Genomic DNA, 144,179 nt, shown 5'->3' with positions numbered 1-144,179 from the left:
AAGAGGCTGATTCATCAAGTACTTGGTGACTCTAAGCATCAACAAATCTGGTTTCAGGCCAAAGTTTCAGAAATTCATGCCCAGAGCTAAAACAAGGGCGTCCTCTAGAGGTAATTTTCAATATCAAGAACTCTCACTTTCAAGTCCTAGAAGAAGGAGGGCTAGAGCTTCATTATCACCAATTAGAGGTGGAGTAACAATCAACATACCTATGAGATCTATCTCTACTCCTCCTACTATCCGAACTCAGCCTAGATTACCATCAGCACTCATCAATAGAACACTTGTTTATATGGCACAACCAAGAGTTCATCCTTTTGCCACCTTTAATGGTGGAATTCCTCTGTTGTTAGCCCAAAGACATGATATACCAGTAGCTGCACTAAAAAGCATACCTGATTTTACTGGTGAAACTTCTATTTCCCCCCTAGAGCATATCCAAGAGGTAGCGAATGTCTGCAATATTCATGGTATTACGGAAGATGATGTTGCTGTCAGACTTCTAGCCTCATCTTTAAAAGGAAAAGCATTACAGTGGTATAGAGGCTTAGCTCATGGTTCCATAACTGATTGGGATGGACTAGGAGCAGGATTATGCAAACATTTTGAGGATAAGAGTGACCATTTGTCACTATTAGAGTAGCTGACTACAATAAAAAGAGCCCCCCATGAATGTATGACTGATTTTAATTACAGATTCCAAAAGACATGGGATAGAATACCTACTATAGTGAAACCTACCCCTGGTAATGCCTTCTTACATTACCTTAGAGCTTTTAACAGTGATATTGCCACTACAATCCAAACTATGGGAGGAGATACATTACCTAATGCTTATGAGACAGCCATAAAAGCTGAGAACATTCTAATACAAGGAGGAAAGTTGGCCCCAAGGCCTCCTATGCCTTTCTTTCCTGATGTTCCCAACCACCAACCAGCAATAGCCCCTCACCCTACAATCTCTACATCGCAAGCCCTTACTCCAGTTCCCCAAGCTTCCACATCCTCAAACGGAATAGATGAACTCAAGGAAATGCTCCAAGGTCTAGTATTGAATGCAGATAAAAGAGAAAAGACCCTGGATAAAAAAATTACAAGAGCAGGGGAGGGAGTTGAAGGACCAAGGGAAGAGACTAGAGGATAGTTTTTCTCTAATACAAAAGATGAGTAACAAGGTGGTGGCCTTAGAAAGATAGCAGGCTCAAGGTGGCAAGCCTCTCCAATTGCAATATCAGGCTCCAAGTTGTGGTAGGCCTCCTAATCAGTGGAATAGCTCTTTTGATCAGAATAGGCAGAATAGTCATGCTTCTGTTTCAAGCTCAAATCAGAATAGAGCTATAGTCCCTCAAAATAACTTGGCCCAAGACCAAGATTTTTGTCCCTCATGTAACTATTCTTATACGTACTGCTTGTGTCAGAAAGCAGAATCTTATTTGGCCCTAACTGTCCAGGAGTCCACAGTAAAGAAATCACACAAAGAAGATCATCCCAAGGAGGCCCCATGTGTTCAAAGGCAGGGTGATTGCTCTTTTATGAATCACCAAATGGAGGAACATTGTAATGTAAACCAGGACTCCGTTGCTCATAACAAAAGAAGCAAGAAGAGAGCTATGGAACATGTTGCTCCTCCTTCTCCTAGGCAGGCCTCAACTTCAAGTGTTATACCTAACACACAAACAGCAAATGAGTAGACGAACACTTCACAATAGCAAAAGCAAGGTCCGAGAAATGAGGATGCAAGTGATCATTTTGTTGCCCCATCTCAACCTCTTATAAGTGCAGCCCCCAAAGTTTTTACCAAAATTCCTAGTGCACCATTGAGTGTGGTAGAGAAAATGAAGAAGACCAATGTAAACATTTCCATGTGGGATGCTGTTGCTACCATACCAATGCAGAGGAAGATGCTGCAGCAAGAATTGGAAAGGATTGAGCCCAAGGATCAGTCATCTACCATGGAGAGTGCCACTAGTTTAGTACAACCAGCAGGAGATGTGGAGGCAAATAAAAAGGTTAGACCTCCTCCATTTTATGTTTCTCTAATTATAGGGGGCAAATTAGTCCATAATTGCATGATAGATTCAGGGGCTAGCAGCTTAGTAATGCCTAGGTGTGTTGCTGATGCTTTAGGGATGAAATATGAGCCCATTGTTAGGGATGTGTTACAACTAGATGGGAGTACTGTCAAAACCGTAGGCATCCTTAGAAGTGTGGAAATGGCCCTACATGCATGCCCTGGTTGTACTGTGATTCAAGACATATCTGTGGCTGAGGTTAAGCCCTATTTTTCCATCTGTCTTTCAAGAGACTTCACTGCTCAAATTGGTGGATTCATATCTGCTGATTGGTCTTACATGTCATTTAAGACCAGATATGGGGCCAATGCTTCAATAAGAGCAGAACCTCAAGCCCTTCACCACACTGAACCCTACACTCCCAATTTCATCAATATGAATTGCCCTATCCTAGAGGTGAACAAAAATGACATAGTAAATGAGCCTGTCACTTCCATAGCAAAGATTCCTAATTTCTTCTTGGATGAGTGGGCAAATACATGTCAGTTTGAACCTATGTCAGAAACCCTTGAGATAGGCCTTAGTACATATTGCATAATAGAGAAGGAGGTTCAAGTTCCTGACCTTGTTAGGACTAATGACGACATAAATGGAGTATGGAGAATGTACTTTGATGGCTCAAGGAATAAAAATGGATCAGGGGCTGGTGTTATGTTGATCTCTCCTACACAAATAAGATACTACTTCTCCTTTAGGTTCCAATTCAGTTGTACCAATAATGTGGCCAAGTATGAATCCTTGATCCAAGGTCTCCTACTTGCCCAAAAGAGGGGAATTTGAGCCTTGAAAGTATATGGAGACAGTGAGTTGGTAGTGAACCAAGTGAGAAATCAGAATATCACCAAAAATGGCCTGCTCAAGTCTTATAAACATAGAGTCTGGGATTTTCTCGAGGGTTTCAATGCATTTAACATTCAGAGCATTCCTAGGAAAGAAAATAAACATGCTGATAGACTTGCAGTAGTAGGTACATCTTATGATGTGCCAGGGAATCTTGGGGAAGAAAAGAAACAACAAATAAGGGTAGTGGTGAGGCCTATTGTTCCTGATAATAATACTCACTGGCAAGTGTTCGAGTCTGATGAGAAAATTGTGAGCTTCTTGCAGAATGAAGCAAAATTTTCAAAGAGAAGTCAGATGAGACTACAAGATCAATATGGTGATCAGATCATTCATCTCAGTTCCAACAAGCTACCCAAGGGTCTCATTACCTTGGAGGGCGTCTTTAATCCTGATGATCAAATAAGAGGTAAAGGGATGAATCTAGTTGCAGAAAAGGATGACCATGCCCCAGTTACTATTGCTGATGGAAAATATCTTAACATGGGGAAGGTATGTTCTAAAGCTGAGCAAAAAGATTTCATTCATCTATGTCAGGAATTTAGTGATGTATTTGCTTGGACATATGATGATTTAAAAGGGTTTGACCCTAGTTTGTTTCAGCATACCATAGATTTAGCTGATAGGGTCAAACCAGTAAGGCAAAAATAGAGGCCAGTGAATCCGAAGATTGAACCTTTAATGAGGAAAGAACTATCCAAACTGATTGAGGCTAACATAATTTTTCCTATCAAACACTCATCATGGGTAGCTAACCTTGTCCCTATGAGGAAGAAGAATGGAGAAATCAGATTGTGTGTGGACTTTAGGGATCTCAATCAGGCTTCCCTTAAAGATCACCATCCTCTCCCTTCTATGGAGCAAATTCTGTCCAAGGTCAGTGGGTCAAGGAGATTCTCTTTTCTTGATGGGTTTTCAGGTTATAATCAAGTACTAGTTAAAGAGTCTGATAGACACAAGATGGCATTTACTACTAAATGGGGCACCTATGCTTATTGCAAAATGCCATTTGGATTAACAAATGCAAGTGCCACATTCCAAAAGGCAATGGAGGTAGCTTTTAGAAGATTAATTGGCAAGTTTGTCTTGGTATACCTTGATGATATAACTGTGTATTCCAAGAATGTGGAGGGTCATCGTGATCATTTGAGATAGGTATTTCTAAGATGTAGAGAGTTTGGTGTATCTCTCAACCCAGTCAAATGTGTCTTTGCTACAAGCCAGGGAAAACTATTGGGACACATTGTATCTAAGGATGGATTGACCGTTGATCCAAAAAGGACAAAAGCAATACCTTCCCTTCCTCTCCCTAAACACAAGAAAGGGCTACAAAGTTTCCTTGGTAGGATAAATTTTGTAAGAAGGTTTATTCCTAATCTTTCCACCATGGTGAAACCCCTTACAGCCATGCTCAAGAAAGATATGGTCTTCTCATGGACCAAGGAGGGGAAGGAGAGTTTTGAAAAGATCAAGGCAGCCATAGCATCGACCCCTACCCTCATGAACCCAAAATTTGAGAAAGATTTCACCCTCTACACTTTAGGTGGTGAGTCGAGTATCTCTGTTGTCTTGACCCAAACAAATGATAGGAATCAGGAGCAGCCCATAGCCTTCTTTAGTGAAAGGCTTAAGGAATATGAAAATAAGTATAGCTTCATTGAGAAGCAAGCCCTTGCAGTCATTAGAGCCTTGAAGAAGTTCAGGCACCTCTTATCCCATAATAGGATCCATTTGTTGGTACCCCATGCAAGTGTAAAAGACTTCCTGTTAAACAAAGATGTCAGTGAGAAGAGAGCTGGATGGATCACTAGGGTAATGGAATATGATGTTGACATTCAGATTACCAAATTAGTAAGAGGAAGAGGATTATGTAAAGAAATGTTATTAGATCAGAACTCAGATGAAGAAGTTGCCATGGTGATAGCAGAGCAGCAGGAGGAAAGGTATGCTGATGGTCCAAGGAGCTGGATAAATGACATGAAGAATTTCTTATTAGGGAATGGATACCCTTAGGGATTGGACAGAGCTAAAAGAAGACAATATAGACCACAATCCATTCCCTATGTTGTGATTGACGATATCCTATTCAGGAGGGATTTTAATGGGACCCTGTTGAGATGTGTTGAAGAGGATCAGGCTGAAAGGGTGATTAGAGAACTCCATGATGGCCCTGATGGCGGCCACTTCTCTACAAGAACAACCACTATGAAGATCATGAGGGTTGGATATTATTGGCCATCTCTATTCCATGATTGTTACAGGTATGTGAGGAAATGTGAGAAATGTGCTTTTTTCTCAGGCAAACAGAGACTTGCAGCTCTTCCTCTTCATCCTATTCAGGTGGATCAGCCCTTCACTCAGTGGGGGTTGGATTTTATAGGCCCCATTAATCCTCCATCTAGTGCAGGTCATAAATGGATCTTGGCTGCTACTGATTATTTCACTAGGTGGACAGAGGCAGTTGCCTTGAAGGATGCCACAGAGCCATCAGTTGTTGAATTCCTTGATGGAATTGTATCTAGGTTTGGTGCTCCTTCTACTATCATCTCAGATAATGCCAAGTCTTTTGTTGGAACCCAAATTTGTGCATGGGCCATGAATCACAATATCTACCTGAGCACATCATCAAACTACTATCCTCAGGGTAATGGTTTGGCTGAATCTTCCAACAAGAATCTGATCAGAATTATGAAGAGGACAATAGAAGACAATCAGAGGACTTGGCACAAGAAATTAAGGACTGCTCTATGGGCTGATAGGATAACACCCAAGAGATCTATTGGGAATTCACCTTTTGTGCTAGTATATGGTAGGGAAGCTAGACTCCCAATCTCATTGGAGTTCCCATCCTTGGAGTTGGCTCATCAGCTGGAACTGGTTGAAGATGATGCCATGACAGTAAGAATGGCAGAACTAATTGAGTTGGAAGAAAAGAGAAACAAAGCCATGAAAACTCTAGAGATTCACCAGCAACAGATGAAGAGGAATTTTGACAAGAAGGCAAGGGCCAAAATCTTCAAAGAGGGGGATTTAGTTCTCAAGTGGGACTCAGAAAGAGCAAAACCAGGAAGGCACTCCAAATTTGACCCATTATGGAGTGGCCCTTATCTGATTTCTAGTTGCAAACAGGCCAACGCATTCCAACTAAGCAAGCCAAGTGGTGGAGTTCTACCCATTCCATTCAATCGGATCTATCTAAAGCCCTGTTTCTGAAGGGTTGTGAATCTATGTACATAGTTAATCTAGTTGCTTCTTGCTTGTTTCTGTTTTGCAATAAGTGAACGAGCACATGGCTCTCTTCGTGATTCATTTTTGACATGTCTCATGCTGCTGAGGAGGTCCTATTTTTTTGTTTCCAATCATAGAAGCAGAGTTAGAACCTTAAGGGTTTTTAATTTTTTGATTTCCTCTTTAAGGGTTAGGGTTCTTGCAGCTCTCAGCTTGTGCCTCCTGGTCCTCTTTCTGACTCCATAGCCCAACGGATCATTCTTAGGCACTGGTCATGCATTGAGCAGGCTCATGCCCCCTGCGAGTTGCCAGAAGTGTTACCTCTGGTTTTACCGCCAAAAGATTTAAATTCAAATCCGCGGCCTGTTCAACGGTTAACCAAAAAATTGTTATTTTAATGCCCCGACTCACCAAGGTTCTGTGACTGTCAGATTTTAGATCGATTGACGGTAGGTGCAATCTCGTCATCAAAAGTTACACAGGAGGTAGTGTTGGTGACATCATGCCCAAACAACACGTGTTTGGTGGGCCCTACGGGTGGGTCACAATGGAGGGCGGTCGGAAAGTTTTCTGGCACCGTAGGCACTATGGCGCTATCGCACCCCAACCGAAAAATCTCCATGGCGACATAGCACCCGGCAGAGATGCTCACATTGGTGGGCGGGTCATGTTGCCAAAAAAATGTTGCGACGATCGGGTAAATTTTGGTGGGCCAGAGAAAGTAAACGGTGAGAACTCCAGACAAATATTGGGCCCCATTGCGTACCTCATCTGCCCAGTTGGCGGAGCCCGTGTCACGGCAGTGAATCAAAAGAAACATACACAGATAGGGACACGTCATCAGTTGGGTGCTATGGTGCTATGGAAATTTAACCTCAATTTTCCCATAGCGACATGGCACCTGGTCGACACGTGGTCACCCTGTGAGGCCAAGTCGCAAGATTTCCCAGTGGTGTTCTGATGGGCCTGTGAGGAGCCATCGCGTGTAACTAGGCTGGAGTCTCTATCATGGTGACATAGCGCCCATCTGCCACGTGGCCATTCTATGGATCAAGTCTTGAGTTCACCAACCAGATGATGCCATGTGTATATGTCAGGACACTACAACCACGGGCCTAGTAGTTTTCAGGAGGGACGACAAGTGAAGTACAAGGTTGCTCTGATCGTCAGATCCGTAATATCTACGGCTAGCGCTATCTCGCCATCAGGAGCTGCCCGGACTTTAGCATCAGCGACATAGTGCCCTTGCACCACGTGTCCTAGCGGGGCTGCATTTCATGCCATCAGAAGCAGATAGGGTGGGGTGACTAACGAACCAACAAGGGGATGCCACGTGTTGGCGAGCTCGATGAATCAATACAAACAGAGGGTTACAAAAGGTCATGTTCTCCGCCGTCAGATTTGAAGAGATCAACGGTAGGCACCATGTTTCCTTAGTGAAGCTGCAAGATTTTTACCATGGAGACATCGTGCCTGACTGACACGTGTCGGTGGGGGCAGGTCTCGCCGGATGCATCATTGAGGTGGCGCCGATTCGGATGGGGCCGAGTCATAGGAAGAGAGTCCACAGTGAATCAAAAACAACCAAGTGTGCTGAGTCAGAACAAAGATGCGTCGAGGGGCCAATTTTCTTGATGCAATCAGCACATTGAGGGGTGGATTCTCCACCATCAGATCTGCAAGAATCTAGGGTCAGCGCTATCTCACCATGGAGGAATTGTGCAAATTTTACAATAGCGAGTTAGCGCTCAGAAGACATGTGTCCTTGCATTTCAGTTTTTGACGTGGCAATTAGCTGACGGCCAGTGGTTAGGTGATAAGGTGGCGCAGTTAGTTTGGTGAAGGCGGTCAACCGCGGAAGTACTCTCCAAGTGCCAAGACAAAGGATTACGATTGGTCCGCATGGCCTAGTCAGCATATAAGAAATCAGGTCAGCTAGTAGGCTAGTTTGATTCATGAACCAAGATGCAGAGGCAATCGACGTATCTTGCGATCTGATCTTCGCGATCATTTTTGACCTACCAAGAATGAATGCAGGACATAAGGACACTCCACCCATCCGGTTGATCCATCTACCATGTCAGGGAATGTTGTGGCACCATTTCTATCTTCTCCAGGCTCTTCTCAGAAGAAATGAGATTTCTTGGTACGTAGGCCAAGATTTCAATCTAGATCCCTGATTGGATTCTCAAGACAGAAAGTTAATGCCAGTAGGTAAGAAGTGAATGTAACGCAGAAATCTTCGGTTGTGCCTGATCTATAAAGGTAGTTTTGTGATCTGTTTTGACGGTCAATTCTTCCTAATTTTTCTCTGCTACTGCTTGCAGACTTGTAGTGTAAAACACCTTTATCTCTGAGCCATGTAATAGCCTGTATCATCTCTTTCAGCCATCAGTGTGAATGTGCATCACTTTGCCTCCCATTGGTGTATTGTTGAGATCAACAATCTGCATACTATATCTATCTTTGGCCTATCAAATAATACATAAGTGAAATCTCCTTTTCCTAGTGTCATTCGGTTGGTTCCTTCTGATCTGTATGTGATTATTGATCGATATAAGTTTGGATGTGTATGACTTTTGTATGTTATTCTAGTTTTGTAGCATATATATGGGCAGGAATGAGTCTGAACACTCTGTTTTGGTGCATCACTACCTTAGATTAGACTAGGTAGATTTGCTTTGATGCTCTCTTTCTCCCTTTCCCTTCTGAGAATAGATAGGTGTGCCCTGATAGTAGGAGGAAGCTGGCCCTTCTCTGGAGACTCAACCTCGTAGTTCAAGTCCCACAGCTTGGAGGTTGTTTCCATGTTTCACTAGGTTGTCCTCGCACATAGGCCTTGGACAAGGGTGCAAACCTAAGTGACAACAAGAAACAAAAACTACCCCTACCCTAGCACCCTCTTTAGAACTAGCCCCATCAAAAAAAATTGTCCATAATATTGGTGAGTTTGTACAACACTCAACTTCATGTTCAATTATAGTGGGCAAATTCTCAACTTCTTGAATAATCAATTCAACTCCGAATGCATTCACACTAGTATTTAAGAAACAAGTGGCATCTTTGTCAATTTCTTCTGCTAAAATGTGACTGACCCTTGGCTCTCTATTTACCTTGACAACTTTATCTCTAGTTTGAAAACTAGCATAGGTTAAATCACATTGCAGATTGCCTCCCATAGTAGCACTCCATTTTCTAGAAAGCAACATTCCATGGTGTGGAGGTATATCCACTACAAGGACTAACATGGTTAACTCTACTTCAGGATATGCATCTAATTTGAATGGTAAAGCATTTATGGTACCTATGACTAGGACTTCCCTAGCATCCATACCTCTTCATCTACCCTACTCAGTGTCCACTTTCAAACCTAAGGCTTCCATTACTTTGAAAGGCATGATTGTATTAGAGGCTCCTAAATCTATCATGCAAATTTTTAGGGTCTTTCTATTTATGATCAGACTGAGGAAAAATGGGTCAATATCTTCTATATATGCCACTAAGGAATCATCTAAAAACATTTGGGAAATCTGAGATATGATACCACTATCCTCTACTACTAATGGGGTTTGTTGGATAACACTTTTTTCTACAACAATATTGTTGTTTCTTATCCCTCCCAACCATGATAAAGCCTTTCTTTTATGCTATTCAATTCTAAGAAGTTCAGAAAAAGTTACTTTTACAGTTACTTGGGACAACATGGATATCATATCAACATGTTCAACAATAGTGGGTTTTACAAGAATACCTAGAGTTGAAGTCTTTTGAATAGCAGGCACCACTATTTGCTTGATAGTATTAGGTCCTAATTTCTTTGCTTGCACAACTACTTTTGTTGTTTCATTTGTTTGAAATTGAACTTTCTTTTTTGGTTCCCACTTCTTAACCTTGTCTTTGATCTTAGGCACATCTATATTGACCTTCTTATTTTTTTATCATTCATCTTATGGGTAATATCTTTAATGAATACACTGAATGGCTTTCTTGCATCATTATTTACTATTCTATTTCTGAAATTGTAGTTACTATGAACTTGGGAAATTATTTCCACTGTGATTCTATTAGTCTCCTATTTGGAGGGCATTCTTAAGCTTATGTGACCTACATCAAAAGATGTAACACATACCTTATCTTCATCATAACGTTCATCATCTAAAAGCACTTGCTGATGATATAAATGATAAGAAATTCTCTGACTAGTAATATCATTTTTAGGTTCTTTAGAATCAGAATCTATAAAATCATCACACATGGTTACCATATTGCAACTTATATCATCATGGCTTTTCTCTTCATTTTCTTCTTCAAGTTGCACACCTTGATCTAGGGAAAATGATTGAGAAACAACACACTAATCAAAAGAATGAGATGACTAACATACAATGCACCTTGGTACATCATCATTCATATTTATAGTATTCCTTTGCAAGGGGTTTGGGGTACCCTTATCCTTTACATTTTGTGTCTGGTTAGGAACTGGCTTACCATCTTTCAACTGGGTAGTGTAAGGCTAATTTTGCATTCTAGGCTATCTATTGAAACTACTATTATTCACAAGGGCTTTCTTAGTAACATTTGGCTTATTGAAATTAGTGGGATTAATCTTCTTTAGCAATTCCAACACTTGTCCTATAGTAGGTTCTTTTGGCTTCTTTCCTATAGGAGTTTTATCACCCTCCCTTTTGTTATTATTCCAACGATTGAAAATATTTGGGTCATCTCTCCTACCCATTTTTTCCAGATGCTTTCTTATTGTTTTTTATATTTACTACAACTTTATAGTCATCCCTTAAAGTTTTTGGATCCTTATCCCTCAATTGATAAGCCATTTTTCTATCAAAAGCATTAAAATATGTTGCGAGACAAGCATCGTCATTCAACCTCATAACTTGAAATAGTTTGTACATATCTTTCTGGAACCTAACATTGAAATTGAATGTGGACTCATTAGGATTCTTCTTGATGTTATTGAATTCATTTAACATGAATCTTGCATTAGTGTTGTCTCCATATTTCTCTTTAAATAATTTCTCCAAGTCACTCCATGAGGTGATACTATCATCAGGAAACCATCTGAACCAATCTCTTCATCCTCAATTAGTGAATGAATAAATAAATTCATGACCACATCTTCATGTTCAACTTCATAATCATTTAACATGTCTATGAAAACTCTCAAATTTTCTTCACCAGTAACAACACTATTTCTAGAGAACTTAACTATTTTATCTCTTAAATCAAAAGATATGGGATGTGGAGCACTAGGAATACTAGCAAATGATATTTTTCTATACTTTTCCATGTATACAAGTTTCTTCTGGAAGCCAAGAAAATTTGAGGTACTTGCTATATTAGCTTGGTTTAGAGGAATATTTTGGGATTTTTGAGGTTGGACAACAGGGGCTTGAGTATAAGTGGTGGATGATGAGGCAAGGGCAGATTGAGATATTCCCTGAGTTGAGATTATTGGACCACTAGCCAGTGTAGGAGTTGTAGATGGGATAGACAAATTTGGCCATAAAGCCAATGTAGAATTAGATTTTATGAATTGGATTTTTCTCCTAGTTTCTGTGGCTTGAGCTTTATTCTCCACCTTCTCAAGTTATTTTGCAAGATCTTCCTTCTCCTTTCTAGCTCTTTCCAGATCTAGATCTAATTTTGACATGGAAAGGTTTACAAATTTTCTTGGTAGAGCTTAAGGTTCATTTATTTAGATTTCTATGGCTTTTCCTTTCCCTTTATCGATAGCTTTTATAGTGGGTTCTACAGGATTTACTTGAACAGGTTTATATTCTTGGACTTGAGCAATAATTGGTTCTTTCTTTTGATTCAAGCATTGTTCTTGTTCTTGAACTTTATCTCTCAGACTATCTACATCTCCAAAAACATCAGTATGGAGAGCATAGTTTTTTCTTCTAAAGTATGGAGAGCATAGCTTTTTCTTCTAACTTTTTATTCTATTCTTTCAAGGTAATCATCCTTCTTAGTAAAGCATCTCTTTCTATTATGGCATCCAAGGTGGCTTGCTCCTCTTTTTCAAGATGAAAGCACTTAGCTTCTTCCTTAGCAACCCATTTCTTCAAAATCCTATCTCAAATTGCACTTCTTTAGGGTCTGTAGAAGTAGCCTCTGAATCAGCAGGATCATCTAGACCTATAAGATTGGGCTCCATGTATGGGGCTACTCTGGGATTTAAAGGACCACTAGGTGAACTCCTAAATCCTAGCCTATGGTTTATATCTGCTATGAGATCTGGAATTGGTGAAGCATTTCCTACATAACACATATCTTTGTCCTAAAAAACTCTCTCATCTAGTAATGGGGTACTAAAAACTCCTCCTAAGAGTCTTGTAGTTTTTGATTCAGAGCTAAGTGAAGAAGATTCTCTCCCTACCACTGGTTGGTATTGAGAATTGACTAATGCATTACTCCTTAGTTTCTAGGTAGGATTTGGGTCTATCCTTTTCTTATTTAGGTTCTTCCTACCACCTCAACATAAATTAGTATACATTGGTACATCAAGATTAGCTCTCATGTAAGCTCTTGTTTTCTTTCTCTTGTCAGCCATATTCACCTTTTGTTAAAAAGAACACTAGCTTCAAAACCTTGACTAAGTCACCACCCTATTCTTGGGAAAATACACAATGACAATTATTCCTAACTCCAAGGAAAAAACACACAAATAGAAAAAGAAATATCTAACATAGATAGACCAATCACTAAGATCATAAGACTGCAACTCTTGCTTATTAGATAAGACACCTAGAGAAACTAGATATGTTAGTGTGTCACTATGGTATTTGCACTACTCTCTTTAAATTCTCAAGGTTTGTCACTAAAATATCCCCTTATAAACATGGGAAAAAATTAGATAATCTGAGACATATGTACACAATAGGACCGAAGAAACTGTAGTACTTTTCACAGATGTGTTGGACAACTCCCCAATAAAGTCACCATTTTGTTGGTGTTTTAAAACTACTAAGCAAAAAAATGCTCAATACCAAAATGATATCACTCACACAGTCTAAGGATTAGCCAATTCCTATTAACAATTATATATGCAAACCATTTGGACCCAACTTCAACAAAACCAAGGGTGGTTTTCTACTCTTTAGGCTCTACAAAACTAGGGTGGGTATACCTAGGGATGATTCAAGACTGGGAAACACTATATGAGAATTATTTTAGTTTCATTCTAATTCTCATCTCAAATCCTCAAATACATGCATAATTCTTGAGAATTTAATAAAACATCCCATATAACAAATCTGGCCAAAATTCTTCTATAGATCTACACATACTCTTAGCAATAGTGGCTAATTGAAGCTAAAACATTCCATGCAAACAAGTACTGGCCAACTTTGAAGATCTTCAGGAAATAAAAGTAAAATTGATTATAATTTTGCATTTGAAAAAAAATTATGACATATTTCTCATCTAGCTAAATCAATTTGACCAGTGCCTAATCCATTGGGCTTTAGAGTCTACTACAAATCCTTAGATCTAATTTGTTGCCTTACAACAAATATTATCAGCAATTCTTATCAGAATTCATCATTCAAAAAATCCTTCCTACTACTATAGCAACCTTATCAAATTCATCAAATCTTTTACTTAATCCTTTGAAATAATAGTAGTGATGAACAGATATACAACTTACCTAGATTGCATTCAATTGCACAAGCCTTTACTTATACAATATCAAGATGATCAAGTAACTAAAAGGAGACAAAATTTAGAAAGAACTGATATGGGGGAAGCTCATAATTTGAATTCATTTTCTTTGAAAATTGTATACATCTGCAGTAAACTAAGAATGACCTTCAGAAAAACACAAAGATCATTCTATATTAATTTACTCTCAGGAACTAACAAAGATAACACATCATAAAAATTTCTCAAACATTGGACCAAAAAGAAACTAAGTATATCACCTAGAAACAATATAAATTGGACCATCACATTGCCTTGAAAACTCATTTATATAGGCATGAGTTGCAACAAGCAAAGGGCAAGTGTGATTGACAAGTGTCTTTCAAAATATTTTTACATACACCTATCACAATAAGACAAAAATATGAATAATAGAAAGACTAGTACATTGAAAATCCTTTTACAGGTCCACTTCTATCATTCCCCTTAGAATTGACAAAGTACAATGATCTGATTCTTCTATCAATCTGATTCCTTGAAATAAGTGACCATGAGGCTTGAAAGTGATGTCTGCTCTTTAGTTACTTGCAAGTTTACTTTAACTTGGGGATTTTCTCTGTCTTCATCATCAAAATTTTTGCTTACTGTCCTTTTATCATTGATTTTCTTAACTTGCAGTTGCAACCTTTGGTTGTGGAGATATGCTTCCATTCTAGTTTTTGCTAATCCTAAAAGTTCATCCAACCTTTCTTGCATGTTATTAGTAATATCTTCATCATATAATTGAATGTAATTATTGAGTTATACCAAGTTGTTCTGATGCATCTTGGCCTAAATTCCATATACCAAATGAAATGGTGCCACACCAATAGCATTTTTAATAGTCACCCTATCAACCCATATGGCTAATTGCAATTTAGAATCCCAGGCTTTCTTATTATCATCCAATATCCTTTTTATTATTTTCAACAAACTCTTATTTTTGGACTCAGCTTATCCATTTCCTTGTGGATGATATGGGGAAGATGTTGATTTAGTGAGTCCATATTTGTCACAAAATTTTTTGAGTTCTTTAGACCTAAAGCACATTGTATTATCTGGTACAATCTTCTAAGGACAACCAAATCTGAAAATAATGTTATTTAGCAATAAACTGTTAACAACTTTAATTGTTTCATTCCTTGTGGGGATAGCCTCTACCCACTTTGTAAAATAGTGAGTAGCAACTAAGATCCAGGAATAGCTAGTGTTAGATTTGGGAGAAATTTCACCTATGAAATCCATACCCCATTGTTGAAAAGGTGCTTGGACCTCAATAGGCTTTAGTGGAGTATTACCTGAGAAATTTAGTTTTCTAGCAAATCTTTGGCAAGCATCACATAGTCTAATCATGATTTGAGCATCCTTGAAAAGAGAGGGCCACCAAAATCTAGCTCTCATCACCTTATCTGCAGTAGTCTTGGCCATATAGTGTCCTCCACAAACTCTAGCATGTATTTCATTTAAAACTTGTTTTTCCTTTTCTTGATCAATACGTTTCAGTAACTCTCCCTTAAAATTTCTCCACCATAGATCACCTTTGAAAATTATGTATCCGATGGCTTGCAATTTAGTATTTCTTTTTTCATTTTCTATCAAACTTCCATGTGTTGAAGATAATAGATAACATTTACATACCAATTACAATGATCCATGTCACATAGTTTAGATCTGTTAGGTGTTTTCATGTTTTCATTCCATGTATATGAATGTATTGTTTCAAAGAAATTAATAAAAGGAACAATAGATGGTTGAGTTTTGTCTTGAATCTTGTCTCCTTTATTAGTGAGCTTCAGTGTTTTATGGTCTTTGAACAAAGAGCCTAGGTCATAGTTTTTACTTATGTGTTTCAATGAACAAAGAGCTTCAATGTTTCACTGTTGCTTATAACTCATGGGGTTATGTAAATGCTTCAAAGAATTCAATAGGGTTGCAAGTTTACTAATGGGGATATCATGTAAGAATGAGGTTTAGATTGAGCACAGATATTTATTTACAAGGTAAATAGATATATCATATATCTGAATACTTAAACAAGTATCAGATATCCATATGTATGCATTTGATTCATGGATTTTCCCAACAGATTAGGCACTAGTCAGCTATAGGATCATTAAAGTCTTACTGATGCATATTTGAGGGTTTGTAGAATTCAAACATTTTTAATCAAATCAATTCAGTTTTTCATGCTTTGTAGTGGGTTGAAAAGGATTAACCCTCACTCAACTTATGAGATTCATAGATTTGCATTTAGCTACTGTAGATTTGTGTCATTTCATGAGTTATTAGGAGATATAAGGGGTTTTCATATTTAATAATTAGGTTCAAATTTATGTTTTAAATGTATTGGTACCCTATCTCAGAACCTCAAGGTTAACCCACCTAGGTCTTGCAAAGCCTGAAGTGAAGAAGGGTCAAGCCTTATAGTTGGCCCAAAACTATAGTTAGGTGCATTCATCATAGGAATTTTCTAGCCCTAGATGGATTTGTCTAGTTTCTTGGTTGTTTGTAAAACTATTAAATCAGAAGCCAACACTCTCTACCTTCTCTCCACAACTACTAATCATATCCTTTATATTTTGGCTTTCGAAATGCAAAGTAACTCAACACAAGAAAAAGATTTGCTAACTAAACTTGGATATGTGCCAATTGATCAAATTGAAGGTAAAACACCACAAAATCTCAAAATGATTAGACATAAGGGTCACTAGATGTATTAAAGGTATTTTTGAATTGAATTTTGCAATTGATGACTTGAAACACATGATAAAACACACAAATCAATCAGCGAAACAAACCCTCCTGTAGCATGAATCAGTGGTGTTCTGTACAAAAACTAACTCCATATTCTGAAAAATCTTCTCCTCTCAATTTTTATGATATAAATAATTGAATATTTTTCTTACTAAGAACCTCCTAAATCTCAGTTTGAAAATCAGCCCCCTCTACTAAAAACTTAGGTTTGCAACCTTATTTTTTCAAAAATTTAAATTAATCTAAAGTCTAAACTTTAGAAAAAGGCCCTTTTGAATTTAAAACTTGCATGTATACCCATTTTTGAAAAACTATTTTAAAAGACATTTTAAAATTATTTTACTTTTTCCCTTATGCCTCCATCTGGGTCAACTAGGCTTTGACCATATGCCACATGTCACTTCTTGATTGGTCGAATCCTACCATCGAGCAACACATGTTATGATCTGATTAGCTCACCTATTGTATCTACCACATCACCATCTGAGCAGGCTTGCTAACACGTGTTAGTCACTCACTTACCCAAATTATTTATCTAGTGAGCATCTTCATAATGTGGGATTGTGCACATCGTTCGATCTACCACATGGCATGATCTGAGTGCTTCTAGTCTAAACCTACTCTAGAGAACCACCTTACCACATGTGGGACCTGCTACCATGTGGTGGCAGCCCACATTCCCACATTTTTATCCTTCATGCAACTTATTATTGTGGGGAAGCACCCACCACATGAATGAGATATGTGGCACGATCCAAGCGCTTCCCATCACATCATCACACTTTGATCTTCATTTAAAATTTGTGACATCCTCGCCTCATAGCTAGCACTCATGTTTGATGCACGGGGCCCCACACAACCTTGTGGCTTACAAAAGCCTTTGCCTCAATGACATGTAACATGCTAAGCATTTTTGTATTTAAACACTTTAGAAAAGTTCACCTGCTCAATGTGGGATTATACCTCTAAATGTTTTCTTGCTCTGCCTACTACTAGTCCTTCTTTTTAGAAGAAAACAATGAGCTCATGAGCCTCCACTTGCATGAGGCTCTCAGTTGTTGACTCCCCAAGTGGCTTCTCCTTCTACATAGGTGTTGAGCCTTTTATAAGATGTTCTGCTTAGCATCAAGGTTGTTTGGATTATTTGCGTTGGCATGTTCTCCTTCATCATTGGGGTCTTGTTTATTCTTTACCAAACTCAGTGGACAATGTGGGGGCTCCTTATTTGGCAATGCAACTCCTCTTTGCTTGGTACTTCCCATTTCTCTAGTATCACTAATTTTTCACTTTTATGCATTGGCTTTCTCCAAAAAATGTGGATCTGCTCTTCTTTTATGGTGACATGTTCTTTTTAAGCTGTGTCTTCTCTTATTGCATAAATATTGTGTGAGCTTCCTCTTGTCTGCACTTGTTTAAGCACTAAGACTACCTTATATTTTTTTGGAGTTCCTCTTTTTCACTGCATACATGGGTTCCTTTCTCTTTGCACAGGGTCTTCTCCAATTTGACTTGGACTCCCCTATTCATGTTTGAGCTTCTTCATGTTTGGCGTTGGGTCTTCATTTTTCTATGGTGGTTTGTTTAAAATGAATTATGTTCCCTATTTTTCATGGATTACTCTTTTTATGGCATAAAGTTGGGACTTCTCATTTGCTATGAACTCCTTTTGAGTAGCGTTGCCCTTTGACATAGGTTTCCTTCTCCTTTCAATGGTGTAGAGGCCCCCCATTTTTACTTACAACTCTGTTGTCTTAGCTTGCTGCTATCATTGCATGTTACTCTGCCTCTTCCATGTGTGGTTACATAATGTGCAACTCTACTATAGGTTAGGTTGAATATAAAAGAAGAACGTAAATTTTCTAAGGGAGGAACATTTTTCATAGCAATCTTGTGCTCCCCTATCTGCTGCCACTTGGTGGCTTTCTTTGACTAGCTGCCAATGCCTACCATCATGTCATCCCCTACTCTTTTGCAAGTGTGGGTTTTCTTTTATAAAAAATAAATAAAGGCTTTCTCAACAACTTGGATTGATTCCAAAGTAGCGGTGAAGAGATTGACTACAAAGGTGTTCAGAGTGAACTGCAACTCCATAGTGTTGACCAAGAAAGGTTGCAATATTAGTTAGATGTACATTTTCCATAGTAAAAGAACAAGTGCAGCTCGTTTACTAACTATGTTTGGTGCAGGCCCATAAATCTACACATTTTTATACTTGATAAACTTTGATAAAGATAATTTTCCAGCTCAAGCTCATACTCATGAATCCTCTGCATTCCAATTCCTGGCAAATATTTTATTGCCATCCCAAATATTATACCCTCACCAATTGCAGGAGTACCCACCTCAAGCCTAGAAGGAGGTTTTGGATATGTAGAATGATCCATGTACACATATCTTATGTGAAGATGCAACAAGAAAGTCTACTTCTAGATTTTCTACATCAACTTCCATGTGTGGCACACTCTGGCAAGCATCAACAAGCACCTTCACCTCATAGTTATGTATCCTTTCAATGATTTCTTGAATAGAATTAATACATCCAAGAGTATTATAGACATGATGTATGACCACAATCTTTGTCTTCTTGCATATAAGTTTCATTAATTGTTCTAGATAGAGGACTTCCTCTTGATTTAAATTCACAAATTTTAGAATAGCTCCTCCATATTTGTAAGACCTCATGAATATGCAACAAATATTGATTGCCTCTATTGCATTACAAGTAAATAAAATTTCCTTAGAGCTGGATTCCTTGATGGAATTCACCACCTTTCTTCGAGCTAGCTCATATTCATTGAATTCAATTGCAATAGAAATACTTCAATGTCGTCCTCACTGAAATGAACCATATATCATCGAGCATATATTTCCATCCCTCATTCAAATTTCTATAACAATCTATTAAGATAAGTTTGAAACATTGTCACATCTTTTAAACACCCCAAATCCTACCATCTTATCAATATGGTAGGATTAGTTAGGCCATAAAGTGGGTCCGGATAATAAAAATTTTGTTTCTAAACAACTGATCTACAAAATTGACTCATAAGTCATCTGGTGTTGGTTTGAAACAAATTTTACCAATGATCTATCATTAAAAACTCATTTTATCATTTTCTTGTAGACTGTCTATTTAATGCCAAAGGGTCCTTTGACTGACCTTAAAAATTGATCCAAACACATGACCGAGCTCTGAAAACTAGGGCACTAATTCTTTTTTCCACACATTTTTACCATGTCGAATCTTGTCTCATGAGGAATTCAGGGTCAAAAGATATTGACCGTCAAAGCTGCTTAAAATCACCTACACATAAATATGTAAAAAGACACTAAATCACATTCAGAATTGGCTTCAAAAACTAGAACAAAAACTAGGATGTTGCTTCACTATCACAAGGAGAGTATAAATCTATGATTTTGGCTTATGACAAATAACTGGACGCAAATGGAAAATGAACAAAGTGGGCTACTTAGAATTTGCAGACTGGAAACAATGGTAGAAGAGCATTTTTTGCAAATGAAATTAACCTAGGAAAGTGTGCAAACAAATTCATCAAATCTTGAAAATTAGTACACTTGAAGTATTTTTGTAGTACAACACAATGGTAAAATCCATTCAATCCCATCTATCATAGATCTTGAGATATAACATCATGAATAGGGGTACTAACAAATTTGCAAATGATGACACCAGTAAAAAGCTAGAAGTTGCATTCGAAAACATATCAAACATATTCTTCATAAGCTCAAACTTGAAAAATAGCATGTTTTTGACCTCAAAAATGTAACACAAAAGGAATTTTAGCATTTTAGTCAACTAGGTCAGAGTAATAACTCATCAAACAGGGCTTCCTAGAATTATGAACATTTCATATCAGCATGACATTGATAACTAACCAACTTTGAGGGATTCAAAACCTAGGAAAATGAACTTGAAACAACTTGAAATTTGAAACATAGACCCTTAGATGTGGGAACTAGAAATTTCCAAAGTGCTAAGTCATGAAAAAATATTGGGTGTGAGATATTCACTTGCGAACATGGCCTCTTGTCACTATTTGACATAGGTGAATGTAGATTTGACGATTCCTCAAAATGGGACTTCACAAAATGACTCAGAATGACAATTTGACTTCATCGAATAGGTGGATAGGCTGAGGAGAAGGTGTTAGAAACATTAAACACCTCACAAGGCTCAAAAGTACAGTCGAGTACAAATGCATTAAAAAGCGTTTAAAGGGCTTGATTTCTCCAATGGTGCTCAAAATTAACCATGTAATTTTTAGTCCCAATAGTGGCTCTGTCTAGGGATGCATGTCCCTTGTGGACATGGCAAGGATTTAGATATCTGGTAGAAGTAGACCACTCACAAGACAACAAAAACTTCCTCTTGCACAACTTTATTGAAAGCAAAAACAACTACCTCTATTATATACAAACAATGGCCCCGGGCCACAGAACTTTCTCACAACAATTACCTCTGTCAAAAACCTAATTCTCATTCCTTTCACTATGAGGTAAGCTAGAAATGTTATCTTTATCAGTCTCACCAATTAGATCAACATCTCGAAACTCAACACTAAGAAAAACTAAATATACGACTTCACTTTTAAACACTTGCTCATTATGAAAGTTCCTATTAGCATGCTCAACAATATCAGACTAAAACTAGAAATTTCCTTTATTTAATGGCTCATGCATGCTATCAACTTTGAATATGAAAGCTTCATACTCAATTTGTATATCCTACATACATACCTTCAAATTGTATATCCTTCTGCATAACCGTATAGTACTCAGAGGTGCAGTTAGATTTATACTTCCACATGTCATCAATGTCCAAATATGATCCAAAGTCCATTGGTTCTTCACAATCAAAAAATGAATCATTAATATTAAAATATTCATCATAAAAATCCTTGCAATGTGCAGGAAAATTCTCAATAACCGTCTCATCAAAAACCTTGTTATTCATATCATGAAATGCAATCTCATCAACATTTTCACCATCACATCTAAAAGGAGATACATCTAATCTCTTGTAGTAGTAACATAGGGTATCATCATTAAATCCATCCTCAATTAAATATAAAAGTTCCATGTCTTCTTCAAACAAGTTAATAACTCCATGTAACGATCCTTGTTGAACATCTTCACAAAACATAAGCTGATCATCATCAGGATCTTCATCATATAAAATGTTATCATACACCTTAAAGCCATTACCTAATGTATTGTCACAAACACTTGCAACATATGATGAAAAATCATAACTATTTTAAGACTTGATTTCTTCTTCATCTACCACATATATAGTATCAATAATTACATCACCTTTATTATTGTCCTTAGGATGACCTTTATGGATAGAGCATGATTCATCACCAAGATAGTTACCATATGCTACAACTTCATTGGTTAACATAAAGACTTGTAATAATCTTTCACTCAATACTTCATGTTCAAACCTGTTAGCCTTAATTTGATCAACCATTTCTTTATCTTCAAGCTTAGAGGAAAAATCCCTCTCAAGCTCTTCATATCCAAACTAAGTTGTATGACATAAAAATTGAGATGCATTATCATTTTCAGATTTAGAACAAGAAATCATACCATTACTTGCATGAGAACAGTCACTTTCATCATTGCTCTCTTCTTCCCAATCAGCATCTGATTCACATGAAGGTGAACATGTAGTGTCATTTTCCTCACTTTGATTTAAGTAATCATTCTTATCGTCTCCTTCATATGATGCCTCTTGATAATACATCTGATCAACAATTGTATTGTCATCACTTGAAACATGACTTTTAGCATCTTCATACTCACATTGAGATGACTGTCTTTCAAATTTGGATTTAATAACAATTTCAACATGATGTAATCTATGAAGCGAGATATTGCTGATTTTGTGGCTAGTGCCTTGAGTGTCAGAGAGTTAAGGCAGAACATCAGCACCCAGCTAGACTTTTGCAACCAAATCTAATTCCTTCTTGGAATTGGGATATCATCTCCATGGACTTCATTATAGGATTACCTATGACTGTTTGACGTCATGATGCTATCATGGTCACCGTTGATCGATTGACTAAGGTGGTGCATTTTCCATCGATTAGGTCTTCCTACACAGTAGCTTCTATAGCTAATGTCTTTATGCATGACATTGTGAGATTACATGGTATTCCTAGAAAGATCATTTCTGACAAGGATCCTATATTCACATCTGCATTCTAGACATCACTGCAGCATGGGCTTGGAGTGCAGTTAAACTTTAGTTTGGCATATCATCCAAAGATTGATGGTCAGACAAAAAGGGTGAATCAGGTTTTGGAGGATATGTTACAGATGTATGTGATAGATAGGCAAACACATTGGGAGGATTACTCTACCTGGTGGAGTTTTCTTACAACAATGGGTATCATAGTACTTTTGGCATGGTATTGTTTCAGGCATTATATGGACGTCCTTGTCATACACCATTGAGTTGGGACAGTCTTGAGGATCACATCCAGTTGGGTCTTGAGATGCTTCATTATATGGAGCAATAAGTAGTGCGTATCAGTGAGCAATTGACTACGGAACATGATAGGCAGAAGTAGTATGTCGATGCTCATAGGACTGATAAGTAGTTTACTGTGGGAGATAAGGTTTTCTTGAGAGTGCGACCATGAAAGAGTCCAATCCGGTATGGAAAGGGATCCAAGCTACAACCTCACTTTGTGGGACCATTTGAGATTTTAGAGAGGATTGGCTTGGTTTCTTACCGCCTTGCTCTACCACCCAGCCTAGCTCGCATTCATGATATTTTCCATGTCTCAGTGCTTCGGCAGTATATACCTAATATTGTGCATGTTTTTTATTGGAATGTGTTGTAGGTAGAGGACCGGTAGCTAGCTTTGGAGCCGGTTCGTATTCTGGAGCAGCGGAAGTTGACCCTCAGGGGTTGAACCATCGAGCAGGTAAGGGTCCAATGGGACTCTACTAATGATTATTCAGCTACTTAGGAGGATGCAGCTAGATTGAGGGAGTTATATCCCTACTTATTTGTATGCTTCTAGGAGTAAGCCTAACACAATGGGGGGTGGATGTAGTGCCTACCCTCGTTCACATTTTTCTAGACACATTTTTGCTATTATTATCAGACTATGATGGGCTAGTTTTATGTTCATGGATTAGTGGTATTGTTTTGACACTATCAGACATTATGTTATGGATTCAGAGGTTATGTGATGAGATCATTTAGACTTCATGTTTCATGCATACATGATGATCATTATATTGTTTTCAGATATTATTGATGACTAGCTGATGGTTATTATCTTATGTGTTTTATTATGGATACTTACCCCATACTTGCATGTGTATGGTGTGAGTGTTTTCTTATTATATGGCATTTCTAATGTGGTTAAGGAAGGGAGTCATAGTCACCTGCTTAATCGATATCTACACGATGCACCACTTCCTGCCATTGTCTGTTTAGCTTAGCATTATATATATTGTATGTACATGCATGGTTTTTTTGCAGGTTACAGGTACCGAGTATCGACTTCCCTGAATTGCCAAGATGAGCATACCCTATTATACTATCTCAATGATAAGAGAAGGGAGATAAATTCTCAAGTCCAAATCCCAAACCTTTAAGCCAATTGTCCTAGTGAGGTAGGACAACTATCTGGATATTTTACCCACCGAATGTGTTGGATGACATGATTCATGATTTTTAACCTTAGACTGATTTTGTATGAATTGTTCTACAATGGGTTTTCATATTTTATCTTGGAGTTCTATGGTGAATTTTCTATTAATTAAGTCTTAATAAATAGATTTAATTAATAAATTAATTATTTGAGAAAAATTAGTATAAAATATCATAATCCTTGATATTTTGATTATAATTAATTAAATGAGAATTAATTGAGGAAAAAGAATTTAATAAAAGAGAATTATAAATTAAAATTAATAATAATAATAAAATAATAATAATAAGTAATAAATAAATAATAATAAAAGTTATAAAAATTAAAATGAAAGTTATAAATATTTAAATAGAAATTATATAAAAAGAGAATTGGAGTTATAAGCTTGCATGAGAGTTAACAAACTTTTCTACTTCTAAAGTGTCAACAACATGGGGGTTAGTTAATCAATTAAGCACATGGTGTCTACAACCCTATGGCTCATCTTGAAGGTTGGAAAAGACCCATGCTTAGTTGGTGACACCTTCTGGCTATTTCTAGAAGCATTTTAGATGTTTCCTAAAAGCTCTTTATATTCAGGCATTCCTAGAAGCTTAGACATAGTGGTTGGAGTGCAAATTGGAGCATTGGAGGACTCGAGAACTCTGAAGAAGGGAGGAGCTTGTCTACGGGTTTCTGAGGAAGAGCAATTTAGCATCAGAATTTGAATAGATTCTTGTGATTTTACTTATGCTATTTCTGCATCATGCATTCCCTATCTTCTTCGTGTCTTCCATATGTCTTCTGAAGAATTTCATAATTTATCGTGCATTCTCAATATGGGTAGATTAATTTATTTGAAAATTTTATATGCATGGATCTAAAAAGAAGATGGGGCTAGGGTTGAGATTCATAGTCAAACCCATTAGATTAATTATTGGAAATTTTGGGAGATCAAAGGTTTATGGAGGAATTTTGAAAATTGAAGTTTGTATTGATATATTGTCAATTTTCTTATATTTACATATATATACAATTATATATATATGCTCACATATTGTGATATTTTTAATTCTTCATATATTTGTATATATATACATTCATATATATATATATACCTTTATATATATACATATATATGTATATATAATATATATTTGTTAAAAAATTGGATAAGATACCCGTGGGCGAAAATGTTCTAAGAAATGTTTTAAACCAAATCGCAAGTGGAAATCGTGTTAGTGATTTAAAAAAATATAAACATTTTATACATTGAGTTGGGGGGGACGAGACCCACGCCCCCGCTGCGGTCACAATGTACTGCCATCGTAGGTACTGCGACGGTAGTGGTACGCAGTACCACTGACGTCGCAGGCCCTGCGACTGCAGGGTCCTGCATACCGACAAATGTGTTATATGAATATTTGTTTTATTAAGAATGTTTTCCATATTCGATTTTTTAATTGTTATTAAAATTTTGGCATTAATCAAATTTGTTAATTCAATTTTGTTTAATGGTAAAATAATTTATATATTTATATATGTATTTATATGTATATATTTTTATATATATATATATATATATATATAAGTATGTATATAATATGTAAATATGATTATTTATTTTATAATTGTAAAATTGATAATTGATTTATATCAAAGGCTCATGATTTAAATTAATTATTTTATTAAATATATTAAATATTGATTGTTCAATTGGTGGAGGACGTTTGGATTAAAATTATAATTAAAGAATGGATTTGTATTCATTCAAAACATATAAATGTTCCTTCAAATTCTTTCTCTAAACTTGGAAACGTAAACCGAGACTTTTGCATTTAAATTCAAATTGTAAATTTAGCAAAACCAAAACACGTGTTTGCATTGTGTATTATTTATGCTATTGTTTTGAGTTTTGGGTTGACTAGTGTTGACCAGTTATAGGACATCTACCAGAGGCCTAGGGGTTATGTGATTGTGATGTCATGATGATGTTTAATCTTGATCTTTATAAACCCAACCATGGTTATGTGATGGAATGCTCTATGTATTGAATGTGATTAATGATTGTTATAGTTGAGATTCTTATGTATGAGACACTTGACTTAACCATTATTTTTTGTCATCAATCAGTTATCCTTAGTTATTTTCTAGTCACCATGATGGGACTGTGATGTGGATTTATTCTTGATGATATCATGATGGGACATGTTTGACTCAACCATTTTTTGGAGTCTTCGATCAGTTTGATTGAGATAAATTTTGGTTATTGAGAACCATTGGATACTCTGATTATCAATGATACCTCAGTTGCCAATAGAGAGTTTTTGTGATCATGATTTTCTATGGATTTTTGCTCATGGAGATTTGATTCTTTTATGCATATTTGATGATTTTATTATGGATTATCTTTTGTGATTTTGAGATTTATGATTTCATGAGCATTAGGGTAGGATATCTGCATGTAGTGATGGGAAGTGGCTTGCAATGGGGGCCGAGGCCCTAAGAGGCTGCCAGGGTAACTCATTGTAAGTTGGATTAATAAGTGATAACATACACACTTAATACTAACTGAATGAACCTAAAAAGATAATGCTTGTATAGGCTAGGATGGGAGTAGTGAGAATGCATGGTTGTAACCATGCATTTCGTAGTATGCCTCGTCAGTATGAGAGGATACTAGTGGCCACATGAAATCAGTATGGACCCGTGGAGTTTAGCTAACTAGCAAGGTAACTTGTATGTGATAATTGTGATGACACTTTCCTGCTTGCATAGTAGGTTCCTACATTTCATTGTGTGTCTCTAGGATTAGATGTCGATTTTGTGTTTGGAACCTTTGAGTTAGTATACTTTTAGGATTCCTAGACTTATAGAGATTTGTGTTATGTGTTTTGTTAGCCCATTTTGGACTTGAGATTATCTCCTTAGCACGGTGGGAGTGGACCACTTAGGTACCACACGGTCGGGTGGTAGTGTATTTTTCCACTCTTATCATTTTGAGATTCATTAAGACATTGTGGCTGATGTGTCCTTCATGATGGTGGATATGTATCCTTTTCATTGATGATTAGCATATGTTAGATGATGATATCTTATGCTTTTATTTGCATGTTAGATTAGTTTCTACATATGATGTTGTATATATTAGGAGTGACATTCCTATTATGTTAGTACCGATGATCTCTTTGATAATGTTGGAATGTTATGCACAGAGGGATGGCTAGGATCCACGATGGTCTAATGATGCTATTAATGGTTGGGAGGAACCATGCACTTAGTTTATTATGTTTGATCTTATGATGGATGTATATGTCTTCTACGATGATGTATCATATATATCATGTGATTATCTTTACTTTGATATATCATGGATCAGAATAGGATGATGTACCTTATTTTATGTATGTATATTCTTTTGAGCTTGTCATACCCTGTGACATGTACAGTGGATGATTGAGTATTTGAAATATAATGTATAAACATTGTACTGATCATTATTATTTCATGTGGATGTTGTACTAGATGGATTCATGTATGTTAGATGTTTCTAGATGTAATCCAACATTAAGGGATCTTAAAGAATGTAATCTGATTATATATGTTAGGTTTACTTTCAGATGGACATTACTATTGTTTTCGTTATTGTGCATAAGTTATACGTGGTGTTTACTTTCATAAAAAAAAAATCTACTAAACTTAGTGAAAATTCTAGGTTAATTCTTTGGATTCCTTGGCAGGGCATCACATTTGGTATCAGAGCCCAAGTTTCTACATTGGGAGCTCTAGGTATTTTGGAACAACTAGAACTTTGAACTATTAAGTGTATCTTTTCAAACTTGAACTAGGTGAACTGAAACAAAATAGAATTTGAAACTGTTACTTGTATATTTTTCATACTTCAACACTTAGTTTCAAAACTAGAAATTTTAACTTAAACCTAAACACAGAACTAAACTTAGTACCTTGTACTGTTGTAGGATGGTATCTAGGACTAGGTCTTCTGTTAGAGGCTATGGTAGAGGTTGTGGTTGTGGCAGAGCTATCAGTGTCCATGAGTCTGCCCATGAGGGATCAGCTCACATAGAGAGCACAGAAGAGCACTCTAGTAGGCAGTAGGAAGAGAGTTGTAGAGAGGACCAAGCTAAGTCTGAAGAGGTTGGTTTGAAACAGATGATGCAGACTATTCTAGAACGTCTACCTCCTATTCAAGAATAGCCCAAAGTGCACTAGACAGAACAAGAGCATAGACCCAGGTCTAGAAGTCCTTAGAAGGATCGTCAGAGGTCCATTATGTCCACTTAGATGAAGGATCTTTCAAGATCCAAGGTTAAACCTTTCAATGGGCAAGGTTCTAGTTATGTGGCTGAGCAGTGGCTTATTTCTCTCGATAGGATTTTTTCCATTCAGGAGTTCAACAACAATGTTAAGGCAAGATTTGTAATCACTAATTTAGAGAATTTTGGGGCACTTGGTGGATGATAGAGGAGAAGAAGTTGGGAATGGATATGAGCAGTGTCACATGGGAGTTATTCCTAGAGAGTTTCCATGAACAATTCCTACCAAAGGAATGGAAATAGCAAAGGGCTAATGAATTTCATAATCTTAGATAGTACACTTTGTCAGTGATCGAGTATGAGCATAAGTTTTATGAGCTCATGTCTTTTTTAGGGTTTAGTGAAAATTTAGCTCAGTAGACACAACATTTTATTAGGGGTTTGAATAATTGTATAATTGGGGGTGTCAAGGTATTTGAGCCAAAAACCCTCAAGGATGCAGTACATCAAGCTATCCTTGTTGAGAAAAGTGTCAACCTTGGTCAAGGTGGTTTTGTAGGAGCGCTAGCAGCATCTGGATCTAAAAGCAACTACAATTCAGGTGGTAACAAGAAGTTTTCTTACTCTAAGGGGAAACAGTATAAGCAGCAGTCTTAGCAGACCTAGCAATAGAAGGGCTCAAATTCTCAAGCTCAAGGCTATGGAAAGGGTTCTAACACCAAGAACAACCACAATGCTCAATGTAATAAATAGAATCAGTCCAATCAGCTAGCTCAGAGTAGCCAATCTTTTGTGAGTAGGAACAGTCATCAGAAATCAAATGTACCACCTATGGGAAGAGGTTCTGGTAGAAATACAAAATGTTTTTCATGTGGTCAGATTGGACATTATGTAGCTTAGTGACCTAGACCTACAATTTTAAAGCCTATAGTGGGTGATGTAGGTAGAGCTCATAGAGATTTTGTAGCAGTTGATCAGCATCAGGCAGATCATCAGGGAATAGTGGTTGAGACCACAGGTGCTATTAGAGGTATATCTCTTGCAGTATTGTTTGATTCAAGAGCTACAGATTCATTTATTTCACCATCTATAGTTTCTAAGTGTAAGCTAGATGTGGTGAAGCAAGATCTTGGTTGGAAAGTGGAACTAGCCTTAGGCATTAAGGTCTCTACAAATTCTATAGTTCATAAGTGTGGGCCTAGCTTAGGAAGCTTTGATACTGCAGTGGATCTTTGAGTCATACCCCTTGGTTCCTATGATGTGGTGTTAGGCATGGACTCGCTTGGATCTCATAGAGCCAGTATAGATTGTAGGAAGAAGATTATTATGTGCCAAGATGACTAAGGGAATGATGTGCAGATAGTTGGGATACCGAGGCCTATATCTCTACAGATGATTTTTGCTATGCAATTGAAGTGAATTTTTCATAAGGGATGTCAGATATTTGCTATTATGATAAATTATCTTGATGAGGAAGATCCCATGAGGAAGACTTTAGATCACCCAATTTTGCAAGAGTATGCAGATGTTTTTCCAAGTGAGGTTCCAGGTATGCCTCCAAAGAGGGACATTGACTTTAGTATTGATCTAATTCCTGGAGCAAAGCCTATCTCTAAAGCTCCTTATTGCATGACTACATAGGAATTGGGTGAGCTACATTTTCAGCTAGAGGAACTTCTGGCCAAAGGGAGCATTTGACCTAGTGTATCACCATGGGGAGCTCCAGTGCTCTTTGTGAAGAAGAAAGATAGTTCTTTGCACCTTTGTATTGACTATAGATAGTTAAATAAGGTGACTATTAAGAATAGGTATCCTCTGCCTAGGATTGATGACTTATTTGATCAGATCAAGGGAGCCACAATATTCTCCAAGATTGATCTTAAGTTAGGATACCACCAGCTTTGCATTAAGGAAGCAGATATTCACAAGACCACTTTTTGAATGCGCTATGGGCATTATGAGTTCATAGTGGTACCTTTTGGGTTGACTAATGCTCCATCAATTTTCATGAGTTTGATGAATGGTGTGTTTCGATCTTATTTGGATAGGTTTGTACTAATGTTTCTTGATGACATATTGATATATTCTAGGACTTAGAAGGAGCATGAGGAACACCTGCGATTGGTATTGTAGTGTTTGAGAGACAATCAACTTTATGCCAATGCAGCTAAGTGCGAATTCTTCAAGTTGAAGATTCAATATTTAGGGCATGTTATTTTAGGTGATGGTATTTTAGTGGATCCTACAAAGATTTAGGTGATAATAGATTGGCCAACATTGACTAATGTGTCAAAGATTCTTAGTTTCATGGGTTTAGCTAGTTGTTATCATAGAATTGTCCAAAACTTCTCTAGGATAGCATATCCTATCACTTCTCTTCAGAGGAAAGGAAAGAAGTTCATGTGGATAAAGAAATGTGAGGAAGCTTTCCAGAAGCTTGAGAAGCTTTTAACCAGTGCACCAATTCTAGCTATACCTAATCCAGAAGTTGATTTCATGGTGTGTACAAATGCTTCTCTTGAAGGGATTAGGGTAGTGTTGATGCAAAATGGACAGTTGATTGCATATGAATCACGTAGGCTCAAGGATCATGAGTTAAATTATCCTACGCATGATCTTGAGTTAGCAGTAGTAGTTCATGCTTTGACTAGATGGAGACATTTCTTGATGGGGTATAGATTTGAGCTACACAGCGATCATCGTAGTCTACAGTACATTTTTACTCAGCCTAATTTGAATGCTCGCTAGAGGCAGTGGATGGAGTTTCTATGTGAGTATGATTTTGATGTTAAGTACATTTAGGGTAAGGAGAATGTGGTGGCGGATGCTTTGAGTCGCAAGAGACATATGGTATCATCGATGACTCTTAGTGTGGATTTGAGGAGTCAGATTCTTCAGGCACTTCCCATGGATTCTTGGTATCAGGAAGTGTGCAGAGAGATAGATTCAGGAAGATCTTTGGAAGGAAAGTTTGCTGGTTATGTTCAAGAATTAGATGGTCTTTTGAGACATCTAGGAAGGATATATGTGCCATTTTTAGATGAGCTTCACATGAAATTTTCCTTTACTGATTTTATATGATATTTCCAACCTCTAATAACATCTTTAAGATCAAATAACCAATATTTCAAAGATCCACCAAATTTCTCAAGAAACCCCAAATCGGGTATGCCAGAAATAGTGCCAAAAGCTTCACAGCTTCACCTATTATTAATAAATCTAAAATTTTTACAGAAATTTGAGCAGCATAAAAACCTATAAAATGACATTTCTAGATTTGTATAACATGCACACAATATCTCCCAAATAGAGGACAACAACAATGCTCATCAGGCTCCTGAAAATAGCACAAAATAGCCCAGAATCACCACAAAAACTTAATAATCTATCATAGAAGTATAATCATATCCAAATACATATATTCAGATCTATTTTAATATTTAAAAGTCTGATATACAGGAGCAACCCAAACTGATATGAAATACTCAACTGGAAACACCAAACTCTTACAAAATATACACCCGAAAACCCACCAATCTATACTGTTCAGCACAAAGGCAAGCTCTGTATGAGAATGCACATAGAATGGCTTCAAACTCCCATCCTTAGCATTCATTAAAACCTACAAACTCTTGTTCTTGGGTCTCCCTGGAAACCTGCAAACTCCCGTTCTTGGGTCTCCTTCTCCACAGGTCTAGGAGCCTCTGAAGAATAACAAGAAATGAGCAAAAATCAAGTTCTGGAATCAGCCCAAAATGCCTCAAAACCCTTTAAAAGAGGGCATAACCCTAACTCACATCCAAGAGGGGTTAATAAAACATATTTTAATAATAATCTTCATTTATTAGTCCACTAGCTTCCAAAGATTATCCCCTTTTTCCAAAACTTCACCTTTTTGGGCTTGCCTACCTTAGCAAAGATTATTATTTTTTAATTATTTGAAAAGGGGACATGACAAGTCCTCCCCTTCCAAAAATTGCTTGTCCTCAAGCAATGGTTGAACAATAAACCAATCAATTCACCTAGATCCCAAATGTAGTCATGAACTATACTACTACCAATTAACACAGGCTCCTACAATATCCTCTGCAATATGACCAAGAGGAATCCATAATCAAAATGACAATTATAGCTCAACCAAACTTCAAAATCACCACTACCATAGTCAAAAACCCATGAGACACAAACTCTTAGAAAATCAAAACCCAAGTAAAGTGGATAAATCAAACTACCAACACAGTAAATACCATCAATGCATCCCACTGGCCTATACAGAATGTACAATCCAACTCTGCAACAATGGTGAATTCTCTCAAATGAAACTGTACCAAGTATGGAGAATCCACACACTATACAACTCTTGAAGTCAACACAACTCTACAAATCACTGGCCACTATCTCATAACCATAACTCCCATGCACTGCTGATGGTGAAAAGACATTACAAGATAAAGAGTAAGAAATGGAATCCAAACCAAATTTTCCTGCCATCAACTCCTCAAAATAAGGATTAAATGCTAACTGATGTACATACCCTACAATATAATGTTGATTCAAAAAACCAACCTTAGTCAACAGCTCACCATGAACAAGTGATACAACCCACTGTGACTGATCACTAGCTAAGTCAGGAGATGTCATAGGCAAAGGAGTAGAATCAGTAACAACACCCACTAAAGCATCACTCTCAAAATCTTGCTCTAAGTCACATATTATCAAGCTATCAACTGTAGAACCTATCACCATGTCATGCCCATCACATCTCTCATCTCGAGGCATCAAACTATCCCATAACTGATGATAAGCACTAGGAACCAAAGTACATCTTTGTATCATCATCTCATCAACATGGTCATCAAAGGTAAATTGATGAGTGTACCTCATAGTGTAATGCCGATAGAATGCACCAATCTCAGTCTGTGGCTCACTGTAATCCAGATGAAGCTAACTACAATTGATCATTAACCATGTTGGAACTAACTACTACGTTCAAATATATCACAAGGGAGTAGTATTACTAGCAAGAACCATGCCAACTGCCGACTCACCAACATCACACATGATCTTTGATCATCTCTAGTCTTCGTGCCATCAGTACTAGAGGCCACCACCATGTTAGGCATACAACAATCTTCTACAACACCCAACTCAACTGAACTTGACTCTAGTGGGAATGAACCTGATATGCCAATGTTAGTATCAAGGATGGATGCATTCCCATCTCCACTGTCTCTGACAATCTCAGCCATGGACATCCTCGGATCACCAAACACCATAGCTTGTGACTATATAGAATTAGGTAAAGACTGTAGTCACTCTAACTCCATGGTCACCTTAGCCAAATGAAACTATGACTCCTTGAAATCCAATTGTGTACTCTCAAGAATCTTAGAAGTCACCTCAAGCTACTGAGTAAGCTGACTCACCTCATCTTCCTTGGTCAATAATGCATCATATGATGTACTACCCCACTCCATAAGATAATCTATATCAGCTACCAACTGCATATAATCTTGTCTCAAAATTTTGATAGCCTCCCATAAAGAGTGGAACTCTGTCAAGGAAAGATAACTGCCTTCCTGCTCATCACTAGTAGGAGAAACCCATCCATAAACTACTAACAACTAAAGAGTAGCATCAAAATGCTGGCAAGTGATAGCAATGTCTTGGTCACTAACTCTTAACTGATTAGACACATGATGGCACTGGATTGACTATCTCCTACCAACCTCCTCTGATGCACTATCTAAAGGAGTATCCTCAAAGTTACTAGTCTCTAGAGTATTACCATCCATGTCCTATGAATCAACTCTAAAGCTCATATCAACATACAGAGTATAAAAAACTGTAGCACTACTATCCAACTCCTCTGTACCCAAAGAAACTAAGTCTTCAAAATTGCCCACTGCATCCTCCTGGATGTCATCAATTCCAATATGATCCTGGGACTCATCTATACACACTGCCAAATATGAAAGATCATCAACACATTCCAGCAAGTATGGTCAACTGGATATATGAACAAAGCCCAACACCAGTGTATAAAAACTAATACCAACGTCGGACAAGCTGCTAGCACAAGAAAATACAACACCATGCAATCTGCTAATCAAATCCATGATAGCACCCAAACAAACACTGCTACCAAAAAGTGTTAAAGATCTCCTATCAACTAAATCCCAAATGCCAATATAACAATCTTGAGTCCATATCTGTAAACTAGAATCAGCTAGTAACTCAAGAAAAATCCTTACTTGAGTAATATGACCAATACCAACTAACTCCACATACCTGTCATGATGAGATAATGAAGTCAAAATACTGTCTTCACTCACCTTCTGCTAGCGGGATAAATCATGTGAAGTAATACTAGCCTCAACCTCATGTGATGAAGCATCTAACTATGCCTAGTAGTCTCTCTCAAAAAATTCATCAATGCTCAATGTCTGCTCATCTCTACCAGGTATCTCACCATCATGCACAACAACATCCTCATAATCATCATCCTTGAGGTCAAATCTATCTATCACTCTTTGACTAAAATCATCAAATGTAGTTACCTGATCATGACCTTGAGTAGTCATTCCATGATAACACCAATCATAGGCTGCATCTTCCACGTGTAGACTTGCAATTTGAACAACATCACTCTCCTTCATGGGGTTAAGTGTGAAGAAGGTCTGTAATTTTTGTAGCCATGCTCTAGCTGAAATTTTATTTGTTCCATCAAAAGTAGGTGCTATAAACTTGCTTATTTTATTTTTGAGCTCTCTTCCACTTATGTCATGCTCCCTTCTATACTCTTTCTTGTGCATCAAAGTGTTCATCATATCCACATATTCTCTAAAAGGAACTAAACTACAAAAGTCATCACCTAAACCATTGTAAGTAGCTCTCAATGCAATCAAGTTACCTATAACCTCTTCCATGGGACTAAGGGTTGGATTTGGCACTGGTGGCTCATCTGCATGCAGAAAAATAGTTTTTGTTGATTGAAAGGGTGTGAGTTTTCTTGACTCCTCTGAAGTGCTCCCTTTCTTATTAATAGATACAACTCCTTGCAATTTTTCTCTCAATATTCGCAAAGCCTCTCTAGTTTCTGCCAAACTATCCACTGTTTGCTTCTGACTATTTTCGATGTCTTGGAAGAATTTCTTTGCCATCTCATCTATATTAACCATACTTTTTCATTCCTTGGAATTTATACTTTTACTTTTAATTCGAGGTTTGATCAAAATTTCTTTATTCTTTTCTCACTGTAAATTTCTCTTTTCTCTTTCACTTAGTTGCATGCAACCATAAATTTTGACATGCAGCTGATTAGAAGCAACATGCAACCACCAAATTCACCAAGAACTAACATGCAAATGATTAGAAGTAGAATGTAACCATAAATTTTGACATCCAGGTGATTGGAAGCAACATGCAACCATAAATTATGACATGCAAGATTTGGGTAGTTATCAAAACTGACATGCAAGATCTAGGTAGTTGTCAAAACTGACATGCAAGATCTAGGTAGTTGTCAAAACTGACATGCAAGATCTGGGTAGTGTCAAAACTAACATGCAAGATCTGATTAATTGTCAAAACTGACATGCAAGATCTGGGCAATTGTCAAAACTGACATGCAAGATCTGGGTAGTTGTCAAAACTGACATGCAAGATCTAGGTAGTTGTCAAAACTGACATGCAAACTTCTACAAACCCTTAGGCTAGCAAGATCATGGCTCTGATACCACTAAAATGTCCCTTTACTAATTTTATATGATATTTCCAACCTCTAATAAGATCTTTAAGATCAAACAACCAATATTTCAAAGATCCACCAAATTTCTCAAGAAACCCCAAATCGGGTATGCCAGAAATAGTGCCAAAAGCTTCACAGCTTCACCTATTATTAATAAATCTGAAAGTGAACATTTTTATAGAAATTTGAGCAGAATAACAGCCTATAAAATGAAATTTCCAAATCTGTATAACAGGCACACAATAGCTCCCAAACGGAAGACAAAAACAATGCTCATCGGGCTCCCGAAAATAGCACAAAATAGCCCAGAATCACCACAAAAACTTAATAATCTATCACAAAAGTATAATCATATCTAAATACATATATTCAGCTCTATTTTAATATTTAAAATTTTTATATACAGCAGCAACCCAAACTGATATGAAATACTCAACTGAAAACACTAAACTCTTACAAAATATACACCTGAAAACCCACCAATCTGCACTATTCAGCACAAAGGCAAACTCTATATGAGAATGCACATGGAATGGCTTCAAACTCCCATCCTTAGCCTTCTTAGAAACTTACAAACTCCCATTCTTGGGTCTCCTTCTCCACAGGTTTGGCAGCCTCTGAAGAATAACAAAAAATGAGCAAAAATCAAGTTCTGGAATCAGCCCAAAATACCTCCAAACCATTTAAAAGAGGGTATAACCCTAACTCACATCCAAGAGGGGTTAATAAAACATATTTTAATAATAATCTTCATTTATTAGTCCATTAGCTTCCAAAGATTATCCCCTTTTTCCAAAACTTCACCTTTTTGGGCCTGCCTGCCTTAGCAAAGATTATTATTTTTAAATTATTTGAAAAGGGGACATGACATCGCACCTTGATACTGGCAAAAGCCCATTGTACACCTTACTCAGCACATCCAGGTGTCAAGAAGATGCATGCTGATTTGAGATGTTTATTCTTTTGGTCTGGGATAAAGCGAGATATTGCTGATTTTGTGGCTAGGTGCCTTGAGTGTCAAAGAGTTAAGGCAGAACATCAGCACCCAGCTGGACTTTTGCAGCCCAATCTCATTCCTTCTTGGAACTGGGATATCATCTCCATGGACTTCATTTTAGGACTACCTATGACTGTTTGACGTCATGATGCTATCATGGTCACCGTTGATCGATTGACTAAGGTGGCACGTTTTTCACCGATTAGGTCTTCCTACACAACAGCTTCTGTAGCTAATGTCTTTATGTGTGACATTGTGAGATTACATGGTATTCCTAGAAAGATCATTTTTGAAAAGGATCCTATATTCACATCTGTATTCTGGACATCGCTGTAGCATGGGCTTGGAGTGCAGTTAAACTTCAGTTCAGCATATCATCCAGAGACTGATGGTTAGACAGAAAGGGTGAATCAGGTTTTGGAGGATATGTTACGAATGTATGTGATGGATAGGCAGACACATTGGGAGGATTATCTCTACCTAGTGGAGTTTGCTTACAACAATGGGTATCATAGTAGTATTGGCATGACACCATTTCAAGCATTATATGGACGTCCTTGTCATACAACATTGAGTTGGGACAGTCTTGAGGATCGCATCCTGTTGGGTCTTGAGATACTTCGTGATATGGAGCAATAGGTAGTGCATATCCGTGAGCACTTGACTATGGCACAAGATAGGCAGAAGAAGTATGTTGATGCTCATAGGACTGATAAGCAATTTTTTGTGGAATCGTGAAAGAGTCCAATCCAGTACGGAAAGGGATCTAAGCTAGCACCTTGCTTTGTGGGACCATTCAATATTTTAGAGAGGATTGGACTAGTTTCTTACTTCCTTGCTCTATTGCCCAGCCTAGATCGCATTCATGATGTTTTCCATGTCTCAGTGCTTTGGCAGTATATACCTGATATTGTACATGTTCTTGATTGGAATGCATTGCAGGTAGAGGACAGGCAGCTAGTTTTGGAGCCAGTTTGTATTCTAGAGCAGCGGGAGTTGACCCTCAGGGGTCAAACCATCGAGCAGGTAAGGGTCCAATGGGACCCTACTGATGATTCTTCAGGTACTTGGGAGGATGCAGCTAGATTGAGGGAGTTATATCCCTACTTATTTGTAGGCTTCTAAGAGTAAGCCTAACCCAAAGGGGGGTGGATGTAGTGCCTACCCTCGTTCACATCTTTTCTAGACATATTGTTACTATTATTATCAGACTATGATGGGCTAGTTTTATGTTGATGAATTAGTGGTATTATTTTGACACTATTAGACATTATGTTATGGATTCAGAGGTTATGTGATGAGATCATTTAGACTTTACATTTCATGCATACATGATGATCATTATATTGTTTTTAGCTATTATTGATGATTAGTTGATGGTTATTACCTTATGTATTTTATTATAGATACTTACCCCATACTTGCATGTGTATGGTGTGTGTGTGTTTTCTTATTGTATGGTGCTTCTAATGTGGTTAAGGAAGGGAGTCGTAGTCACCTACTTAGTCAAGATCTACATGATGCACCACTTCTTGGCATTGTCTGTTTAGCTTAGCATTATATATATTGTATGTACATCCATAGTTTTTCTACAGGTTGCAAGTACCGGGGATCAACTTCCCTGAATTGCCAGGATGAGCGTACCCTATTATACTATCTCAACGATAAGAGAAGGGAGATAAATTTTCAAATCCAAATCCCAAACCTTTAAGCCAATTTTCCTAGTGAGGTAGGATAAGTATCTAGATATTTTACCCACCAAATGTGTCGAATGACATGATTCGTAATTTTTAACCCTTAGACTGATTTTGTGTGAATTGTTCTACGATGGGTTTTCATATTTTATCTTGGAGGTCTATGGTGAATTTTCTATTAATTAAGTCTTAATAAATAGATTTAATTAATAAATTAATTATTTGAGAAAAATTAATATTAAATATCATAATCCTTGATATTTTGATTATAATTAATTAAAACAGAATTAATTGAGGATACATAATTTAATAAAAGAGAATTATAAATTAAAATTAATAATAATAAGTAATAAATAATAATAATAATAATAGTTATAAAAATTAAAATGGAAGTTATAAATATTTAAATAGAAATTATATAAAAAGTGAATTGGAGTTATAAGCTTACATGAGAGTTAACGCACTTTTCTATTTCTCAAGTATCAACAACACGAGGGTTAGTGCATCAATTAAGCACATGGTGTCTACAACTCTATGGGTCATCTTGAAGGTTGGAAAAGACCCATGCTTAGTTGGTGATGTAGACACCTAAAAATCCTTTAGAAAATAATATTTTTATTTTCTGAAAAAAAAGTCCCTGATGACATCATCATTTATTAATTAATTAATTATTTTATTAATTTATTTATTTTTATGCCATTAAATCCCTTTATCTTAATTAAAAATATTTAATTAAGGAAAATTTTTCAAAATTGTTTAAATCTTATTTAAACATTATTTCTTTATTTATTAACTATTTAATTAATAAATTGACCAAAAATTCCAAAATAAATAAAAAATTATTTTTTGCCCAAAACTTGGCCAATTTTCTTAAGATCACTAACCTCTTCCAAAATATTCTAATCCTTCTTTAATTTTGATTAAAGGCTAATCCCATCATTTCCTACCCCTAATCCCAACTCAAAATATTTAATTAAGATTAAATATTAATCCTCATGTTTATTAAAAAAAATTTAATAAATATCTCCTCAACCCAAAACCTTGAAATAAATAAAACTTTATTTATTTCTTAAAAATCTAATTTATCCTCATCCTAAGAAGTTCTAGACTCTTCTAGAATGTCTTCATCCTCATCTTAGGAAATTCTAGACTATTCTAGAAAGTCTTTATCCTCATCCAAAGTCTAGACTCTTCTAGAAGATGTCTTTAAACCTAATCCTAATCCCCTCCTAACCTTGTCACATTCCTTAAACATGGGTTAAGACTTACTAACCCAAGCCAAAGTTAACAAATATCTCCTCCTTCACCCACCCTCATTAAATGCCATCCACTTACCTATCCCTAAGCTAATCCTAAACCTTCCTAATCCATCTTCTAACCATTTGCACAATCCTAAGCAAGCTTAAAACCCTCCTAATCAAGCCCAAGTCAAAATTTCTCTCATCTCCCTCAAAATATCTCAGCCATAAAACTTTATGAAGCCCACTAGGCCATAAATGACTTTTCCAAGCCCTTTTATTGCTCTTACAAGCCATTATGAAGATCTTTATGAAGATTTTATCCCTTGAGCCTCCTTTGTTGACTCATCCTTCCCCTTTCGTCCATCCTCTCACCCTGTGACATGTGTCACTCCCTGATTGGCTATAAGGAAGCACAATCCATGTGCTCTCCTCTCATGCAATCTGAGCCCTCCATGAGCTTTTTCCCATCCTTGCATCTTAGCCCTCAATCCCTCAATCCTCTTGCCTATAAATTGGATCCTTCCCTTTTGCAAAACAACACAATCCATGAAGTAAAGTCATAATGCCATTTTGAGAAGCCATTTTACATGAAAGACATACACTCACACCCAAATTCCAACTCCATTTGAAGCCCTTTTTGAAGCATAAAAGCTTGAGCATACATCCTATCTATTTAGACAAAGCTACTCAACAAGAGAGCTTCTCATTGAGAGAGCCCATTAATGGCTCATATTCTCAATTGAGAGTTCATCTTAGTCTATCTTGAAGTTTATGAATTTTGTTTAGTTTGTAGAAGCTTTATTTAAATTTGGTTTCTATTAGCATACTAACATTGCTCATATACATTTTGGCACACCCGGTGGGACCTTGCATGGGTCATCTTCATTAGCTTTTTTAGTCAAGTTTTGTATGTCATTTGCTAATTTTGGCTAATTTTACATGTTTTTGTGATTGGTAGGATTGTATAAATTTGTTTTGTAGGTCCACATGAGCATGAAAAAGACAAAGGAACTCATAATCTATCTCATAGTGTTTGCAGATTTTTCAAGCTTATAGGTGGACAAAGAACTTGGAATTCTTCTTCCTCTTCTTGTCTATATTCTTCTTATTCTATCTACTTCTTCTTCTTGTGGGAGATCTTGGCCATTTTTTTTCTAAGGAAGAAAAATCATACACACTTCTTTTTAGTGCTTAAAATGAACCCCCAAATCATACTTAAATCCATTAAAAAACTAAAAATTTGCAAAAAAGAAAAAACCTTTTAACAAGTGAAACTAAACCAATCCAATCATTTGTATCCTTGCAACATCAAGGTTTTAGATGCATTCATGCAAAGTTAGGAACACTTAATTTTTGGGAATTTAAAAAGAACTTCAAGTTTCCATTTCAAAAGGTTCAAAATCAGCACTAACTGCACACTAAAATCTAAATCAAACTCAAAGCATCAATCAAAGATAAAATGAACCTCATTTGCAAATATTTTAAAGTTCTTTTAAAAATCTCATGAAAAATAAGAGTCCTAAATTCTTGCCAAAAATTTTCCTAAAAGCTTTGTTATTTGCTCCAAACAAATGTCTTGTTGCAAAATCTTGAATGTTTCTTAGGTTTTTCATGCATCAAAACAATCTAGGAATATCATTTTTGGGCTTAAAATATGCAAACTAGAACACAAATTCTTGAATGAAAACCAAAGTTCAAAGAGTCATTTTCACTTTTGAGTCCAAAACAATCTTGAATGATCCAAGGTTAAAAAAAAGAACTTCAAAGTTCTTAAAACAACACACAAAATCTCAATCTTGAATGCTCAAAGGAAAAAACTTAAATGTTTAATCACTTGTCTTTTAATGCATGTTACTAAAATCACTCTTGAGTGCCATGGATTAAAATCAAGTTTGCTTTTTTTATGAATGCATGATTAAAACAACAAATCCAATCTTGAATGTCATAGATCAAATAATCATCTTTTGGGTCATAAAAAGAATCTACATTCTTGGAACTTCCTAAATTATAAAAACCAAATAAAGATGCTTTAAGTGAGTTTGTAGTTGGACTCACCCTCTTTAATCACCCATCAATTTAACCATTGGTTGCAATCTTAGTGCCATTTATGGGGATGGGTCCACCTAAGAGGGTGTTAAGTTCTCCACAAAGATCAAATGTCACTTACTTGTATTTTTATTAGTTTTTCTAACTAGAAAATTCTGTAAATGCACATTAGGTTCGCTAACACTTCATTTGGACATTAAAATTGAACAACTCTTGACATGGAGGGCCTCTGAGTGTGCGCTTGAAATCGAATCTCACACACCTTAGTTTTGGGCTTAAAACAAAATCACACCAACTCTTGAATGCCTTAAAGGAAATTAATTGATACTTGACATGCAGGGCCTCCGAGTGTGCAGGTTTACTTTTTTGTTGATCCTAACTCTTCTTCTTGTACTCATTCTTTTCTTGATTTTACTTTTGTTAAATGCTTCTTGTTAGAATTGAACATTGTCTCTTAAACATGAGTGCTTGCAAAGTCTAGATCAACACACATAAGAGTCAGTTGGTAAAAGAACAAGTGTGTTTTTTAGCCCAAGGTCATCCAAGTCTTATCTCCTCTTGTCATCTTTCGAGGCCATCTTGGGTGCATAAGATTAGGATCCAAAACCTTGTTTCTCTTTTTAGGAGGCCTTCTTGGAGATTTCATCACCCCTTGGGATGATCTCAACTCCAGTGTTCTTGCAGAGTATAAAAATTGGGAGGTGAATCCAAAGACACCTCTCTTGGAATCAAGATTTTTTCACTCGGGCTAAGCCTCAAGGAACTTTATACCCTTGAGAAGTGAAAGAGGATAAGTGGGTTACCGCTCCTCTTGGCTGTGTGACATCTTTTTGGTTTCATCTACGGATTTGGGCCTCACGTACCTTGCGTATATTGAGGACTCCCTAGCTATAACAAATTTCATCCTTGTAGAAAGCTTCCTAGGATGTTGGTGTGTTTGACGTGCTTGCTCCAAAATTTTGTCTACTTTTTTGTTCATAGCTTTTGAATGAATGTTTGCCAACTTTGATCAAAATCCCAAAATAGCAAAAATCTCCCAGCTCAAGGCATACTTAGCGTAGTCACTGCCTCATTAGAAAATCATCCAAGCTCCCCTGCTGCAACTGAATCTGTCTAGTTCCTTGCTTTAGAACAATCCCAAATCCAAAGTCTCTCCAAATCATCCCCCCCATTTAGCTAGTAACCCAATCCAAAATCACACCCAAGCCTTTAAAGAGTTGTTGTCATTCTACTAGAATTTTCTATCCAATGAATTTGACCAATCCACCAACCTCACCAAGGTTATCCCTTTGACAGAGCTTTGTCTAGGGTAATCTAGCTTTGTCACTTGTTATCCCTCATCACCTTGAGCTAAAGGTTGGGATCCACAAGTGGTCAATCTTGTGTCATGCCCATAGGATCATTAGTCTATCCTCAAGTTGACATAGCCACCAACAACTCTAGTGCATAGGAAAGAAAAACTCTCACTTTTTGACAGCATGCCCTTAAAGTCTTCCATCCATAGGAAAGCCAAAAATCTCCAACCAATCCTCCTTAGGTCTATCATACAGCTTTGACTCTCCCTAGGAAATCCTTCATCAGCCAATCCAAAATTTGTGCTTAATCCAAATCCAACCATGAGCTTCCGTGTTCATCCATATGCAAGACCCCATCCTCATCTGACTCATCATCAAAACATGAAATCCCAAACCTATCATGATGTGTTCAATTGTATTGTCCTTGCTCCCACCACCTCCTATTCCAATGATGATGAAAATCTTGTTGACTATGATGGGTATATTGAAAGCGTTAGAAACATTCCCCCAAGAATCCCACAAAATCCATGCATTCTTCCAAACTATCTAGTCATGCCATCTGATATCCCAGCTTCTCCTCCATCACCCAATCAACCAAGCTTCCAATCTTCCACCCCCATCACACTAGCTATTCCTGTCAATCCACCTCCACCTTCGACACATGAGTCTCTAAGGAATCTCCTAGAGGAAATACAAGAAAAGTCGCCTCCAGCAGTCAATAAGCCATGTCATCTAATACAACCATGTGAAGTAGTCAGTAATGAAGCTTCCCCATCTATAATATCACCTCCATCTCCCATAGCTATCATCCCCATACCATCCATCAAATTGCTTCAAATCCTTCCACTTCCCACAAGCGTCAAAATCCCACCACCCATCGAATCGCTCCAAATCCCATCCACATCTCCTCCTCCAAGCATTATCCAAATCCCATATAATGAACCTCATGCATCCACTCCCATCCATTCGTGTCAAGATCTTGTCCAAAAGCATGTTGAAATATCCTCTGAAAGAATAGCAGATCCTGTCATCCCACTTATTCCCCTACATAATCCACTTTTACCATCCCCTCCATATCTAAATCCTACCATATTACTTACTCCATCTCAAGATCCCTTTCCCTCATCCCACCCAACTCAAGATCCTATCCTCCCATCTCCTCTGCTTCATGATCATACATCTCCCATAATCCATGATGATAGATCCATCAAAAAAGAACTAATTATCATATCTAAATCTCCAACTCCTTCAGCTAGTAATGGACTCACATCTTGTGTTCCAAATAATGAACATCATATTGAAAAAAGAAATGAAAATGTATTTCTAGATGTTGGTATCCCCACTACTCCTGCATGGCCCCAAGTCCTTCCATCTCCACCCCAAAGTTCCCATCCATCTTATTCCACATCTATTTTGGGCCCTCATCCTACTCCTTATCTCTAGCCCTCCATTTTGGGTCCATATATCCCTTATCTAAATCCCACACCCTTTCCATCCATTTTGGGTCCTTACATACCTAATATGAAACCTTTATCCCCTCCATCTATTTTGGGACCCACACCTTCCTCGTTTCCATCTATTTTGGGCCCATATCCTTCCTTCCCTCCATCCATATCCTATGTTCCAATCTATCCTTCCATCCCCTCAAATCCACCAGCTAGATCATCAAAGGCACTCACCCTTGAATCCCTTCCAACCTTTAAACCCTATCACTCCATCAATTATCCCTCCATCTCCTCCATGCTCTTGTTCCCATCCCATGGCTAATAGAAGCATATTGGATGCCAAAATACAAAAACATAAATCCAAAAATCCACAAAAATCCAAGTCTCAACATGTCCCTTCTAAAATACATGTTCAAAACAAGAAACATTTAATCCCAATCAAAGCAAAAGTCAAGAGGCCACAAAAGCCCAAGCTAAAAAAGTCAAAAACCATGTGGATACCCAAGATGCTCATAAAAGAAATGCATCTCAAAGAAAAGTCTCAATTGGCATCCATTCATGCTACTCAAAAAGCCTCATCCATCCATCCTTCATCCAAATCCCCATATAAGCATCCTTCATTCCCCCAATCCACTTTTAGTCCATATGCTTCTTATCCTAAATTTCCCATCCTCCATCTTCCAACTCTACTTTTAGTCCTTATTTTTCTCTTCCTCCATTTTCTCCTCAACCTCCATCAAAACCATCTTTCCCACTACTTTATCACCTCTCAAGGTGTGTGCCAATGATGACCTTTCCATTTTCCTCATCAATTTACCCACAAGCCTTATGTCTTCACATCCATTATCTGTCAAACTCCCACCCACTATTCCACTTGTTCAATCCAATCCTTTTTCATCCATCCTACCAACATCTATGAGCCAAAAATAGTTGAAGAAAGCCAAAATCATTCCAACTAAGTCCAAAGTCAAAAAGTCAAAAAAAAAAAAAAAGTAAAGAAAAATAAAGCATCCACTGGTGAAAACTTGGCAATTCAAGCGCCTTGGACAAGTACCATGATGAAAACTTGGCAAACAAGCATCATACGTAATCTCGCCATCCCCATCTTAGCCTATCACCCTCATGCTTTTGGTCATCTCTTGACATCCAACTCCATCTTCCAATCTATCCACCTATCCTCCACCCTCCATCTTCCATCTCACACCATCCACTAATCTTCTGCAGCTTCAACCAATCATCCTAGCTATCATCCATCTCCCTAGCCCCTTCAACTTTTTCCATCCTAGCTTCAATCCTATCACATCCATCATAAGACCTCCTTCTGCATGTTATCTTCTGACTAGGGGCACTATATTCTTTGGAGATCTTGTCTTGTCCATCCTCCCTTGTCATTGGTATCTAGCTCTAGGCTATCTTCATGCAAACCCAATGTCATCTCTTTATATCCATCATAATCCTAGCTATCTACCATTCCATCCAGCCATCTCATCCTGCTCCTCTAGCTATCCTTGGTCACAAAATCTCTCATCATCATTGGATGCATCCTGCCAAATCCATATCTTTCACTATCACCCTACCCTTAGCTTTCGCATCTTGCACAACATCGAACCATCCCACTATCCTATCATCCTGAGCTTTTGCCTACTTGTAACTATCTTGATTAGTCCGCTTGTAAATATCTTGGTCCGTTAGCTTGTACATCCTCTTTAGCTTAGTACCATTGTATCTATCCAGCTTTTGTGTTAGTTCCTCCTTGATCAGCATCTTGCACACATTGCACAACCCTTGGTTAGCTATCCCAATGCATCCTTTAGCTAGATCTCCTATCACCAAAGTGTTATCCTTCTTAGTTCATCTTGCTAGATGCATGACTCATTCAGATCCACCAGCTTAGGTGCTCTCTGATAGATCCTTGTAGGATATAGCTTTCCTCATGTCTGATCTTGGTCCATTAGTACCTCGTCCTACCCATCTCGTTGGCAAATGTTTCTCTTTTGGATTTTCACTTTCTTTTGATTTGGAATCTTCCCTTTTGGGTCTTGAAGTATCTTTTCCAAACAATCTTTTTGTTCCCTCCTCAAAGTTGCCATGATCTTCCATATCATGGTATATTGAGAATGGGGCAATCTGGGCATAAGTTCTTGATCAAGTCTTTTTTGTTTCTTTTTTTTGCTTGTGGGTTACCCAGTGTCGATTCCACACTATTTCTTCTGGGTTTCATGTGTGATGCTGGGGCAATCTTTGTGTGTTTGTTTTGAGTCAGCCTGTCAGTCCTCTGGATGGTTGGTGACATGGCCTTGATGTTCTTGGTAACCTTGGAAATTAACCAACATTCCTATATCAAATCTAGTGCTCAACTACATGGTGGTACTTCTCTTTGAATGATCCCCCTGCTCAAAAAGCTTCAATGGTTTTCCTTCATCTCCATTATCCCCCATCCATATCCAACATCCATCTCTCCTACCCCAGCTTATGCATAAGTATCTCTTTGAATCACTCCTCACCTTTAGCTTTAGGGATCCACAATCCTAGTCTTAGGGATCCACCAATCCAAATCAATCTGCCAAGCCTCATCTTTCACGATCCACAATCCTAGTCCTAGAGATCTCTGAAACCCATCTTCCGCCAATCTGACTCTTTGAAATCCTATTGCACCAGCTTTATAATCCCCTCATCCATCTCCCTATCTTGGATTCCTTTTTATAGCGCTCTGCTCCTTCATCCTCCACCTTCCCTAAAGTCTTAAGCTTGCTTCCTCTTGTGCATCTAATTCTCCTTTATCATTCTCCCATAGTGAGATTTTGAGCTAATTCAGCCCTTTCTCTTTGCCAAATTGAGTTTCCTTGCTCATCTGAGATTCTTGTACTTTTCAAGAAGCCATCGAGCCTCACTTTCTCTCCCCGCCGCCTTCTTGAAGGGGCATCTTGCAGTCCATTCTCTCCTCTTCTGCTCTAGCCTTGGGCATCTTATTTTCTTATCTTTGATGCCATGCTACTTGCAGCATCACATCAAAGAGGGGCAAAATGTAGACACCTAAAAATCTTTTAAAAAATAATATTTTTATTTTTTGAAAAAAAAGTTTCTGATGACATCATCATTTATTAATTAATTAATTATTTAATTTATTTATTTATTTTTATGCCATTAAATCCCTTTATCTTAATTAAAAAATTTAATTAAGGAATCCCTCCAAAAATTGTTTAAATCTTATTTAAACATTATTTCCTTATTAAATATTTAATTAATAAATTGACCAAAAATCCCAAAATAAATAAAAAATTTATTTTTTACCCAAAACTTGGCCAATTTCCTTAAGATCACTAACCTCTTCCAAAATCTTCTAATCCTTCTTTAATTTTGATTAAAGGCTAATCCCATCATTTCCTACCCCTAATCCCAACTCAAAATATTTAATTAAGATTAAATATTAATCCTCATGTTTATTAAAAAAGTTTTAATAAATATCTCCTCAACCCAAACCCTTGAAATAAATAAAACTTTATTTATTTCCTAAAAATCTAATTTATCCTCATCCTAAGAAGTTCTAGACTCTTCTAGAAAGTCTTCATCCTCATCCTAGGAAATTCTAGACTATTCTAGAAAGTCTTTATCCTCATCCAAAGTCTAGACTCTTCTAAGAGATGTCTTTAAACCTAATCCTAATCCCCTCCTAACTTTTTCACATTCCTTAAACATGGGTTAAGACTTACTAACCCAAGCCAAAGTTAACAAATATCTCCTCCTTCACCCACCCTCATTAAATGCCATCCACTTGCCTATCCCTAAGCTAATCCTAAACCATCCTAATCCATCCTCTAATCATTTGCACAATCCTAAGCAAGCTTAAAACCCTCCTAATCAAGCCCAAGTCAAAATTTCTCTCATCTCTCTCAAAATATCTCAACCATAAAACTTTATGAAGTCCACTAGGCCATAAATGACTTTTCCAAGCCCTTTTATTGCTCTTACAAGCCATTATGCAGGTCTTTATGAAGATTTTATCCCTTGAGCCTCCTTTGTTGACTCATCCTTCCCCTTTCCTCCATCCTCTCACCCTGTGACATTTGTCACTCCCTGATTGGCTGTAAGGAAGCATAATCCATGTGCTCTCCTCTCATGCAATCTGAGCCCTCCATGAGCTTTTTCCCATCCTTGCATCTTAGCCCTCAATCCCTCAATCCTCTTGCCTATAAATTGGATCCTTCCCCTTTGCAAAAAAACACAATCCATGAAGTAAAGTCATAATGCCATTTTGAGAAGCCATTTTACATCAAAACTATACACTCACACCCAAATTCCAACTCCATTTGAAGCCCTTTTTGAAGCATAAAAGTTTGAGCATACATCCTATCTATTTAGACAAAGCTACTCAACAAGAGAGCTTCTCATTGAGAGAGCCCATTAATGGCTCATATTCTCAATTGAGAGTTCATCTTAGTCTATCTTGAAGTTTATGAATTTTGTTTAGTTTCTAGAAGCTTTATTTAAATTTGGTTTCTATTAGCATACTAACATTGCTCATATACAGGTGACACCTTCCAGCTATTTCTAGAAGCATTTTAGATGTTTCTTGAAAGCTCTTTATATTCAAGCATTCCTAGAAGCTTAGACGTAGTGGTTGGAGTGCAAATTGTAGCATTGGAGGACTCAAGAACTCTGAAGAAGGGAGGAGCTTGCTCTGTGGGTTTTTGAGGAGGAGCGGTTTAGTATCAGAATCCAAGTAGATTCTTATGATTTTACTTATGCTATTTCCGCATCATGCATTCCCTGTCTTCTTCATGTCTTCCATATGTCTTCTAAGGAATTTCATAATTTATTGTGCATTCTCAATATGGGTAGATTAATTTATTTGAAAATTTTATATGCATAGATCTAAAAAGAAGACGGGGCTAGGGATGAGATTCATAGTCAAACCCATTAGATTAATTATTCAAAATTTTGGGAGATCAAAGGCTTATGGAGGAATTCTAAAAATTGAAGTTTGTATCGATATATTCTCAATTTTCTTATATTTACATATATATATATATATATGTGTGTGTGTGTGTGTGTGTGTGTGTGTGTGTGTGTGTGTGTGTGTGTGTGTGTGTGTGTGTGTGTGTGTGTGTGTGTGTGTGTGTGTGTGTGTGTGTGTGTGTGTGTGTGTGTGTGTATATGCTCATATACTGTGATATTTTTAATTCTACATATATTTGTATATACATATACATACATACATACATACACATATATATATACCTTTATATATATACATATATGTGTATATATAATATATATTTGTTAAAAAATTGGATAACATAGTCATGGGCGAAAATGTTTTAAGAAACGTTTTAGACCAAATCGCAAGTGGAAATTGCGTTAGCGATTTTTAAAAAAATATAAACATTTTATACATTGATTCGAGGGTGGGACGAGACCTGCACCCCCACTTTGGTTGCAGTGTACTGCCATCGCAAGTACTGCGACGATAGTGGTACACAGTACCACTGACGTCGCAGGCCTTGCAACAACAGGGTTCTGCATACCAGCAGATGTGTTATATGAATATGTGTTTTATTAAGAATGTTTTCCATATTCAATTTTTAAATTGTTATTAAAATTTTGGCATTAATTAAATTTGTTAATTCGATTTTGTTTAATGGTAAAATTATTTATATATTTATATATGTATTTATATGTGTGTGTGTATATATATATATATATATATATATATATATATATATATATATATATATATATATATATATATATATATATATATATATATATATGTATGTATGTATGTATGTATATAATATGTAAATATGATTATTTGTTTTATAATTGTAAAATTGATAATTGATTTATATCAAAGGCTCATGATTTAAATTAATTATTTTATTAAATATATTAAATATTGATTGTTAGATTGGTGGGGGACGTTTGGATCAAAATTATAATTAAAGAATGGATTTGTATTCATTCAAAAGATATAAATGTTTCTTCAAATTCTTTCTCTAAACTTGGAAACGTAAACTGAGACTTTAAATTCAAATTGTAAATTTAGCAAATCCAAAACATGTGTTTGCATTGTGTATTCTTTATGCTATTGTTTTGGGTTTTGAGTTGACTAGTGTTGACCAGTTATAGGATGTCTACTAGAGGCTTGGGGGTTATGTGATTGTGATGTCATGATGATGTTTAATCTCGATCTTTATAAACCCAACCATGGTTATGTGATGGAATGCTCTATGTATTGAATGTGATTACTGATTGTTATAGTTGAGATTCTTATGTATGAGACACTTGACTTAACCATTATTTTTGGCCATCGATCAGTTATCCTTAGTTATTTTCTAGTCGCCATGATGGGACTATGATGTGGATTTATTCTTGATGATGTCATGATGGGACATGTTTGACTCAACCATTTTTTGGAGTCTTTGATCAGTTTGATTGAGATATATTTTGGTTATTGAGAACCATTGGATACTCTGATTATCAGTGATACCTCAGTTGCCAATAGAGATCTGTTATGATCATGATTTTCTATGAATGTTTACTCATGGAGATTTGATGTTTTTATGCATATTTGATGATTTTATTATGGATTATCTTTTATGATTTTGATATTTATGATTCCATGAGCATTAGGGTAGGATATCTACATGTAGTGATGGGAAGTGGCTTGCAATGGGGGCTGAGGCCCTAAGAGGCTGCCAGGGTAACTCATTATAAGTTGGATTAATAAGTGATAACATACACACTTAATACTAACTGAATGAACCTAAAAAGATAAGAGTTTTTTTCTTGCCCATGCCTTGAGTGCTTGTATAGACTAGGATGGGAGTAGTGAGAATGCATGGTTGTGACATTGCATTCTGTAGTATGCCTTGTCAGTATGAGAGGATACTAGTGGCCGCATGAAATCAGTATGGACCCATGGAGTTTAGCTAACTGCTAGAGTAACTTGTCATAGTAGGTTCCTACATGTCATTGTGTGCCTCTGGGATTAGATGTCGAGTTTGTGTCTAGAACTTTTGAGTTAGTATACTTTTAGGATTTCTGGACTTATAGAGATTTGTGTTATGTGTTTTGTTAGCCCATTTGGGACTTGAGATTATCTCCTCAGCATGGTGGGAGTGGACCACTTAGGTACCATGTAGTTGGGTGGTAGTGTATTTTTCCACTCTTATCATTTTGAGATTCATTGAGACATCATGGCTGATGCATCCTTCATGATGGTGGATATGTATCCTTTTCATTGATGATTAGTATATGTTAGATGATGATATCTTATGCTTTTATTTGCATGATAGATTACATTCTACATATGATGTTGTATATATTAGGAGTGACATTCCTATTGTGTTAGTACCGATGATCTCTTCGGTAATTTTGGAATGTTACGCATGGAGGGATGGCTAGGATCCACGATGGTCTAATGATGCTATTAATGGTTGGGAGGAACCATGCACTTAGTTTATTATGTTTGATCTTATGGTGGATGTATATGTCTTCTACAATGATGTATCATATATATCATGTGATTATCTTTACTTTGATGTATCATGGATCAAAATAGGATGATGTACCTTATTTTATGTATGTATATTCGTTTGAGCTTGTCATACCCTGTGACATGTACAGTGGATGATTGAGTATTTGAAATATAATGTATAAAAATTGGACTTATCATTATTATTTCATGTGGATGTTGTACTAGATGGATTCATTTATGTTAGATGTTTCTACATGTAATCCAATGTTAGGGGATATTAAAGAATGTAATTTGATTATATATGTTATGTTTACTTTCATATGGACATTACTATTGCTTCTGTTATTGTGCATAAGTTATACGTGGTATTTACTTTCATTAAAATAAAAACAAAACACTACTAAACTTAGTGAAAATTCTAGGTTAATTCTTTGGATCCCTTGGCAGGGCATCACAATCATCGGGTCTATAACTCTCAGGGATTTCATTCAAAATTCTTACAAATTTGATGTTAAATTGAGGAACAAGTTCACCATTCTCAACATGAATCTTCAAGAACTTATCATAAGAATTAGATATGCTTACTCTTTCTCCAAATTGCTCCATAAAGGTGGAATACAACTCACCCTAAGATGAAATAGAGCATGCTAGTAGAAAAGAAAACCAGTCTCTAGCATCACCTTTGAAGGTTTGAACAAATAGTTTCATGTGAAAATATTCATGAGAAATCTCATAGCCACCCATCAAATATGTAAACAACTCAACATGATGACTAGCTAAAACAAGATGGTTCCCACTAAACTTAGGCAATTTATTTCTAACATCATTAGGAATGACATTCAAGAAACTATGAATATCATTGAAATTTAATGGCATATATCTCTTGGTAGAAATGGATCTAGAAACTTTGTTGACTGGCTACATACTTGATGACATGAAACTTGTCAATCTTCAAAAATATGAAACTCATTCACCCATAATAAATTCTAATTTGTAATTTGTAGTAGGCTTACACAAGTCTTTGCCAAATGAACATTTCAAATACACTTCACAACTTTATACAACAAGCTAAAACCAATCTAATGAAATGTATGAGAGTTTTAAAACTATTGTCCTCTTCTTAGTGTTGAAACTTCACTTGACAGAGTACACATACATAGAACTCACTTTCACAGAAAAGGAATCACATGAAAATATAAAATACCTTTAGTGTTGCTAAATGAAAACATTGATTTTCTAATTTGCCTAGTGTCGATCTCAATTTCTTACAGCATTGATTGAATCCTTATAGAATTGCCATCTCCTTGAGGAGAACTAGGTGAAATCACTACTATGATTCACTTTAACAATTCAAATTTCTTATGATAGAAAATCAATCAACACTTTAAAACTTATTGGTCAAAAATTCATATATCTCTCTTCTTGTCTAAAACTTAAATTTTAGATCTACATTACCAAGCTGAAAACTCTTTGAAAACATTTATATATAACCAATCTACACTAGTACAAAGATCTTTTAGAGAGTTGCCACTCACAATTGTGAAAAAGATTTTAAAAATATGACTTATAACATGTCAGATTTGAACTGATCTTTTCTTTGTAGAATTTGCAAAACTTTCAGAACTTAGAAGAGAGAAACCACTTTAAAACAAGCCTGACTCTGAATTGACAATAGTACTTTGAAAACCACAACCGGCTGAATTGACTGAAAATAAAACTAAGTAACACAATCTATATTCAACCTCAAAAAATACTATTGTAATGGATAAAACTTAACTAGGGAACACAAAACCTCGCACAAAAAATTGAGTATGCACAATACATTAGAGATTTTCAAGCTCCTTCTTAATGAATTCCTTCATAGATTCCCTAGCAGAGTCACCATTTAGCTGGTGTCTGAAAATTTTACCAATTTCTAATTACCTCGATGAGAATAAAACACATCTAGGGGCACCTAACTCCCATTTTTGACATATCCTTTCAGACATTGGGCCAACTATAAGGCTTGACCCTTCTTCTACTTCAGGCTCTTCAAAACCTAGGCAGGTGGACCTCATACACAAATAATATGGTACCAATGTAAAAACATATTCCTAAATCTATCAAAGTAGATAGCAACCCCTTATATCTCCTAATAACTCATATAATGACATAGATCTATAGTAGAAAATTGCAAACCTAGGAAATTCATAAGCTGAGTGAGGGTTAGACAATTCTAGCTCTTCAACATAAAATGTAAAGATGATTTGAATTTTGATTTGATTTTATGTGGGCGGGGAAAGTGGATGAAAACCACATATGAACAACAAACTTATGATCCTATAATAGATCAATGCCTCACCCATTGGGTAATTCATGAATTTCCCTCATGCATTTTGGATATCTAGAACACATATCTTATGCCAAGACTCTAGTTCTGTCCATTACCTTGTAAATTGGATATCAATGTTCAATCTAAATCTCATTCTCACCTAATATCCTCCTTAATAAACTTACAACCCTATTGATTTCCTGGAAGCATTTACATAATTTCTTGAATTGCAAGCAATAATGAAGCAACAGATAGCCTTAAGGGACTACAATTATGATCTAGGCTATATGTTCAAAGATCATAAAACATCATGGCTCACTAAGAAAGGAGTTAAGATTTAAACTAAAACTCAACATTTTCTATTCCTTTTATTGATTTCCTTGAAATAATACATAAAATGCATGAAAACCTAATAAACTAGACTATATAATGAACAAACGTTGTCATAGAAGAGAGAAAATTGTAGGAACAAGAAATTAATGGCATGGGAAGGGGGTGTCATAGTCAAAGTAAAAGCTTTAAGGTCTAGAACTAGCACATCCCAGATCTTCCATTCAGACTTCATCAATTCTAGGGCCAATTCTACTAACTATCTTCATTCTAGAGAAACTTTCCAATATTTTCCAACCCTTACAAAAGAGAAGAAGAAAGAATAAATAGAAAGTGATGTAGGAGCATCCAGAGGTATAAGGGCAATCTTGTGTCACCCAAAAAAAGGTACTTAGACTTAGTTTCTATATCATGTGTTTTTATTTTTAGATACCCATTTGGGTCAAATAAAGGTTCCAACTCTCATAGTTCCACTATCAATGTTCTAGGTTAGAGTATTTGAACACCTTGGGATACATGTAAATGTCAAAAAAATAGGAGTATGTAATTGAGCCATAATTTTGGTAAATTAGAGGGTGTAAATTGGCTGAATGAATGTAATTGTAATTTAGAGCATTCTAGAAAAAGAATCAGGTCAAAAGCCCCACAGTTTGAAAGGTATTATAGTTTTTTGATTTTTGGAGACCACCTAAGAATGCTTCAAAGTTAGGTTAGGGGCATTAAATTACCTTGTACAAGGCCAAAAATGGGGGATGAGTGAATCTATTCCATAGGGCTATAGAGCACTTCAAGAGCTTTTCAAAAATGTAAACGGTTTGTCAATCAGAGCTACTGTTCAAAAGTTATGCCTCTCAAAAGTTCGATTACCATTTCTAGCAAAACTAGAAGAATCTAGAAATGGTAACCGAACTTCTGGGAGGCATAAATTTTGAACCGTAGCTTTGATTGATGAACCGTTTACATTTCCAAAAATCTCTCAAAGCGCTCTATAGCCTATGGACTAGCTTCATTCGTCCCCCATTTTTTGACCCTGTATGAGGTCATTTAATGCCCCTATCCTGACTTTGAAGCATTCTTAGGAGGTCTCCAAAAATCAAAAAATTCTAATAACTTTCAAACCATGGGGCCTTTTGACCTGATTCTTTTTTTAGAATGCTCTAAATTACAATTACATTCATTCGGCCAATTTACACCCTCTAATTTAACAAAATTATGGCTCAATTACATACTCTTATTTTTTTCAGCATTTACACATATCCCAAGGTGTTCAAATAACCTTTATTTGACCCAAATGGGTATCCAAAATTTAAAGTACATGAAATAGAAACTAAGTCTAAGTACATTTTTTTTGGGTGACATAGGATTGCCCTTATACCTCTAGATGCTCTTGCATCAAAAAGGAAGAAATTCCTAGATTGGTTATGCAACTGACATGTGTTCCTTCAAAATTCTCCCTCACGAAGTTGAAAAGAATCTGTCTACCTTCTCTACTCAACTACTAATCATATCCTTTTTGTTTTGCCTTTCCAAATGCAAAGTATCTCAGCAAAAGACAAAGATTTGCTACCTGAACTTGGATATGTGCCAATTAATCAAATTGAAGCCAAAACACCACAAAAACTCAAAATGATTAGATACAAGGGTCACTGGATGTGTTTAAGGTTTTTTTCAACTACTTTCTACAACTGATGACTCAAAACACTTGATAATGCACAAAAATCAATCAAAGAGACAAAACCTCCTATAGCATGAACTAGTGGCATTCTGTATAAAAACTAACTCCAAATTCAAAAAATTTAGTTTCCCCTAGTTTCGATGATATATAGCATCACATATTTTGCTTACCAGGAACCTCCTAAATCTTAGTTTGAAAATCACCCCCCTCTTCTAGAAACTCATGTCTGCAACCTTATTTTTTCAAAAATTAAATTAATCTAAAGTCTAAACTTTAGAAAAAGGCCCCTTTGAATTTAAAACTTGCGCATATACCCATTTTTTAAAAACTATTTGAAAAGATATATATATATTTTTTTTACTTTTTCCCTTATGCCTTCATATGGGTCAACCAGGCTTTGACCATCTGCTACATGTCACTTCTTGATTGTTCAACCCCTACCATCGAGCACCACGTGTCATGATTAGATTGGCTCATTTGTTGCATCTGCCATGTCACCATCTGAGTGGGCCTGTTGACACATGTCAATCACCCACTTACCCTAATTACTTATCTAGTGAGCATCTTTGTAATGCTGGATTGCACAAGTCATTTGATCTACCACGTGGGATGATTTAAGCACTTCTAGTCTGAACCTACTCTGGAGCACCACCTCACTACACACAGGACCCACTACTACATGGCAGCATCTTGCATTCTCGCATTTTTAATCCTTTGCACAACTTATTATTATGGGGAAGTGCCCACCACATGATTGGGACACATGGCATGATTCAAGCACTTCTCACAACATCATCACACTTAGACCTTCATTTAAAATTTGTGAAGTCGTCACCTCCTAGCTAGCACTCATGTCTAATGCATGGGGCCCCATGCAACTTACAGCTTACAAAAGCCCTTGCCTCAACGACATGTAACATGCTAAGAATTTTTGTATTTAAACACTTTAGAAAAGTTCACCCACTTAGTGAGGGATTATACCTTTGAATTTTTTCTTGCTCTACTTGCGACTGGTCCTTTAAAAAAAAGAAAACCAATGAGCTCATGAGGCTTCACTCACATGAGACTCTCAACCGTTGACTTCCCAAGTGGCTTCTCATTCTACACATGTGTGGAGCCTTTTATAAGACATTTTTCTCAACATTAGGGTTGTTCGAATTGTTTGCATTGGCATGGTCTCATTCATCACTAGGATCTATTCTATTCTTTGCCAAACTCAGTGAACAACACGAGGGCTCCTTATTTAGCAACACAATTGCTCTTTACTTGGCACTTCCCATTTCTTGAGTATCACTGATTTCTACATTTTTATGCATGGATTTTCTTCAAAAAAATGGATTTTCTCTTCTTTTATGGTAGCATGTTCTTTTTAAGCTGTGTCTTCTCTTATTGCATAATTATTGTATGAGCTTCCTCTTGTCTATCATTTTTTAAGTGCTAAGACTACCCTATTTTATTGTGGAATTCCTCTTTTTCATTGTGTATGTGGGTTCCTTTCTCTTTATGCAGGGTCTTCTCCAATTTGACTTGGACTCCACTATTCATGCGTGAGCTTCTTCATGTTTGGCATTGGTTCTTCATTTTGCTATGATGGTTTGTTTAAAATGACTTATGTTCCCTATTTTTTGTGGATTACTCTTTTTATGGCATGGAGCTAGGACCTCTCATTTTCTATGATCTCCTTTTGACTAGCATTGTCCTTTGCTGTAGGTTGCCTTATGCTTTCAATGGCATGGAGGCTACCCTTTTTTACTTGCAGTTCTTTTGTCTTAGCCAACTACTATCATTGTGTGTTATTCTACCTCTTCCATGTGTTGTTATATAATGTGCAACTTTATTACTATTTAGATTCAATATAAAAGAATGTAAATTTTCTAAGGGAAGAACATTTTTCATAGCAATCTTGTGCTCCCATTTTTGCTACCACTTGGTGGCTTTCTTTGACTGGCTACCAATGCCTACCATCATGATGTCCCCTACTCTTTTGAGAACATTGTTTTTTATTTTATAATATAAAAATAAAGGCTTGTTCGACAACTTGGATTGATTCCAAAGTAATGGTGAAGAGGTTGAGTACAATGGTGTCTAGAGTGAACTACAACTCCATATTGTTGATCAAGAAAGGTTGCAATATCAATTGGATGTACATTTTCCATAGTAAAAGAACAAGTGCAACTCATTGACTAACTGTGTTTGGTGTAGGCCCATAAATCCCCACATTTTTATGCTTGATAGACTTTGATAAAGATAATTTTCCAGCTCAACCTTGTACTTATGAATCCTTTGCATTCCAATGCCTAATAAATATTCTGTTGCCATCCCAAATCCTATAGCCTCGCCAATTGTAGGAGTACAAGTCTCAAGCTTGGAAGGAGGTTCTACATATGTAGAATGATCCATGTACACATATCTTATGTGAAGATGCAACAACAAAGTCTACTCCTAGCTTTTGTACATCAACTTCCATGTGTGGCACACTTTGGTAAGCATCAACAAGCACCTTCACCTCATAGTTCTATGTCCTTTGAATAGTTTCTTGAATAGGATTAATACGTCCAAGAGTATTAGAGACGTGTTGTATGATCACAAGCTTTGTCTTCTTGCATATAAGTTTCTTTAATTGTTCTAGATCAAGGACTTCCTCTTGATTTAAATTCACAAATTTTAGAATAGTTCCTCCATATTTGTAAGACCCCATGAATATGCAACCAATATTGATTGCCTTTGTTGCATTACAAGTAAATACAATTTCCTCAGAGTTGAATGCATTGATGAAGTTTTCCACCTTTCTTTGAGTTAGCTCATATTCACTAAATTCAATTGCAATAGAAACACTTCAATTTTGTCCTCACTGAAATGGACCATATACATTGTCACATCTTTTGACACCCCAAATTCCAACATCTTATCAATCTGGTAGGATTATCCGGGCCCTAAAGTGGGTCTAGATTAAAAAAAAATTATTTCTAAACAACTAAACTACAAAAATGACTCATAAGTCATCTGGTGTTGGTTTGAAATAAATTTGACCGATGATCTATCATTAAAAACTCATTTTATCACTTTCTTGTGAACTGCCTATTTAATACTAGAGGGTCCTTTGACCAACCTTAAAAATTGATCCAAACACCTAAGCATGCTCTAAAAATCAAGGCACTGATTCTTTGTTCCACACACTTTTACCATGTCAAATCTTTTTTCATGATGAATTTAGGGTCAATAGATATTGACCATCAAAATTGCTTTCTTAAAATCACCTGGACATAAACATGTCAGAAGACACTAAATTGTGTTCGAAATTGGCTTCAAAAACTAGGCAAACTAACACTTGGAAGAACAAAAACTAGGATGTTGGTTCACTGTCATGAGGAGAGTATAAATTTGCAATTTGGTCTTATGAAAAATAACTGGATGCGAATGGTGAATGGTCAAAGTGGGCTACTTAGAATTGCAGACAAGAAAGTATGGCAGAAAAGCATTTTTTGCAACTGGAATTGACATGGGAAAGTCTGCAGATGGATTCATCGAAGCTTAAAAATTGGCACACTTAAATTATTTTTGTAGTACAACACAATGGTACAATCCATTCACTCTCATCTGTCATAGATCTTGAGATCTAACATCACAAATAGGGGTACTAACAAATCTACAAATTCTAACACCAATAAAAAGCTGGAAATTGCATTTGGAATTGCATTCAAAAACATATCAAACAGATTTTTCATAAGCTCAAACTTGAAACATAGCATGTCTCTCACCTCTAAAATGCAACACAAAAGTAATTTTAGCATTTTACTCAACTGGGTTAGAGTTATAACTCATCAAATAGGGCTTCTTAGAATTATGAACATTTCATATCAGCATGACATTGACAACTGACCAACTTTGAGGGATTCAAAACCTAGGCAAATAGACTCAAAATCAGTTAAAATCTAAAACATAGGCCCTCAGGTATGTGCACTAGACATTCCCAAAGTGGTGGGTCATGAAACAATACTAGGTGTGAGATATTCACTTGCAAACATGGCCTCCTATTTTTGTTTGACACAAGTGAAAACGTGATGATTGCTCAAAATGGGACTTCACAAAATGACTCAGAACAACAATTTAACTTCATGGAATAGGTGGATAGGTTGAATGGAAGGTGTTAGAAACATTAAACACCTCACAAGGCTCAAAAGTACAGCTAGGTACAAATGCATTAAAATGTGTTTAAAGGGGTTGATTTTGCCAATGGTGTTCAAAATTGACCATGAAATTTTTAGTCCCAACACCATGAACACATTGTATATTTACCAATATTAAATTTACACAAACACTAGAAAAAAATTCCATAGTCATCACAAGTGTGTATCATCACACTTCCCAAAGATCCACATCACTCACAAATTATCTATAGACCTCTACATACCATGATGAGATTCACAACACACATCATATTTCATGTTACTTAAAAACTATTCATGTTAGAAGACAACATAAAAAGATTTAAAGATAAATAAATAACCATAGTTACATTAATTGCTAACACTAATTTTGGATCACCATGGAGCACTATAATCAAGAAAAATAATTTTAAGAAATACAAATAATATTTTCTCATCTTTAATTTATATTTCCAAATAATACATCTTCTAGAAAATATAACTACAATAAATAACATCTCCATATAGAGTGGTTGGAAAGGTGTAAATAAACCTTGTTGCTAGTTCCCATTTGATGGGATTGTCAATTTTTTCTAGGACCTTGTCTATTGTTACTTAACCTTTAATTGTGTTGGATCTAATGGATTTTTCCTTAGTTGTGCCCTTTTCTATACAAGATGGAGTTCTAACTGAACCTCCTTGAATTAGTTTTTCTAAGTACTTTACTTATGGGGATCTTATAGACTCTTCATAGGTCAATTTGTGGTGGGATTTCTACTATTAAGAATGTGAGATTGAAGTTTCCCTCTAAATGCTAAAGTTGTTATCTGGTAGGGCTATGTTTGAGTTATCACTTAGTGGAATGAAGAAAATGATTATCATTCAACATTCCCTACTTTTGATGCTTCCTTTGATGTATTATTTTAGGCTAAGGATGTCTCCTTCTAAGGTGATCCTATAGTTCCACCTCTTTTTTTGATTTAATCCATCTCTCAAAATGTATATCCTTATCTAACTATGGTTTCTCCTTTTCTTTGTAGCCTATGGGTGTTGTAGTTCAAAACTATCTGCACTATGTTCTAGTTGGTGATATTTATTCTCTCTCTTTATGAGTTCAACTATATTTTCTTTGTATCATACACCTCTATGAAAATATTATCTTGATAGTTTCTTATATATAAAAAAGAATAATTATTTTGTATTGTATCATTCTCCTCCCTTTATCATGTGTAAGTTGCCTACCCACTATTAAGTTGGATGACTAGATGTATTGCTATTATGTTCTCAATGGTTCTATCTTGACCTTGTTGTATATATAGTTAATTTGGTTTGTTGTTTCTATAATTTTAGAATATTAATTTTTAGCAAAAACACACTTTTTTATTGTTTTGTTTCTGTTGTTATAAAAAGTACTTTTTCTCATAGTTATTGAACTAATCACTTCCAAACTAAAAGTTGTAACATTAACAATTTGAAAAAGAAGATTTTCATACATTCTTCAAAATACATATGTATATGAACTATTTATTTGTAGCAGTGTCAACATTTTCCAGACCAACTTCATTTTTCCATACTTATTTGAACCACAAGATATACTTAACACACATCATGGTGTCTTAACTAAATTGGTAAATACAATAGCACTTGCTTTCACATGAGAGATGTCAATTAAGTTTTCAAATTATACCAACCACATCCAACATAGAATAGGTTACTAATTGTATTAGAGAGGTTTTTTAAGCTTCAAATATCCCCTGAATTCATGTATTTATGCACGTATTAAAAACCTTCACCATTAGAATTATAATGAGAAAGCCATAGTTGTAAAGTATGAGCCCTACCCCTTTTATATATTTTAAACAATATCATATAACCACGATTCTAACCTCCATAATTTTATAGTTAAAATTAAGATTTTATCCTTGAATCATTATTATTCCTTACCCACAAGCAACTAAGGAATAAAATTTTGCATGACTTCTTACTATGTACTTGTAATTAGAGGCATTCACTAAGCATGTGGCATAGTAATTTGATATCATTTACATTCAAGGATAAAATCATGCCAAAAACATTCCTTGGTATGCTAAAATGAATAGATATTTTTATTTTCATGCTAAAGAATTTCTATGGTTGATTCATTTTTCAATTGAAAAATTGGTAATACTACAAGATTGGTCTTTCTTTGAAGGAAAACCTAAAGGAACTTGGTCCTTGAGTGATCTATCAGCCTTCTAAATGTTATTATATATATTAGTAGTACCATTAGTAGATATTTGATAGATAAATGACCATGTGACCAAAAGTTTTGGTTGCAAGACTAAATATTTTAGTTATTTGACTACAAGTGATCAAATTCTAGTAATATTTTATAATTTATCAGTAAAAGTAACTAATAAATGACTAATTTGGTCTTTGGATAAATAACAAGGTTGGACAAAGACAAGTGACTAAATAAATGATCAAATAAATGTCTAAACAAATTATCACTAACATTTAGTTACCCAAATGAATGACTAACTGAATGATCAATAAATTTTTATTATATTCATATATTATTTAAAAATAATAATTATAACTTTTATTACTTGTTGATAGATTTTTTGTCTCATCAATACATCATTATACATTAACTTTCTTGAATTACCTCCTAACTAATATTAAAGTAGAAATGAACTCAAAATAACCCCAATCTACATTCAAATATCAAAATTTCAAAGGGAAAAAATGTCCATAACCATTATATATGAAGAAAACTCCAAAATAAGAGATTAAAAATTCATTTTCCACTTGACTTGTTCGGAAAGATCTATGTTCTAACCTAGAATTTTGGTTTCTTTTAGAGTTAGAGTTTCAACTGGAGATTCTAATTTGTCTTTATGATTTGGATAAATAGAAACCTCTTTTATTCCCTAATCTTTTTTAAATGAGAAATATTTATATATCTTCTTCAAGCCCTAAAACTATCTTCTATATATTTTCTAAAATCCTTAAATATTTATATGCATTTTTAAAAAATTTCTTTATACATATATATACAATTGTATCAAATGTTTCTTTAATATTTATTCAATAGGGTTAGAGTTAATTACCATGTTAAGTTTAAAAATAAGTTGATAAAAATAATGAACAATATTGTTGGAATACTTTTAGAATAATTGAGGGGGGAGGGGGGGAGGGTGAATTAGTTATCCAAGGTTCAGATGTATAAATAAAAATTTTCATAGCTTAATGAACCATAAAACATTTATCTTCATGCATGCATCTATAAGATTATCCAATCACTTAAACAGGTATGTGTAGGATCATGGTGTGTCAAAAAGTGGCGATCTAAAAAATCTATAGTTCTAAAATATCTCAAACCATTTCAAAATGTATTCCAACATTTTTCCCACCCACCTTGATACTAAATGAAAATAATTAATATCTTTATAAGGTCTACTATCTATTTTGATACCAAACCTATATGGTCAACTATAAAAGCATCCTAGAAATGTGCTTTTGGCCTATTTTTATGTGATTTTTGCTTCAAATATGTAGCTAACAACTTTTTTTCACCAAACTTTGATGAAATGAAAAGGGTTTCTTAAAAATGTTCTTATCTTTCCATAAATGTAAGGTTTGTCAAATTATGAGTTTAGTAAATAATTATTAATTATTTTCTAATAGAGTTATGTATAAAGTGTTGAATGACGCACTACGTGATAAACAATTATAAATTTCAAATGGTACAATATTTTTTAAAACCAAAAGATGCATCACATTCTATGTTTCTTCTACTATAAGGAAAAAAGAGAAAAATTAAATTTTATAGAGTTTTGAATTAGTTAAGGTGGTTAGACATGAGAGTTTTTTATTCCAAAAATACTAAAGTCAAAAATTAACTATTTATTAATTATTCAGAATAAAAATACCCAAAAATCTATGTCACATCCAAGCATGAGTCTATTACTTATATCTAGAATATTATTAAAAAATATTATCATTTCATTTTGGTTAAGTTGGCTAGACATACATCTACTTCTTATTTTTGTTCTGAAATTTTTGTAATATTGCATTAAAATTCAAAATTTTAACCAATCAATTTTTATTTTTTGAAATAAGTCCTAGTAGTTTAGAAACTAGATTGAATTTTTTAGAGATTCTTTTCTCTCAACTTTTTGATATAAAGTTGATAACAAGCAGAAAATTGCATGTCAAGGTGACATAACCCTAATTTTCTAATTTTTTATTACCACTTAAGGGCATAGTTTGGTTGACCATGATCTTGCACATACCCAAAACTTGTAGGTTACTTTCAAATCAACTTACAAAACTGTAAACATGAAAAATAATAAATTCATCAACACACTTGACATAATGACTTATGTGGAAACCCATTTTAGGAAAAAACCACTAGTAACATGCTACTCTTTTTCACTTTTCTAAAGTGATGCCATGTGAAAGGCTAACCCTATTAAAGATTACAATACGCACTATTAAATGTGACCCTGTTAAAGGATTTTAATCACCCTATTAGGAGTGAGTCTTGTTAGAGGAGTTTAGACCATTCACTTAGAATGTCACTTAGTTAAAGGATTTACAAATGAATGTTAAGTCAACCTTAATTTAAAGGATTTACCCTAGATTGATACAATTATTGGAGAGTAATAGTAAAGCTTGATTTGATAACAACTTATAACTTTATTTGTAGATTACAGATCACTATTTCATTCCTCCATTCTACTTGGCCTTCATACATTTCAACTATGATAATTTGGTCACCCTTCAAGCATTCATATCCTTAAACCTTGTTTCTTAACATACCAATGCAGACTCTTCTCTTAGGTCACTTGATGAAGCAAAACCTTTGACTCCTTGTCTTCCTTAGGTTCTCACACATCACAACATTTTCTTTTGACCAACAATTCTTATAAATAGGAAATTAACATCTTTTGCCACCCATTTTCTATCATCCAATTTAGGGTTAGGGTGGATTAAGTAAGATACAATGAATTTACCCTCATTTCATATCTCTTCTAGAAACTTCTCCTTGTATCCACTTTGAATTTTTCTAAAAATGGTTCACCTTGAATTTTGTGCCACCATCTCATCAACCTTATCTTCCACCTAGCTCACAAATTTCAAAAACATAAACTGGTTGACTTAGATCCATCAAATTCATGATCTTTTAAATAATGTAGCTATTAGAAATGCTTTAGAATAATTGATAAGGGGGTGAATTAGTTATTCAAGGTCCAAATGTTCCAATAAAACTTTTTTAGTAAGCATAGTGAGCCCATTTATCACATTCATGCATCAAAGCTAAAGATTCTAATTAGCAAGTTACTAATAAATCAACATGCAACAATAAGACATGAAATATCAACACATAACATAGTGACTTCCATGGAAACTCAATTTAGGAAAAACTACCAAGTAACATGGTACTTGTTTCTCACTCTTTTGAAGTGATGCCTTGTGAAAGGCCAACACTATTAAAGGTTACAACACACACTATTAAGTGTGACCTAATTAATGGATTTCAATCACCCTGTTAGATGTGTGCCTAGTTAAAGGACTTTAGGCCATTCACATAGAATGCCACCCTATTAAAATATTTCTTAATGTTTATTAGACCAACCTTAGGCCAAAGGATTTTTCCCTGACTGATACAATTATTAGAGTAACAATAAGGGTTTTTTCTATCTGATACAACTTACAACATAACTTGTAGATTTTAGATCTCTATTTAGTTCACAATTCTTCTTAACTTTTAATTTCTACAGGTTTGAAAGTTTGTTCACTCCTCAAGCTTTTGTCTCCTTGAGTCTCCTTCCTCATTGTGCCAATGCAGTCACCCTTGTGGTCACTATACAAAGTAGAGTCTCTGTACTCTATTATTCCTTCTTGATGTCTTCTCACACACTCTAGCTAACTATGCTTTGCTTCGTGACCTATATTTCCTTAAGTAGGAATTTGGAATTATTTCACTACTCTAATTTTCCTCACTTATGTTAGAGTTTGAATGGATTAGGTAAGATACTATGTATCTACCCTTTATCTTGTTTCTTCTAGAAACTTCATGTAGAATCTACTTGTAATCACCTAAAAATGGTTAACCTCAAATTTGTACCACCAATTCATCATTCTTATCTTCCACCTAGTTCGCAAAATTTAAGATAACAAACTTGTTGGTTCTGATTTGGAAAATCTTTGACTTTTCAAATAATGTAGTAGCACCAATTGTGAATTTACCTTTCACTTACTAAGTTTTTTGATGCTCAGCACCTATTGTATTTTTCTCAGCACTAACTACATTACTTGACACACACTAGATTTTTCTTTTACTCGACACCAACTAATTTTGTGCTCGGCATGAACTATCTTTGCTCGACACCCACTATTGAATTTAGTCAAGCTTTGTAGATAGTTTTGTTATAACTTGTTCTTCTAAATTTTCTATGTGTATCCAACCTCTGTACCTTCAAATAGATTATCAATACATCATTTTATCATTTTCTTAACTGATCCTTGTACTTCATTACATAACCATAAGTCAACCTTTCTTTTAGGTGTTGTTGTTACATCTTGCTGATTAAATCCTCTTCATTAATCAACTAAGTGATAGTACTTGGATCTTATAAGCAATTATGTCACCAGCAAATAATACATTTGACATCAATGACAAAACAATGATTGGAAATGTTCTTCATCAACAATCTCCCTCTTTCACATTGATGGCAAACCAAATTGATCAACCTAGTTATCAAAATGTTAACTAGGTTAAAATAGGAAGGGAAATGCCAAAAAGAAATCTTGTTTCCAAAATTGTTCCTTCTATCAGCATCTTCCAATTTCTTATGACTCCCACTAAATTTTTTTAATATCTCCCTCTTTCAAAGTATTAGGGTAATCATCTCTTTTGTTGATACACTATTTTTTTAGTTGTCTCTTTTTCTCCTTCTTTGTTCTGCTCCTTCTTAGCTACTATTTCTCCCTTTTGCATTGATGGAAAACCAAATTGATCAAACAAGTTATCAAAATGTTAACTAGGTTAAAATAGAAAGGCAAATGCCAAAAATAAATCTTGTTTCCAATATTGTTCCTTCTATTAGAATCTTCCAATTTCTTATGACTCCCTCTAAATTTTTTTAATAGCCCCCTCTTTCAAAGTATTAGGGTAATCATCTCTTTTGCTAAGACACTATTTTTTTTGTTTCTATCTCTTTTTCTCCTTCTTTATTCTACTCTCTCTTAGCTACTATTTCTCCCTTTCTTCTTTTGATCCTACTAACTTGATTAGTTTTTATTATTTTTCCCTCTTTGACAACAATTCCAAAGACATTTTATTATGCAGATATAAAATTTGTAGTAGCTCCAATTTCTCCCTCTGTCACCTTTCTTGTGACTATTTTAGAATTTTAGTACTTTGATTACTTTAGGCAAAACCTAAAGTAAGTATCCTCTACATAAACCTATTTGATGTAGGGTAGTCTTGTTGTTGCTCAAACAACCTTGGATAGGGGTATCACCCCTAACTTACTTGTAAGGTATTCAAATGCATCTTTAGGTAATGGTTTTGTGAAGATGTCAACAATTTATTCCTTTGAGTTGACATATTCCATCTTCACTTCTTTATCTTCCACTAGCTCTCTTATTAATGATACTTAGTTGCATTGTGCTTTGTTTTGGCATGCATCATAGGATTCTTTGATATATTGATGGTACTCATGTTATCACAATAAAATGTCACAAGTTTAGTTATCTCTTCCTTCATACCTTTTAATAGATGCTTAATCCATACAATATTTGTGTAGTTGATGGTAACAACAACATATTCAACTTTAGCTATGAACTGTGAGGTACAACTTTTCTTTTTACTAGTCTAAGTAACCATTCTTCTACTTTAAAAAAGTGCTCCTCCATTGCTACTTTTTGTTTCATCTATATTTCCTCCCCAATTTGCAACAGTGTAGGCTTTCAACTCAAATTTTTCATTCTTCTTGTAGTATAGGTTAGAGTCATATGTTCCTTTGAGGTACCTCATGATTCTGTTTACTACCCTAAGATAATTCTCTCTTGAATTTGCAAAAAATCTTGCAACTATTCTAACAAACAATGCTATATTAGGTCTGCTATGTACAACATATTGTAACTTAGCAATCATTGACCTATATAGTGTCTAATTTACTTTAGTTGATTCATCATTCTTTAATAACTTATGTCCTATTATCATAGGTGTACTCATAGGTTTTTAATATTCTAGTCCAAATGTTTTAAGTATCTCTTTGATGTACTTTGATTGGGTAACAAATATGCCATGCTTCAATTGATAGATTTGTAGGCTAACAAAGAAGTTGATTTCACCAAACATTGACATCTCAAACTCATGCTTCATCTGATTGGCAAAATCCTTACATAATGCATCTTTACCTCCAAATATTATGTCATCAAAAAAGATTTTAGATAACAATATGTCCTTAAATTTTTCTTTCTTGATATAATGATTGTTGTTATCATTAGTTCTCTAAAATCTAATTTGTTCATAAGATATTTTTGAAGCCTCTCATACCATGCTCTTGGTTCCTGTTTCAAGCCATAGAGTGCTTTATGCAGTTTACTCACCATATCCTTGTTGTCATCCAAAAATCCTTCTATTGTTCCATGTAGACTTCCTCTTCCAATATACCATTCAAAAATTCAGACTTGACATCCATTTGGTAGACCTTATATCCTTTGTAGGAAGCATATGCAAGTAATGTTATCACTCCTTCCATTCTTGCAACAAGGGAAAATGTTTCCCCATAATCTATTTCTTCTTTTTGAACATATCCTTTGCAAACTAGTTTGGCTTTGTTTCTTCTAATCTCACCATTCTCATCTAGCTTGTTCCTAAACACCCATTTGGTTTAAATCACATTTTTATTAGTTGGTCTTGGAACTAGGTTTCAAGTTTTCTTTTTCTCTATCTGTTCAATCTCTTCTTCCACAGCCTTGTACCAATCATCATTTTCTAGTGCATCTCTCACTATTTTGGGTTCTATTTAACTTAGAAAGCATGATTCACTCCTTAGTCTATTCTTTCTCATTGGTCTAGCATCCTTATTTCCAATGATCTATTTAGTAGGGTGATGTCTTCTAACATACTTGGATAATCTTGGTTCTATCCTTATTTCCATATTTGGCCTTTCAACTTCAAATTCATTGTGTATTTCTTTTAGGTAACTTAATATCTCTATCATGTGTATTAACTTTAGAATTAGAATGAGCATTTTCTTCATTCTATAACTTGGCATCTAAATGCAACTCGACATTCATTAGCCATGACTTAGTAGTTATTGAAACTTGTTATTGATTCCCAATTTGATTGGCAGCTTCTTCTTTAGTAGGCATTCCCTCATAGAAATAAACAAATGATTTGTATTCCTTTTGTTTTTTGATGGGTTCATCATCATGAACTTCTGTGTATTCATCAAAAATTACATTTGTACTTTCCACAATTTTATTGGTGTTATTATTTAAATACTTATATTCTTTACTTCTTGTCAAATAACCAAGGTATATGCCTTCATCACTTTTTGTATTAAATTTACCATTTCTAGTATCCTTATGAATATAACATTTGCTACCAAATGCCTTGAAATGTTTGACATTAGGTGAGTGACCATAATATAATTTAAAAGGTGTTGCATTTGTACCTTTCTTGATTTGTACTTAGTTTAGGGTGTAGACAACTATACTTATAGCTTCTCTCTAGTACTTTAGAGTAACATTCTTCTCCGTCATTAGTGTTCTAGCATAGTCCATCACTGATCTATTTCTTCTCTTAGCAATTCCATTCTATGGATGGGTTTTTGGTGCATAAGTTTGTCTCTTGATTCCTTTGTCATTACAAAATGTCTCAAATTCTTTTGATGTGAACTCTCCTCCTCTATTTGATCTTAGACTCTTCAGACTCTTTCCTATTTCTTTCTCAACCCTAACTAGATACCACTTATACATTTGAAAGGCATTAGATTTTTTCTTTAAAAACATGCTAGTCATCATTCTAGAGTAATCATCAATAAACAACATTATGTATCTATCTCCTTTGTAACTTTGCACTTATATTGGACCACCTAGGTCAGTAAGAACTATCTCCAATACTTCTTTGGAAGCATAGGTTTTTCTTTTGAAACTTGACTTGGTCATCTTTCCTAGCTAACATTGCTTGCACATTGTATTGTCAGGATTTTTTAGTTTAGGCAAACCTCTCACTTTCTTCATATTGCTAATGTTAATTAGATTATCAAAGTTGATATGACATAGCCTTTTGTGTCATAGCCACACATCATCGAATCTTACAATAAGACAAGCAACATCCTCCATATCTAGGTAAAATAGATTACTCCTAGTTTGGTCTCATTTTCCTATCATATTTTCATTAGATAGGTAGCAAGGTTCTTAAAAATTTGCTAAGAACAATTTTATCATCTAAATGATGAGCAAAACTTCTAATTGCACTTACAACTTCTTTTATTCGAGAGGCATATTGAACAATGTTCTCACCGTCCTTCATTCTCATGTCATCAAACTTTCCTCTAAGGTTTTTTGACTTGGCTCTTTGGACATTTTTATCTCCTCCATAGATAGTTAACAAGGCTTCCCACATCTTGAATGCAGTGTCACATCCTTTGATGTCATCAAATTCCACATAGTTGAGGGTACAGGAAATCTCTAGCATTGCCTGGATATGCTCGTTCTTGTTATTCATATCTTTGGCAGTAGGCACACTAGCTGGATCAACATATTCCACTATGATTGGGGTTTTTTCATGGCCACCTATTGATCCAAGGTGTAGCTTCATTAGACTTTTCCATGCAGAAAAGTTGTCTTTGTTGAGCTTGGGAACTTCTCTCTTAGACATCTTGATCTTTATGCTTCTAGTACCTTCAAACTAAATCAATAGATGGCTCTGATACCAATTTTTATAAATACTTTAGAATAACTTGGACTAGGGGGTGGTGGTGAATTAGTTATTCAAGGTCCAGATGTCCTAATAAAACTTTTTCACTAAGCATAGTGAGCCCATTTAACCCATTCATGCATTCGAGCTAAACATTCTAATTAGCAAGTTACTAATAAATTAACATGCAATAATAAGACATAAAATATCAACACATAACACAATGATTAATGTGCAAACTCAATTTGGAAAAAACCACTAGTAACATGCTACTTGTTTCTCACTCCTTTGAAGTGATTCCCTGTGAAAGGCCAACCTTGTTAAACATTACAACAGACACTAATAAGTGTGATTTGGCTAAGAGATTTCAATCACCCTATTAGAAGTGAGCCTGGTTAAAGGACTTTGGGCCATTCACATGGAATGCTACCCTGTTAAAGGATTTCTAAATGGTTGTTAGACCAACCTTAGTCCAAAGGATTTTTTTGTGACTAATACAATTGTTAGAGAGTAATAGTAAGGGCTTTTGATCTTATACAACTTACAACATAACTTGCAAATTTTAGATCTTAATTTAGTTAACAAATTTTATTGGCTTTTAGTCTTCGTAGCTCTAATAGCTTGTTCACTTCTCAAGATTTTTTCTCCTTGAGTCTTCTTTTTTGTTGTGACAATGCAGTCACCCCTATGATCACTTTATGAAGTAGAGTTTCTATACGTTCTTCTTCCTTCTTAATGCCTTCTTGAACACTTTAGCCAACAACACTTTTCTTTGTGACCTTTAGTTCCTTAAGTAGGAATTTGGAATGCTTTTCCTACTCTAATTTCCCTTACTTAGATTAGGGTTTGAATGAATTAGGAAATATACAATGTATCAACCCTTTATCTTGTTTCTTCTAGAAACTTCATGTAGAATCCACGTACAATCACTTAAAAATAGTTAACCTAAAATTCTATAGCACCAGCTCATCATCCTTATCTTCTACCTACTTCACAAAATTTAAGATAACAAACTTGTTAGTTATGATTTGGTGAATCTTTGACTTTTCAAGTAATGCAACAGCTCAACACTATTGATTTTTTGATGCTTAACACATATTTTATTAATTGACACCAATTGCAAATCTCGGCATCTATTGTATTTTTCTCTATACCAACTACATTACTCAGCACACACTAGATTTTTCTTTTACTTGACACCAACTATTTTTTTTCTTAGCATGAATAATCTTTGCTCGGCACCCACTATTGAATGTAGTCAAGCTTTGTAGACAATTTTGTTATAGCTTGTTTTTCTAAAGTTTCTAAGTGTAGCCAACCTTTTCACCTTCAAATAGATTATCAATACATCATTTTATCATTTTCTTAACTAATCCTTTTACTTCATTACATAACCATAACTCAACCTTTCCTTTAGGTGTTGTTATTACATCTTATTGATTAAATCCTCTTCATTAATCAACTAAGTGATAGTACTTGGATCTTATAAGCAATTATCTCACCAAAAAATAGTGGGTTTGATATCAATGACAAAAAAATGATTGAAAACATTCTTCATCAACAATCTCCCTCTTTCTCAACAATGATCTTTTCAATTAGATTTCAACAACAACCACTTAGCATTATCTAGCTTCTGATGGTTGGCACATACTATGTTGCTCAACATCCTCTATAAAATCACTCGGCTTGAAGTAAAGTTTAGTAGTGTTTGACATCAACTAAACTTTACTCAACATCCACTATTTTACTTAGCATACACTAGAATAAACTTTTACTTGAATCCAATTGATTTTTTGCTTGGCTTGCATAGACTTTTCTCAGCACATGCTATCCACTTGGTCAAGGTTTGGCAGACAAACTTTGTGTAACTTGTTCTTCTAAACTTTCTTAGTGTAACTAGCCCTTTTAACCTTAAGTAGATTATCAATGCATCATGTTATCTCTTAATTGATTCTTGTATTCCTTTTTATAATCATAACTCAACCTTTTCCTCTAGCTATTATTGTTACATCTTTTGATAAAATCATCTTCATCAGTCAAATAAGTGATAGTAATTAATCATATAAGAAATTATCTTACCAAAAAATAGTAGGTTTGACATTAGTGAAAAAATAATGATTAAAGCATATTGATCATACTTATATCAATCTATTCTCAATTGTCCCCTCTTTAATAGTCTTCTTCAATCTATTTTGAACAATCTCCCTCTTTGACATTGATGGGAAACCAAACTAAACTAACTAGGTTAAAAAATTAAGATAATACCAAAAAGAAAATAATTCCTTGTATTTAAATCTTTCCCTCTATCAACAACTTTTGTCTTTTGAGTAGATTAAAAAATCCTTCCTTATAACTCTCTTTGAATTTCTTCTTACCATATCTCCCTCTTACTAGGTAGATGTTAGGATTTCTCCCTCTTTGGTAAAACTCTAATCTCTTTTTCTTGTATTTCACTATCTCTATCATCATACTTGTACTTTCCTTTGATCAACAATTATCTCCCTCAACAATCCCTCAATAATGACTTCCTCAATCACTCCCTTGATTCCCTCTTTCTTGCATTTCCTTGATTAGTGACAATCTCCCTCTTTGATAACAATGAAAAAGACTTGTCATCTTAATATTCAGATATGAACTTCTTTAGTTTCTCCCCCTATCACCTTTCTTGTGACTAAGTTGGAGTGTTAGTTCTTTGATTACTTTAGATAGCTCCTAAAGTACGATCCACTACATCAATGTTTAAAATATGAAAATTAGCTTGTTTAATGTAGAGCACTCCTTTTGTTACTTAGACAGCCTTTGATAGGGGTATCACCTCTAGTTTACCTCTTAGATACTCATGAGAATCCTTAGGTAATGCTTTTTTGAAGATAAGAGCAATTTATTATTACGTGTTGACATATTCCATCTTCACCTCTTTATCTTGAACTAATTCTTTCAAGTAGTGATACTTGATTGCATTATGCTTAGTCTTTGTGTGCATCATAGGATTCTTTGGTATATTGATAGAACTTGCATTATCACAATACAGTGTTATTGGTTCTGTGATCTCTTCCTTCATTCCTTTCAGTAGTTGTTTGATTCATACAATGTTTGTACAATTTATAGTAGTAGCAACATATTTGGCTTTAGTAGTAGATTATGAAGTACACTTTTGTTTCTTGGTGGTCTAGGTGACCAACCTCTTACCTAAGAAAAATGGTCCCCCATTGGTGCTCTTTTTGTCATCAATGTTTCTAGCCCAATTAGCATTAGTGTAGGTTCCTAATTCAAATTTCTCATTTTTCTTATACTATATAGACCATATTCATTACATATCTCATTATTCTCTTTACAACCATCAAATGATTCTCCAAGAAATTAGCTAAGAATCTTGCAACTATCCTTATAGATAATGTAATGTCAGCTCTACTATGTACTATGGATTTTAATTTTCCAATTATAGATCATGCAAAGTCAGCTCTACTATTTAATATGGATCTTAACTTGTATCTTGTCACCATATTTGTACTTACTAGTTTTGAATCCTCCAATCCAAATTTTTTTAATATTTTCTTGACATACTTTGAGTAAGTGATATATATACCATAATTCATCTAATATACTTGTAAACCCATAAAGAATTTGATTTCTCCAGACATAGGCATTTCAAATTCTTGCTTCATTTCATTTTCAAGAGTCTTACTTAAAGCATTTTGTCCTTCAAATATGGTATCATCAACAAAAAGTTTAGATAAAAAAATACCTTTTCCATTCTCTATCTTTATGTATAGTTTGTTATCATCAGCAATCCTTTCAAATCCAATCTTCATAAGATACTTATGAAGTCTCTCATACCATGCTCTTGGTGCTTGTTTCAAACCATATAGAGCTTTGTGTAATCTACATACCACATTCTAATTGTTAACATCAACAAAATCTTATGGATGCTCTATCTAAACTTCTTCCTCTAATATGCCATCCAAGAATGCAAATTTAACATCCATTTGATATACTTTGAAACATTTGTATGTAGAATAAGCAAGTAATGTTCTTACTCATTCCAATCTAGCAATATGGGGCAAATGTCTCTCCATAGTCAATTCCTTCTTCTTGTGCATATCCTTTGTAGACTAATCTTTCCATATTCCTTGTGACTTCACCATTTTCATCTAGATTATTTCTAAATACCCACTTGGTGCCAATAACATTTTTTTCTTCTGGTCTAGGAACTAGCATTCATGTTTTGTTTTTCTTAATTTGTTTAATCTCTTCTTCTATGGATTTTCTCCAATCCATATCTTCTAATGCATCTCTCACTAATGTATGCTCTTTTATGCTTAGAAAACATGTATCATTTCTCCTTCTATTTCTTGTTATTGGTCTAACATCTTTATCTCCAATAATTTGTGTAGCAAGATGATGTCTTTAGACATATTTGAACAATATTGGTTCAACTCTAGTCTCTTTATTTTGTCTCTCAGCTTCAAAGTCATTGTGTACATCTATGTCAGGTAGCTCAATGTCTCTCCTAATTTTTGAATATGAATGTGTTTCAAATTCATTCTATAACTTGGCATCTACATGTAACTCAATTCCTAAATGCAACTTGGTATTCATAGTGTGTGGCTCAGCAATCACTAAAACTTATTGTTGGTTTGTAGTTTGATTTGTAGCATCCTTTTTAGTAGGAATACCTTCATAATAATATATAAATGATTTGTATTCTTTTGGTTCTTTCATAGTTTAAGCCTCATGCACTTTTATATATGTTGGATACAATTGATCAATTGTATGTTGTCTTTGATGTTACACAAATGTAATACTATTTGATAGTTAGTGCATGTCAAGTTCACTTGGCCAATAAAGACAATTTTGCTAGTCTACTAAGTGTTCCTAAGTTTACTCTGTACAAAAGGTACTATCTACTGAGCTCACTTAGGTGTCAAAGGAAATTATGCAGAAAAGAGTTTTAACCAAGCTCACTCAGTTAATGCAGGGAAAGTTGGATAGATTTAATTTTGATTGAGTTCACTTGGTTGCCAAAGGATTTTTTCAAGTTTGAAGTGTTAACTAAACTCTTATTGGTTAACACAAGAAATTGCTTCAGATTTAGTATCTACTAAGCTAGGTCAACTAACAAAGGATTTTCTTATTTTGGCATATGAAGATTAATTATTTTATCTATTGATTCTAGTCAACTATGATGATGAATATTAGTTATTCTAATTTGTATTTGAGCCAACTTGACAATCTAGAAGGTAGAAGTAAAAGGTCAATTTGTGATTTCAAGTGTGTGATATGCAAGTTGAATAAAAAAGATAGGAAGAGAGGAAGTGAACCTGAAGGATAAGCAGGTATCCTTGTCGACTGAAAAAGTATTATTTAATTATGAAAGATCAAGTATGAACTAGTACAATGATCTGTAATCATAAATTTAGTTGCATCGCAATCAAGTCATTTCATTGTTACTCTATAACCATTGTAGTAGGGATCTAAAATCTCTTAGCAGAGTTGGTTTGATAGCCATTTTTAAATTCTCTAACAAGGTGGCAATTTCATTGAATTTTTTCAAGACCTCTTGCAATGCCACTCCTAATAGGGTGATTAAATCCTTTAATAGGGTCATACCTAATAGTGTGTTTTCTAACCTTTAATAGGGTTGGCTCCTAACAGGGCTCACTTTAGAAGAGTGAAAAATAATTAGTTACATTGGTAGTTTTTTCCATATTGGGTTTCCATATTAAATCCTAGTGTCTTATGTGTTCATGTTATTTCTCTCATTCTTGTAACTAAATTATTGATAACATCTTAAGATCTATTCAAGTAATACACACTCTACATTTGCCGATTTATAAAAACTTTTGTATGCTTACCGAGTATCAATACTAATCAATTTTATTAGTCTAAATTTTATTTGACATCCAAGCGATCTAGGATTTATTTGAGTAGTAATTGATTCACACCTCCCCTCTTAGTTACTCCTCTTATATTTCCAACAATTGGTATCAGAGATAGGTTTCAAGGATGTAAGCTAAAGATCAAGATTTCTTACAAGACAGAGATTCCAAAGCTGAACAAAGACAACTTTGCAACATCGAAAGGACTTATGAGGCTTCATCTAACTACCATCAATCATTTAGGATGCAAATATCTTGATGAAGAATATAAAACTCCCACTAGAACACTATCAGTTGAAGATATTCCTAATAAAAAGAACCATAACATCATGATGATTGATATTGCATCAACTCTCAGTTATGCTAAATTTGATGAGATCAAAAACTGCAGAACTATTTGATACATAGGTTTTCAAAGAACAGATGATAATGGTAGCCTATACATCAAGGAAGGACTAGATAATAAGATTGTGTTGGTAGAAATATTTGTGGATGATACTCTATTCATAGGAAATGTTGACTTATGCAAAGCATTTTCAAAACAAATGAATAAATAATTTAAAATGTCCATGTTTGGTGAAATAAAATTCTTTGTTGGATTGCAAATACAACACAATAGAAATGGTATCTATATCACTCAATCTAAATATATCAAAGAGATACTCAAGAAATTTGGAATGGAAGATTCAATACTAGTTGATACCCCCATGTGTACTGGACTTAAGCTTATCAAAGATGATGACTCCAAAGAAGTAGATTAGACCTTATACAGATCAATGATTGGGAAATTATAGTATGTGGTACATACAAGGCCTGATATTGCCTTAGTAGTTGGGATAGTGGTGAGATTCTTAGCAAAACCTAGAGAAAACCACATGATGGCAATAAAAATGATATTGAGATATCTAAAAGGCACTAAAGACTATGGCTTATGGTACAAACTTTGAGGCAATCTTGACCTAAATGTGTTTACTGATGCTAATTGGGTAGGAAATCTTGGTGATAGAAAAAGCACTAGTGGTGGAGCATTCTTTCTTGGCAAAAGGATGGTATCTTGGACAAGCAAGAAGCAAAATTGAACATCTCAATCCATAGCAGAAGCAAAGTATGTGGCAACAATAATAAACTATTCTAACATTGCTTGGTTTAAACAATTGTTGGAAGGAATGAAGGTTGAGATTAAAGAGCCAATAGTCACATATTGTTATAGGACCAGTACAATCAACATATAAAAGAATCTAGTGATGCATTCGAAAACAAAGCATATTTCTATAATGTATCACTTTGTAAAAGAATTAGTACAAAAGAAAAAAAATTAGATTGGAATATGTGCATAGAAAAGAATAGATTGTAGATATATTCACCAAGCCATTACCTAAGGATGCATTTTTGCATCTAAGAGGTAAGTTAGGGGTCATTCCCCTATCTAAAGCTCACTAAATAAAGTTTAGTGATCCACCAACATGAACTAAGTTGGCGATGAATCAGTTGATGTAGTATTGACAAGGACATATTATAGATGAATATGTACTCAAGGTACATTGATACTAATTAGAATTTCCTTTGGCATGTGTTGTCAAACAGGGAGAAGTTTACTATCACATAATTTCCATATCTTTTTCAAATTTTGTAGAGAGAGAAGTTAAGTAGTTCCTTCATAGAGGGAAAATACTAGAGGAGAAATTTACTATGTAAAATCAAATTGAGAGAAACTTTCTGATAGAGGGAGTCTTCTTAAAATTCCATTGTGCTATGACATGTTGTGTTTCCATTAATATCAAAGAGGAAGATTTTTAGACACAATTGATTAATTGTATGTTGTCTTTGATGTTACACAAATGTCATATTAGTTGACAGTTAGTGCATGCCAAGCTCACTTGGTCAATAAAGATAGTTTTCCTAGTCTACAAAGCATTCCTAAGTTTACTCTATATAGAAGGTAGTATCTACTAAGCTCACTCAGGTGTCAAAGGAATTTATGTAGAAAAGAGTGTTAACCAAGCTCACTTAGTTAATAAAGGGAAAGTTGGATAGAGTTAGTTTTGACCACGTTCACTCAGTTGCCAAATGATTTTAGCAAGTTCATAGTGTTAACTGAGCTCCTATTGGTTAACATTAGAAATTGCTTTAGAGTTAGTTTCTACTGAGCTGGGTTGGCTAACAAAGGATTTTCTTATTTTGGCATGTGAACTTAATTATTTTATGTATTGATTCTAGCTGACTATGATGATGAATATTAGTTATTCTAATTTGTATTTGAATTGAGTTGATAATCTAGAAGGTATAAGTAAAAGGTCAAGTTGTGATTTTAGGTGTGTGATATGCAAGTTGAATTAAAAAGATAAGAAGAGAGGAAGAAAACCTAAAGGATAAAAATGTATCCTTATGGAGATAAAAAGTGTCATTCAATTAGGAAGGATCAAGTATAAACTAGTATAGTGATCTATAATCAGCAATTCAGTTTCATCACAATCAGGTCATTTCATTATTACTCGCTAACCATTGTAGTAGTGATCTAAAATCTCTTAACAGAGTGGTTTGATAGCCATTTTTAAATCCTCTAACAGGGTGGAAATTCCATTAACTTTTTTCTTGACATCTTGCAAGGCCACTCCTAATAGGGTGATTAAATCCTTTAATAGGGTCGCACCTAATAGTGTGTTTTGTAACCTTTAACAGGTTTGGCTCCTAACATGCTCACTTCAATAGAGTGAAAAATAGTAACTAGTTATGTTGATGGTTTTTCCCATATTGGGTTTTCATGTTAAATCCTTGTGTCTTATGTGTTCATGTAATTTCTCTCATGCTTGTAAGTAAATTACTAATAACATCTTAAGATTTATTAAAGTAATATACACTCTACATTTGCCGAGTTAAAATTTTTTTTGTATACTTACTATGTATCAATAGGAATCAGTTTTATCAATCTAAATTTTATTTGACATCCAAGGGATCTTTGATTTATTTGAGTAATAATTGATCCAGCCCTCCTCTCTCAAGTACTCCTCTTATATTTCCAAACAATCCTTGTTAAGCTCTAGTTTTTTCATTTTGTCTCTTAGCTTTAGAGTCACTATGTACATCTTTGTCAGGTAGCTCAACATCTGTGCTAATTTTTGAATCTAAATGTGTTTCAAATTCATTTTGTAACTTAGTATCTATATGTAACTCAGTTCATAAATGCAACTCAGTATTCATAGTGTGTGACTCAACAGTCACTAAAACTTGTTTTTGGTTTGTAACTTGATTTGCAGCATCTTCCTCAATACGTATACCTTCCTAAGAGTATATAAATGATATGTATTCATCTGGTTCTTTCAGAGGTTTAGCCTCATGTACTTCTATATATTCATCAAAATTTACATTTTTCACTTTCCACAACATTGTTATTGTTAGTATTTAAAAACTTATAAGCTTTACTTCTTGTGGAATATCCTAGGAATATATCTTCTGCCCTTTTTAAATCTACTTTATAATTCTTGAATTCTTCAAGAATGTAACACTTGCTTCCAAATACCTTAAAGTACTTTACATTGGGTGACTATCTGTACCATAGCTCAAAATGTTAGTGTAAATAATTAGTTACTATCTACACTTTACTTAAGTTTACTTAGGCTAGTCCATTATCTAGACACTTAGGAGTATGCATTATCAATATGAGTTCTCTTGTTGAGAACGTAGAAGTTAGCAACTAATCTAAGCATATGGTTTCTACAACATCTCTATATGAGGTACACCTTATCATACTTATCCTCTCATTATTTAATGTACATTCATGCATAATGGAGAATAATCCACTTTTGGTGGATGTGTGCTTAGTTGTTGAGCTTATTTCTTCACTAACTCCTCTTCATTCTAGAGGCCTTTGTATACACAGGCACTTCTAGTGTGTATTATACATTAATTATTCATTTTCATATTGTTATTATGATCATACATCATTTGGTCCATATTGTGCTAAGCCTTATACTTCTTGATCCTAGTGTCATTTTGTCCTAAGGAAAATTATTACATGGTATTAGAGCTATATCAAATTCTTACATAGTATCAGAGATGAGGGAGGATCATTTCATAGCCATTAGAGACCATTTTTTTTTGCTTCACCACTAGGAGGACCCCGATTTAGATCCAAAGAATCTATAGCTATTTGGAGTGTCTAGAGCCAAAGTAGACCTCATCACTATGTCTGGAGTGTCAATTCAATGAATTTTAACTATAAATTTTCCTACCCTAGGCTATAGTAAAATTTGAGGAAAATATTTTTTGAGAACTAACACTTGAAGGCTTTATTTATGCAGTTGGTATGATCATTTCAGATATGTATTTTCCATTATTTGCATCTTTACAATTTATTTGCAACCTTTTTTTGGATTTGTATTTTTGAAAAATTTTGGCCTATTAGGCCTATAGAGAAGCATTTATTGCAAACAACTTTGTGGTCAAGTCTCGGCACTCATAGTGCAATATTTCAAGTGGATTTGGCAACATCCATTCCCTAGCAAATTGTACAGTGGCATTTTAAACCATGGATGACCATACATGCAAATCTTGATGGTGTTCAACATTCTGGTGGCTTCTTAGCCACTTCAATTGCCAAGGGTTGTGACTTTGACACATCTAAAAGTTTACATTGTAGTGCATGTGGGATAATTTCCCACACCACCACCTAACAAAGAAGCTAAGCCAATTGATCACTCAACTTGCATGCCATTATCTTTTGCAAATTGTTGGCCATCATATTTTCTCCCATTGTTAACTCTACAAACTCTAGTAGCACCATCCATCCTCCTTGGTAATGAACAAATCTCAAGTAACCCTCCTATTAATGGTGATATACCTCCTCCACTAGCCCCACACTAACACTAAAATTCTTACCAAATTCTTCCTGCTGGTGGCTAGCTCATATTTGACAACTTCAACATTTTGCATGCTACATCAGCTCTGATGTAGTTGTTTGTGTCATCAGCCACATCTATAAACACGTGGCACTACAAGTTAGAGCCACAACAATACCCTCATCAATGATACATTAGATCCCAATCACCACACACATCATAGAAATGTCACCACCTTGTTAGCACCTCTATACATCCATGTCAACTACCATGTCCATAGTCTGTATAGTATAGACTACACAATCAACTTGGTTGGCCTTTTTTTCTTACATCATTTGTATACTATCTTAAATTTGATGGTTGTTTAACTATCACCAACAGGCTAGATTATAGTATCACAATAGCTATTCATACATCAAATTTATCCTCCATAGACCCCTCTCCATATGTAGTTTTGATTTGACAGTCTAACTTTGGGAGGCCATATCTTAGTCATCTTGACTCTAAATTAGGTGCAATTTTTTTAATTTTGGCTAGAATTTCAAAAAATTTAGTCATGCTATTATTTTCTAGTTTTGGTCCACAAATTTGTCAAAAATTCATTTCTTGGTAACTCTACCTATCCAATCCTATATTTTGCAACTTTAAATGCCCCATAGGGGCTCATCTAAGCACATTTTCAAGTTCCATTTTTTAAAAAGTGCATAATTTTTCATTCACTTTTTAGATCTGCAATTAGAGTATAGGCATGTGTGGACATAAATATCACTTTCATAAATCGGTCCCTTCTTTGCATTGTATTGCTTCAAAATTGTTGTACATCTAACCTACATTGCTTACTACCAAATTTGAACTCCAAGAGAAGGTTGTAAATAGAAAAATAAGAAGTCCACTCAGGCCTAAATTGGCAAGTGGCTATTGTAAATATACTAAGTATAAAGTGCCAAAATCATTCATTTGGGGGTTTTCTGATTTAGTGAAAGGGAGGTGTCTCTTGGTGTTGTGTTCCTCTTCTTTTGCTATTATCTTTCTTTCCTTGTATTATGGGAAATCTTTAGATTCCAATGTTAACACCACATAACTATGACACATGGTTAGTTAAAAGGTGGTGTGAATTGATTAACACAAAAGTTTCTCAATATGTAGATGGCTCTTTTCCTAAACTGATAGGTGATCAAATGTCATAAAGTGATATCAATGCTTGGGAAATAGTAGATAGGAAATCCCTAAGTCTTCTTAGGTTAGGGGTTAATGACAAGATCCTCTATTAGATCATAAAATATAATACATCCAAGGAAACTTGGGATGCTCTTAAAAACCTATATGGGAAAGTGAATGAGGAGGATGTGACCTACAAGATTGAGGATGAGCTTATCTTGCTAGATCCTAAGATCTTTGATTCTCTTCTAGATTTTATCATTAAGGTGAATTAGTTGAGAACAAATCTTAATGATTGTGGTAGTCCTATTAAAGATGATAGGTTGATTTATCTAATTCATAATAAGTTTCCATCTAAATACTCCACATTTGTCTCTTCTTTCAACACCACAAAGACTACCTTAGGGGCTTCCTATAAGAAAATCACTTTTGATGATTATGCTCAGTTATTAGAGGATGAACAAGCTAAGTTGATAACAATGGGGATTCTCAAGTCTTCAAAGTCTAAGGCATTGGTGACTAACAAGAGAACTCTAAAACTTCAACTGGTGAAAGCTAAACCAAGGAAAAGGGCAATATGAAGTAGTGGAAAGATAACAAACAAAGGGATACAAATAAGTCATCACAAACATCAATTCAGCAAGGAAAATCTTCTCCTAATACCAAAAAAAAGGGAGATAGTAATAAGGAAAAGAAGAATTCTGCCGATTGTAAAAAACTTGGTCATGATGAACATTAGTGTTATCATAAGTAGATTGATGAATTGAATAAAATCATGAAGAAATACAATGTTCCATTACCTTATGCTTATAATTAGAAATGGCCTTCATCTTTAGATTCTAAGAGTAAAGGGTAAGTTTTACTCATAAATACTATTAGTTAGAGAAAATGGATTACTAACTCAGGTGCCACACATCACATTGGTGCTTCAAAGGGAGATTTTTCTTCCATGAAACCTTCAGAGGTATCTCACATCTTTGTAGGGGATGATACTAAAGGGGAAGTTGAAGGAAAAGATGAAGTTGAGATGGAAAATGGAGTGTTCAAGGATGTTCTCTATGTTCCTAATCTTACCTCCAACCTTCTTTCAGTCTACCAAATTACTCAGTATGGAGGTGGAAATAAGGTTGAATTTCTTCAAGATTTAGTAGTAGTGAAAAGAATCAAAGATAAATCTATGGTTGCAATAGGTGAAGCTAATCATGATTCAAGGTTTTACACCTTCTCTTCCTTTGTGCCTAAATATAATCCACAAGCCTCATTAATGCATTCACATACAAAAAGAAAACTATGGCATGAGAGGTTTGGATATCTTGACTCTAGGTATCTTCAATAGCTTATTATCAAGAACATGGTTCATGGTCTACATCAAGTCTAGTTTTTAGAAGGTGTTTGTTTAGGTTTCTTACTTGGGAAACATCCAAAAAAAATGTTTAACAAGGGGAAGTCTTGGAGAACACATTGTGTTCTTGAATTGGTTCATAATGATGTGGCGGGCCCATTTCTAGTGCCATCATTTGGTAAGTCTTGCTATGCACTCACCTTCATTGATGACTACTCTCACTATACTTGGGTCTTCTTTAAGGCTCATAAGAGTAAAGTTTTTGAACAATTTCTTTGAATAGATAATGGGGGGAGCATTTGAACTCATGACTAGTAGACTTTTGTACTCAAGAGGGAATTGAATTTCAGCATTTAGTGCCATATATGCCACAAAAAAATGGTTTTTTCAAAAGGAATAATAGAACCCTCAAGGAGATGACCACTTCCACGCCACTACATAAGTCTCTTGACCAAGTCTTTTGAGCTAAAGCAATGAATTGTGCTAACTACATCCAGAACATGAGTCCTCATAAAGCTTTAGATGGTGTAACTCCTTTTGAAGCTTGGATAGGAAGGAACCCTTTTGTAAAGCACTTTAGAGTCTTTGATTGTCCAAAATGGGCATGAATACCTCCATAGAAACACAAGGTATTGGAACCTCAAAGGAAACCTTGGATAATTGTTGGATATGCAGACTCTCATTAAACCTATAAGTTGATGGATCCAAAGACACATGATATATTATATGAGAGGAGTGTACATGTTAAAGAAAGTGACCCCAAATTTAATTTTTCAACTCCTCTTTCTTCCTCATTCATTAAAGAGATTGATAGTGATGAAAATGAATTAGAAAATGTTCATCCAAAACCCAAATAAAGGCATCGGCCAGATGAGGTTGAGGATATACCTTCTACATCTTCTTCTATTAGACCTAATAGGGCATAGTAGGCATTGGATGCGATGGGACCCTTGGTTTTGAATCCTTTAGATACTAGGAGGACAACATCACAACATAACTCACTTCCTCATGCTTATATTGTAGTTGCTTCTGATTCACAATCATTCAAAGAAGCTTCAGGTATTCCAGAATGGGATAGAGCAATGGAGGAAGAATATAATTCTCTTATGATAAATGATAAATGGGACTTAGTCCCTCTTCCTAAGGGAAGAAAATTGGTTCACTGTAAGTGGATCTATTAGACCAATTTTGTAGTAGATGGAAGTGTGGATAAGTATAAGGCTAGACTTGTTGCAAAAGGTTTCTCTCAATTACCTAGAATTAACTACACTAGGACCTTTGCACCAATTGCAAAAATGAACTCCATTTACTTGACACTAGCTATAGTATTAGCTTAGAGATGGGTTGTTCATCAAATGGATGTGAAGAGTACATTCTTGAATGGTGATCTTTATGAGGATATTTATATGGAGTAGCCATAGGGGTTCATTTAGGATTCTACCTTGGTTTGCAAGTTCAATAAGTCTATCTATGGACTTAAACAAGCTCCATGAACTTGGTATGTAGAGATGGATTCTTTCCTTCTATTAGTAAGGTTCACTAGATGTCATTCCAATCCAAATGTCTACATTCTTCAACAGGATGATTATCACTTGCTACTTGTGCTTTGTGTTGATGACTTGATTAGGAAGTGCAAAATCCATCATTGATAGTGTCAATAGGACTTTGTAGGATAGGTTTTTGATGATAGTCTTGGGTCTACTTCATTATTTCCTTGGTATTGAGATACATTAGTCTTCATCAAGGATCACATTATCAAAACCTAAGTACGTTCTTGATCTTCTTGCTCAATTTTGCATGAGTGACTACAAGGTTGCATCTATTCCATTTCTTTTAGGTGTTAAGTTAGAAGCAAAGTGTTCCACTCCACTTGTTGATGTTACTTTGTATAAATAATTGGTTACAAGCCTTATCTACTTGACACATACATGTTGTGACATTTGATTTGTAGTTGGCATGGTTTCTCACTTCATGCAAGAGCCACATGAGCTTCACTGGAAGGAATCCAAAATCATCCTACACTATATCTAGGATACACATACATATTAGATATGTTATGTAGCTAGTACAATAATACAATTAGTGGGTTATACAGACTCAGACTATGTAGGGAATATTGATTCTCACAAGTGAACTTCAGGATACATGATTCATCTTGTTTCTATCCCCATTTGTTGGCAAAGTAAAAAGAAGAACATAATTTATCTTTCATCTATTTAGGCTAAGTATCAAAGAGTTGTGAATGTGGCTATAGAGGCTATTTGGTAACAACACATCCTAAAGGAATTGGGTTTTGACATTCCTTGACCCATAGTCATACATTGTGATAATCAAAGTGCCATTAAAATCTCAAAGCATCCAATGTAACATCAACACACCAAACATATTGAGGTTAATATGCACTACACCAGAGAGTCGATTCATGGGTGGGTCATTACATTATAGTATTGTAATATAGAGTAGCATATTTCCAACATCTTCATCAAGCTGTTAACTGAGGTTAAGTATCTTCATTTATGACATCTCTTAGGTGTGAGGGATTTTTCACTAGGGGGGGCACATGACTCTTCTCTTCTTTATTGCATATATCTGTCTTTTTGTGGGAGGGTTTTTCCCATGAGGGTTTCCATCTTTCTCCATTTTTAGAGAGATTTCATTTCATTTCATTACATTGTATTTTATGTACATCATTACATTTGTATATGGGTACCAAATGTGGCCTAGTAGTTAGGACCCATCATAGCTTTTGTGAGCTTAAGTGCATCTCCCTAAGTTACAATTAAGAGGGGGTGTTAGTGTAAATAACTAATTAATATTTACACTCTACTTAAGCTTACTTAGGTTAATGCATTATCTAGACACCTAGGAGTATGCATTGTCTTACAAGTTATCTTGTTGACAACATAGGAGTTAGCAACTAATTTAAGCATATGGTGTCTACAACATCTCTATATGAGATACACCTTATCATACTTATCCTCTCATTGTTGCATGTACATTCATGAATAATGGAGGATAATCCACTTTAGGTGGATGTGGGCTTAGGTATTGAGATTATCTCTTCACTAACTCCTAGTCATTCTAGAGGCCTTTATAAATGCAGACACTTCTAGTGTGTATTATACATCAATTATTCATTTTCATATTGTTATTATGATCATAGTATTATAAATATGAGAGAAATAACTGAGAGGGGAGGGGTGAATTATTTACTACTCAAATAAATCCCAAATCCCTTAGATGTCAATACAAAATTATAATCTAAAAATTGAATGTTGTTGATGCTCAGTAACACATACAAAATGTTGTAACTCAGTAAATGAAGAGTCTTTTAACTTACCAGATCTTAAGATATTGTTAGTGATTACTTGCAAGCATCAAAGAGGTAACATGAACACATATAACAATAGGATTTAATGTAGAAACCCAATATGGGAAAAACTACCAATTATAACTAGTAATTGTTTTTCACTCTTTTAAAGTGAGCCCTGTTAGGAGCCAAGCCTATCAAAGGTTACAAAACAAACTATTAGGTGTGACCCTATTAAAGGATTTAATCACCCCGTTAGGAGTGACCTTGTAAGAGGTCTTGAAACAATTTAATGGAATTACCACATTCTTAGAGTATTTACAAATGGTTGTTTGACCAATTCTGTTAAGAGATTTTGAATCACAGCTACAATGGTTAGAAATTAACAATCGACTGACCTAATTAAGATGTAACTAAATTTCTAATTACAAATCTCTATTTTTGCTTACACTTGATCCTTCTTGATTGAATGCCACTTTTCTACTCCACAAGGATACTTGGTTATCCTTTTAGTTCTCTTCCTCTTTTTATCACTTGCAATTCATTTAACACTTCTTGCATACATTGAAATCACAAATTGACATTTTACTTATACCTTTTAGATTGTCAAGTTAGGTCAAAAACAAATTAGAATAAAAAATATTCATTACCATAGTCATCTTCAATCAATAGGTAAAATAATTAGGCTTCACATGCTAAAAAAAGAAAATCCTTAGATAGCTAACCCAACTTAGTAGAAACTAATTCTAAAGTGATTTCATGTATCAACCAATAGAGGCTCGATTAATACTAAGTTTACCAAAATCCTAACTTGGTCAACACTAATACAATTCAACTTTCCTTCATTAATTGATTGAGCTTAGTTAACACTCTTTTCTAGCATAAATTCCTTTGATTCCCAAGTGACCTTGGTAGATATGACCTTCTATATAGAGAAAACTTAACAATTCTTGATAGACAAGGAAAAATAACTTCATTGATCAAGTGAGCTCGGCATGCACTGACTATCAACTGATAGGACATTTGTGTAACATCAAAGACAACACACAATTATTCAATTATATCCAACACACACATCATTTGGTCCATATTGTACTAAGTTTTGTGCTTCTTGATATTGGTGTCATTTCTCCCTAAGGAAAATCCTTACATGGTATGAGAGCTATACCAAATTCTTACACAAAAGGTGTTGAATGAGTACCTTTCTTGACTTGTACATAGTTCAAGGTATAGATAGTTGTACTTATAGCTTCTCTCTAGTATTTTAATGAAACATTATTCTCCATCATGAGTGTTCTAGCATAGTCCATTATACATTTGTTCCTTCTTTTAGCAATTCCATTTTGTGGAGGGGTTCTAGGAGAAGATGTTTGTCTTTTGATTCCTCTATCATTATAGAATATTTCAAACTCATTTGATGTGGATTCTCCTCCCTTTTCAAATCTCAAAAACTTTAGACTTTTAACTTTTTCCTTCTCAAATCTTACTAAGTACCACTTAAACATTTGGAAAGCATCAAATTTCTATTTTAGAAACATAATTGTCATTGTTCTATAATAATTATCAACAAACAACATAATTTACTTATCTCCTTTGTAGCTTTGCACATAAATTAGTCCACACAAGTTATTATGAACAATCTCTAATATTTCTTTAGAGGTATGACTTTTACTCTTAAAACTTGACTTTGTCATTTTTCCTAACTGACATTGTTTGTACATTATATTATCAGGCTTCTTCAACTTAGGAAAACCTCTAACTTTTCTCATGTTACTAATACTGACAAGGTTATCAAAACTAACATGACTTAACCTTTTGTGCCACAGCCATACATCATCAAATTTTACAAATAGAGAAGTAGCATCCTTCATGTCAAGATAGAATAGATTACTCTTAGTTTGATCACCCTTTCAAATTAGTTGTCCATTTGTGTCATATATCTTAGTAGCCTTATTTTCAAACTAAATGTTACATCCCAAATTATTCATTTGTGACACACTCAAGAGATTATAGTTAAGTCCTTTAACATAGTATAAAATCTTGTCTATGAATTTTATAGAACCTTTTCCTTTTATCAAACATGGTGCATCATTACCAAATCTTACACTATTTCCATCATAAAAATTCAAGGTAATAAACTTACTTTAATCTCCAGTCATGTGATGTGAACACCCACTATCAATGATCCATATGTCATTCTTATTCACACAAGTCACAAATTTAGTTGCCTCATCTTCATCAAATTCATCCTTCATTGCAACATTCACCACTTCATCATCATGTTCATGAGATTCGTCTTTTGTTTCCTCTTCAACAACGTAGCATGGATTTTTGCCTTTGTCTTTGTATTCATTACTATCTTAATATCTCCTACATTTTTACTTGTCACCACCTTTGTAGTTCTTCATCTCTAAACATATGGAAACAATATGACCAACCTCATTGCAATTGAAACTAATGATAGGTTATTTACCTTTGAACTCACCTTTAACTTTGTGGAATCTTCTTCCTAGTAGTGCTTATGTTGGTCTCAGATTGGTTTTGATAATTGAGTGTAAGCACACTTAACCAATTTCTAAGTTGATGCCAAGTATGATATAGATATCAAGCTACAATATGTGTCAAGTCAAAAATTCACCAAGTGCTGAGCAAGATTCAAGTGCCAAGTGATAAGTGATGCCAAGTAACTATAGGTGCTAATAAGAGTATTAATCTTAAGCAAGACAAAGTTACTATAGGATCCGAGTGAGATAGAATTTCTATATGTTCCGAGAATCAACAATTAGTAAGTGTCAAGTAACATAGAATCAACATATGAGTTTGTGCATTCACAAACTCAAATCTAAACCATTTTTGAGTTGACTCAGGATGAATCTCAAAGGATTTTACTGATAAGATTGAATATTTTACATTCCATATGTAATAAGCATGTAACCAATGAGAAGAATAGAGAAAGCATTCAACCAATACAAAAATTGAAAGAACTGAGTGGGAAAAGAAGAATGAATTTTGATCATAGATTCATACCTAACCCCAAGTCTTCAAAAACCATTAAAAGGAGGATGAAACCCCATTATCATGTATGAGTGACAATTATAGGAAAATGCTAGTGAAGTGAAAAGGGGTGTAAAGACTTAGAAAAGGAAGAACAACATTGTAGAATCCAGTTGATTAGAATAGAGCATCAAAACTTCGAAGAGAGACATATTAGATCAAAGAAGGATCAAAACAAATAGAGTAGAATGAGGATCTGAAATTAGCAATTAAAGATTGTAAGTCATCAAGTCAAGACTTTCTAATATTTTCTATCCATTTTATTAGGAATAAAAAACCTATGATGATAGGTTGGTCTAACAACCATGTTGTAAGCCTTTCAACAAGGTGCTAAATCCTTTAATAGGGTAACATTTCAAGTGAGTGTTAGTAAATCCTTTAACTAGTTTTCTTTTAATAGAGTGTAAAGCCTTTAATAGGGTAGGCCTTTTATAGGGAAAACTATTGGAAGTGGTCAAACTTTGTAACCTTAAATAGTTACATATTACTATAGTGGTAATTTGTGGGTGTCATCTCCACCCTAGTTTTACCTTCTCATTTTGGAGGGTTTCTGGGTGACCAAAATCTTGTATTATCTATTTTCATACATGTGTTTATGTTAAGTAGATATGTTAAATGCATGTGAATGATCTTAGCTAAAAAATTTAAAAGGTTAATGTTAGTTACTTCTAATTCACCCCCTTGTAGAAGTAAACCTTTCCACTTGTAAATTCCAAAAATTGGTATGGGAGCCAAGTTCTCACAAGTAGGAGCCTTACAACTTAGAGAAAAGATCTAAAAAAGGAAGTCTACACACTTGGGGAGGTCATAGAAAACTAGGTGATTGATATACAACTTTCTCTACATACTTTGGAAGAATCTAGAGAAGAACTAAGAAAATATTTAAAGAGAAGAAGAGAGATTGCCATAGCTAAGAATGATACACAATACAAGGAGATTGGCACGTCAAAATTGTTTGCAAATGGAGATTCCAAAGAGTTTGATGTAGCAATAGTAGATCCGATGGAGAAGAATAGATTTCAAGTAGAAGAGATTAGAACTCTCAAGAGTGAACAAGAATCACAAGCCATGATGCTTTGTGAAGTAACTGAATAGTAGAGAAGAGCCATTGAAGATGAGACTATGCTAGAAGATGATAAGAGAAACCTTGCCAACAGACTAGAAGAAAAGTCAATTGAGCTTGCAAGAATTTCAAAGATGCAACTAGACACCCTAAGTTAGATGATGAATGCAAATCATGAATTAAATGTCAAGGATATTGAGATCTCCACACTAAAGATGAAAAATGAACAATTACAAAATGACCTAAAAAGAGAAAAGGAAATTAAAAAGAGCTTCAATCACCCTAATGAGGCCATCAAGTACTTTGAAAAACTATTGAAATCACCAAGAGCTAGGAATGATACTTCAAGACTAGGATACACCAGCATTAAAAAAGGAGAGTCATCCAAGATAGAAGGAGAAAGAAGTAACAAAGGTAAGAACAATAAACCTACTTGTCATTTTTTTTGGTAAAAAGGGACATACCTCTAATGTGTGTAGGAGGAAGAACACCCATCATCATGATAAACCTAAAAATATGGGTCACTATCACAAATGCAACAAATAAGGACATCAAGCACATGAATACAAGACTAGAACAATGAGAACACCAAGATTTGAAGGACATTGCTACAATTGCAAGAAGTATGGACATAGAGCTTTTGAGTGCAGATCAAAGCTTGTGTGGAAACCTAATCATCCAGCAAGGAGAAATAATCATGTATGTCACTACAATTGGGACTACAACACCAAGTATTGTTAACATTATTGTTAGGAATATGGACACATCCCTAAAATTGGCATAAAAACACATTTTAGTGAGAACTACAACAGATGGCTCAGTGAAACTACATGCTTTAGTTGTTTGAAGACTGGTCATATCAAGAAGAATTTTCCAACAAGGTCAAAGGCACCCAACTTAGAGTTTAACAAAAGAAAAGAGAAGGTAGATGTTAAACAAATCAAAGGAGAAATGAATAAGACACAAAAGAAGAAAGATGGAAGCAACACATCAAATAAAGGTATAACTTCACCTAAAAGGTCAAGTGGTCACACTTCATCAAACTAAAAAAAGAAAAGGTATATGGGCTTGATATAGAAAGATTTATCATACATCAATTACAAGACAAGCAAGTGTTGAAATGAAGAGATCAACATGAATAGAGATGCAAAGTTAAAATTTCAAGATTTCATAAGTATTTCTGAATAAGAAAAGTTTCCTTTAGATGCTGAGTAAAATCCTAGTACATGCCAAGTTGATTGCCAAAATCAATAGAAGTTTAATGGTTAGTTATAGCTGAGTTGGTATTGGAAGTTGAGTGAAGAGAAATTTTAGTTGAAGCCAAATATGGATACTTTAGTGGATGTTCAGTGGTAGAAACACAATGGAAGCTGAGTAATGTAGAAATGCTTAACAAGCTGAGTGGATAGCTATAAACACACTAAGAATTAAATTGTATGAAAATAGGGTATACAGTTATATTTTGAACCATTTTTTCATCACAAAGATGAAGAAGAGTGCATAATGACTTCAAAGTGGAGAATCTAGCATTTGAGCTAATTTCAATAGTGATTCAACATAGTTTCATTGATTCTAAGGTATTTACACTAGTGCCAAGCTACATAGTTTTAAATTTCTTCATGTTTAAACCCTAGATTGCACAAATGGCCTCCAGTTCTAAGAAACCATAGGAGAAAGAGCCATTTGAGATAAAATTTATGTTAAACAAAGTTAAACACCCTAATTTTTGGCCAATCCCTAAAGTGGCATACTAAAATGACCTAGTTGGTGCCCTATCTATTATTCCTTCTAAGTTAGTTATGGTTTAGGATATTAGGAGATGTTACAATTGCAAGATAGGAGCCATTGGAGACATCGAGATGAGAGACGCATATGAGAAATTGTGTGAAAATGGAGTTTTAAAGGAAGAATACAAAATTGTTGAAAGAAAGGGTTTGACTCATGCCCTAGAATTTTCCACTGCCTTTAAAATGGAATGGATTAGAATTGTACTTAGTAGGATTCATGATGGAAGTTTATGGTTGGAAGATGGTCCAATCAAGGTATCAAAGAGGATCATTCATACGGTAATAGGGTATCCAACCCTAGATCAGCCAAAGACCCTCATAAGTGACTCAAAGGAAGCTATTGAGAAGAACACAGGTGCAAAATGGAACAAGAGAGGAATGACTATAGATATTATCCAAGACCCTCTTGTTGACTTTTCTATTAGGGTTATTACACATAAATTTTATCAATCTAGTAGACTTGATAGTGTAGATTGCATTGCAATGGATGTTTGTTACAAACTAGTGAAAAAGGATCATAGTTATGATCTTGTAGAATTGCAATTACAACAAATAAATGAGAACTTAGCAGCAATAAGGAGAACCAAGGGAGCACAATGCAAATTTTCTACAATTTTGATTTTTATATTTTTCTATGTGCAAAATTAATTTCCATCCTTTTGTAAAGTAAGCTAAAAAACTAGTAGCTCCATAGTTGCTCAAGTGAATGAATATATTGAACAAATGGGAGCTAATTTTGAAACTCTTATGACAAGCTATTTTGAGGATTTCAAGAAATCCATGAAATAGAAGCTAAGGATACTAGTTTCAATGGTAGAACAAGATGTAAATGATGTATGTTTTCTTGTAGATATTGATTATACTTACATATAAGTAGCCATACCAAGGGTTAGATGGCTAAGACCTCTTACAAATGAGATAAATATAGATGAGACATCTACAATTATAACAACATTATCAGTTAAATAAGTGGACAAGAGTGCACTACATTTTGGGACTTATAATATGGAGAGATCAAAGGTGGATGTGGAATTGAAGACTACCTCCACACTAAAGAAAAAAGGATAAATGAGTAAAGAAGTTAAAGGCAAAATTTGGTGAGGGCACTGTTGAAGAAGAAGAAGATGAAGAGGTTGAAGATGATAAATATGAACAAGGAAAAAAACTATTAGCATTGACCCAAGGCATGGGTGAAGATGTAGAAGAAGAAGAAGGGGTGGAGTAGGAAGCACCCAAGGCTGAACCTAAGAAGAGAAAAGAACAAAAATAGCTTGCTACATAGCCCAAAGGGAAAAAGAAAGTAGCTAATTCAAGCCCAGCCAAGCCTACCACAAGGACAGACACTAGGATAACAACAAAAGTGGCAAAGGAACAAGGGAAGCACAAAGATAAATAGCAAGGAGGGATAGTAGAAAAGAAAAGAAGAAAACATGTTGCTCCCCCAGAGTCAAATGAAGAAAGGATAGAATCTAACAATGATCAATTTAGAGTGGTAAGTCACACCACCAAATCTAACCTTGAAAATGTTTGTGATAACATTAGGGATAATGTAGATTTAACTACATTGAAAATAATTGATTTTAATAAATTTTCAAGGGAAGAAAAGAATGTACTGGAAGACTCCATCTACACTATGATGGCCAAGTTCAAGACTACTCCACTTGAACTAGACAATTCTATGGCTAAGGAGCTAAGCTCCATTGTTGAAAATAAATGACATTACTACCTAAATATGGAGAAGGAAATAAGGGAGTCAACATTGGCTCATGTAATGTGAAACCTTAAAAAATGTCAAATAAGTAAGGCTAGTAAGAAACATGGGAGAAAATTTACACCCAAATATAGAGTCTTCATCATTTTAAAGAATAAAATTGAGGATGTTGTAAAGAAGTCCACACAAATGTGGAAATTGATTTATGGATTGAATAATGTCAGTGAAGGTCAAGAATATCCCTTTGAGGGAAGGAAAAATGGTGAAGAGGAAGAGGAAAATGAAGAGAAAGAAGGAGAAAAAGAGAAGGAAGAGGTAACTATGGAGAAGGAGATACATAAAGGTGATGAGGAAACAATTGAGGAGCAATAACAAGAATAGAATGTCCAAGGCACATAAATACCACCACCTAGTCCTCCACATGCACCACCTACATCTACAGAGAAAGTAATTGTAAAGGATGTTCGTAACACCTCAGGTCAAAACATTAATTCAATGACTATAGAGAATCTCAAAAAGATCCATCACCAAACAACTCTGCAAACAAAGTTGTGCACAAATCCTATTTTGGTGAGTATAGAAGAGTTATAGAAGGTTGTAGGTGAAATTACCAAGGAGAAGGTGAACACACAAGAACCACTTGCATAGCCTCCTATAGCTATAGGTGATCAACCAAAAGAGAAATTCACACAAGACATAACTACTAAGGTTGATTCCACGATGACAATAACTTCAACTATTGAGGAGTTAACAAAGGAGCACATAGGATAAAAGGATCCTACAACACAAAGATAAGGTGCATCTCCTCAAATAATTTTAATTGATCAAGGTAGGATTGAAGAAGACAAGGAAGAGGAGAAAACCCCTAAGGAAAGAGAGCAAGAGGCAATACAAACATTTGTTAATTTTCCTACTACATGGACTCCTAGTAAGTATTCAAGCACTGATGTAGTACCACTACAAATATCAGTACCAAGCTCAAGCTCCACCAAGGTAGCAAGGGTACTTCACTATGGAGACCATACACTTGATGAAGAAATAGTCATACCAAGTTATGACTACAAGACAATGAACTTAGCATAGATAAATGAAGTACAAGAGGCATTGGAGAGGATGAAGAAGTAGGAGATACTCAAAAATGAGTAGAGGTAAAAGAAAGAATTAGTAGAAATCAAAGAAATCTTTCTTGATGCATTCAGCTTGCTAGTACCTAATGAAACAAAGCCCATCATGGAGCAACTATCCAACATAGTGGACCAAGTACAAAATGAAAACCTTGATACTAATGTTAAATTACTAGAATGGTTTGCAAATAAATATCAAATGAAGGTTCTTGAGAAGATATCTAGTGAGATAGCACTATCACAAGTGGAACTAGCTAAGAAGGTAGAAAAAGTGAAAATAGTACTTGAGAACATATTATCATTATACTCCAAACAATCTAAATCTTCATATTTCACACAAGAGACTAGCCAAAGAATATTGAGATTGGAGAGGAACCTTAAGATATCAAGCACACAACTACCTAAGGATCTAGGTCAAAGTGAGAAGTATTTTTCCACAATGCTTCACACTCAAAAGGAGTTAGTTGTATTAACAAAAAAAAAGGCTAATGTTGAGGCCAAACTAATACAAATTCAGTCTGCAATCACCCCACATCTAGAAGTACTACATAAAGAAGTAGCTTATGCAAAAAAAAATTTGAACAAAGATCTATATCTTTGTACATTAGAAGGCCTAGTACTTATTATAATAGAGATAGCTATCTAGCTCAAAGCATTGGACATTAACTTAGACAATTGGGATGCTTCCGTGAAGATGATAATGGAGATAAATAAAACATTATTTGCTAGATATTCCATTCATTCTTAGGACCCTTTGACATAAGTGTCAAAAATGGAGGAGATATAATAAAGATAGGAGATAATGCATTATGTAGATAAAGGTGGAGATGATATAATAAAGATAGGAGAGATATAATTGGGGAGATAATAAATGAGATCCAAAGGAGAATGAATATCCAAAGGGGGAGATATTCAAATTTTATAAATCCAAAAGGATATCAAAAACTACAAGGAGATATGTGAAAGGGGGAGCAAGAATAAAGGGACAGTACAAACAAAGTAGATATAGACTAGAAATAGAGTAGATAGAAACAAAGGAAAAGGAATGATAAGGTAGATAATGGGAAAAACATGAGATAAATTTCACTTAAGGGAATTTTGGAAATAGAAATGGCACATCTTCTTAGGTGGAGGTACAAATTTTTGAGGTATACAGTCTTCTACAAAATTTTGAACAAGTTTTTGAAGTTTTGTACATGTGCTAAACAAGATGTATAATATACTCATAGAGATCAGATTCATAATGTCTAGTTAAGTGTTATTTCCACTCATGTCAAAGAGGGAGATTTTTGGTCTCAAATTGGTTTTGACAATTAAGTATCAACACAGTTAACCTATTTCTAAATTGATACTGAGTATAATACATATGTCAAGCTACAGTATGTGTTGAGTCAAAAATTCAACAAGTTTCGAGCAAGAGTCAAGTGCCAAGTGATAAGTGATGCTGAGTCACTATAGGTGCCAAGTAGATTATTGATCCCGAATGAGATAGAGCTACTATAGGAGTTGAGTGAGACATAACTCCTATACGTGTCAAGCATCAACAATTAGTAAGTGTCGAGTAACATATAATCAACATATGACTTTGTGCATTCACAAATTTATATTTAAACCATTTTTTATTCATCTTAGGATGAATCTCAAAGGATCTTAAAGATGAGATTGAATCTTTTACATTCCCTATGTAATCAGAATGTAGCCAATGAGAAAAATGTAGAAAGCATGCAACCAATAGGAAAAGTTGAAGAATTGAGTAAGAAAAGAAGAATTAATTTTGATTATAGATTCATACCTAACCCTAAGTCTTCAAAAAATTTTAAAAGTAGGATGAAACTCCATTATTCATGTATGAGTGAAAATTGTATGGGAGAATGCTACTGAAGTGTAGAGGGGTGTAAAGACTTAGAAAAGGAAGAACAACATTGTAGAATCTGGTTGATCAAAATAGAGCATCAGAACTCCAAGGAGAGACATATTAGATCAAGGAAGGATCAGAACAAAGAGAGCAAAATGAGGATATGGAATCAGAAAATGAAGATTGCAAGTCATTAGATGAGGACTTTCTAATTATTTCTATCCATTTATTAGGAATTAAAATCCTATGATGATTGGTTGGTCTAATAGACATGTTGTAAGCCTTTCAACAATGTGCTAAATCCTTTAACCAGGTTACTTTTAATAGAGTGTAAAGCCTTTAACAAGGTAGGCCTTTCATAAGGAAAATCATTGGAAGTGGTCAAAATTTGTAACCTTAAATAGTTACATACTGCTATAGTGATAATTTGTGGATGTCATCCCCACCCCAGTTTTACCTTCTCATTTTGGAGGGTTTTTGGGTGACCAAAATATTGTGTTAACTATTTTCATGCATTTCTTTATGTCAAGTAAATATGTTAGATGCATATGAATGATCTCAGGTAAAAGTTTTAAAAGTTAAAAGTTAGTTTCTTCTGATTCACCACCTGCCCCCCCTAGAAGTAAACCTTTCTACTTTTAAATTCCAACAACTTCAAGCTATTCTATATCTTCCTCATCCATATCACTTTCACTAGACACATACTTTAACTTTTTCTTCTTCTTTTCATTAGGATCCTTCAATGACACCTTAGTTTTGAAAGTAAATTCAATATTCTTAGGTTTTTAATTATCAAAGGTAAATAGCTCAAAAGTAGTGAGTCTACTTACCAAATCTTCAAGTGATAGATCATTTCTTGGTATACATCTCAGCTCTTGAATTGTAGAAACTCTAATAGAATATATAGAAAATAGTATTCTTAAAACTTTACTTAGTGTAGTATCATCATCTATTTTACCATTATCTCCTCTTATTGCATTAACAAATTATTTTATCCATGCAGCATATTGAGCAATATTTTCGCCTTCTTCCATTCTCATATCATCAAACTTACCTCCGAGACTTTCAACTTTAGCTCTAAAAACATTATTGTCTCCTCCATTGATGACAACTAATGCATCTCACATTTTCTTTGCACTATCAAGACCTTTAATATAATCAAATTCAACATAACTTAGGGTAGAAGTAATGTCCAACATTTTTTTGTTATGTTCTTTCATCTTTTTCATATCCTTAGCTATTTGGGTTCCAACAAGCTCAACATACTCAGTGGTAATGGTAGATTGTACATGATCTCCTAGTCCTCTAAGGTGTAGGTTCATTAAACATTTCCATGTAGGAAAGTTATCTCTATTAAGCTTGGGTACGTCACTTTTTGAAATCTTTATATTTATGCTTCTAGTACCTTCAAACTAGTCCTCTTAAGCAGATGGCTCTAATACCAATATTTGAAATACTTTTAGAATAACTAAGAGGGGGGTGAATTAGTTATCTAAGGTCCAAAAATGTAAATAAAATTTCTCTAAACTTAGTGAATCCATAAAACATTTATCTTCATACATGCATCCATAAGATTATGCACTCAGTTAAAACTCGTAGGTTACTATCAAATCAACTTTTAGAAATGTAAACATGAAACATAAAAAATTCATTAACACACTTGATATAATGATTTACATGGTGTTGGTGTTTAAAACTACTCAACAACAAAATGCTCAATATCAAAGTGATAATACTAACATAACCTAAGTATTAGCTACTTCCTATTAACAATTACATGTGCAAAACACTTGGACCCAACTTCAACAAAACCAAAAATAGTTTTCTACACTTTAGACTTTGCAAAACCAAGGTGTCTATACCTAAGGTATGATTCAAGGGCTAAATCATGTAAGAAAATTATCTTAGTTTCATTGTAATTCTCATCTTTTATCTTCAAACACATACACATTTCATCCAATTCTTTAATAATTTTAGGTTTATATACATCCCTCATAAGTAGATCAAGTCATAATTCTACTAGGGTTTACAAATGTTTCTAGAAATAGAAGCTACCTAAGGCTTAGAAAATAGATATAAATGAGTGGTGACCAGCATTAATAACTTTCAACAAAATGGAATTAAAATGATTTTGATTTTATACTTGATTTGATATGCAATGGTAGAATTTACTCTCTCTCACTTCTGACTTATGTGACTAGTGCCTTATCCATTGGGCAAAAGATTGACTATTGGTGAGAGATCTAATTCAAATAAATTGTAAATGAATCTATCAATTGTAATCACCCATTTCCATTCTTATTAACTATACATCTCATAAAATTATAAACTCTATAGATCTACTAAAGCATTTACTTGATTCCTTGAATTAAAAGCAATAACAAAACCAACATACAAGCCATCTAGACAACATTCAATCAATTAAACCTTATTCAAATGACTTCAAAGTAAGAAAACTCATAAAATGGAGACAAAAATTGGTGACATAGATTTGATGCAAATAACCCTTTGTATTATCCTTTTAGATGACTAATACAATGAACAATAGAAACTCAATGAGAAGCCTAGAATATCTTGTTGCTTCTATCATTGCTATATAGTATCAAAAAGTACACAATTGAAAATAATATCAAAACAACTACATACTATTGGACTGACTATAATTTTCTTGAGAGAAACAAAAAAATTTTACAAGCCATTCAGACCCCTCATTATGCCTTGAAAACTCATTTATATAAGCATGATTTGCAACAAGCAAAGGGAAATTGTGACTGAAAGGTGTCCTTTTACAATGATGAATAGAACAAAATTTTCAAAATATCTTTGAATCATAACATAAAAAGAAAAAGGTGAAAACAATTTCCACACAATGACCTCTCTTTTGGTTGGCCACTCACATGTCTTGATTTTTGTCAACTCACCAACAAACTTTTGCCACCTAACATCTATAATTACTTTTCCCTGTGTTATGAACCTATTCATTTTAGTTTCAATTTTGAACAGAGTATCAATGAGTTCATTGAAAGAAAAATAATCAATATCACCTTCAAAAATGGATGTCACCTATGGCAAACTTGCAATGTGGTCAAAAGAACCAGACCACTCATTCCAATCTTTCACTTGGCCATCAGAATTAATGATTGAAAGAACTAAAAAATAAAAACACGTTGACCAACACTTTTATCTTATTCTGAATAATTTTTAATTTTCCTATAAAGAATTGCAGCAAATCTTTTACTTTTTCCAAGCCCTCCTTGACACCAATGACCTTATAAGGAAGGTCTAGTTTCTTGGCTAGTAAAGGCATCAATCTATCAAAAAATTGCATGCAAGGTCCCCATTGCTAGAAAATAGTGTCAAGCCAATGTATAGCATCCTTACATATTTGTTTAGTAGCCTATAAGTTGGTAAATTCATCATGTGCATCTTGAGATTTCCTCTTCAAGATGCTTACCATGTGATTTAGCATGTTCTTCACTACATCCCTTTTTGGTGCATTATCAAAATGAGATACCTCTGCCTCCACACTTACATAGGCACTGGCACTGTCACCCCTATGGGTATATCTTCTATTTGGGCTTCTTTTTCCATAGTGTGCCTCAACTCTTCCACATTCCTTTATGCATGCTATGCCTTTGGTGTAGACTTGAGTTGGTCTTTTAGGGATGCCACTTCTACTCCTAAGCTCTATATTTTTCCCTCCAACTCTTCTATCTTTTGTTTTTTCACATAGCTAGTCTTTATCTCTTCCTCATACAAATTTGTCACATCTAAACACACATTATGTGTAGGAGCAAGCCTATCTTTAGTTTGATCCACCTTTGCCTCATTCATAAGTGCAACTTGTTTAACTAGGTTGGATATCTCTTTGTTAGTGGTGTTTTCTAGTGTCCAGACAATAATGTTTCCCTGAATAGTCTCCTTTATATCCATCATTTTGGGTTTCCTAGTATCACGGGCAACACTCTATACAACTATGACCTTTGTATTTATGCTAAAACTTGATCCTCTCTTCAAGCCTTCACTACTGCTAGCTTCATAACTAATTACCTTATATTTCCTTCTAATTTGGTCAAGAATAAAGGATTTCTCTATATCTCATCATAGCACTAAAATCATGCAACTTCTATGAACCAAGTCCCTAGCTTTTGTAGGAGTCATAGTTTCATTATCTAGATCATAGGCCAATAGTTTGTCCACCAATTCCTTATCCTTCTCAGGATCCTCTCTTAGCATGAGGCTCAATGTGCACTCATTTTACTTAATTTTATATAAAAATCTTTAAAATTTTGATGATTTGATAAAATCATCATCCTCCATGAATTTCTCAGATTGGATGAGTTTATCATCCAATTTGGAGGCTACAATCTAAAAATCACTTAAGGCTCTTCTTGCCTCTATAACCTTTTGCTACAAGTAGTTTTTCCTAATATCATCAAAATATTGATCATTTCCTAGCATGAACTATAGGGCCCTCCTCACCACCCTTTCTAGGATATGCATTGTCTTCTACCTTTTGTTTCCTTTGGCCACTCATGTGGAAGATGATGGTTGCTCTTCCTCATCAACATCAATCTCTAATTGAACATCAAGCTTAGGGGATTCTCTATTTATCGTTGCCTCCTCTCCCTCTAGCTCATTTTGCATTTGGGCCATGATATGGTAAAATTTTTCAACCACTTTCCTTAAATTTCTAGGATATTGAATGCCAGTGTAAAAACCCTTGAAATCTAGGATAGTCCTCTTTAAGGCCTCTTCTACTTTTTTTATTTCTCCATATTTCCCTAGTAGCTCATCAGCCTCCCCTATTGCTACTATATTAGAAATTAAATATTCTATAGGGATTGCTTTGTTGGGAGGTAGAATTTAACCCCTAATGGCTTTGACCTCATTCATTATATAGTTCTTTAGGTCATACATTCTATAAATTCCATTAGCAAAGTTATACTAACCTAGGTACTCACTTAATACTTCTACAGACAAATGTGGTTTTGTGTAGGGAAGGAGGAATCATTTCTTTGTTCATTAATAAAAATTGCCAAATAATTCAACAATAACTAATCTAGGAGGAAGCTATTTAGGCAATAAATGGGGTGGTTGTGGTCAGACTCTCATCAATGTGCACTCCTTAAACAAAAATATATCACCCCAATTGTGATCTAATTTCAGTCTCTCATTTAAAAAAGGAAGGTCTAAGTAATATTTTTAGAATATTGGGGGCCCTAAAGAAGGTATGATATACCTTCCTCATGATAACAGAACTCAACAAATTGAAAAATACTATTGCATTTGAATTTAATGAAAGTTCTTATCCCAAATGCGAGTCCATAATTGCACAGGAAACTCACCAAATTCATTAGAAGTTTGATCAATGAAATTTGGACTGATGTTGCCAATGTTCTTGTACAAGATTAGATACATGAGCAATGAATAGTGGTGGAATTTGAAATCCTTCAATTCTCCCTTCTTAGCATTCAAAATTTGATGGTGCATGCTATCCATGATGAATCTTGTATAATTATATTTTGTGTTGTGGAAAGGGTCTTGTATGTCACAAGCTATTAGAAGCAATGAACCATAGACACAATCCTCTACCCCATCACTTCCCAAAACCTTGTGTAATCCATACACTATATTCTTGAAGTAATTTTTTAATCTACTTAATGGAAAGTGAACCTCTACTTTCTTTAGAATCTACCCCACCTTTTTGACATTGTAAGGGATGTGGGGTAACATTACATGGTTCAAATAATAAGTTTTATTCCTCCCAAATTTACCTTTTAAGTCATCAATATCAATAGGCACATCCATTCGCCCTTCCAAACCAAAAGCTTCTATAAAAGAAGCTATATCAAGTGTGCATAGAATACTCCCATTGTGCCTATGGAATGGCCTTGTGACTAGATCATAAGAATTTATCAAAGCCTTCAATAGGTCCATATTAATAAATACCTCAAGAAATATCAATTTTGCAATATTTCTATTTCATAGGTTGCACACTAGCACATTTTCTATTCTGTTCTGATAGAAGTACAAAAATGAATTAAAACCATCAACCTTAGGGAATTTTACATCCTTGCATAGGAAGTAAGGGTCTTTGAAAACATGGTCATTTGATTAAATTGCATTGGATGACCTTGGAATAATTTTTAACTAGTCCTCTGTGTGGCGCTTGTTTGACTTTCTAACACTTGATTTCCTCTTTGTTTTTACTACACCTTTCTTCTTTTTTCCTTCAACTATAACCTCTATGACATCATCACCCTCATCTTCAACTTCTACTTCTTTTGTAGGAACCTCTTCAACTTTGATGTCAACTATTTTTTCTACAAACTTACAACTCAACTCTTGCAACAAAAGCACAAAAAAGATAGCTTGAATTTTTTAGAATATAAACACAAGTTGTTCGAAATAGAAAATACTCTGATCACTCAATCAAACCTTTATAGTTTAATTATGAAATCTACTGGATTTAATAAATTCCACATGCATGAGTTTTAATACCACCTTTGTAGGATGTCAACAAATAATATCAATCATGTAATTTGATTCTAGGGTACTTCTCTATGTTTTATTTTAGTTGGCCATGGTGAATTTTTCCTTTCTTCTTAACTAGCATGACACCTTAGCCACTCTCTTTTTCAAAATTTTTCTTCTATTTATATGTTCAGTCACAGCCCTTCAATCTTTGTAACCCCAGAGTTACAAGTAGCAAACCTTTATGTATGTCTAGTGATGATTTAGAAAAATCTGAGTGTAGAAGTGTTAGGGTTCTTAAAGCATGGCTTTGCAATTCCTTTTACATTCTTACACAACCCCTTTTACTATAATATCTCAAACCCTCTTAACATGCCTCTCTGTGCTTACACTTCAACACATCTCATACTAGTATAAAGAATTTGTTACACTTTTATTCTACCTTTTATGCTCCTATGCATGCTTAAATTTTTGAAGCATCATTATGCTTTGCAAATCCATCCTCCAGTCATAAACTTGAAGCCATTTCCCCATAGCATCATAATACCCTTTGCCTTTATTTTATTTTCCTTTATACCCAGACATGTTACCTTATTCTTGTAGCATCAAGAAACCTTTACAGTCTACCCCTATTCTTATGTTTCATCCCTTTTGTAGCATCGTAAAGCACTCATCTCATTACCCATTTACCTTTTATACTCATATGTTGAAACAAATCTCATATCCATAGAGAATGAGATGAAACACCTCTTTGTCCACATGGTATCCTTGCAATTAAGAGTGGAATGAAATTTTTTCCTTTTCAACAAATCAATGACCTAGATAAGATCTTAGAAAAATAGAAAAAAATCACCATTTGTTTAAGCACATGCAAAATGAAAGATCTAATTTATTCTCCATGCGAACGGGGCCAATCTATCATCTTTGACATGTCATCATTCGATTTGTTCTTCTCAAGGCCCAAGTGACACTTCATCAAGTCCCACACAACACGTTCCTTTGTATGACATCACTTTACGATTGTTCGCAAGCGAGAACAATGAAGGCTCGTAGAACCAAAGTGATACACCCTTCCACTCATCTGCTCAATTCCTTACTCCTATCCCCATAAAATAAAAAATGGTCAATTTTAAAAACATATTATACTCATACACTTAAAAGGAAAACATATGACCAGAAACATCTGAATGAATAGCTCTTGTTGATATAGTTTAACTCATCACTGTAGAACTATAAGAAAATCTTACAAAGTATGGAAATCCTTTATGCTTGTCTTCCCAATGATCAATCATATGATCAGAAAACCCTAAAGTGTACCACTCTGCTATTATGAGATACACAACCATATACTTGTAAACAATGAATTCATTTACACCCTTACACCAATCAAGAGAACGTATTCATGGAGATAGAAGCAAAAAAGAACTTTGCTCTTACAGGAAGCCCAAATTTTGTAAGACTATAAAAGTAAGAAACTTAGGCATTTTGCAAACCCTTTTGAAAATTTGAAGATAACCTAGGGTTTTAACACAATTAGGGCATTTTAATGAAAGTGTTGATGACAAACCTTGAGAATTTAATAAAATTAAAATAGTATAATGATTATTTCATGGGTAACACAAAATTTTGAAAACTTATAAAAAAGAAACTCTAACCTTCAAGACATAGGGATTACATGATTTTTTGCACATATTTTTGAAACTTTTTTGCACTATAAAAAGTAGACCATCAATGGCTCTATCTGGGGATGATAGACTACTTGAGTCTATGCAAGAATTCAGAATCTATGGTAGAGCAGACCACATGCTTAATAGAGTAATGGAAACTTCTTTAGAGAGCACAAGAACAAAATAACAAACAAAATAGGGAACCAGAATATACAAGAAATTTATAGGGATTTACAAAATATACATAATGTACAAGGACACTAGACACCCTAAAACTACTATTCATCAAACATAAATACTTTTAGGAAAAGTATCTCTTCAAGAATTGTCCATGAATTGGTAATTCAAAATATGAATCTTCACCATTTATATCACAAATGTTGTATGGGTCAAGCTAGATGGGTTCAAATTTGCCATGCTTTCCTTTATCTTCCATTCTAGCATTCCACATCAACACCATATCACCTATTTCAAATTTTCTCTCAATGGCCCTTTTGTCATACAAATGCTTCACCTATGACTATAACTTGAAATTTTGAATAGAAGAATCTCTCCTTGCTTCTTCTAATTGTACAATATCATCTATCTTGAGTTGCATCTCATCCATGATATCTTCTTCATAAAGTTGAACAAACTTGTACATTTTCTTTAAATTATTCTATAGAAGTCTAGCTTGTATACCATAGACCAAATCAACAGGAAAAATCCAATGGCCTATTTCATAGTAACCCTATTAGCCCATAGAGCTAATGAAAAATTTGAATCGCAGGCCTTCTTTTTCTCTCCTAAAATTCTCTTAATGATTTTCAATATACTTGTATTGCTTGATTTTGCCTGACCATTCCCTTGGGGATGATAGAGTGATGAAGCATATTCTATAATGCTGTACTTTTTACAAAAATTCTAATATTCCCTAGGTCTAAAACACATAGCATTATCAGTTACAATCTTATGTGGGCATCCAAACTTGGTCACAATATTATTTAGAATGAAATTAATCACTACTTTACTTGTTGTAGTCTTAGTAGGAATTGCTTCAACTCATTTAGTGAAGTAATTAGTAGCCACCAGGATCCAAGAATGTCCACCACTAGACTTATCTAAAACCTCACCAATCAAATCAATTCCCCATTGTTGGCATGGTGTGTGCACTTCAACACGTCTTAATGGTAAACTCCTCCAAAAAATAAAATTTTCACTAGACCTTTGACAAGCATCACATATCTTCACAAACTCATGAGCATCTCTAAAAAGTGTTGGCCATCAAAAATTGGCCCTAAAAATTTTATGAGCAATGGTCTTAGCCATATAATGACCCCCACACACACCTTCATGCATTTCACCTAATATCCATTTAGACTTGATTTCATCTAGACACTTCAAAAGGACCCCTTCCATTCTCCACCAAAATTTCCTTTGCACTATAACATATCTTATAGCTTGCAACTTTAGAGATCTTTTTTGGTTGTCGATTAATCCTAGTGGGGATTTCATACTCTGCAAGTAATAAATCACATCTCTATACTAGTCAAAAGTATCCATCACATGAAGATTATCCCTAAAAACATCATCAAGTTGATTGATTTGGTTAGCCTCTAAATTGGCTTCTTCCATTAATTTGGCTAGGCCTTGACCTCTAACCAGTTTGGTGATCTGAATATCAATGTTAAATTCTTGTATTTTGTTAATCCACATACATCTTCTACCAAATACCTCTTGTTGTGAAAAGATGTCCTTTACAATAGCAATAGGAAAAAATGTAATAAAAATAGCTCCCATTAGGTAATACCTAAATCATTTACCCCTTTTACCAGTGCATATTCTTTTTTTTCATTTATATCATACTTGAGTTCTACTACCTACAAAGATTTGCTAAAAAATGCAATGGGCTGCTCATAACCTTCCTCATTTTTCTATAACAGTACTACACCAACAATGTGAAATGAAGAAAAAGAAATTATATGCATTGGCTCATCATAATTAGGTGCTCTAAGAATAGGAGCATCCTTAAAAGCTTGCTTGATCTTTTGGAATGCAATGCTAGGCTCACCATCCCATTTTATCTCAGATCCTTTCTTTAACATTCTTGATATAGGCCTACTAATCTCTAAAAATTTAGTCACAAATCTTTTGAGAAAGTTAATCTACCAAAAAAATGACTGAATCCCTTTAACACTTTTAGGTTTCTAAACTTTTTCTATTGCTTCTACCCTGTTAGGCTCAATCCTCACTCCATGCTAACCAACTAGATGCCCTAACAACTTTCCTTTAGTAACACCAAAATTGCATTTCCTTGGATTTAAAGGGATACCATATTTAAAGGCCCTGATGAATACCTTTTCTACATGCATTCAATAATCATTCTCATCCATAGAATAAGAAAATAGATCATCTTGATATACAACCAAAAATTTATAAATAATATCAGCAAAAGCCACATCCATAGCCCTTTGAAAAGTAGCCTCAACATTAGTAAGACCAAAAGGCATCCTAACATACACATAAGTATCCCATGGAGTAGTAAAGATAGTCTTAAATTGTTTTGATTTCTTAACAACCACTTGATTATAACCTAAGAATTCATCCATCATAGACATAAGTTCAAAACCAATGACCCTTTACAACATAGCTTCCATATTTGGAAATCCATAATTATCCTTCAATGAAGATATATTAAGATTCTTGAAATCAACATATAACCTTATGTGTCCATTTTTCTTCCTAATAGGGACTAAATTGGACACCCATGACAAATGTTTAATAGGCTTTATGATTCCTGCATCTCTTAACTTGATTAGTTCCTGTTGTATTTTAAGAGTCAAAATTGGATTTATTAGCCTTTGTTTCTACCTAAAAGTTTAGGATTTGGTTTCAAAGGGATCTTATGCTGAAAAAGATCTTCCCTATAAGCTTTTAGGTCATCATATGACCATGCAAAATTTATATACTTAGAAAATCTATCAAGTCATGCCTAATTTTAGGAGACAATTTCTTACCAATATATACCTTTTTAGGTGTTTTCTTAGTTCTCAAATTTACCTCCTCCAGACCTTTAGCATCATACTTATTAGCATCAACTTGTGACCTATCTTGGTTGTTAAAAATAGTTTCTAAAACAACTAAACCCTTTGGGATTTTTTTTATGTTTAATTGCACAAGTTCTTGCCCAAAAATAGTATCTTTTTCATTCAAATTCTCTACATAGGTTGCACAATCAATTTCTTGTCCTAACAACATATTCTCATAGTTCAAAAATCTCAAAATATCCTTGTCATCTTCAAATACTTGTACATTCTAGATATTATCAAGAACATAAGGTCTAGTTTGAGTCTTAATTTTTGCTATACCAAAAAATATAATATCATTAGGTTTTATTGCTATATTTGCTAGTAAGTCTGCCATATTGTTATTAGTCCTATCTTTCCAAATTATCCCAAATGCATCAAAATATTCAATCATATCCCATACAACATTTCTATATTGTTTTAATCTTTAATTTTTTGATACATAAGTATTCCTTACTTGGGACACAACTAATTCAAAATCTCTTATAACATGCAAATACTCTATCCCATGCTTGTGAGCTAATCTGAATCCTAATAGTGGGTAAAGGCACAAGCCCGTGTCACCTTTTATAAAGAAATGGGATATCAGAATATGATAGCACAACATTAATGATGAAAAAATTGGTATTTGTGTTTAAACTATGAAGATGATGCAAATTGATGAAATGTGTAGAATTGGATGAATTTTATGCCTATAATTTTTATTATTTTTTTGTGTAAGAATTTATTCATTTTATTTTATTTTGAATTCCATTTTTTTAATGTAAAAAATATAGCATGTAGTTCCCATCAAACAAGTATATTCAAATCATCTTTTTTTTGTTCTAATTTGAAAATATCTTATAGATGACATGTATAGCTAGTGAACAAAAAAAGAAATAATTGTTTTTGATGTATATTTTCTTTGTTATAAGTACTCAAGTTTGACCTTATTAGAACCCAACAATTTTTTCCTCCCTTCAAAATTTCCGTATCAAATCTATACCTTCTTGAAAAAAATTACATATTCGTGAAGAGGATTCTCTCCTCTAGAGATAAATATCATTTTCCATTTTTTTTGATATGATTTACTATTTTTTTCCCTATTCTGAGGGAACATCTTCTGAAATTTTGAAATATTGACTTATAATATTTTGAGATTATAACATATTATAATTAATCAAAACACTCAAAAATTTATATAATGATGATATTAAATCTAAGATCTATAAAAGGGTATTTTTAGTTTTGAAAAAAAAATTGAATTTTGATAGAGAAATGAGATTTGACCAAAATAGGTTTTCATATCATAAATGGTGACACAGATTTGTGATTTTACCCTAGCAAAGCCTCATATTTTGTTATATTGTTGGTACAAGGGAAACTCAATGTAAAAGATAATTTGTATGTTACTCATGGTGGAGATATCAACAAAATACCTACACAAAATCCATTATTACAACATGCAACATCAAAAAACATAGTCCATAAATCACCTTTGTTTGTCTTTGTGTTAGCTTCTACTTCCATCTGAGAGTTATGCTTGGATTTCTTCAAACCCAAAACCTTAGCTTAGAATGCATTGATATCTATATCCACAAATTTTTTCGTATCATCCTCTATGTCTACTTCTATCATATACACTTTTAGGTTTCCTATTTACTTTTATGAAATTCCTGTCAATGTTGAAAGTAGCAAATGATAAATCACACTATAGACTGCTACCCATGGTAGCACTCCACTTTCTAGATAACAACATGCCATACTAGGGTAGAATATCAACAACCAACACACTCATAGTAAGTTCTTTGTTAGGACAAGCTATTAATCTATATGGTAAAAAGTTAATAGTACCTAGTACTATCACTTCACTTTTATCCATAGCAAAACATCTTCCTTGAGTAGTATCTACCTTCAGGCCTAATTCCTTCATTATTTCAAAATGCATCATAGTATTGAAAGCACTAGAATCAATCATGTAAATTTTTACTATTTTATCATTTACTAAAATACTCAAGAAAAATGGCTCAACATTTCCCAAACATTGATTTACAGAGTTGTCCAAAAAAATCTAAGGAATTTGAGACACAACTACTTTAGCTTCTTTGTTCTTCACCTTTTCTTTACTACTTTCCTTGGGATTGTGATTTTCATTACACTCATGTCTCACCTTCATATCAGTATATCCCAACCATGCTATATCTCCATTTCTATATTTAGGAATTCTTAATAATTTAGATAAAGGGACTTTGATAGTGGTTTCTGATAACACAGTACTCATATCTATAGAAGAATCAGATGAGCCATCAATAACCATATTCATTTTATCATGATGTTTATCCAAAATGTTTACAACACCATTAGGAGCATTATTTGGGGACTCACAAACCTTGGGATTATCCACCCTCTTTGGTTCCCATTTCTTATTGGTAATTTTACCCTTCTCAGTAGGGTTTTCTTTAAGCTTCAAAGCTCCCCCTTTTTTAAGATTAACTCCTTTTATAAAAAAACCAACCACCTTGTCATTACCCTCTTCATGAGACATGTTTCTAGTCTATACTTTAGCTATCATGTTGGTAGTAATTTGATCAATCTCTTCCCTAGAGGGCTTCCTTAATGTCACTTCTTCTTTAGCACTTACCATGTTACACATTGACTTCAACCTCACTCTCATCAGAAAAGACTTGCTATTGCATTTCATTCTAAAACTTCTTTTGCACATTTACATCTTTTTCATAATCTTCAAAATTGAAATAATCATAGTGTGACTCAAACATGTTACATCATACATCATCATTGTTTTTTGCATGTTCTTGACATTTTTCTACTGCAGTCTAATTTCTAGAGAAGGACAAGGCTATTGCACAAGATTTAGGGGCATGGGGTGATTGACACACAAAGCACCATGTAGGTTCAACAATGAACTTAGGATCATCCACCAAATTTATAGAGTTTTTGGATAAGGGATTAGGGGTGACCTTGTTGCTGGTATTCTTGGGGGCAGGGACATCAAGTTGACCAACTTTCTAGGTGGTGTTACAAGGGAAATTGTGCAACCTATTATGTCTATTAAAATTTTATTAGTAAGGGACCCTATTTAACCTTATTTCCAAACAGCCTAGGATCATCTATTTTTTTTTCCAATGTCCTTGAAATTCTCAAGTTATTCTCTACATTTATAGCAATTCTAAAGCATCTCTTAAAGTCTTAGGTTCTTTATCCCTAAGTAGGTATGCCATTTTTTCATCAAAAGTATTCAAGTAGGTAATCAAACATATTTTGTAATCAACTCATATAGCTTACATGATTTTGTACATCCTTTTTTGGAATACGTTATTGAATTCAGTGATAGACTCATTAGGTAACCTCTTAATATTACTAAATTCACTTAGGATATAGCTTTAATTCTACTTGTTACCCTATTGCTCTTTGAAATAGTACTCAATATCTTTCCAATCAACAATAGATAATTCAAGAAGTCTCTTGAACCATTCTCTAGCATCTTTAGTTAGTGATTGAACAAACAACTTCATAATAACATCTTCATCCTTAGTCTTATAATCACTCATCATATCAAGAAAACTTCTCAAGTGATCCTCACAAGTGATAGTGTTATTCCTAGAAAATTTAGGCATCCTTTTCCTTATTTCTTGTGGGATGGATTAGGGTAACTAGGGATTCCATCAAAACACATTTTCCTATAACCTCCTAATTGGATAGGTCTCCTTTGTAAATCAATCTTAGGATAATGGTCTATATCTCTCTTAGTATTATCCATAGTATTACTAGTGCTAGCATCACCAAAAAATTTGTTAAGATCTACTTTATGTGAAAATGAAGATAAGAAAGAAACAGGTACCTTAGTAGTGTTTTGATTTACATCATTATATCCACCATCAGCTTTAGGCATAACTATAGACTACCACCTAGCATTTTCTAAGAATTTAATCTTGTTGTTTATTTCAGCTATGGTTGCTTCATTTTTTGAAATTTTTAACCTCTTAACCAAAGCATCCTTTTCTTTCCTTTTCTTCTCCAACTCGGTATTAGAAGGTGACATGGAATCATGGATTTGAACAATCTTTGTTGGTTCCTTAATCTTAACACAAATCTCCTTCTATTTTTCTTTATCCTTGACATCAATAGCATTCACTATATCTTTTGGTTTATTTTTGTTAACTTCTAGAGCACTATAGTTCTTAATTTGTTGTATTAAAAGTCCTTCTAGATTCATATTCTGATTTTCCAACAACTTTTGTTGTTGTATCTTAAGTTGTTCAAGTGGACCTATAATCTTTGGTTGCCATGCATTGGTTGCTATTTCATTTTTCTTCTTTAGGGCAGCAATTAGCCTAAGTAATGTCTACTTTTCTTCAAAGGCTTTTATAATCCTTTCTTCCCTCTCCTTTTGCAATTTCTTATTTATGGCTTCTTCCTTAGCAAGCTACACTCCTAGGACCTCAATCACACTAGGATCAGGGATAGTAAACTTAGAACTAACAATTTTTTCATCATTAAAACTCTCAAGATCTAAGTGATTTGGTCCTACTTCTTCTTGATAATAATTAGAGAGGAAAGGGTTTGTACTTCATTTAAAAAGATTATTGCTATTTCTTTTGTCTAAATTGGGTGTATTGTACTACCTAACAATTTCTTGACATATTACTTTGGGGGTACTAAAAAATTCATCACATGATAGTCCAGGATGGGATCTAAAACTTTGGCAAGATGACTCCCTTTCCACAATAGAAAAATGAGTATTTTGTCCCCTTATTACTTGTTCTTGGGGATGGTCTTCTCTATGCATCTGAGACCTTTTCATAGCCCAATTATGTTTTCCCCTAGGAGGGAGATCAGTTTGTAATTTAATTCCTAGGTTTTTCTTCACATTTTCCCATATGTTCTTATATTCCATGATTTGAGAGAACAAACTTCTAAATATTGACACTAGTTAAAACTTTACGAGTCACCACCCACCTATTAGAATGAGAAAAGTTGCTGAATAGATCTCAATTGCTTCACTAATGATCTTAGAAAAAATTCAAATAACCCTCAAAACTATAGAAAATTTCACGTGAAAATGCCTATCTTAGACTCTACCCAAGGGAAACATAGATCATAAATGACACACTACTTTATGACAACATAAAGTGTTGATCCCTAGTAGAGTCACCATCTTGTTGGTGTTTAAAACTACTAAACAACAAAATTCTCAATATCAAAGTGATAATACTCAAATAACCTAAGGATTAGCTACTTCTTATTAACAATTACATGTGCAAACCACTTGGACCCTACTTCAACAAAACCAAGAATGGCTTTCTACTCTTTAGGCTCTGCAAAACCAAGGTGGGTAAACCTAAGGGATGATTCAAGTGCTAACTGATGTATGAAAATTACCTTAGTTTCATTTTGATTCTCATCTTTTATCTTCAAACACATACACAGTTCATCAAATTCTTTAATATTTTTAGGTTTATATGCATCCCTCATAAGTAGATTTGGTCATAATTCTCCTAGGGTTTACAATTTTTTTTGGAAACAGTAGCTACCTAAGACTCATAAACTAAATATAAATGATTAGTGACTAGAATTTATAACTTTGAACAAAATGGAATGAAAATGATTTTGATTTTATAATTAATTTGATATGCAATGGTAGAATTTACTCTCTCTCACTTCTGACTTAGGTGACCAGTGCCTTATCCATTGGGAAAAATATTGACTACTAGGGGGAGATCTAATTCAACTAACCTGTTAATGAATCTATCAATTGTAATAATCCATTTTCTTTTTTATGAACTATCCATTTCATCAACTTATAAACTCTACCAATCTACTAAAGCATTTACTTAATTCCTTGAATTAAAAGCAACAAAAAAACTAGCATACAACCCATCCAAACTACATTCAATCAATTAAACCTTATTCAAATGAATTCAAAGTAAACAAACTCATAAAATAGAGACAAAAATTGATGACATAGATGTGATGCAAATACCCCTTTGTATTATCCTTTTAGATGACTAATACAATGGCCAATAGAAACTCAATGAGAGGCCTAGAATATCTTGTTGATTCTATCATTTCAATATAGTATTAGAAAGTACACAATTGAAAGTAAACTCAAAACAACTACATGTTACTAGACCAACTATACTTTTCTTGAGATAAACAAAAAAAATTACAATCCATTTGGATCCCTCACAATGCCTTGAAAACTCATTTATATAAGCATGAGTTGTAACAAGAAAAGGGAAATTGTGACTAATAGTTGTCCTTTTATAATGAGGAATACAAAAAACTTTTCAAAATATCATTGAATCATAACATAAAAAGAAAAAGGTGAAAATAGTTGCACAGGATAGCTGGAGCATCAAATCTTCAATTTTGTCTTTTCCTCTAACTAGCTCCTGTTGGTAAAGCTTTTTATCTCTGCAATTGCCTCCCACACAATGACCTCTCTTTTGGTTGGCCACTCACATGTCTTGATTTTTTTCAACTCACCAATAGACTTTTGCCACCTAGCATCTGTGATTACTTTTCCCTCTATTATGAACCTATTCATTTTAGTTTCAATTTTGAATAGAGTATTAATGAGGTCATTGAAAGAAAACTCATTAGTATCACCTTCAAAAATGAATGTCACCTATGGAAAACTTGCAATGTGGTCAAAAGAACCAGACCACTCATTCCATTCTTTCACTTGGCCATCAGAATTAAGGATTGAAGGAATTAAAGAATAAAACCCATTGACCAACCCTTTCATCTTATTCTGAATAATTTTTAATTTTCCTATAAAGAATTGCACAAAATATTTTACTTTGTCCATACCCTCCTTGATAGCAATGACCTTATTAGGAAGGTCTATTTTCTTGGCTAGTAAGGGTATCAATCTATCAAAAAATTACATGTAGGGTCCCCATTGGCAGAAAATAGGGTCAAGCCAACCTATAGCTTCCTTACATATTTCTTTAGTAGCCTATAAGTTGGTGAATGCATTATGTGCATCTTGCAATATCCTCTTCAAGATGCTTACCCTATGATTTAGCATGTTCATCATTACACCCCTTTTTGGTGCATTATTAGAATTAGATACCTCAGCCTACACACTTACCATAGGCACTGGCACTGGCACCCCTATGGGTATATCTTCTCTTTGGGCTTCTATTTCCACAGTGTGCCTCACATCTTTCACATTCCTTTGTGCATGCTCTACCTCTATTTTAGTCTTGAGTTGGTCTTTCAGGGATGCCACTTCTACTTCTAAGCTCTTTATTTTTCATTCCAACTCTTCTATCTTTTATTTCTGCATATATCTAGTCTTTAGCTCTTCCTCATACAACTTTCTCACCTCTAAACACTCATTATATGTAGCAACAAGCCTATCTTCTATTTTATCCAACTTTGCCTCATTTATGAGTGCAAAGTGTTTAACTAGGCTAGATATCTCTTTGCCAATGGTGTTATCTAGTGTCCACACAATCATGTTTCCCTTAGCAGTATCCTTTATATCCATCATTTTGGGTTTCTTAATATTAGGGGTGACACTCCATATAGGTAGGGTCTTTGTATCTATGCTAAAACCTAACCCTCTCTTTAAGCCTTCATTGCTGCTAGCTTCATAGCTGATTTCCTTATCTTGCCTTCTGATTTGGTCAAGAACAAAGGCTATCTCTATATCCCATCCTAGCACTAATATCATGCCACTTCTATGAACCAACTCCCTAGCTTTAGTAGGGTTCATAGTTTCACTATCTGGATCATATGCTAGTAGTTTATTAACCAATTCATTATTCCAGTTTATCATTTTTCTTAATTTTATATAAAATTATTTTAAATTCAAATTATTTGATAAAATCACCATCCCTAATGAATTTCTCAAATTGGATCAGTCTATCATGCAATCTAGACACTGCAATTTGCAAATCACTTGAGGCTCTTCCTACCTTTGTAGCCCTTTGTTGCAAGTAATTTTGCTTGATATAAGAAAAATATTTATCATTTATTGGCATGACTTGTAGGGCCCTACTCACCACCCTTTCTAGGATATGCATTGTGTTTTTCCTTTTGTTTCCTTTGGCCACCCATGTGGAAGATGATGGCTATTCTTCCTCTTCAACATCAATCTCTAATTGGATATCAGGCTTAGGGGATTCTCTTTTCACCATTTCCTTCTCTCCCTCTAGCTCATTTGGCATTTGGGGCATGATATGGTCAAAAATTTCAACCATTTTCCTTAAATTGCTAGGATATGGAATATCATTGTAAAAACCCTTGAAATCTGGGTTATTCCTCTTTAAGGCCTCTTCTACTATTCTAATTTCTCCATATTTCCCTAGTAGCTCATCAACCTCCCCTATTGTTACTATATTAGCAATTAAATCTTCTACAGGGATTGGTTTGTTGGGAGGTAGAATGTAACCCCTAATGGCTTTAGCCTCATTGGTTATATAGTTCTCTGGGTTATACATTCTATAAGGTCTAGTAGCAAACTTATACTGACCTAGGTACTCACTTAATTCTTCATAGGAATTCTTCCCAATTACAAAATCTCCTACCTTAGAAATTCTATAGAAAAATTTGTGTTCATGTAGGGAAGGAGGAATCGTCTCTTTGTTCATTAATAAAAACTACCAAAAGAATTCAACAATAGCTAATCTAGGAGGAAGATATTTATGCATTCAATGGGGTGGTTGTGGGCATGCATAGACTCTCATCAATGTGCACTCCTTAAACAAAAATATATCACCCCAATTGTGATCTAATTTCATTTTCTCATTTAAAAAGGAAGGTCTAAGTAATGTTTTCAGAACCTTAGGGGCCCTAAAGAAGGTATGATGTACCATCCTCATGATAATAGAACTAAACAAATTGGAAAATACATTTGCATTTAAATATTGAAAGTTATTATCCCAAATGCAAGTCCATAATTGCATAGGAAACTCACCAAATTCATCAAAATTTTGATCAATGAAATCTTGACTAATGTAGCCAATGTTCTTGTATAGGATCAAGTGCATGAGCAACGAATAGTGGTGGAATTTGAAATCCTTTAATTCTCCCTTCATAGCATTCAAAATTTGATGGTGCATGCTATCCATGATGAATCCCACATAATCATATTCTTTGTTGTGGAAAGGGTCTTGTATGTCACATGCTATCAGAAACAACAAACCATATACATAATCCTCTACCCCATCACTTCTTAGAACCTTGTGTAATCCATACACTAAATTCTTGAAGTACCTTTTGAATCTTCTCGATGGCAAGTGATCCTCTACTTTGTTTGGAATCTACCCCACCTTTTTGACATTGTAAGTGATGTGGGGTAACATCACATCGTTCATATCATAAGTTTTATTCCTCCCAAATTTACCCTATAAATCATCAATATCAATAGATGTATCCATTTGCCCTTCCAAACCAAAAGCCTCTATGAAAGAGGTCCTGTCAAGTGTGCATAGAATACTCCCATTGTGCATGTGGAATGACCTTGTGACTAGATTATAGGAATTTATCAAAGTCTTCAATAGGTCCATGTCAACAAATACCTCAAGGAATATCAATTTTTCCATATTTCTATTCCATGGGATGTACACTAGCACATTTTCTATTATGTTCTAATAGAAATACAAAGACAAATTAAAACCATTGACCTTAGGGAATTTTTCATCCTTGCATAGGAAGTAATGGTCTTTGAAAACATGGTCATTCACTAAAATTGCATTGGATAACCCTGGAAGAATTTTTAACTAGTTCTCTACATGCTTGTTCTGCTTTCTGACCCTAGATTTATTTTCTATTTTTACTACACCTTTCTTCTTTTTTCCTTTGGTTGTAACCTCTATGACATCATCACCCTCATCTTCAACTTCTACTTCTTCTGTAGGAACCTCTTCAACTTCCATCTCAGCCATTTTTTTTACAAAATTACAACTCAACTCTTGCAACAAAAGCACAAAAAATCACAAAGCTATGGACACCTTTGAATTTTTAGAATAGAAGCACAAGTTCTTTGAAATGGAAAATACTTTTATCATTCAATCAAATCTTTATAGTTTAATCATGAAATCTACTAGCTTTAATAAACTTTACATGCATGAGTTTTAATACAACCTTGGTAGGATGTCAACAAAGAATATCAATAAGGTAATTTGATCCTAGGGTACTTTTTTATGTTTTATTTTACTTGGCCGTGGTGAATTTTGTTGGAATTAAAGATAAAGTAACTAAGAAGGGGGGTGAATTAGTTACTCACAAAAATTAATCCACAAATCCCTTAGATGTCTTAATGAATTAGTTACTATTGATACTTGGTAAACAAATGCTGCAACTTGGTAAATTAAGCTATTACTTATCTATAAGCATTCATACATGTAACTGAAAACAAAATGAACACAAGAGACATGAGATTTAATGTGGAAACCCAATATGGGAAAAACCACCAAGTAACTAGTCACTAATTTTCACTCTTCTGAAGTGAGCCCTATTAGGAGACAACCTTGTTAAAGGTTACAATACACATTGTTAGGTGTGACCTTGTTAGAGGATTTAATCACCCTGTTAGAAGTGGCCTTGCTAGAGGTTTTTAAAACAATTCAACTGAACTATCACCTTGTTAGAGGATTTACAAAATGGCTGTTAAATCAACTATGTTAAGAGATTTGAAATCACTACTACAATAGTTAGAAAGCAACAATGAATTGACCTAAACAAGATGCAACTAAATTTGTTGGATACAGTTCTCTGTTCAGTATCATTAGATCCTCCTTGATCAGATATGACTCTACTACTTCTCAAAGATCTCTGATCATTCTTCAAATTCGCTTCCATAATAATCAGTCTTCACATCACATTAACTTCTCATATCTCCATATCATACTACTTTGAATTTGCAACTTGACTTCTTACTTATACCATTCAGATTGTTAAGTCGGCTCATTTATATGTTACATTTACCAATAAACCATTCATCAGTTAGCTATAGATATTTTACTTAAACAAATAAACATCCTTTACTAGCTGACCCTACTCAGTAAATACTACTTCCAAGAATTTCTAGATTTAACCTTCATGACTCGGTTAACATTACAATATCTTAAAATCCTTTGGCTATCAAGTTTACTCAATAAGAACTACTTTTACCAAATTACCTTTGATGACCAAGTGAACTTGGTAGAAACTATTTCTATTAGATTTTCTTTAATTACCAAGTGAGCTCAATTAAAACTAGATTTCTTTGATTACCTTGAAGGCTTGGTAACTAGTTGTCTACTCAGTGGATACTACAAGCTATCTTTACTAACCTTTTGGGCTTGGTAGACACTATCTATTACCTTGTTGACTTTCTGAGCTTGGTAGACACTTTCTAATGCCTTGCTAACCTTCTAAGCTTGATAGACACTATTTATTGCCTTGCTGACCTTCTAAGCTCGATAGACACTTTCTATTGCTTTGTTGTCTTTCTGAGTTCGGTAGACACTGTCTGATGACTGATATGACATTTGTGTGACATCAAAGATAACACACAATTGAACAATTGTATCAAACAATCTCCCTCTTTGGCATTGATGGCAACACAATATGTCATAGCAGAATGAAATTTGAAAATAAGTCTTTTAATGACAAAACTCCCTCTTACATATAATCTCTTCCTCTTACACAAACTCTTATTATTTGCAAATTTCAAAAAGATATGACAATATATATTCTCCCTCTTTGAAAACATATGCCAGAGATAACTCAAAACAACTGAATAGTATTATACGTAATGTACTGATTCATATGCAATGTCTTCATTGGTTTGCTGCATCAACTGATAGATCTTCAATTTTGTCCCTGTTGATGCATCACTAAAACTATATTTTAGTGAGCTTTAGATAGGGGAATGACCCCTAACTTACCTCTTAGATACAAGAATGCATTCTTAGGTAAAGGCTTTCTGAATATGTTAGCAATTTTTTCCTTTGCACACACATATTCCAATCTTATTTCCTTTTCTTGCAGCAATTCTCTAACAAAGTGATACTTTATGGCAATATGTTTGGTTTTTGAATGCATCATTGGATTCTTGGAGATGTTAATTGCACTGGTGTTATCACAAAACATATCAACTAGTTCTATGATTTCTTGCTTCATACCTTTCAATCATTGTTTAAACCACACAATGTTTGAGCAATTTACTGTTGTTGCAACATATTCAGGTTCTGCTGTGGATTGAGATGTACAATTCTACTTTTTGCTTGTCCAAGAAACCAACCTTTTTTTGAGAAATAAAGCTCCTCCACTTGTGCTCTTTATATCGTCAATATTTCCTCCCCAATCTACATCAGTAAACACCTTTAAATCCAATTTTCCTCCAATTTTATATGATAATCCATATTCTCCAGTTCCTTTCAAGTATCTCATGATCCTTTTGATTGCTATCATGTGATTTTCTTTTGGTTTTTCTAAGAATCTTTCTATAATTCCTATTGCAAGGGCAATGTCTGGTCTTGTGTGCACTACATATTGCAACTTTCCAATCATAGATTTATATAATGTCTGATCCACTTCCTTTGATTCATCATCCTTGGTGAGTCTTAATCTAGTACACATAAGAGTCCCAACTGGTTTGCAATCTTCCAAACCAAAAATTTTCAGTATCTCCTTGATGTATTTAGATTGAGTGATGTAGATGCCATTCTTGTTCTATTGAATTTGAAGACCAAAAAAGAATTTTATTTAAGAAAACATTGACATTTCAAATTCCTTGTTCATTTCTTCTAAAAATTCTTTGCAAAGATCATCATTTCTTATGAACAAAGTATCATCTACAAATATTTCTACCAAAACAATCTTATTATCTAGTCCTTCCTTAATGTACAAACTATTTTTGTCATTAGTTCTTTGAAAACCAATCTGAATAAGATAGTTATGTAATCTTTCATACTATGCTCTATGGGCTTGTTTTAGACCATATAATGCTTTATGCAATTTGTAGACCATGTCCTTCTTGTCTGGATCAACAAAACCTTTAGGCTGCTCAATGTAAACCTCTTCCTCCAATATGCCATTGAGAAATGTTGACTTGACATCCATCTAATAAACTTTGTATCCTTTGTATGCAGCATATGCAAGTAAGGTTCTGACACCTTCCAATCTTGCAATAGGAGCAAAAGTTTCTCCATAGTCTACTACTTCTTCTTGAGAGTATCCTTTGCATACTAGTCTAGCTTTGTTCCTTAATACCTTAGCATCTTCATTTAGTTTATTTCTGAATACCCATTTTGTTCCAATAACATTCTTGTCTTTTGGTCTAGGTACAAGAGTCCATGTTTTGTTTTTCTCTATCTATTCTATTTCTTCATTCATAGCTTCAATCCAACTTTCATTGTCTAGTGTATCTTTGACATTTCTAGGTTCAAAATTAGCAAGTAAATAAGTGCCTTTCAACTTACTTCTTGTCATTGTTCCTTCTGATTTATCACCAATGATCTGATCTAGTGCATGATGCTTTCTGACATACTTGGCTAACACGAGCTCCTTTCCTTTTGAATGACTTGCATTGTTATCCTTTTGTATCTCAACTTCTAGTTCTAATTCTGGTTGCTCGGGCTCAGTAGATGCTAACTCGATAGCTTTTGTTTGTAGCTTGGGTTCTTGCAGCTCAATAGATGCTAACTCGGTTTGAACTTCTTGTGACTTGGTTAATGAAGATTCTAGAGTTGAGGATTCTTGACTGATTGGTATACTTGGTATTGTATCAGGTTCAATGTAAATAAATCTTCTATAGTCTTCAAGTTCCTTCTTGCTTTCTTCTTCTGTTCTTTCTACAAACTCATCAACTTTCACATCTGCACTTTCTATGACTTTGTGAGTAGATAAGTTCAAACATCTATATGCTTTTCTTTTGTAGGAGTATCCAAAAAATATTTCTTCATCATTTTTTATATCAAATTTACCTTTTCTAGATTCTTTCAAAATGTAACATTTGTTTCCAAATACCTTTAGATAACTTACATTGGGTTTGTAGCCATACCATAATTCATAGCTTGTTTTGAATGAGTCCTTTTTCAACTGTACTTGATTCAAGGTATGAACTGCAGTGCTAATAGCTTCCTTCCAGTATTTGATAGAAATGACTGTCTCAATCAATAAGGTTCTTGCACAATCTCTTAAAGATCTGGTCTTTCTTTTTGCTATTCCATTTTGTTCTGGAGTTCTAGGTGTTGAAACCTGTATTTTGATTCCTCTTTTAATGCAAAAGTTATTGAACTCATTTGAAATAAATTCACCACCTTTGTTAGACCTTAAGCATTTCAGTCTTTTGCCTATTTTCTTTTTTACTCTGGCCAAATATCATTTGAACTTTTCAAACGCTTCTGATTTCTCTCTAAGGTACATGACAATCATCATTCTTGAATAATCATCAACAAATAGAATGAAGAATTTTTCACCAATATAACTTTCAATGCCAATAGGTCCACACAAATCAGTATGCACAATTTCTAGAACTTCTTCAGTCTGATAGTTCTTGCTTTTAAAACTAGTCTTTCCCATTTTACCAATTTGACAATTCTTGCATAGACCAACCTCAAGTTTCTTTATGTTAGGAATACCTCTTACTTTTTTGAATTTATTGATCTTTATTAAGTTGTCAAATTTTACATGACACAACCTCCTATGCCATAACCAACTTTCTTCAATTTGAGTAATGAAACATGAACATTCACCAGGTTGAAGATAAAATAAGTTACCTTTTGTTTGAATGCCTGATCCAATCAGCTTTCCTTTGCCATCCAACAATATTTCTTTTCCATGCATGAATTCTACTTTGAATCCATTATTAAGTAGCTATGCCACACTCAAAAAATTGTGTTTTAGTCCTTCTAACCAATATGCATTATTACACACAAGTTCCTTGGTTAGAGAGATTCTTCATTTTCCTCTTATACAACAAGGTTCATTGTTACCAAATCTTACACTGCCACCATCATAGTCTTCAAAGTATTAAAACTTAGTTTTATCACCAGTCATGTGATGAGAACAACCACTATCTATGATCCATGTATCATTTTTTCTCATATGATAAATTAATGCCATATCTTCATCATGATCAGATTCATCTTTTACAGCAATGTAGAAAATTTCATCTTCTTCTTCATTATCAGAATCATTAGAATCTTTTTCTTACCTTTATCCTTGAATGATTTGAAGTCTTTCTTGCCATTGTACTTGTGACCTTTCTTCTCATCTTTGTTCTACTTATTTGGGCACCTAGTAGCAATATGTCCAATTTCTTCACAAGAGAAACAAATTAGAGGAACTTTACCTTTGTATTTTCCTTTGCATCTTGAATATTTTCTTGCTAGTAGAGCTTCAACCACTTCAAGATCAATATCTAAACTTTTTTCAGATCCTTCATCACATTCTGATTGTGGTTCTTTCATCTTTTTCCCTTTTTCTTTGAGTGAAAGCTTGGCTTCAAATGTTATTCAACACTCTTGGCAGCTAAAACATAGTTTTCATAGTTGTCTAGCTCAAATACAGTCAATCTTCCAACTATGGCCTCTAAATTTATTTTATAATTTGTTTCACATCTCCTTTCTTGAATTGTCGAAACTCTAATTGCATAAATAGGAAGTAGAGTTCTAAGAACTTTACCTATAACTGGCTCCTCACTGATATCTCCTCCAGATGCTTTGATTGCACTAACACATGCTTTGACTCTTTCAACATACTTTGTTATGTTTTCATCTTCTCATCCGCATTTGATCAAATTGTCCTCTCAAAATTTTTGCTTTGGCTCTTCTTACATTATCATCTCCTTCATAGATTTCTTTCAGCTTGTTCCACATTTCAAAGGTAGTTTTGCAATCTTTGATGTCATCAAATTCTTCATAACTCAGAGTAGATGCTATATCTATCATCATGTTATCGTGAGTCTTCTTTTCAGCAATATCATTGATAGATAATGTACTAGAAGGTTCTTCATATTTTTCATCAAGGTACTACAACACTATATCACCAATGGAAGCCAGATGAAGCCTCATCAATCCTTGCCATGCTAAGAAATTGTCCCTGTTAAGTTCTATAATTTCCCTTTTGTAAGACATCCTGATCTTTAGCTTAGATGATGGGGACACAACCCAAGAATAGAATGGACACAACAGAAAAAGGGAAAATTTCATTAACTAAAAAAAAAGCTAGTACATTCAGTACAGAGAAAATAAACTTCAAAACATGCCCTAAGGGCTTACAATAGCATAAATGTGGAGATAATTTCTCCTTTTAGTACCTCCTCTCAAACTCCACTCTGAACTGCCTTCTACAATGCTAGGAATCTCCTTAAATAGACCCCAGAGGGTTAAGGACTAGGAATACATTCTAGAAAGTGCTAGTAGGCATCCACTGACCAAATAAAAGGCTCCAGAAGCTGTGTTAGAAGTTGGTGCAAATCTAGAAGAATCTAGAAACGTTAACTGAACTTTCGAGAGGCATAACTTTTGAACCGTAGCTCCGATTGATGAACCATTTACATTTCTGGAAAGCTCTCAAACTGCTCTATAGCCTTATGGACTAGCTTCACTCATCTCCCAATTTTTGGCCCTTTTTGAGGTCATTTAATTCCCCTAACATGACTTTGAGGAATTCTTAGGAGGTCTCCAAAACCTGAAAAACTGCAATAACTTTCAAACCGTGGGGCCTTTTGACCTGATTCTTTTTCTGGAATGCTCTAAATCACAATTACATTCATCTCACCAATTCACACCTTCTAGTTTACCAAAATGATGGCCCAATTACATACTCCTATTTTTTTTGGATTTACTAGCACATTGATAGTGGAACTATGAGAGTTGGAACCTTTATTTGACCCAAATGGGTGTCCAAAAATGAAAACAAATGAAATAGAAACTAAGTCTAAGTATATTTTTTTGGTGACACAGGATTGCCCTTATACCTCTGGATGCTTTTGCATCAGACACCCAGGGTAGATTGAAAAGTGACCCTGTCACTTTATGAATGGTAGAGGAAATCCCAAATGGGAAACCTTAGCTGCTGAAATCCAAGTTGAGTCCTTGATCAGTCGTCCTTTCCATTTGACCAAATACTTTTCATACTGCCTATTTTTGGTACTCCTACCCATACAATGATCTAGAATGTCTTCTATCTCCTCCTTCTTAGAAGAAGGAATTGGACATGGCTTTAACACCAACTCCTCATCTGCACCATCATCATGATACTCTGTTAAATCTACAATGTTGAAAATGGGAGAAATGTGAATACCATCTAGCAGCTCCACCTCCTATGCATTTCCTAAGTCATGTTTCTTCAAAAATTTGTAGGGGCCAAATTTCTTCATTTTTAGCTTGTTGTAAGTACCGGCTGAAAATCTTTCTTTTCGTAAGTGCACCATGTCTAGATCCCCTACTTGGAATTCCTTATGTCTTCTCCTTTGATCAGCCCTAGATTTATACTCTTGATTCATCTTGGTAATGTGTGCCTGAACCTCCTCATGTAGATGCTCGATATGTTTAGCAAATTCTTTTGCTTCAGCACTTGTCCTCTCCCCTTGCTCTATCTTCCTCAATTCTAGTGCAATCCTTGGGCTATTCCCATATACAATTTGGAATGGTGATTTTCCAGTACTCCTATTTATAGAGTTATTGTAAGCAAAATTTTCTTGTGGTAGAATCAAATCCCATCCCTTGGGCTTATCCCCAACTAAACATCTCAGCAAATTGCCCAGACTTCTGTTTACCACTTCTGTTTGGCCATCAGTTTGTAGGTGATGCGTGGAACTGAATTTCAAGTTGATTCTTAACTTTTTCCACAATGTCCTCCAGAAATACCCCAAAAATTTAGTATCTCTGTCAGAAACTATGCTCCTTGGAAGACCATGTAGTCTTACCACCTCTTTGAAAAACAAGTCTGCAATATGGATAGCATCATGAGTTTTGTGGCATGGAATGAAATGTGCCATTTTGGAGAACCTATCAACCACCACGAATACTGAGTCATTACCCCTTTGTGTCCTTGGTAATCCAAGAACAAAATCCATGCTTATGTCCTCCCATGGCCTTGATGGAACAGGAAATGGTTGATATAGGCCAGTATTGTGACTAAACCCCTTGGCAACTTGACAAACCTAGCAACTCTGTACAAACTTCTTCACATCCTATGAAATTTAAGGCCAAAAATAATGTTCTTTAAGAATGGAAATGGTCTTATCTCGACCAAAATGTCTTACCATCCCTCCACTGTGTTTCTCCTTAATGAAATTTTCCCTCATGGAACTCCTTGGAATGCACAATTGACTACCTTTGAACAACATGCCATCCTGAATCAAATAGTCTAACCACTTGGTTCTATCTACAACAACAGGTTCTTTACAAGCTTTCCATGCTTGAGCAAAATTAGGATCCTTGGGGTACAAATTCTTGAGTTCATCAAACCCAACTACTTCAACCTGCATTACTGTAAGCAACAACTGTCTCCTACTTAGTGCATCTGCAACCTTGTTAGATTTTTCACTTCTATGCTTCAACACAAATGTATAACTCTGCAAGAACTCTACCCCCTTCATATGCCTCTAATTCAATTTACCTTGGATATTTAGGTACTGTAATGCCTGATGATCAGTATACAAAATAAATTCCTTTGGCAATAAATAATTCCTTCATTTCTTTAAGGCCTAAACTATTGCATAGAACTCTTGATCATAAACAAAATACTTCTTCTTTGCATCATTCAATTTTTCACTAAAATATGCAATAGGCTTACCTTCTTGGCTTAATACAGCCCCAATAGCACTTCTACTAGCATCACAATCCACCTGGAAAACCTTTCTAAAATTTGGAAGTGCCAACACAAGTTGTTCTGTTACCTTCTTCTTCAGCAATTCAAAACTTCTCGCAGCTGCTGCAATCCATTTGAACTCTTTTCTATCCCCTCTTATTGTATCAGTTAGGGGTGCACATATGCCACTAAAATTCTTAATAAACTTCCTATAAAAACTAACCAAACCATGAAATGATCTTACCTCAGTAGCAGACCTTGGAGTAGGCCATTCCAAGATGGCTTTTACCTTCTTCAGATCCATTTTGAGACCTTCGGGTGATATAACAAACTCCAAATAGACTAAATCTCTTTTTGCAAAGATACACTTCTTCAGATTAATTAAGAATTTCTCTTCCCTTAGCCTTTCAAGGACATTACGAATATGTAGTAAATGTTCTTCCAAAGTCTTGCTAAAAATTAAAATATCATCCAAATAGACAATAACAAATTTTCCCAAGAACTTCTTAAGTACCTCATTCATGAGCCGCATGAAGTTGCTAGGGGCGTTCATCAATCCAAAGGGCATGACTAACCACTCATAAAGACCCTCCTTGGTCTTGAAGGCTATTTTCCACTCATCTCCATCTCAAATCCATATCTGATGATAGCCACTCTTGAGATCTATCTTTGTGAAGTACTGAGCTCCACTCAACCAGTCCATAAGATCATCCATCCTTGGCAAAGGAAACCGATACTTAATGGTTATCCTATTTATAGCTCAAGAATCTGTACACATCCTCCACTCTCCATCCTTCTTTGCTGCAAGTACTGTAGGTACTACACATGGAGTAAGGCTCTCTTGAATCAAGCCCTTCCTCAACAGCTCCTAAACCTATCTATTTAGCTCCTCTATTTCAGTAGGAGTCATCCTATGAGCAGCCTTGTTAGGAAAAATAGCTCCTGGAATCAGATCTATCTAATGACTAATTTTCCTTACTAGTGGCAATCCATCTAGAACATTATCAGAGATAATATCTCCAAACTCCCCTTGTAAATCTAAAACTTCAAGTGGTATTTCACTACTACCTTTTTTATCTTTCCTAGGAATCAAACCATAGCACATATGCTAATGTTTCATGCCATCTAAAAACTTCCTTTTATCAACAAGACAAATCCTAGCACTGCTACATACCTTTTCACCTTCCTTTTTCATGGGCTTCAATTTGTGACGAACTCCATCTTTTGTCAAAGAGTATGTGTTTGCATGTCCATCATGTACTACATGTCTATCAAACTGTCATGGTCTACCCAACAATAGATGGAAAACATCCATCAGAATAACATCACAGAGAACTTCATCATGGTAACTCCCAATTTTGAATTTCACTAAACATTGTTCACTTACCAAGACCTTATGATCATCTTTTACCTAAGCAATCTGATAGGGCTGGGGATGTTTCTCCCTCTTGAACTTTAGCTTAGAGACCATCTCTTCTGATACCAAGTTATCAGTGCTACCACCATCAATGATCACATCACAACATTTATCCTCACACTTGCATCTGATATAGAACAAACTCCTCCATTGTCCTAGTTCATTCTCACCATTTAGTAGGACTCTTTCATTTACCAAGGTCTCTCCTCTTTTTGCATCCTCTAAATGTGATGATTGTACATCCTGATCCACGTGAGCAACCCTAGCTTGGCCCTCAGCTCTCCTATCTATCCTTCCTTATCGTTGAGGGCATTCAAAGGAACAATGACCTTCTTCATTGCAATGGAAATAGGTACCACAGAAGCCTCCTCTTCCTTTTCCACATCCTCTACCTCTTCCTCCCTGATTTCCAAAGTCTTGATCATGGGAGCGGTTGAAACCCTCATTCCTCTGGTTCCTGCTAGTACCCACATCTTCATTTTTCTTTTGGGTTTCATTGCGGCCTCCAGATGATCTACCACTTTCCCTTCCTCCTTGACCACACCCTCTTTCTCTTCCTTCAAACCTTTTATTCAGCTTCTCTTCAACTCGTAGGGAAAACTGGTATGCCTCTTCAATGCTGGTCATTCTTACCAGACTTCATTCCTCCTGGATGCTAGGTCATAACCCATTGATATAATGAGCAACCTTCTCCTTATTTTCTTCTACATGCCCTCCTCTAATCAAGAGTCAATAAAATTCCTCTGTATATTCTTGGACTAATCTTCCTACTTGCTTTAACCCATGCATCTTTTTAAACAAATCAAGCTCATAGTCCACAGGAATGAACTGCTTCTTCAATTTGTCAACCATGCGATCTCATCTTGTGATCTTCTCCTTTCCTCTTCTATTTCTTTCCAATTGAACCTCTTGCAACCAGATTTTGGCATGGCCTTTCAGTTTGGACTTTGAAAACTTAACCCTATTTGGGTCCTTGATATCCTCATACTCAAAGTATTCTTCCAGTTCATTGATCCAATCGATCAACTCATCTGGTTTTAGATTTCCTAAAAATACACCCACTTCAATTGTGGGTCTTTTCCCAAACTTAGTAATGGCCCTAAAAAGCCTTTCCTCTACATGATTTAGAACTTCCTAGTCAAATTCCCCTTCTGGTCCCATTTCTTTTTCTTCATTTTCATCCTCACTGTCGTCACCTACAGCAACATTTGCTCCTCTACGGAGCTCCTCTTGCAATGCCTGTACCTACCTTTGGAGGGCTCTAACCTCCTCACGATTAATAGCTCTGGCCCTTCCTCCATGCTCTCTTCATGGAGGAATCTTCTAACTTGAACCCACAACCACACTGTCCTAGTGCAAACTGCCTCATAGTTGGCGCTCTGTCTACACATTGAGGAAAACTCGTTGTGATACCACTTGATGGGGACACAACCCAAGAATAGAATGGACACAACAGAAAAAGGGGAAATTCTATTAATTGAAAAATAATGTAGTACATTTAGTACAGAGAAAATAAACTTCAAAACATGCCCTAAGGGCTTACAATAGCATAAATGTGCAGATAATTTCTCCTTTCAGTACCTCCTATCAAACTCCACTCTGAACTACCTTCTACAATGCCAGGAATCTCCTTAAATAGACCTCGAAGGGTTAAGGACTAGGAATACATTCTAGAAAGTGCTAGTAGCATCCACTAACCAAATAGAAGGCTCCAAAAGCTATGTTAGAAGTCGGCGCAAATCTAGAAGAATCCAAAAACATTAACCGAACTTCTGAGAGGCATAACTTTTGAACTGTAGCTCCGATTGACGAACCATTTACATTTCTGAAAAGCTCTCAAAGTGCTCCATAGACCTATTGACCAGATTTTCTTGTCCCCCAATTTTTTTCCCTTTTTGAGTTCATTTAATGCCCCTAACCTGACTTTGAAGCATTCTTAGGAGGTCTCCAAAACTTGAAAAACTGCAATAACTTTCAAACCATGGGGCCTTTTGACCAGATTCTTTTTCTGTAATGCTCTAAATCACAATTACATTCATCTCGCCAATTCACACCTTCTAGTTTACCAAAATGATGGCCCAATTACATACTCCAATTTTTTTGAGATTTACTAGCACACTAATAGTGGAACTGTGAGAGTTGGAACCTTTATTTGACCCAAATGGGTGTCCAAAAATGAAAACACATGAAATAGAAACTAAGTCTAAGTACATTTTTTTTGTGACATAGGATTGCCCTTATATCTCTAGATGCTCCTGCATCATTAGATCCTTGAAATATTTTCTTGTAAGCACCAAAAGCTCTAATACCAATTGTTGGAATTAAAGATAAAGTAACTGAGAAGGGGGGTGAATTAGTTACTCACAAAAATTAATCCACAAATCCCTTAGATGTCTTAATGAACTAGTTACTATTGATACTTGGTAAACAAATGCTGCAACTTGGTAAATTAAGCTATTACTTACCTATAAGCATTCATACATGTAACTGAAAATAAAATGAACACAAAAGACACTAGATTTAACGTGGAAACCCAATATGGGAAAAACCACCAAGTAACTAGTCACCAATTTTCACTCTTCTGAAGTGAGCCTTGTTAGGAGCCAACCTTTTTAAAGGTTACAATACACACTGTTAGGTGTGACCTTGTTAGAGGATTTAATCACCCTATTAGGAGTGGCCTTGCTAGAGGTCTTTAGAACAATTCAACTCAACTATCACCTTGTTAGAGGATTTACAAAATGGCTATTAAACTAACTCTGTTAAGAGATTTGAAATCACTGCTACAATGGTTAGAAAGCAACAACGAATTGACCTGAACAAGATGCAACTAAATTTGCTAGATATAGGTCTCTGTTCAACATCATTAGATCCTCCTTGATCAAATATGACTCTTCTTCTTCTCAATGATCTCTAATCATTCTTCAAATTTAGTTCCACAATAATCAGTCTTCACATCACACTAACTTCTCATATCTCCATACCATACTATTTTGAATTCGCAACTTGACTTCTTACTTATACCATTTAGATTGTTAAGTTGGCTCATTTACATGTTACATTTACCAATAAACCATTCATTAGTCGGCTATAAATATTATACTTAAACAAATAAACATCCTTCAATGGCCAACTCTGCTCGATAAATACTGCTTCCAAAAATTTCTAAAGTTAACCTTCATGACTGAGTTAACATTACAATATCATAAAATCCTTTGGCTACCAAGTTTACTCGATAAGAACTGCTTTTACCAAATTACCTTTGACAATCGAGTGAACTTGGTAAGAACTGTTTTTGTCATATTTTCTTTAATTACTAAGTGAGCTGGGTAAAAACTAGATTTCTTTGATTACCTTGAAGGCTTGGTAACTAGCTATCGACTTGGTAGATACAGCAAGCTATCTTTACTAACCTTTTGGGCTCGGTAGACACTGTCTATTTCCTTGTTGACCTTCTAAACTTGGTAGACACTGTCTAATACCTTGTTGACCTTCTGAGCTCAGTAGACACTATCTATTGCCTTACTGACCTTCTAAGCTCAGTAGACATTGTCTATTGCTTTGCTATCTTTTTGAGTTTGATAGAAACTGTCTGATGACTGATATGAAATTTGTGTGACATCAAAGACAACACACAATTGAACAATTGTATCCAACAAAATTTGTCCTTTCTTCTTAACTAGCATTACACCACAACTATTCTCTTTTCCAAATTTAGTCTTCTGTTTATATGTTGAGTCAAAACCCTTCAATCTTTATAACCCTAAAGATATAGCTATCAAGTATTTACATTTGTCGAGTGATGCTTCAGAAAACTCCAAGCACAAAAGTGTTAGGGTTCTTTAATCATGGATTTGTTATTCCTTTTATATTCTTATAGGACCCTTGTACAATAAAATGTCAAACCCTCTTAACATGCCTCTTTATGCTTAGACTTCAACACATCTTGTACTAGTGTTAAGCATTTGTTATAGTTTTATTTTACCTTTTATGCTCCTACACATGCTTCAATTTTTGAAGCATCATAATACTTCACAAATTCATCATCTGGTCATACACTTGAAGCCTTTTCCCTATGGCATTGTAATACCCTTTGCCTTTTCTTTATTTTCCTTTACATCCACATGAGTTACCTTATTCTCGTAACATCAAGAAATGCTTACAATCCACCTCTTGTTCTTATGCTTCATCCCTTTTGTAGCATCATAAAGCACTCATCTCATTACCCATTTACCTTTTACACTCATACGTCGAAACAAATCTCGTATGCACGAAGAAGGAGATGAAACACTTCTTTGTCTACATGGTATTCTTGCAATTGTAAGAGTGTAATCAAAATTTTTCCTTTTCGAAAAATCAATGACTTAGATCAAATCTTAGCAAAATAGAAAAAGACATCACTATTGATTTAAGCACATGCAAAACAAAAGATCTAAGTTATTCTCCATGTGGATTAGGCCCATCTATCATCTTTGACATGTCACCATTTGATTTGTTCTTCTCAAGGCCAAAGTGGCACTTCATCAAGTCCCACACAACATGTCCCTATGTATGACATCACTTTAGGGTTGCTCAAAAGCTATAACACTGAAGGCTCATAGAAGAAATCAAAACTTATTTCACTCTCATGAGTCTCCCTTAGACATAGAACCATAAAAACCACTATGTCTTCTCATGAGACATCCTTTATGCAATCATGGACCTTTACGCTCTTATGACATTCAATGAAACATAGGTGCATGAACCGAAGTGATCCACCCTTCTACTCCTCCCCTTAATTTGTTACTCATATCCACGTAAAATAATAAATGATCACTTTTAAAAACATATTAAGCTCATATGCTCAAAAGGAAAATGTATAACTGGAAATACCTGAATGAACTACTTTCATTGATATGGTTTAACTCATTACTGTAGAACCGTAAGACAAACTTACAAAGTATAAAAGGCCTTTATGCTTCTCTACCTAAGGATCGATTGTATGATCAGAAAACCCCAAAGTGGACCACTCCACTATTACGAGATACACAACTATATACCCATAAACCAAGAATTAGTTTACGCACTTATGCCAATGAGGAGAATGCATCCATGGAGATAGAAGTGAAAAAGCACTTTCTTCTTATGAGAAGCTTGAACACTGTAAGAGTGTAAAAGAAAGGAACTTAGGAATTTTCCAAAACTGTTCAAAAATTTGAAGATAACCTAAGGTTTTAACACACTTAGGGCATTTTAATGACAATGTTGATCACAAATCTTGAGAATTTAATAAAATTCAAATAGTATAAGGATTAGAGCATGACTAGGGTAGCACAAAATTTTGAGAAATTATAAAAGAGAAATCCTAATCTATAGGACACAGGGATTACATGATTTTTTAGACATATTTTTGAAGCTTCTTTGCATTGGGAAAAATCAAACCATTAGGTGGAAACCTAATTTGGGAAAAACCATTAGTAACTTGCTACTCTTTTTCACTCTTCTAAAGTGATGCCTTGTGAGAGGTCAACCCTATTAAAGGTTACAATACACATTGTTAAATGTAACCCTGTTAAAGGATTTCAATCACCTTGCTAAGAGTGAGCCTTGTTATAGGACTTTAGACCATTCACTTGGAATGTCACCAAGTCAAAGGATTTAAATATGAGTGTTAGGTCAACCTTAATCCAAAGGAATTACCCTATAATGATACAATTATTAGAGAGCAACAATAAAGCTTGATCTAATAACAACTTAAAACTTCATTTGTAGATTACAAATCACTATTTAGTCCTCTATTCTACTTTTCCTTCATACATTTCAGCTCTGATAGCTTGTTAACCCTTCAAGCATTCATATCCTTAAGACTTCTTGCTTAATATGTCAATGCTAACTCTTCTCTTAGGTCACTTGATGAAGCAAAACCCTTGACTCCTTGTTTTCATTAGCTTCTCACACATGACAACATTTTCTTCTGACTAGCCATTACAATAAATAGGAAATTAACATCTTTTACCAAACATTTTCCATCATCCAATTTAGGGTTAGGATGGATTAGATAGAATACAATGAATCTAGCCCTCATTTTATATCTCTTCTAGAAACTTCTCCTTGAATCCTCTTGGAATTAACCTAAAAATAGTTTACCTTGAATTCTGTGCTACTAGATCATCAACCTTAGCTTCCACTTGGTTCACACATTCCAAGAAAATAAACTTGTCAAATTAGATCCATCAAATTCATGATCTATTAAATAATGTAGCCACTCTACATTATCTAGCTTCTAATGCTTGACACATACTATGTTACTCGACATCCTTTATAAAATCACTCAGCATGAACTAAAGCGTACTGGTGGTCGGCATCAACTAAACTTTACTCAGTATCCAATATTTTCTTCAACATAAACTAGAATAAACTTTTACTCAGATCTAACTGATTCTTTGCTCAACTTGCACTAAATTTGCTCAACACCTACTATCCACTCGGTCAAGCTTTGGTAGACAAACTTTGTGTAACTTGTTCTTCTAAAATTTATTAGTGTAAGTAACCCTTGTAACCTTAAGTAGATTATAAATGCATCATGTTATCACTATTTTAACTAATTCTTGTACTCCTTTACATAATCATAACTCAACCTTTTTGTCTAGGTGATATTGTTACATCTTTTGATCAAATCCTCTTCATCAATCAAATAAGTGATAGTACTTAAATCATATAATCATTTGTTTTACCAACAAATAGAAAGATTGACATCAATGACAAAACAATGATTGAAGCATATTGATCATACTTGTATCAATCTATTCTCAACAATTTCCCTCTTTAATAGTCTTCTTCAATCTATTTTCAACACAATACATTATAAAATATAATAAAGTGAAAATTTTTAAAAAACTTTAAAAGACACATACAAAATATAAACTAACATGAGGAAATAATTAGAACAAAAGATATAATCTAATAATTATAAATATAGATAATGCTAAAATTTAGCATTTTTAAAATTTTAGTATAAACATCAAAGTACTTGAAGGGAAAATGTCTAACTATTTAACAAAAGTGTATAAAAGAAGTAAACCTACAAATGAGCCATAAAGACCATATATGATGCAAGAGCATCCTAGGCTTTTGTTCAATCCTTCATGTTAGTACCAACTGCCAGTGGTTTTCAATTTTATGTTGTTGCCAAGCTGTCTAATGGATGTTGAGTTACTGTAGCTCTAGTGGATGCCAAGTTATTGTATCTCTAGTAGGTGCCAAGTTACTATAGCTCTAATAGATATTGAGTTACTATAGCCCTAGTGGATGACACGTTATTGTAGCTCTAATGGATGTTGAGTTATTGTAGCTCTAATGAATGTTTAGTTACTGTAGCTGTAATGGATGCCAAGTTACTATAGCTCTAGTGGATGTCAAGTTATTGTAGCTCCTAGTGGGTGCTAGTTTAACCTACTAGTGCTAAGAGTTCTTGTGGATGCTGAGTATTCTCGTATGTGCTGAGTGCTATTATTGGTTTTGGTTTTGTTCATGATGAGTTGTCTATGAGTCAACTTCTGGCATTTATTTTATGTATGGGTATTTAATTTATCTTGTGGCTAACTTTTGGCTTGACCTATATTTAATGTAGGAGATTTAATTTAGTTTGTAATGAGTTGGCTCAACTTATGGCTTAGTTGGGTATAAGTAAGGGGTTTTGTAGAGTCTTTAGAGATTGATCATTCTAACTTGGAGAAGGGGATGAAGTGTAGATGTGAATTTTGAAGAGCTAGGGCTACAACTTGACAATTAGAGGATTACTTGGTGGACCTTATGGTACAAGTGTGGATTCTTATTGTTTTTCTTATCCAATTGTGTATCTAGACTAGCTAGGATTGGGTTTGTAAGTTGGATCTTGTTGAATCTAGTAGAACTAATTTTGTAATTGTTGTTTGTAGTTGGCCCTAACATAGAAGGCTTTATAGCAAGACATATTTCATGTAATCAATTACATTTATGAATAAAGAATTGTGATTTGGTATCAAATCTTGCCTTATTGTTGTTTGGTTCTTGTGTTTCCATTGTATGGTTATTTGTTGGGGGCTGGGACATCTCCTTTGGTGATTCTCCTACCTTTCACTACATCAATATATATGATGCATTTTTTGTTTAATCAAGCTATCTAACCATGAAATTATCTTTTCAAAGACTAGATCCTTTTTTAAGCTTTGAATACAAAATATTTTCCTTAAAAAAAGTGCACATGGTGAAGATGGACAACTAACTTATTTCAAATGTGAAAAAAGGGATTTTAGACACGGAGAAGCTTTGAAAAGGTACCACCTTCTCTGAGTGGCCATTTTTATTACTCACTTTAACCTTGGGGTAAGAGAAACTTAGGTATTTACTACAATTTTCTCAATGATGTTCTATATGTATTTTGAAAGGAGACTTTACTTACACAAATGAGGTTAGAAATATAAAACCCTATGTTATTTTTATGTTGGAAGTTAGGGTTTAGTTGGAAAACATTGTCAGCCTAGAAAAAGCCAAGGTAAATACCTATTTATAAATTTTATGAATTAGATTCTATTTTTATATAGGATATTAGAATTCACAGCTATGATTTCCCTCTTATATGCATCTCCTTGAGAAGAAGGATTAAAAAGTTGCAAAGAATCTGCTTTCTTTAGGAAATTAGGTTAAAAAAATGTATCTCCAAACATATGGTATAATATGGAGCCCTAAAACAATCTTACTAATAATAGGATCTATAGAACATGTTGTAAGAGCAACAAGAAAAGAATATGATCTTGATCCTTCAAATGTCAAAGTTTTAAGGCTTTGTTAGTATAATGATTACAATCTCGTGTTCCTTCTACTCCCATTGCTATTGTTATAACCTATATTTTAACTTCTCCATTCATGTCCATTAAAAGGCCAATATTGTGAATAGAAATAGTGAGAAGATATAAGGCTACCTACACACCATTACCATCTTTTTCCCTTCTATTTTTGGAATACTACATGAATAGTGGATTCAAGGGAGAGCCACATATAAAATTGAATGTAGAACCCTTGACAAATCTTATAGTGCTTGATTGACCTACATATGGTAATATTATTAAAAGTTTTATGAAAAAATTAAAGGTATATTAAATTTGAATGCTTCTTTTATGGCTCCATTCTAAGAAATTCAATAAAATTGCACATTTGTGTCCACTACATGGGAACCTAATATAAGCCAAGCTCTAACTTACTAAGGCCCTTTACTTTGTGCAAGAATTTTCTTGCAATCATAACTAGGCATTGTGATGATACTTACTAATGCAAAGACTTGTAAATAATTAGAAGCTCATGAAGAATGTGACATTTGGATCTCCCACCCAAGCAATGTAGATGGCTACCTATATGATCTATAACATATAAGCTAGTTATCTTTAGTTTTTTCTTAAATAAATAAAAAATATTAAATAACTTTAACTAATAACAAAATAACATTAAACTAACTTTTTAAAGTTTCTAGGTTATATTTAGATGCAAAGATGTTTTACAGTAATGTGAAAGTGAGACAATTTCCCATATTATGAATATATAAAGTCAAAAATTATTTTTCTACCATATTTTTTAAAATTAAATTTCCTAAACTTAGTTGGCTACTATAAATTATTTCAATCCTTATTACAATTATAAATGAAATCAGGCACTTGTGTCATGGGGTTTCTAGATGTGAGCATCATCCTTGCCTTTATTATCCTTGGTAAATTTACTTCAATTCTATGTACCTACATTGTAGGAGGAATTATGATTTATTACTTGCTAGCTTAGTTGAGATCAAGAAATTATATGATGAATTACTATTTTCCTGGGATTGGTATAGGAAAGTAACTATTGATTGTGTATGAGTGTTGTGTAATATTTTCATGTATCAATGATACCTGAAAATTATCACATTACTACCATTGTTACTGGTAACTTATAGGAAGGCTTGGTCTTGATTGGAATTTGTAAATGTGTTTTTTCTAGGATTTAGTTTACATGTAAAACTCATTTGCACAAGGCTTATATGATCTACCATCACAGTTGTAGATTCTTCTTTTGGAGACAACAAATAATATTATGATGTAAAAGTATTTAGACATCATAGTAAACTACCACCTTCAAAGAACACCCTTGCTCTTTTTATCTTCTCCTTAGTAAAAGCTCTTTATTTATCAGTTGCTATAGAAAATCTAGAATTTTTTTCTTTTTTAAAATACTCCAAACTATTCATGTTTATCTTAAGGAAGGTATACCCTTCCACGATGAGCACTAATTCATAAGAAACCATATATCATGATTAAAAAGTTAGATCCTATCAATCCCAAAAATATTTCAAAATGTCTATGTTACAATGCCAATGCATATTTTATTATATTTATGATTTTATTAAATAATAATAAATATACTATGTTCTTAGTTTAATTAATAAATATGAGGGAAAATGCATCCTAGGTGTTGAGACTTTATTGATTAAGAAATGAAAATCCCTACATGAATACTACATTGATTGACCAATTCTTACTCTTCTCCAACATATCATAGAATATTTGTTAGCTAGTTAGAAATTCCTAGAGACAATGAAGCTTTGTTAATGATTAATTTTGTAGCTTTAGAATCAAAAGACATTCCCATCTCAATGTTTCTCATTAAGTCTGTTGTCCTAGCTACATAGTAACTTTGAAGTTAGAAATTTTATAAGTTCTTATATTGTGACTTGATTAGGTCCATTCCATGCCTTGAATCATGTCTGAAAAAGGTAAAGATACACAATCAAGTCTTAGAAGCAATTTTTTGACTAGTTAAGTTGTTTTCTTATTTACCACAAATCCTTATTGAACTCAACTCTCTAAATTTTCTAATAAATACCATACCAACTAGAAAAATTAAAATTATTTTAGATAAAGATGCATCTGACATATATTTGACCATCATAGAAATCATCTAACCTCCTTTTTCATTTCTCAAGTGTTACGTGTGCAACATTAGGACCAACCACAAGCAATTTATACTCCTACACCATAATATTATAGACATAATACTTTGGCATAAGAATGTTTTTCTCTCTTAGCCTTTCCTAGAATGCAATTAGAAGTCATGAAAACTAACATCATTGTCCTTATTCTCTACCTACATTAGGGTGCAATATAATTTTCATTACTTATTTTTATCTATATATTTAGTAATGGAATTCACCATTTAATCTCATGCACTTTTATCTCAAGTATGTAACCTTTGATCTAGTATATGCCCATGTTGCTATCTATTATGGTATATACTTGTGTGTTTGTATATGTATCCTTCCATTTCATATGAATATTCACTTTCTTCTTGTTGATTTAGATGTGATAACTTTGTCATTTTATATGGATTCTAATTATTATTTAAAACTATGATTAAATGTCTCTATTTTATGTGTATTCTAAAGTCATTTTATGTCGCCTAAAATTATTTCTATGATAGAAAAATGATTCCCCTAGAAAGTTAGTTTAGATTGTGAATTGTTGAAACATGATTGAAAAGATCATTGTTGAAAAAGGCAGATTGTTGAAGTAGAACGTATGTTTCAATCATTATTTTTTCATTGATGTCAAACCTGCTATTTGCTAGTAAGACAATTGTTTATAAGACACAACTATTATCACTTAGTTGATTGATGAAGATGATTTAATAAAAAATATGTAACAACAACACTTAGAGAAAGGTTGAGTTATGGTTATGTAATAAAGTACAAGGATTAGTTAAGACAATGGTAAAAATAATGTATAGATAATCGACATGAAGATACAAATATTGGCTACACTTAGACACTTTAGAAGAACAAGTAATACTAAGATTGTTAGCAAAGCTTGACTGAGTTGATAGTAGGTGTCAAGCAAAGTCAATTCATGCCGAGTAGAAAATTAGTTGGCGCCAAGTAAAAGAAAATTCTAGTGTGTACTAAGTAACACCGTTAGTGCTAATAAAAATACAATAGGTACCAAGCATTAGTAAATTGTAGTTGATTCTCAGTGAACTCACAATAGATACGAATCAATGTAGTATGTGTTGAGCATCTAAAGGTTAATAATATTGAGCTGCTACATTATTAGAAAAGTCAACAATTCACCAAATCTGGGCCAACAAGTTTGTCATCTTGAATTTTTTGAACCAAATGGCAAATAGGGATGATGAGCTAGTGGACCAGAATTTGAGGTTAACAATTTTTAGGAAATTTCAAATGGATTATAGGAGAAGCTTCTAGAAGAAACAAGATAAGGGGTAGATACATTGTATCCTACCTAATCCATCCAAACCTTAAATTGGATGATGGGAAATAGAATGGGAAAAGTATTCTAATTTCCTAGTTAAGGAATGTGTGGTCATGAAGAAAATTGTCTAAATTTGAGAGTTTGGTGTTAGGGAGGAGATATTGAGAAGGTTAGAAAAAGACCAAGGAAAAATAGAGATAGGGAATCTACTTTGTCAAGTGACGGCATTGGCACAACAAGCAAAATGCTTAAGGAGACAAAATCTTGAAGAGTGAACAAGTTGTTAGAGCTACAAAGATCAAAAGCCAAGTAGAATTGAGAACTAAATTGTGATCTAAGATCTACAAGATGAGTTGTAAATTGTGTTAGATCAAAGCTCTACTATTACTCTCTAACAATTGTGTCAGGTAAAATCCTTTGGAATAAGGTTGACTTAACAATCATTAGAAAATCCTTTAATAGAGTGGCATTCCTAGTGAATGGCCTAAAGTCCTTTAACTAGGCTCACTTTAATAGGGTTATTGAAATCCCTTAACTAGGCCACATTTAATAGTGTGTGTTGTAACCTTTAATAAAGTTGGTCTTGCATAGGGCATCACTTCAGAAGAGTGAAAAAGGAGTAGAATGTTACGATTAGTTTTTCCCAAATTGTTTTTCTATGTTAAATCACTATGTTATGTGTGTTGACATTCCATGTTTTATTATTGCATGTTGATTTAATAGCAACCTGCAAGTTTTAGTGATTAGCTTGGATGCATGAATAGATATGAATGTTTAATGGTTTCTCTAAGCTGAGTGAAAAGTTTTATTGGTACATCTAGACCTTGAATAACTAGTTCACCCCCCCCCCCCCCCCCCCCCCTCTCTCAATTATTCTAAATAATTCTAACAATTGCTATTAGAGCCATTTACTGATAGAACTAGTTTGAAGGTACTAGAAGCATAAAGATCAAGATGTCCAAGAGAGAAGTACCAAGGCTTAATAGAGACAACTTCCTTGCATGTAAAAATCTAATCCGACTGCATCTTGGAGGAATAGGAGATCATGCACAATCCTCAATTTTAGTAGAACATGTTGATCCATTTGGAGATCCTACTCCTAAAGATATGAACAAGAAGAAAGAGCACAATCAGGTAATGTTGGAGATTTCCTCTTCCCTCAACTATGCAAAATTTGATGACATCAAAGGATGTAACACTGAATTCAAGATGTGGGATGACATACAAACCATATATGGAGGAGATAAAAATGTATAAAGAGCCAATTCAGAGAGCCTCAGAGTTAAATTTGATGACATGAGAATGAAGGAAGTTGATAACATTGCTCAATATGTTGCTAGAAAAAAAGAAGTTGTTAGTGCAATAAAACATGCTACTAGTCATACAGGTGATGGTGCTGTTCAAAGAAAAGTATTAAGGGCATTATTATCTATTTATGTTATTAGAGTATTTGCTATCCATGAATTGAGATGTATTCTAGGAAATAATCTAACTCTTGAAGGTCTAGTAGGAAGACTCACTACTTTGGAGTTATCTAACTTTGA

At 34.5% G+C, this 144,179-nt stretch overlaps 1 pseudogene; it reads right to left on the bottom strand.

The window, feature by feature from the left end:
* Window positions 1-58,809: 58,809 nt before the first annotated feature.
* Window positions 58,810-112,732, bottom strand: LOC149563891 (cysteine desulfurase 1, chloroplastic pseudogene; annotated as a pseudogene).
* Between the last annotated feature and the right edge of the window lie 31,447 nt (window positions 112,733-144,179).

This window comes from Cupressus sempervirens, chromosome 4, assembly GCF_028749045.1.
Source record: "Cupressus sempervirens isolate cs-2001-9-10 chromosome 4, ASM2874904v1, whole genome shotgun sequence".
NCBI classification, from domain to species: domain Eukaryota; kingdom Viridiplantae; phylum Streptophyta; class Pinopsida; order Cupressales; family Cupressaceae; genus Cupressus; species Cupressus sempervirens.
This window is presented reverse-complemented; position numbering and strand designations above follow the sequence as displayed.